The 118,047-nt window shown below is 52.1% G+C and overlaps 1 protein-coding gene across 1 annotated transcript; it reads right to left on the reverse strand.

Moving 5' to 3' along the window:
* Positions 1-6,536: 6,536 nt before the first annotated feature.
* On the reverse strand, positions 6,537-84,263 carry LOC144728824 (uncharacterized). Its single transcript, XM_078608506.1, has 17 exons — positions 83,978-84,263; positions 80,108-80,493; positions 55,453-55,553; positions 53,331-53,400; positions 52,109-52,155; positions 45,337-45,487; positions 43,659-43,790; positions 42,815-43,003; positions 42,474-42,563; positions 41,753-41,839; positions 39,084-39,117; positions 22,384-22,409; positions 19,718-20,020; positions 14,306-14,437; positions 11,369-13,628; positions 7,763-7,898; positions 6,537-7,292 (listed from the first exon to the last, which is right to left on the reverse strand). Exons 2-17 carry the CDS (start codon positions 80,459-80,461, stop codon positions 6,629-6,631), a joined length of 4,776 nt encoding a protein of 1,591 aa, XP_078464632.1. The 5' UTR covers positions 80,462-80,493; positions 83,978-84,263; the 3' UTR covers positions 6,537-6,628.
* Between the last annotated feature and the right edge of the window lie 33,784 nt (positions 84,264-118,047).

A 118,047-nucleotide genomic window follows, 5' to 3' on the forward strand; every position in this document is an offset into this window, starting at 1 on the left:
TTCGACGTCACGGTGTCAGATGTCATACTTCTGGTTTAGGTTGACGGAGTCGGTGGGGTGGGGGGTGGGGGGCACACGTGATTTTCCCAGGGGCTCGCAGCTCCCCCCGGATGGCACTGAATACAACTGCCACTAACTACTATTACTACCCAGGTCAGTTTAACACACATACTTTCGAGACCGATATTGTCCATAATAGAGGTTTTTGGGTGTGTTGGAGAGTAAACCCACAACATCTACATCTTCAAAGTGTATATGTTGTGTAGATGTTGTGGGCTTACTCTCCAACACACCGGTGTGCTGAACTAGTAGCGAATTGGCACGTTCTGTGTACGTGACAAACCTCACTAATTGGCTGTGTCGGGTGGTGGCGGGTTTAACGACACGTTTACATTTACGCGATCTAACCCCCCCAAAAAACCCTCCATTACTACCCAGGTCATACCGCATGACGGGATGATTGATGGGCCGTGGGATGAGAACAGTGACGGAGTGTCATCCGAGGGATTAAACGCGTCCGAGGCGACGGCCACCGAGGAGATGGGGCACGTGATGATCTGTGCATCGTTGCGTCGCAGGATTTTGAGAGATGGAAACGTTTTTTTTTTTGGGGGGGGGGAGCCTTCATCCAGCGGTGGATAGACCATGACTGATTGCGATATCACGAATTACAGGCACGTCAGCACGCCTTGATTCTGTTTTTTTTTTAGTTTGCCGAATGAGAACATGGACAGACATCCCCTTGTTGTTAGTCGACGCCGCGTGGTGCGTGGGGGCAATTCGCCCATACTTCACCACCCGCTTGTCAGCGCTGGTTGATAAAGGTAGGTCGGGGGGAGGGGGGCTAGGAAGAGGAGGGGGGGGGGTGCAGAACAATTGGTTTGTCGCTGCACTGCCCTCTCCTGTCTCCGTCGTCTATTGCGCCTCTGGTGTCGACCCCTGGCCATGGTCACCCATCCCAAACTTTGGCCAGGCTCAAAATCCCGCGTTGAGGCTTCCGATGGTCTGAACAATGAAATTAATTTGTTCAGGCCGGTGGTTCTGAACCTTTACTTGCAGCCTGGGCACTCCTTTGGTTTCCAATCGTTAACACGTGTACAAAGTTAATGCACACATTGGGTTTGACGACACAAAGTTAGTTGGACTTACGTGCCCGTACTTAATGTGTCGTTTCGGCGATTTACCTTCTAAAGACATCTGGCCACGTCTCGCACTCCCAAAAAGGGCGTCTCGCACCCCCAAAGGGTTCGCGTGCACCACAGGTTAAGAAGAGCACGAATTGAACTTCGCGGGGGGGGGGGGTGGAAGCTGCGCGAGGGGAGGAGATGAAATGAATGCCACGTGGACTTAGAGACGGGGGTGTTGGTTGCTGTGATGGGCCGCGCACTCGTTTTTTTTTTCTGGCACACGTGGATTTCATTAGCGTCACAGTCGCACTCCGTCTGCGCCGCACAATTTGCGCGAACGACCGAATTGCATTAATGGCCACTATAAATACGGCCACACATTTACATAACGTAATGCACAAAACAGCGCCTCGTCGTTCGCGGGGTGGGTCGTGCTGGATTTGTTTGAACGTACTTCGCCGGCGGTTCAGTGCGGGTTTGGCGAAGTGTTGGCGAGGTGGAGGAGTCGTGGGGGCCTCAATACTGTGGGCCTGGAATCAAACTCGGGCGGGCGACGGTTCATGGCATGGTACCCAGTGAACGTCCACTGCTGCTGTAATATCAGTTGTAAGGGGTGCGACAATGAATCTCCTTGAAGGTTCATTGAATTACCGCAATTACAGGTCGCGATTCCATTGTTTACATTATGGTAAATCTAGCGGCCTCTAGTGGCCGGGTGGTGTGTGTGGGGGGGGGATCTTATTGACCCCATTAAAAACAGCGCCGCAGGATTGAGGGTCTCACCCTGGCGTCAAGGGGCCGTCGATTTTGGTCGGTGCCCAAATTCGAAACTGGTGCATTTCAGAGGTTTTGTTGTTGCTCTGGTTAAAAAGCATAGGCTTTACGATATCTGTGCCAAATGTCAGCTCTGCAGCGATTAAATAAGAACATCATTAGAATATACATCGTTCATTCAGTCGTGCTCATCTATATGCATTAGATTACACAGCGGTGACGCAACACCGATCCACACACACACACGTGTAGGAAAGATTATTTACGCAAATGGTGCGTTCGCAACATTCTACAATAAATGTAAAGTGGGCTTTCGCCGCGGTTTAAATTGTACCAACAGTCTGCGGATTATGAGACCCTCCTGAAAGTAAAAGTCGCAGCCCGTTCCTTGTGTCCTAATAAAAAAAAAAGCGATTCATACAAACGTGGTCACGCAGCTTATCAGAAGACACACTCCTGGCGGTATTAGATTTAAAGTAGTCGGAGAGAACGCGTGATGCACACCCGCGAATACGGTCGTGAGAATTACAGTAACGAGCCCCCCCCCCTTCAATCTCAAACAACTGTTAAAAATCTACTGAATCTGCTAAATCTACTCAATTTACCATTGCCGACTCTCGAGCCATCGGTGAGAATTTCACTCTCTCACGTGACAAGTGCCACTAGATCCCAAAGCTCGGCCGAATGTTGACTTAACGCGGTAGCCGGGTCACCTTTATGAGATCCGAAGGATGAATAGCTTGTCTGGGCACAGCCGCGGTATGAACCCCACGACCCGCCCGCCCGGCTTATGGAATAATAATAATAATGTTAAATATTTCGTTGCCCTCTTTGCGATAGAAACATCAAGCCGGAGCCGTGTAATTCCATACACCGTACATGTATAGAGTTACGCGCGCGCATAGTTCCGAGCCATGGAGTCAGGGCCACTGAACATCTCGGCAGAACAAACATTAAATTCTGTTCGCGAAATGGGAAAAAAAAATCGTGGGGCGCCTGGTGGGGGGGGGGGTTGGGGGCGGCTTGCGTCTAACCTCAAGCGGAACCTTTATGCATGTAGTTATATAACCTTACTTCGCGGTGACAACTCTGACATTTTCGCGGAAAAATAAATGAAATTAAAGTTCCGAGGCTGACCTGATGCCTCCGTGTTTCACGCGAGTCCCATAATGGGCACGCGCACCTGCACGTAGGCGGTCAGTGATACACCACAATCCAGGTTGGGTTTTTTTCTCCTTTCCCCGATTATAGTCTCTCTTGTTCTCTCTCCCTATGTCCAGGGCTATTTTCGCTGAGCGATGGGTGACGGTGAACCCAATCGAACCAACCGCTCCTCCCCTTCTCATCCCACCAGCATTTTGAAGAAACTCTCTGCTCCAAGGGCAGGCACAGCAAGGATCATAAGCGCGGCGCAAATTAATAATCAGAAATGCCAAACGACCCGCGGGTGAATGGTGAAATAACTTCAATCAGTGCCTCCGCATTTAACTCTGTGTTTTAGTCCACAGCATATATACTGGCTTAGCAAACTGTGGGCCAGTTTTGACTTTGTGACCAGATGTACTTGGCAAGAGCGCCCTCCATCTAGGCTATGGGACCCCTGGTTCAACACAAACAGAAATTTTGGATACCGATTGATTAAAAAGTTAAAACGTCGGTGTTCGTAGCCAATGCCAATGAACCGATTTGAGAAAAAAAATACCCCAAAAAACCTCACAAACGCACCAACACAATCACGAGCTTCAATTGTGCATTGTTTATTATTTACAGTCTCGAAAGCAGCAGCAGCAACAACATAAAAAGCACAGCCTCGGGCAAATGAATGTTGTTTAGAAAATAAAAAAAAATAAAGGAATGGTCGACTTGGAATTGATGCTCATCAGCGTGAAATACAACAACTTCATTTTGCCAAAAAAAAAACACGTGATTTTTATTTTTACAAATGCTAGCTACCCGGTTTGAAAAGTGCATTCAGAAAATAACACGAGCTTTCACATATACACTCACACACACACACGTGCGCACACACACACACGTGCGCACACACACGTACACGTACACACAGACAAAGAGATCCACCTGTAAGTCTGCACTTGGACTGTCGGGGCAAGTGCCGTTAGCGAGCATCACACGTACGCAGATATAAACTTATACAGACACCCAGATCAGCCACCTATAACAATCGTGGAATAATGCTGTTAGCAGGGTGGCGTGGGCCAGGAAGGCAGATCGACCAGGAGAAACACAGTGCCACCTCACCAGTGCCGACGTTAACAAACTCCCACCAGGCCTCCCGTTGTCGTGCAGATGACCCCTTTGGGAGGGGATTGGACGCAGCGGCTGAGCGCACTGCAACTCCGACCCCGACTGAACCCGAGTTCGATCATAAGCCACGACTGCCCACCACCACCACCACCCGCCGGCCCTGCCCCCTCCCCGGCCCCGACTTCTCTCCAACCCCACACAGACACCGTCGTGGTTGACCAGGTATGGTCAAACATGGGGGTGAGAAGAAGCGTTTCTTCGACTTGCCCACGAGCCGATGCGTGTAAACGGGCGCGATCTCACTTTTGTCCGGCTGCGTCGGCTCGGTGGAGAATTTTCACGACGCAAATTTGGTCGAAATCCAGTACGTGGCCCAACACATGCTACACACACTAAATATCTATTGATGAAGCAAGGACTGAATAAGGGCTGGAAGTGGTTGATTCTTTTATAAGCTAGGGGAGGCCCAGGCCAGGTTCTGATACCACTTGCCAGCAGTGTTGTTGAGCATCACGGGCCAATATTTGAACAACGGTGTCTACAACATTGCATCTGTGAGAAATAGCTTCATAGCTCTTCGTGTCAAGCTGTGTCGCAGTTGCGCCGTTCGTCCAACGGTTGCACAGGGATGCACAAAAGCAAAGTACCCCCATAGAGCCTTAACAGACTCGAGGGGCAAGTGCTGTTAGCGAGCACCTACGCAAGCCGGCACGGTACACGAGGGGGTGGGTGGCGACAGCACCACGCCCGAACGCCTGCCTCCCCAGTGGCGATGTTAACACGCCACGTGCTCATTTGAGGCTGTGTCAACCTATGGGAGGTCCGGGACCAGTTCAGAAACTGGGTCACTGGTGCTGGCCACGTGCAAGGAATCGAACTCGGCTTGCCGGGTTTGTAGAGCGGCACGCCAACTGCTGCGCTATCGCTGCTGCGCAGACAAACACACACACACACACCGACACACGCACCGACACACACGACTCTCACACAGGTGGGTGCAGGGGTGGGTGGTGAAGCAAAAGTCGTGGCTTCGTGCGACGCACACTTACGAGGGTAAGCGACGCGCCGCCCACGCGGAAAGCTCGTGCACAGAGAGCAACGGCAGGCAAGAGTGAGCGGATCACCACCCCCACCCCCCCAAAACCTTTCCCGTACCCCTCCCGCCCGCCGCGTGCGATCAGCCCGCGTACATCGAGGGTTTATGACTCCAGAAAACCGATTACCGGTTCGCATCGGCGCAGACGATGTTAATTCACGTGGCCCTGTGCAATCGGTAATCGGACATGAAAACAAGCAATTCCCTCCTCCTCCTCCTGCGCGTGTGTTATGTGTGGTGTGTGTACATGTTGATATTGTTTTCTTCGCGCGCGCGCACACACACGTACACTTAACGTGCGTACAAGTGCATTTGGCATTCAATTAAGGCACAGGCAAATTATGCTATAACACCAACGTAAAAATTGCTCTTCAAAAATGGGAACAACACAGTACATTCTCAATTGGTAATTGAACTCTCCTTTCCTTTGTGTACACTATTGCATAATTCAACAACATTACAAAGACCGTTAGAAATTAATTTCCCGTCTGCTAGCTGAGATGATGAATTTTAAATTGCCTCATTTTCGAGAACCCAGATTTCATGCTCGGCGGAGTCCTTCCCCGCTGCGATGGAAAACTTTACGAAGCCACTCCGTACGGAAAAAAAAACAAGAGCGCCGGACGGGTTCACGGGGACAGAGAACCGCACGTTGATGACGCTAGGTCCCGCCAACGTGTAACCCTCGTTCGTGTTCACATGGCACGCTTCGTTCGAGGCAACCGCACGACCTTGCCAGGCCGCTCAATTTTGTGCGACGGCTCCTTGCCACTTTCACCGAATGCCGCGCCCGTTAGCGTGCGGTCAAAAGTATCTGGAGTTTGTACGGGTGTTATAAAGTTCGTTAAGACATGTGCATTCATTTCCCCTACCCTTTAAGACTGCGCGCCCCTTGCATTTGTAAGTTAATTAAATTATAGCGACAACAACGCACGCTCGCACACCGTTTGTTCCTGCCGCCTCCGTTCAGCCCCCGACGCGTGCGCGACGATGCAAACGTCCCCCGAAACCGCTCAGCCGTATTCATGGGAATTCACATCGCAGGTGCTGCCCCATTCCGGGCTCTCGACCGCCCCCCCTCCCCCGGCCCCCCCCCCCCCGCAGTTACGCGTGGCTCTGATAGGTCAGCGGCTGAAACCTCTCCTTCAGCTTCCGCACCAGGCTCCGCTCCGAGGAGCCCTGGGCCTTGTGTCCCGGCACGGCCGGCGCCCGTTTCCCGCCGTCTCCCGCGCTCCGCCCCTCGCTCCGCGTCCGCTCGTCCCCCCCGCCGGTCTCGGCGGCCCGAGGGGTCTTTGCTGCCGTGCCGACGGTCTGGGGCCCCGATAGGTCGGGCGATCGGATCTCCACGTAGTCCTCGCTGTCGTCGTCATTGTCGACGAAGTTGCGATGGTAGTTCTCCTTGGCCCTGCGTGGCCCCAGCGGCGCCGCGGCACAGCGGTCGAACGCCGCCGCCGCCCCCCCAGGCCGCTGCGTGCCGCCGTCGCCGAGAGGCGCCCGCCAATCCGCGTCGGGGCCGTTCCACGACCAGATCCGCGGCTTCTGGAGGTGGCCGGCCGAAGGTCCGTGCCCCTCCGGCGCCGGAGAGCCCCCGGCGTCCCCGCGCCACCTCGCGCGCGCCGTCGCCAAGTTTCCCGTCGACTTGGCCGGCGACACCACCCGGGTTCCGTCGCCGTCGCCGCCGCCGCCGCCACCGCTGGCGCCGCCCTGGTAGCGCAGACGCAGGCCCCACACGACGGGCCAGCCCGGCGCGTCGGCCGGGAGCCCGGCGCGCGAGGGGGAACACGGCGGCGTTGCCGACGACGAGGAACGGGAGCCGGCGCGCGACGAGCCGTTGGGGTCGGGAGACGAGTCGGGGCGGCGGAGCGGGGAGCAGGCGGGAGATGTTGGGGGGGGCGTGCCGGGCAGGCGACGCCGCCCGCTCGCGGCGGCGGCGGGTGGCGGGGGGTCGAGGTCTGTCGGCACGGGCAGCGCGATGCCCTCGCGGATGATGATCTGGCCGTACGTGTGCATATGCTCGGCCATCCTGGCGCCTGCCGTTGGGGAAAAACGAGACACAAGGCAAAAACTGAAAATAAATGTGATCACAGTATCGTTACGCTGATGGTTATTTGTTATGACGACGATGACAACCATGATAATGATTATAATAAAACAAATTCTCGCAAAGATTGTGATAATAGTGTTATGCTTATTAACATTAATATAATTATGCTAATTATGATGACTGTGTGATAATGAAAGTGACATTTACTGTAATGATGATGATGACAGTAGATAGACACGTAACGAATATTACAATGTTGGTAGCTGCGATAACAGTATGATGACAACGGTGACGATTGCTCTGTGATGACGACGATGATTACCATCGCCGTTGATTACTACAATTGCTACCGTTTTGATTACGATTGCTTTGCCACGACGGACGGACGAACGGATGACGACGACGATGACGGACGGCCACATTGCAACGACAAACGACGTCACCGCCTCGGCTTGCCTATGGTGCCGCTGTTGTGCGCGCTCATCTCGAGCACGGCGGGCAGCGGGGCCACCTCGGCGCTGCCCTCCCTGGCGCCCGTCACCGGCCGAGTCCGCTTGATCCTCATGCTGTACTCGCGCGCCAGCGTGTACACCTGTGCGGGGGGTGGTGAAGGTGGTGGCAAGTCATCAAATTCATGACTCGAGTCTGACTCGAGTCCAAGTCACATGACTCGAGTCCACATCTCATAGGTGGGACAAAGTCATTGTTATGCAAGTCCAAGTCGAGTCGCAAGTCATCAAATTCATGACTCGAGTCTGACTCGAGTCCAAGTCACATGACTCGAGTCCACACCTCTGCAAATAATAATAATACATTGTCATATTCATGGGCAACCCCCCCCCCCACTACCATGAGCTTGGAGCACCGGTACATTTGTACCCACTTCACGGACCTTCCCCCCCCTCCACGTCCTCTACCCCCCCCCCCCTCATCCACCCTCCCCCATGTGGCCAGCGCACAGCCACGCCACTCTCGCACACAGAGGCAGGTGCGGTGTCGCAATCCGGCACCTCGGAGGCTCGGGCTTCGGTGGGCTACGGGGTGTGCCCCCGGAGACGGGAGGCACAGGAAATGGGTCCGTGCACCCATCTGTGTGGACCTGCGTGGGCGTTACCTCCTCGCAGTATGCGTCGGTGCGCTTTCTCCCCAACCCCCCCCCCCCACGCCACCGCGCTCTCGTTTCTCGCACGACTTAAAAAAAGAAAACTGGAATTGGTCAACAGCGCGGCTGAAAATATTATTTTGACGTTCAAACGTTTCCTGGAAGGATTTAAATATCATCAACGCAAAATGACGGCACAGCGGACGTGGACACAGATTCGGAGTGTAACGATGCTTCTAAAAGAAACAAAAAACGCTGCTCCCGCTGACGGCACACACATCGAGTCGTTTCAGCAAGTAGGATCCACGTGGTTTGTAATGGGCTAAGGGCTCACCTCCGATTCGCACGGTTGGCTACGTGCGGTGCGAGAGAAGTTCAACGTACACACATGACCCACGTAGCCCCGCGAGTGGCTGCTACCATTGACGGCAATGGGAAATAACCCATCGATTCTTGAACCGAACCCGTGACCTTGAATCGTGACAATGCATCGGGTCGCTGGGGTTGGGGATGGGAATAGGGGGGGATGATAAATTGTTGGCACCTCCACCACACACGCATGCCCGGGCACGCACGGGCACGGACGCAGCACACGTGGGCACGCACGGGGAGGCATACCGGGCGCGAACAGCATTGCACGTGAACATAACAATGATCATAATAACGTACAGCCCATTCTCAATCCAACTGCTGGATGATTAAGGTGTCGACCACGCTGTGTCCGTCATCGGGGCTGTCTGATCATACCTCGCACCACTCTGGCCAAGCGTGGGTTGGTGATGGGGAGGGGAGCGGGAGCCCAGGATCGGTTAGGATGTCACTCGCCACTGATGTCAGCCCTGGCCGGCAATCCGAGGATCATTGGGTTCATAGTGCAGTGCTCTAACCACTGCACCGCCACTCCTCTGCAGTATTATAAATACGTATAGACACATACTGTCCAATTAAAATGCGATGTTAACCGTGGTCGAGATTTTAATTCCGGCAGCCAGGGGTCATAGTGCACTGCACACGGTGCACTATGACCCCCGTGTGTATAGATGTACACAAACAACAAAGATCCCCCGTATAGCCTAAACAGACTTTTGGGGCAAGTGCTGTTAGCGAGCACCTATGAAGGCCGGCAGAGCACACGAGGAGGTGGGTGGCCAGCAGCACGCCCGGCTGCCTTTGTCTCCCCAGTACCGATGTTTCACACTGCACCAGGTGCTCATTTACGGCTGAGTTAACCTACGGGAGGGCCCAGGACCGGTTCAGATATACTCGTCACCAATGTTGGCTGCGAGCGGGAGTCAAACTCAGGTGAGCGGGTTCGTAGCGCAGCGGCACGCGAACCACCTCACTTACCGTTCACCGCACGTGCGCGCACACAAAGACAAAGATCCCCCGTATAGCCTTTAACAGACTGTCGGGGCGAGTGCTGTTAAGCGAGCGCACGCACGCACACGCGTACTCACTCGCTTGTGTCGAACACACGGGGGGAGCCAAGAGAATCGCGCACGCGCGGTCCGCGTAGAGAACACGTGTGGACACGGACCGGGGAGAGAGAAAGGCGCTCGCACCAGGGGAGAAGCGAGAAGCGGCGACACGTGCCGCCAAACAGCGGCGGAGAGAGACGGCCACACAGGGGAGCGCGGTCGGACACGCGCGGCCGAGCCACGGACACGCGCGGACAGCCCACCCTCCCGGAGGGGGTGTTGGTCGAGCGAGATTCAATTTTAAATCCACGGAAGCCGGGGCTAAATTAGTTCCCGCTGTGTTTCGCTTGGTCGGACCCGTGGTGGGTCCCCCGTGGTGCCTACCCGTGGTACATCCCCCGCGGTGCATCCCCGTGGTGCATCGAACGAGACGGCTTACTCTTCGCCGTTTGCATTCGAGTCGTCGGTTGCGCCGCGCGAGGCGAATGGGGTCGCGGCTCTCCGCACCCCATGAGCGGAGTAAGTTATAATAATATTTTTTTTTATATCATAAGCACGGAGCTTTCTCCGCAGTCCGCTTTTCAATCCGATCGCACGGCAGCCGCCGGCCACCCGCGACTCATTACGGCGTCAAACTGTCTCCACGGACGGACGCTCAGGTGGCTGCGTTGTGGCCAACAGTCGTGGTTTTGTTTTTATTGCAAGCCGGGTGGAGGGCCGGGAGTCGGGGGGGGGGGGGCGGGGGGGGGCTCTGACAGAGGCAGCTGCGGCGACTGCCGAGAGACGAAAATGAGCGAAGCATCGCGGTGGAAGCGGCACGACCGCAATCGCCCCCCCCCACCACCACCACCCCCCCCCCACCCCACAACTTCACACAATCAACGCTAAAACGCCCCTCTTCTCCGAAAGGCGAACAACCGCGCACGTGATTAATTTATTCACTATTTTGGCACATCACGGCAAATTCGGCGCGAGACGATGTAACGGCTCGGAGCCCTGGACTTGCAACAAAACCGGTGAGAGGTTGCCGGACCGGTTCCATCTCCCGGAGCGGAAATTGAAACAAAGAGCAAAATCACACTCCCCCCCTCACCCCCCCCCCATTGCCCCATGCCTCTCTGTCCACCCAGCGCTTATAAATGGCCGCGGCACGGTTAAACAATCTGCAGATCGCACGTGGTGGGGCTAAAGTGTGGGTAATCGCACCCCTTCAGAGATGTCCGACTGCCGTGGAAAGGGAGGGAAAAATATCCTCTCGGGGGGGGGGGGTCTCGATAACCTTCCCGAGCGGAGGCTCTTCCGCCAGCAGTGGCGTGGAAAAAGCAATTGCAGGGGCTGCCCCCCGGGTTTGTCCTTTTACAAAGGACACACCTGCGGGGCCTGGGGGGCCTGGGGGCAGGAGAACAGCGAAGATGTCGACTCTGCCCCTGAGTGTGGGTGAGCTGCGGGTTACACTGTGGGGGGGCAGGGGGCAGAGTGGGGGGGAGGGGTGCGGAGGGGAGGGGGGCGGGGGGGGGGTACGCATCGCGCCAAACCACGTACCCTGCTCTTGCTTTTGTCTGCGGAGAGCCTCGCCGCCGCCGTCGGCGTCGTCGGCGGACTGTCCACGTCGTACATGGACCGCGCGCGCCGCGCCGGCGAGCCGGCCCCGCCGCTGCGCCGCCGCTCCCCCTCCTCGGAGATCACCTCCGCGCTGGAGCAGAGCGAGCGGCCCAGCGGCCCCCGCGAGGCCTCCCCCGCCGCCGCCGCCGCCGCTCCCTTCCCGGATCCGCCGCCCCCCCCCGCCCGAGCCGCTCAACCGGCCCAGCTTCTTGCGCCACAGCCTGGCGAACGACGCGCCGCCCCCGCCGTCCGCCTCGTGGGCGGCGGCCGGCGACTCCGCGAGCGACGGGCCGATGTCGCCCGCGCTGAGGCTCCGCGGGGGGCTCTCCAGGTCCTGCTCGGCCACGGGGAAGGCGGCCAGGCTCGAGGCGACCTTGCCGTGGTCCCTGTAGTAGCTCTCCAGGTCGTCGCACAGGTCGTCCAGGTTCTTGCTGCAGTCGGTCGGGTGGGCCCCGTGCCCGTCGTACGGAGGAAGCACGCCGCCGCCTTGATTTATCGCCGACGGCCGCCGCCGGGGGCTCGCCGCGTCGCCATTGTGCCGCGCGGCTTCCGAAGGAAACGCGGCGTCCAGGTCCACCTCCCCGTAAACATTCTCTTCCTCCCCCTCGGAGGGCTTCTCCTGCAGGGTGGGCAGCGGCGGCAGGGCGCCGGAGGAGCCCAGGCAGAGCAGGTTGTCGTAGACGCTGCCCGACGGCCAGACCCAGTTGTCGTACACCGCCTGGACGTCGGCCACGTCGAACGCCTCCGCCCCGGCGCGGCTCGGCGACGGCGTCTTCCCCGCTGCGCGAGCGCCTCCCCGCGCCGCGCCCGAGGCCTCGTCCGGAACGTCGGCGGGGAAGCCGAACGATCCCGCCGGTGCCGGCCCGGCGCCGTTCTCCTCCCCCTGTTTGATTTTCTGCAGCTGCTGGGCCCGCACGAAGATGGAGTTCCGGACCTTCCCCTGGGGGATGTGCGCGAGGCTCTCTCGCCGCTTGACCGGGGCGGCCCCCCCCCGCGCGTCCTCGCAGCCCTCACGGTCGTAGTAGTTCTTGATCTTCTCGATCAGCTGCCTGTCCTTCTTGGACAGCGAAGAGGCTCGGCTCAGTTGCAGCGTCCGCCCGTGGGAAGTCGCTCTCGCGAGCGTGCCGCCGACGCCGTCGCCGTCGCCAACGTCGCCGTTGAAATCGTGCCACCATTCCGATTCGGTCGAAGTCACCCCATTGCCGCCACCGTTTTGGTTCAGGAGGTGCGGCGGAAGCGGCCGAGGTTCGCCGCAAGCCTGTTTCACGTCAAACTCCTCGCCAAAACTGTCGTCGCCGCCGCAACCCTCCAAAAACTCTTCGACTTCCTCCTCGATGATGCCATAGCCGTTGGCGTGAGGACCGAAGGGTTCACTCGGGCGATCCATGGGCGCGGGGAGAGGGCAGGGAAACCCGTTGAGTTCCGTCGCATCGCGCAGGTTCCAAGAGACGCGATCGGCGGCAGCGTCGGCGTCGGCGCGGGCCCCGCGTTTCGGCCGTCCGGCGGCGTTGGCCAGGACTTTGGCGGGTGAGCGCGGCGAGAGTGGCGAGTAGCACTGCTCCGCCACCGTCTCCTCCCCCTCCTCGGTGCTGCTCCGTCGGCTGCTGGCGCTGCTCGGGTTGGTCGAGGTCGGCGTCGCGAGCGCCTCCTTCCCTTCCGCTGTCGCCGCGGTGGTGGCGGTGCTGGCTCGCTCGTCGGGCGGCGTATTAGGGGGCGTCGCGGAATCCCGGCCGCGTTTGCCAGCGTCGCCTCCGCCGTCCTTCGCTCTCGTACCGTCACCCTCTCGGCGAGAGTTCGGCGAGCCAAGCGTCGAGACATCACGCGTCTCGCTCAGTTCACGCGCGGAAACGTCCGCGGTAGGATACCGATCCGGCCAATCAACAGCAGCCGTTTCCACTCCGAATTCTTCATTGTCGCCATCGTCGATGTCGTCATCATCATCATCATCATCGTCGTCGTCCTCGAGATCATCCCCCGACGACTCTGTGATGGCGACATGATCCGAGTCAGTGCCTTTGTTGTTGTATGCCAGACTCAGAGAGCGGCGGCACCTGGGACTTAAGAGAGGCCTCAGCGTGGGCCCCGGGCTGGCTGCCGCATCGCCGTGGTTCAAACCCAGAATCTTTTGCAGGCCCTCGGTGTCGTCTTTCAGAAGCGGCATCTCTCTTGCCGGGGAGGGAACAGTGGGCTCGGCCGGACACTACAAAACAACAGACACACCGCAACAACAATTTCAATGCGTATTAGGCATTGCATTTTGTCATTAAACCAGTTTGTTTCGTAGTCCACGTGTCCTATTAGAAATCCCAGTTTCCTGAAGATCTCACAACGGGAACCTTTTGTCGCCAACTAAGAGGCAATCCATCGCTCTGCAGGTCGGCGAAAAGAGGCCCAAGGACTGGTTCCAGACGTTACTCGCCATCGATGTCACCCGTGGAAGGGAATCGAAAATTAAGGTGGCCGGTTGCAGAGCACAGTGCCCTAACCACGCCACCAGGGCACTCCCCCATGCCAAAATGTCCACCCCTTCTATTTACGTTTTCCGTTCGGAGGCGGTGTCAATGATGAATGGGGCGAGCGGTGTTTTAATTCGTACTTGTGCACGACTGCCAACACGGTCCTTTAACTTTTAATTCTGTTTGACGGAAGACCCATTATTCACACATTTAATAAACAGAACATAAATCATCCCTCTAACCATCTCACTCCGCCCGCCCTCACCCTCGCATTCCACCCTCGCAGCAGGCGTCGTTCGTGATCCGAGACCGTGAACCCATTTACTTGTCACGACGACGCTCGAACGACGCAAATGTCCCCGGACGATGCGGAGATGGGGGACAGTGGTGGGGGGGGGAGGGGGTAGTGGTGGAGGGATACCTGCGCTGTCGTGAAACCCTGACTGCGTCCGACATCGATGGAGCCCAGTGGGGCCCGGGAGGCAACCTCATCAGCATGAGGGGTCATCGCCGAGGTCACCCCTGCCGCCGCCGCCGCCGCTGTTTCCTCGCTCTGAAACAAACGTAAACAAAAAATGTTTTACCGCGGTGATTCCAGCCGGGTTTGGCCTGGGAACCGCAGGGGACAGGCACCGTTAGCGCAAAAAGAAAATGTTTTTATTAAAGACAGTAACATTTCAGACACTTTACAGAAGTGGGTTTATTATTAGTGTGATCGTAGAGTGGCCCTTAGCTGGGTATAGTACATCAACCAATTAGGACTGTAACACGGACAGACGTAATAATAATTTGTCCACCTTTCTTCATAAGTGAGACGTGCTTCGTAACATACCGCTGTGTGGGGACGTGCTGGGACAAGTGACTTCTCCACGCTGGGATCTTGACACGCGTACACTTTCGTGTGTTTGCGCGCGTCCACGTACGCGTGTTGGGAGCGGTGACGCAGTGGTTAGCGCGCCGCGCTACGAACCCGGGAACACGAGTTCGTGCATGGCCAACACCGATGACAATTATCTGAATCGGTATTGGTCCTCGCCGAGGTCGACTCAGCCTAAAATGAGTTCCATTCTCACTCATGACTAACTAATATGAGTGACAAATATCTAAATCGGGTGCTGGACCTCCCCTTAGGTTGACTCAGCCTTCAATAAGTAATTGGTGCCTTGGCGACCTTGGTAGGTGCTCGCTGACAGCACTTGCCCCAGCAGTCTGTCAAAGCACGGTTGGCTATGTATGGTGCGAAAAAAGTTCAACATAAAAGGCTTATTGGGGGGCTGGGAGGGGGGGATGTTTGTCGGTGTGTGTCAAACCACAGATTTACTCCATAATCAAAAATAAATGTAAAAAAGCCATATTTACCTTCAAAATTGCACCACGTGTGTTGTGTAAGGATGATATTACAATGTTGACTGTGAGGTTGTCTAATTTGTGGAACGGTCTGTAAGCACACATCACTCCCCCCCCCCCTCTTTTTTATGGTGGGTGTTAACACACAAGCCTCGGAGTGCGCCGATGCATCTACAATGCCCTTTTATCTAACCAAGGAAGAGCTTGTTATCTCACTTGCACAAAGGAGGCATGTTTAACTGCAGCTGTGTAGGTACCGGTAATTAATTTCTTTTCCAATTTGGTTACTGGGTAATTTTCTCATCCGAGCTGTGACTTTGGCACAAGCAGTGGGCTGAGAGCCGTGCTAATGATACCTCGCGTTATCGCGGCGTGGATTTAAATAGCCTCCAAATGCGACCGCACTGCACGGACGGCGTACATAAACGGTGGGCCGATTTTATTTTCTCAAGATTATCGGGAGGGGCAAATTCGTCATGAGCGTGGATTTGAACGGAGGGGCAAGGAGGAGCCAACGGCACGGGTGGCAGAGAAGGGAGTTCCAGACCTTGGGGGACAAGAGGAGAATGAGCGACCTCCCACTGGGCACATGTTGACTTGGCTGGCAACGATGCCGCTGACCTTTTAACGTCCACTTTTCGCGCAGCGGTAACACGCTTGCTCCTCGCAGCCAGAAGGACCTGGGTTTGATCCCTAACCAGAGGTCACAACCGGGTACCCGATACTCGTACCCTACCCGATACCCGGCTACCCGTACCCGGCCGGGTACGGGTACGGGTAGCCGTTTGCGACGCTGGTGCGGCCGGGTACAGGTAGGCCGTGAGTCACCGGTGAGTAACCGTTTGTCACTCATTTCGGGTAGGGTACGGGTACGGGTAGCGTACGGGTACCCATACCCGGCCGGGTACGGGTACCCATTTGCGACCCTGGTGCGGCCGGGTACGGGTACGGGTAAGGAATCAAAACCCGTTTGCGACCTCTGTCCCTAACTCGGGTGCCTTTTTTGCCTGGCGTTTGTACGTTCTAAAAGCCTTCGGCCTTCGTGCGGCAGTCCGGGTAAATAAGTAATTATCATTATTCTAATTGTTGCAACAGAAGGCGAGCTCTGTCAACTCCCTGCACAATTACCGGGTGACATAAGAAACCGACTGATGCCAGCTTCAATTAATCCAAAGCTCGCATCAAACACGCAACACGAGATGGCAAGCTGCAGCCTACAGGCGAACTGCAGGCTGGCGGAGCACACACATTGTTCTGCACAGGGACAGCTGCCACTGGGATCCCCTGGGTTCAGGGCGCAGCAGGGTAATTGAAACGGTTGAGATCAGGTGTGATCAAAGTTGCTTTGTGTTGTTGAGGCATTTAAGAAAGTGCCATGTAAATACTAACCTTTATCCTTAATTGCGCTCGCGGTTTGAAGATGCTATGGATGACGTCAACTCGGAATGCCGCTGCCGCGAGAGAACGACTCGGAGGCGCGAGGATGAACTACAGACGAGCGCCGTCATATTCTACCACCCCCAAGTTCTGTGGTCCTTTATATATGAAGCCATTAAGGTGTTCTTGCCCAATTAATTTAGTATTGACACGTTTAACCCTTTCCAGTTCCGATGACCTACATGTACGTCCGCGTACGTCATCGGTTTTTCTTCCGATTCCGTGCCGATGATCTACATGGCGTACACGTACGTCATCGGTACGTCTTCATTTCGGAAGATGCAGTGAGGCTCCCACAAGGCCATGCGTGAGGGCGTGTGGCACAGTTGGGCGCCAGCTATTATAGAGTGCGGTCGTGTCGCTACGGTTCTCTGCGGTGAGTACAATGTCTTTCAAAACAATGACGCTACTAACGCTGCGTTCCGAGATTCAGTGGTGAATGGAACCCCCACCCTGCAACTGGCAGATGTCTCCAAACAGGAAAGGCTTAAGCGTCAAATGTTTACGGGGACAGGTCCAGGAAGGAGATAAAACAAGAAAGAAAACTCGTGCACGTGCACAGATTCTGCAACGCTCTCCAACATGGGTTTGTCCTCCAAGGTACATATAATTGGCGATGCGAACATAACGATTCAGGCAAAGATGACATCCCGCCGCGCGGTAAATGTTGCGAAATGATGCCGCGCGCAATGACGTCACCGAGAAGGGGAGGGAAGTCACGTGTGTGCGTGCGCCTTGACCCGAGAGGTACACGCCATGAGCGCCGGTTTTTTGTTCCTCACTTTTCACAATCCTTTGATCGATCTCACTCGTCTTCGATGGGGCGAGTCGCTACAAGCAACCCATATTTATATCGTGCCCTGCCCACACCATTCTGACACTTGCGCTACGCCCATTTTAAACCTTCATAAACAGTTTGCCTTTAGAGGCTAACCCCTCTGTTTTTCTCCACCTGATGACGATCGCTTGTGTCGCGATCGGAACGTCGTAGTTTCTTCGTAATTTCTTTTTAACCTATCTACGTGACTTTACCGGAAGACCCAAAGAATAAGCATATTTATATTCCTGTGCCCCCCCCCCACCCGCCAATAGTTACAGACCAACGACAGATAGACGGGAGTCAATGCACTAATGGGTCAAACCTCAGTAGAATCCCAAGTTGGAAAGCGTTAAAATTCCACGCGCGGCACGCGCTGTGCCAGTGGCACAGGTGCCCCCCCCCCACTCCCTCCTTCGCAAATGATATTAATTTTCTGTGACCAAATTCCATATTTCCAAACAGACTTACAGATATGTAAGCAATTTGCCGGAACACGATTGTATTTCTCCGCGTCCCCTCCTTCACGTCACGCGGCTGACGCACCATTTCCAGTACACGGCGGCATTTTATTTATGCCCTTGAGAAAGCCATAAACCACTCGATCTTTAAATAGATTTTTTTCCCACTCCCCTTCCTCAAATTGTTCGTGTTTATGAACCCCTATTCGACGCGCTCCTGCGTTCTCCTTTGGTCTCTCACTCGCCATGGAACGGTGAGGGGGGGGGGGGTAGAGCGTCGTGGCTCCCGAAGGTGATCAAATCAGCCCCATCATCATCGTCGTCGTCAATGCCATTGTTTCCATCATCGCCACATCCACCACATCCTGACTTCTATCATTACCACTGGCATTGTTTCCATCATCAACACCACATCATCACCATCGCCACATCCACCACATCCTGACTTCTATCATTACCACTGGCATTGTTTCCATCGTGATCACTAACTCCATCAACTCCATGATCATCATCAACACCATTAGCACGCTCACCCTCTCACGCTCACTCTCTCACGCTCACCCTCTCACGCTCACCCTCTCACGCTCACCCTCTCACGCTCACTCTCTCACGCTCACTCTCTCACGCTCACCCTCTCACGCTGACCCTCCCACGCTCACCCTCTCACGCTCACCCTCTCACGCTCACTCTCTCACGCTCACCCTCTCACGCTCACCCTCTCACGCTCACCCTCTCACGCTCACCCTCTCACGCTCACCCTCTCACGCTCACTCTCTCACGCTCACTCTCTCACACTCACCCTCTCACGCTCACTCTCTCAAGCTCACTCTATCACGCTCACCCTCTCACGCTCACCCTCTCACGCTCACCCTCTCACGCTCACCCTCTCACGCTCACCCTCTCACGCTCACCCTCTCACGCTCACTCTCTCACGCTCACTCTCTCACGCTCACTCTCTCACGCTCACCCTCTCACGCATGAAATCCCGAATCAAGTCCGGATATGAACTGCGCCACACGCTCGTGTTTTGATTCTCGTCTCGGTGTGCTCCACTTTGTATTCCTTACACCTCACAGGTCTCCCCGGACAATAAGCAATGTTCTCTCAACGGGATCTCACCTGGTTGTGCATAAAGGTTACTCGTGAATGTAAATCAACCCACGCGGACCCCACACCCCCCTCCCTAATAAGGACTACTGGGGCAAGTGTTGTTAATGAGCGCATGGCAAATGAGAGGCTCGGTGTGGCCAGTGCCGCACCTCCTTCACCTCCGCCACCGCTGATGCCTGCACACCATTGCCAGTAACTCGTTGAAGGATGAGTTGCATGTATGTATGTATGTTGAACTTCTTTGACCTAGATGAGGATCAAAGGAGGTTCCATATTCCACTCACGCCTGGTTTTGTCCATGACTGACAATCAAATGTGGGTGGGCAGCAGTGCAAAGCCCTCATGCACCAACACAGACAAAACAAAGACAACGATCCCCCATATAGCCAGAATATGCTTTTGGCGTAAGTGCTGTTAGCGAGCACCTTGTCTCCATTGTGGCGACGTTTGCACATCGCACCAGGTACTCATTCAAGGCTGAGTTGACCCAGGGGAAACCCAGAGACCGGTTCAGATAATCGTCACTGGCCAGCAGGAACCGAACTTGGGTCGCCGGGTTCGTCTTGCAGCGCACCAACCGCCCCACCGCCGCTTCCCCACCAGTTCACGCACCACAACGACGCAGGCGACGCCAACGCGGCCGCACGGCCCTTACACTCACCGAGCCCTCTCCGCTGCTCCGGCCGCGATCGCGAAGCGACGCAGCGGCCGACCCCCGGCGCCCGGCGTCGCGCCGCAGCGAGGGGGGCGTGGTGCCGGCCGGTGCGCCCTGTCCCCCGTGGCCGCCCGGAGACCACGGACTCCCCGGATCGGCCGAGTCGCGGGACGGCCGGCGGGCGATGTCCAACCGGGGAGATTCGCGGGGCGGCCGGTGAGCCGGTCGCAACGGATCGTGCGGTGGCAGAGGCAGCGGTGGCGAATCGGAGGTCGCGTTCCCGCCGGGCCTACGCGCGGCCGCCTCGGGCTGCGCACGGATTCACGGGACGAGAGGGAACGTCGGCGCCCGCTGCCGTCAGAGCGATTGACCCGCGATCAGAAATCGCAGGAATCAGGAGATCCTATTCAGCCCCATCGTCAATTTAGAGCGGACAAAAAACTGAGTGGTACAGCTTTTGTCGTGCAGAATGAAAATGAAGTTCCCACCGTCGCACGGGTCACTTTGAATCGTTCGATTGGCTTTGATTTGTGTAAGTATTGCACGTTATATTATACAAGGGTCACATTAATACATGGGGTTGGAACGGTGGTGCAGTGGCTAGCGCACTGCGCGATGGATCTAAGTTTAATTCCCGGCCATGGCTATCCACCATTAATGATCGACATCTGTACCGGACCTGCGCGCCCCCCCTGCCCCCCCCCCCTTCACAAAGCTGCACTGACCAACGTGGTGAAGTATGGTCAAACAACCCCCACGATCGAAAGCCGTGGGCAGGCCTCCATCCAGCAGTGGACTGATGAAGGGCCGTAGATTATTATCCCTTGGTAGTTTAACTTGTTATTACTCAATACATGCAATGGGATCTTGCATGCGAGAATAGAACGCTTACAATATATTCAAATTAAATGATGCGCCGATGGGGCATTTAGGCTGTAGGAGCGAACAAAACTATACAAATGAGATGGAAGAAACGAGAAACATACAAAATGAGACAGTGAAAGAGGAAGAGAGTTCTTGAATTACAACGGGATCATCAGGTAGCTGGGGAGTGGGGGGGGGGGGGCGAGTCGCTACATACCGGGCTAAATTACAGCGGGAGCTGTCCTGGGCTGAGCTCAAGAAAATATTTACCCTCCCTCCTACTGCTGTCGGGGGAAAAGGGATGGCGGTGGTTGTGGGGTGTAGGGGGGAGGGGCATTGGGGGGGGTGGGGTCTGGAATGGTTGTAGAGCCCCTGGAAAACATTCCATGCGAAATCAAGCCCTCGTTACGCGCCTAATTAACATCACTCGGTCGATGCGTTTCACGTTTCAGACGAATGCCGCCGTGCTCTGGACCGTGAACGCGTTCACGGCCCGGATCAAGCGGTCGAAATGTCACCGTTTAACTTGGCTTGGACATTACGTGGGGGGGAATATAGTAGAGATGGTGTAAATATTTTGACGTGTTTATTTTAGTATAAACTTTCATATTTAATTCATATCTAAATCGGAACCAGAGACATTCATAATTTACTTGTGTTGTTCGTCCCCCTCAGGACAATGTTTTGACGCTTCATTTGTGGGATATTTAATAATATTTTTGCTTAAAATGTTTTTCTGGCAGCAACGGCGAGCGAATCAGGCAGCCCAGGTCGACAACTGCATCGGTACACTGGGCACAAGCTTGGTATGTGTCTAACATTCCCGACCATCTTATAATTAATCCGGAGAATAAGGTGCGTGTGGGTATTCTTATCAGACGCAAAAGTTTCTTGATGTTTGGCAACTGCCTGATGATTCTGTTGGAACCAATTGTCAAACATGCGTGGATTGCTCTCCGACAATGCCGGTGGTGCTGCTAAAGCGGTAATAAATTGGCACGTTTGTTGACAACTTTCCTCATTGGCCGTGTCGGGTGGAGGAGGGTTTTTACCACAAGCCAACACGTGCTAAAATAAAAAAATGTTCGACAAGAGCCAGAATAACGTCTCAATCTAATTCTAGCAAAACCCAAAGTAGTTGCGGAATTTTTATTTATTTTGGAATTCGTGGCAGCCTGCAACGACTGCCACGGGTGTGTTTAACGCACTCTTGACAGCGGACGGATCGCCATGGGAATGATTCCACATGGGGCCTGGCCACAGCACTGTGTGAATTTAACTTTTTTTCATGCTTTGCCTCCACGCAAGATCGGTTTCGAAGTGAGCAGACCACTTCGCTGCTAGCCTGGCGAGAACCGGCGGATCGTAAATAATGTACCAAACGAGAAATAAATAAGAAACACAAAAAATAATGTCATACCCCAGCCGAACATCTGCGCGTTTAATTAAGAGCTTCGTCTAAATGCAGATTTTTTTTTTCCCCGCGTATTCCAGATGCCGCAAAAATAAATGAGGAAAAAAAGAAACGAATCACGATCTTATTTTTAATAGCGCAAAGCAAACTGCCGCGTGATTAAAAACGAGCGAGAACGCCCCTATTCATTTTTCGCGTCGCAATCCTATCCCTGCTCCCCTCTTCACCCCCCTGCTCTTGCTTGGCTTTTGCGCGCCCATTTCGTTCCCACATATCATCACGCCCCTCTGTCACTCAGCAGAACGTTACCGTATTCTGCTGGCCATTCGCTCGTTTAATTACCGAAAGGCCTAAGTGAAATAAAAAAAGCACAAACAAGAGACGCAGACCGTACCTTGCCTTCGGGTGTATTCTGATCAGCTGCGGACGAACAAACACAGGGAGGGGAAGGAGGGAGAGAAGGAGAGAGCATGTTAGGTCTAAATCACAGCGGCAATTGCGACGAAATGAGAAACGCTCTCCGTCTCACGCCATCGATTATTCACGCGGAGTCATCGGGGGGTGGCTGTAGTACACGAGTGTCAATCTTCGTGCAAACTGATAAAAAATATATCATACCGCCACTATTCCCTATTCATTCCCTGTGCCCTATCGATTGCAATGAGCAGATGCCACGTCGCGATTGATCGGGGGAAATCAAAATGCCGTACCTGTGGATAATTTTTTGGAAACAATGAAACATTGCTTGGATACATTACACGCGTGCACATTTATACGCGCACACACGAGGAACGCTGTCGTTGCGTGGACGCTCGGTGCACTGGCCCTGCGATGATCCAGAGGTCGCTCGGTCAAACGACGATGCAAGTTTTTTCAATCGCCCCCCCCCACACCTGTCCACCCGGCAGTATAAACACGTGCACACTGATGTTAGTCGATCAGCAGATCGCCTGTGGTGGGGTGAAGTGTGGCTACTGCCAATTTTTAAGACGTCTGAATAAGGGTGTACTTTAAAAAAATGGCATTTTTTGCCAGTATCAAAGAAGAGGTTTTACCCGTTTTGCCAATAAAACAGGTGTTAAGATGTTAAAACACCTAATAGAAACCTTTTGCAAAGAATCTTGCCTGTACGTATGAATATATAACTTTTTTCGCGCCGTATGTAGCCAACCGTACTAATCGGAGGTGCGGGGGAAGGACAACAAACTAAACATAAAAAGCAGTTCTAAAGAAATGAATTTTCAATCTACATGATGATTTAAAAGTGCCATAGCTCCAGTGGCTTCCTAATATCGGAAGGAAGAGCGTTCCAGACGGCCGCAGAAGCGCATCTGAAAGTGCGCGATGCAGTGACCGTCTTTGTTCGACGGTTAGCCAAAAGCCTCAGCTAGCGAGGATGACCGGAGTTCGCGTGATGATGGTTTATGCTCTTTGACGAGATCAGGGTCTTCTGCAGCATCATCGAGAGGTGTTACCCCGTGAGCTCCCGTGAGCGGAGGCTCTTCCGCCAGCAGTGGCACTAGCAAGCTATTGCAGGACAGCGCCTTTACTTTTACCTTTCTCACGTGCGTGTTTTTCTTCATTCATTACGTCTGTTGCACCAAGTCAAAAGATTACTCCGGCAGAACCCGAGAAACTGAGATTCTAAAACTTAGCCAAACTATATTTTTCGATTTAAAGCTTTTATGACTGCAGGGATTCACAGTCTTGGTTCTTTCGGTAAAGTCACGTAGAAGGGAAATAACCAAGAATATGAAACTATATTTTATTTTACCAGCTAAGGCCCACTGAGCTCTATAGCTCTTTTTTCAGAAGCGAGCTGCCCACAAATGATAGCCCAAATGAAGTGGCTTATAGCGTGGAAATGTATCGCGGCCAAATACTCCGCACGCACGTTTCTAAATGTGGAGGGAAAAACCGGAGGACCCGGAGAAAAATCCACGCGACCACGGGGAAAGAGACACCCCAAATATGCAGGCGTCATGGTCGGGGTCGAACCCACGCCCCCTCCTGCATACCAGGAGAGGCAGTCGACATCTTGCCACCGTCGTGCACCTTTCACCGCTCCTCCCCCCCCCCCCCCCGACACTCATCTATCTCTGTGGATGGAGAGTTTTTTTTCGTCATTGCCTGAGACTCGGCCATGCAGCGGTTCTCACGCTCAAACAAATTGGCATCTCCTGTTCCCGCCACTCAAGAACCACAACAAACGCAGTAACAAAGGTGACACTCAACACACAGCCTCAACAGAATGTTGGGGCAAGTGCTGTTAGCGAGCACCTATGAAGGCCAGAAAGGCATGCGAGGGGATGGGTGGCCAGCACCACACCCGGCCGCCTTTGTCTCCCAAGCGGCGATATTTACACATCTCACCAGGTACTAATTTGAGGCTGAGTCGACCTAGGGGAGGCCCAGGACCAGTTCAGAAAATCGTTACTTGCGTTGGCCGTGAGTTGGTAATCGAAAAACTTGGGTCGCCGGGTTCGTCGAGCAAAACGCGCTAACAGCTGCGCCACCTCTCCACCCACACTCAACACACACACACAGGCACACACACAGGCACACACACACACAGGCACACACACACACACAGGCACACACACACACAGGCACACACACACACAGGCACACACACACACACAGGCACACACAGGCACACACACACACAGGCACACACACACACACAGGCACACACACACAGGCACACACACACACAGGCACACACACACAGGCACACACAGGCACACACACACACAGGCACACACATAGGCACTCCCATTTAGCATTGCAGACTGCCGGGGAGAGTTGCTGCCAGCGAGCGTCTATCAAGACTGGCACGACACACGGGGGGAGGGGGGTAGGGGGGTGGGGGGCGTGGGGGAGGGGGTTAGGGGGGGAATGACAGGGGACACGATTGTGCGTGGCTGCGGGCTGCCCGTGTTTTCACATGCGTGGCGTCGTTCACAAAATTGCATCTCGCAATCGCTGAGGAAGCAACGGACACGCTGAGAGGCAGCCAGGCGGCGACCAGTCCCTAACCAGTGCCCAAGCTCTACAGTCCTCCACATATGTGTCAAGATGTTTTCAGCCAATTGATGAGTGTTTACACGTTGGGAGGAAACCGGAGCGCCCGGAGGGAAACCGATAAAATCTTTGCGTGTGAAGGGGGGAGGGGGGGCAGGGAGCAAATCTCTACACCTTACAGAAGGGAGAGAGATGATATTCGTCTGCGATTTGCTGCACTGCCTTCTCCTGGCGAGCCAGGGTACGGCACCTCCTGGGCGCCCTACAGGAAGGGAGTTTCGCCCGCAGTCTTGCGATCCACCAACCCTCGCCTTCACAGCGCGGCGTTCTGGGCGGGTGCATAGCCACCACCACTCGTTATAATCGTTAAATAGAGGGCGCTTTGGCCCTTGAGTGGAATCTTTCTTTTTTAAAGGGAAGTATAATGTTTACGATTATTCATTTTTATAAGGCGTGCTGATTTCTTAAACACCCTCTGCTCAAATAAATAAGCCCCAAATATCCAATCCAAGTACAAGAAAAACAAACAAACAAAGAACTCATGGGAAACCCAGAATACGGCTCAGAAAAACAAGGCGCCGCCGGCCCGTCACGGCGTCGCGGCCGAGGATTGAAACGCGATGAGCCAGCGGTCCGGTGCTGTGGTCCGGTGCTGCGGTCCGGTGCTGCGGTGCGACGCCACCAGACACCACCACCGCTGCCCTGCGACCTCATACCAACGCGCGCGTGCGCGCACGCACCTACCCACCCATGCACAAACACGCTCGTGTATGAATTTGTGGGAGCTTGAATTAACCACGCTTTGCGCTCGCGACGCCGAGCGGACATCGTGTAACGGGGCGGGCGGGGGGAGCACGTTGATTAGCCGTCCCCTTTTGCAGGCTTCCCCCCCCCCCCCCAATCGGATTTGCACGCTTGCCGAAAGGTCAGCCTTGACACAATAGCCGGTCAATGAAAGCCCAGGGGGGGGGGGGGTGAGGTAGAGTGGAGGTTGCGGCAGGGGTTGGAGAGGGCAGGTGGCTGTTGAATTGATGGGGGGGGGGGGGGGGGTGCTGATTGTAGGGAAGGTTGTGTGGGGGACCGGTTGGGATGCGGAGCATGAGGATGGATCGGGGGGGGGGGGGCACGGTGGGAGCGGGGTCCCCGCTGGCTGCCTTATCGGCTGAGAGTGGCACACATGCACGCTCCGTTGCTGGCGAGTGGGTGGGGGGATTGCGTAGCCGGTCAATGCGGAGTTTAGCGATGGATCCCCGCTCGCCGCTCGCATGACTCCTCCGGCCGACATCACAAAAAGCATTACAAAAAAATTTCGGAAAAAGTCTGCGACCATTCCAATCGGGTCGTGTGGAGTGAGCTTATGCAGAGGGCAGAGCGTGGACTGGCAATGCAGAGGCCACCGTTTTAGATCTCCCGGCGCGGCAGGTGAGACGCCGGTGCAGGTTTATTAAAACCCGGTTGGCCCCTGTGCACCCAGCAGTGACATCGCAGTGAGTCGACCGGGATAGTCGCGTGCCGTGGTGGCGTAAAGTGTGGGTACTCCCACCTTTTCCAAGACGAGCTGGTCAGTGTGGAAGAGTAGGTCAAATACACCATCCGGACAGAGGGGGTTTGTGGGGGGGGGGGGCTGCCCCTAGCGGACGCCCTTCCGTCAGCGGTGGCGCGCGGCCAGCAATTGCAGGGATGCAGCTTTGCCTGTTGCAAGAATGGCCGCTTGCACGCTCTGCACGTAGCGTGCGCGCGCGGGTTCATCACAGCTCCGTTGGCAAAACGCTCTTTAATTCGTAGCTCTTTGTCTATCCTTCTCCAATTTTCCCCGTGTCCCGGGGTTTGTTTTTCCACCTCCGATTTGCGTTGCAGAGTGCTCGAGATGCCGTTGCGGCAATTAAGCGCTTAATAGCATGCAAATCCTGATCCTCCTTGTCGATGCGTTGAAGTGGCGGCTCACTCTTTGGCATACCGCGCTACGAACCGGGCGACCCGAATTCCAATCCCAGCTAACGTCAGTCGTGAATGACACGTGAACCAGTCCTGGTCAGCACCAATCTCCCACTTCGTAATAAAGTTTATTTTTTTTCATGGGTCAGATCTCGTAAATATAAACGCGTCGTTAAACCCGTCACCAACCGACGCGGCCGTTTGGTGAGGTTTATCACGTAAACAAAACGTGCCAAACACGTGCCAATTAGTTGGTACTTCAGCACAGCGGTGCGTTGGAGAGGACAACCCACGACATTCACAATTCCAGTGCAGTGTTTTTCTGGTGATCACAACTGACTTCGTCAGCCGATTTAGCCAGAATTGTTTATCAGTCTTCAACAGAGTCCAGGTGATGTCATCACTGTGAGCCTCTCAGATGCACAAGGCATCCAGTGATGGATTAAGAGGGCGCAATTTTTGTTGTTTTATCATCGCAAAGAGCAAAAGATCAGGGTGGATCGTGTCTTATTACTCAATTAAGCAAAGGGGGGTGGGGGGGGTGTTGTTGGTCATCTCCATTGGTAGGCCAGAGCCAGTGGTGTAAATTCCACATTCCCACGGCAAGGGATAGTTGCTTCATCACGTCACACAAATAGCACCGCTGCGATGTATTAATCACCAATTTAATTCCACAACATTCCAGTAGGTTTTGCGTAGAAAAAAAATCCACTGCATCTACCTTTTGCCAAAAACCTCATGCTCATCAATAACACTGCACTCAAGAGGAAACACGCATATATACACATTGTTACGCTTCAAGCGATGAACCTTCGATATAACAGAGATCTCACTTCTGTGAATGAGAGGGGGCTACTTGCCCTTTGTGCACCGCCGCCAAAATTGTTTGTTCACCCTTTTGAATGTTGCGCCACTTCGATGGCCCTTCAATTTACCCTCCAGTTGTGCCATTCAAATAAAAAGACAAAGACCCACCACGTAGCCTCAACGGGCCGTTTGGGCAAGTGCTGCTACGAAGGCCGGGCACGGCACACGAGGGGCTGGGTGGCCAGCACCACGTCCGACCGCCTTTGTCTCCCTCGTGGGCGATGTTTACACACCGCACCAGGTACTCATTGCAGACTAGGGGAGGCCCAGAACCGATTGAGATGTACGTGTGTACGTTGAACTTGTTTCGCACCGTACGTAGCCAACGTGCTAATGAAAGGTGCGGGGGAAGGGCACCAACAAAAAATCGTCACTGGCAATTGGATGTGAGCGGGAATCGAACTTGGGTCGCCGGGTTCGGAGCGCAGCGCGCATTCACCACGACGCTACCGCTCCCCACACGTGTGTGCGCACACACGTGTGTTTACACACGTGAAACACAGTTCCTTATCGCATTGGGCGAGGTAATTTAGCAGGAAGATTGAATGACCTGCCCTGGATAAGAAGAGGGTTGTTGGACACGCCCCCGCCGCCAAAAAAAAAAAATATCGATCTGCCGCGTCCCCCAATCAAATAAGTCATCTTCTGTCCATCAGCGGCACGGCGCATGAACCCTGCTGTGTTGTCTAATTGCCGTCCAATCCGGTTACTGCAGCACCGACGCACGACCTTACACCACGGAGCCGCGTAGCACGACTGGGAAGATTGTGTACGTGTGTGCGTGTGTACATGCGTGTACGTGTGTGTGCGTGTGTGTGCGTGCGTACGTGTGCATGTGTGTGCGTGTGGGAAGCGGTAGTGTCGCGGTTAGCTTGCTGCGCTACGAACCTCGTGATCCGGGTTCATTTCCCGCTCACGGCCAACCCCAGTGATGGTTATCTGAAACAGTCCTGGGCCTCCCCTAGTTCGACTCAGTCTCAAATGAGTACCTGGTGCGGTGTGTAAAAATAACGCCACTGGGGATACAAAGGCGGTCGGGCATGGTGCTGGCCACCCATCATCCTCGTGCGCAATTCTGGCCTTCATAGGTGCTCGTTAACAGCACTTGCCCCAACAGTCTGTTAAGGCTATCTACGGGGGATCTTCATGAAGGCACTGCTCACACAAAGACAAAGGTTCCCGCCACGCCGTCACGTATGGCCGTGCAGACCAATGGGGCAAGTGCACGTGGCGAGCAACCCCCGAAGGTCATCGTGGCACACAATGAACGGAGTGTGGTCAATGCCACACAGCGCCTGCTGGGAATAAATGAACGCTGAGTTCACCTTGCGGAGGTCCGAGGCGGATTTGGATACCCACTTGCCGTTGATGATTAACGTGACCGGGAATTAATTCCCAGGATTGCAGTGTCCTTTCCTAACCAATATGCTCGCGGTCTTCACAAGCTCAACATGATCTGTTCATTCATTATGCAAGGAGCTCAATGACGCCACAACTCATCTCATTTGCGCACGCAAATTAAATCATTAGCGTTGAAGCTAATGATTTAATGTGCTACATATAATAGAATTTTGCATCGAACTAGGCCCCTTTCTCAAAGAGAGGGGTCCTCGCCTATAACACCTGGCAGTTCACCAGCATTGATTCAAGTAAGCCCATGTGAATCTTTACGTCAAAACCTGTCCACAGTTTGCTCGTACCAAATCAACGCCACAGAAATGATACATTCCCAGAAGGCCGTTGGGGCCGACGGGGGTATGCAAAAAAATGCATTAATTTATTAACGTTGAGAGACAGGTTATACGCGAAGGAGACATTACCCGCTTGACTATTTTGTGATTTGCAAGTAGACGGATGCTGCCGCCCACGGCCCGTCAAACTTGGCGACAATTAACGGTAATTTTCCAGTCACGTTTGGGCGCCGTGCCGCGGGGGAACACGACGGCCCGGGGCTCCCGCGGGATTCGCGTTCGAGCGCCCACGCAGCGGTGGCCGGCACGTGACGCACGTGACGCACGCGGCGAGCGCCGTTTCCACCGCGCGCTGCGCAACGTCGTCGTCGCCGCCACCGTTAGAGGCGGCGACTGTACGACGGCACGAACCCGGCGGTGTCGTAACCTGTGACTCAGTAAATGCGGAGCCGCCGGGGCCAACGTCAGACCGACGTTGGCCCAATGTTGGGCCAACGGCGGGCCGACATTGGACACATTTACTGGGGACGTGACCTTCGTGGTGTGACGATCGTTCGCCTCGCTCAGACTTTGCGGCACACGTACGATTGCGCGTAAACACAGATGCACGTCAACGCACGAACATGTGCACAGATGCACGTAAAACTACGCGTATATAAATGCGCGCGCACGAGCGAACATAAAAACATAAACAAAGGCACGTTCACGAGTGCACGCAGACAGGCGAGCACGCGAGCGCGCGGACGCACAGAGGCGCATGCGCGTGAATAAGAACCGGGCACCTGGCAACGAGCCGCACACCTCCCGCACCCGGAGGGCTCGCCGCGCCGTGGAGTGACGGCATCGGAGCTGCGATGGCGACCGTCGTAATTGGCCGGGTAAATCGCGCCGCACGATATGGAATTTCGTGAGGGCGGGGGGGAGGGGGTGGGTGTTTTTCGCCCAGGAAAGTCTCACCGAGTCTCTAGATTTGCTTCTCAAGGGGTTCCCCAGCTGTGCGCTAACATCGCCACTGTTGAACATCTGTGACAAAAGAGCTTCACAGGTTCCTCCAGTCTGAGTAAAGTATCCGATTCTGATCGAATTGAGAGAGTCATTTGCGGGTTACTTTTCCGGCATTGGGATGTGGGGTTTTGCCATGTGCGTCCGTCGAAATGCGGGAATAAAGCGGAGAACCCGCAGGAAACCCACGCAGAACTGGGTGAGAACGGACAAACTCCACACAGATAGGCGCCCGGGTCGGGAATCGAATTGAGGCTCTTCCTGCTGCGCGGCACGAAGCGTTACCGCTGCGCCACCCTGCCGGCAAAGTTAATTACATTTTTAATATATGTACGTGGAGAGGGGGGCGGCGATCGTTTCAATCGGCTCTTTTGTTTAAAAGGCCGCATGAGTTACGGGCAGTTTATCTGGAGCCCCCGGGCCGCGCGGGGATGCGCGCTGTGCCAGGTGAGCCGTAATGATCCTCCGTGCGTGGGCGTAATTGAACTGGACGCGTAATCCAATGCGGCCAAAGCAGCCAATTAAGACGAGCGGGGCTACCCCGTGGGGCGCGAAAGGGTGGGGGGGGTTAGGCGGGGGTGAGGGGGGGAGGAGGTTCTCAAATGTCCGGTCGCGGTCGCGCCGAGCGCGGACGTTGCACCCAGCCACTGGGAAGCCGGCGTTTCGTCAGAGGGCGCTGACGCACGTGTGGCTACGTACGGCGCGAAAGAAGGTCAGCGTACGTACATACATTCTCTTAACTGCCATCGAAACATCTTAAATTATTCAAACCTCGGCCGGTGAGCCTCAACTTTTTGTCACGACTGTCAAATAAGTTCTGCGCAGTTTGCGTCAAAAGGGGTTCATGAAAAACAGAACTGATGTATCAAAATATATTTATTATTACTCTACTTCCTTTGAGAGGAAAAAAAAGGCACGGTTCTCGGCACCATTGGCAAATATTTACACGTCCTCTTTTTTCTCTCTCTCTCCGAACAAACACATTTAGGCCGCGGTGAATGAGAAAGGGTAAATAAACACGGCACTCATTTGTGTTTGTAAGACAAAAAATGCAGAGCAAATTGATCCTGTTTGTTTCACGAATAAACCTTTCATTATTGCACACATGAATCGCATTAAAATAATTTGTAGAGATGTCCTTACCCCCTCAATTACAGCCATTTAACTTGTTGATAATGGCAAACAATTATACGATGATAGAAATAGGAGCTCATGGATATGGGAACAAACACCAATTACAGACGCCACATTGGCTGCTCAGGAACGTAAGGGGGGCTTGTGCGGAGCAGCGCCGCAAGGGATGATGGTCGTCGACGGATGAGATTGGTGACAGAATGGCAGCTCAAGGAAGCAACGCACCCAAGAGTTCAATCACCCTGCAGATCAGTTCACGTGGGTGAATGTGTGTGCAGTGGACCGTCCTATGGCACCTGGGTCTCTCCTGTGACCTCCTTCGCATGGCCTCAGAGTGCAGCTAACCGCACCTCGGGAATCGATTGGCACAGATGGCAATGTGCGGTGTGAAAGAAGTTCAACATATACAACCTGGATTTGAAGCTTTCGTGACTGCAAGGATTCATATTCTTAGGTTTTTTCGGCAAAGTCACGTAGGTAAAAAATTATTTTACTTTTATTAATTGTATCAATTTTCATTTTTTACCTACGTGACTTTACCGAAAAAACCTAAGAACACATATATATAACCTGGCACAAGCAACGTGGTGACGTCACCCGCCGCTCTGTGGCAATTTCGCGGCTGCTGTCGCTGGAGCGGCGGTAGTGGCGAGTGTGCTGCGCCACGAACCCGGCGTCCCCCCGAGTTCGATTCCTGCTCCCCGAGGTCAAATCGGCCTCAAATCATTACCTGGTGTGGTGTGTGAACAACGCCACGGTGGAGACAAAGGCGGCTGGGCGTGGTGCTGGCCCCTCACCCCCTCGTGTGCCGTGCCGGTCTTCACAGGCGTTCGCGAACAGCACTTGCCCCAAAAGTCTTTGCGTTTGGAGTGGTGGCATAGAGGTTAGTGCCCTGAGTTATGATCTTGAAGCCCTCCCGTTAGATTCATGGCCATGGCTTGGCCGAGTCAACTCAGCCGCTTTTCAGGACCTTCCCGAAGAGAGACTTGAGACTCGGTGAGGCTTTCCTGGGTAAACAAGCGTAATAGTACTACTACTACTGTGTGCAAGAGAGGTCACTTGAAGGCATCGCAGAAGTAGTTCTGCGATTTCTGCTTCTGCGGGCCGTTTTCTAGCACGAAGGGTGGCACTGCGCAGTGAGAGATCCAGACCCGATACTTTGTCTCACGACAACGTGACCATTGATGGAACTATCTGGGATAAAATTTGGGGGAAAGTCCAAAAATAAGTCAGGTGTTATTAACGGCAAGAGACGTTTGAGCATTGAGCGTCGGGCCGCAAGGACGAGGCCTCGCAACAGCAACGAACACCCCAACTCTCGGCAGGCGTCACTGCTCATTGACCCGGGGTCACACAACCGCCGACCTTGCCCGTCAGCGCGGCACTATCGCGCCGTGACGGATGGCCGAAGATGACGACGATGGCGGCGACGACGTCACTCCGCCGATTGATCACGGCCGGTGGGTGATGCCGGATGATTACAATGATTAAGGCTTTCCTCGAGGCGTCGACAAGAGGGGGGGGGGGGGGGAGACAGCCGTTTAACGCACGCAAGGGCGCGCGACGGGAGGTGAGGACAGGAGGGCACAGATCGGCGCTAACTCACCGCCATCGATCCCGCCGCCGCCGCCACCGCCGCCTTGGACGGAGCCATCCCTCTCCCCTTTGCGAGTGCTGCACCAGAGGTCGCAAACGGGTTTTGATTCATTACCCGTACCCGGCCGCACTAGGGTCGCAAACGGGTACCCGTACCCGTACCCGGCCAGGTACAGGTAGCCGGGTATCAGGGAGGGTACGGGTATCGGGTACCCGGTTGCGACCTCTGGCTGCACTGAGGCATCGGTGGGACTGGGACACGAGAGGGGCAGCCCGGGCGCCGCAGAGACAGCCCCATAATTATTCTCATTATCGGTGACTATGAAGATTGATATGACCGTATTCTCTGGATGATAAGTTGCTCCGGTGATTAACACGCATCCACCAAAGCGTGTGTCCGATGTCAATCTAGTTATACAAATCAGGTCACGCACAAGGGTTGTGGGAAGCAGCCCCCAATTTTTTTCTTGGAAATGCAGGGGGAGAAAAAGTGCATCTTGTAATCCGGAGAGTACCTGCAGTGGCGATCGGCCATCAAAGGATGCCGACTGAACCGGCTGGGCCACGCGTACGAAAGGGCATCGGAGGGAAGGGGCCACAGCAGGGCTTGAGATTGCATGTACAGCTCTTGTGTCAATACGCTGCTGGATGAAGGGCTTCACGTGGGTCCCATGAAATGGGTAAACGAAGACAAGGGTGATCACTGAAGGGCTCTAACCAGAGCTTAATTTCAGCCGGGTTGTGTCCGGGTCTGTCTAGGTCAATGACCAGAAAATATTACTCTTTGGTTCTTTCGGTAAAGTCACGTAGAAAACAATTAAATGAAATAATAGAATACGATGTTTCGATTGCAACACAATCAATCATCATCATCAGGTACACATGAATGAGAAAAACAAACATAGGAAATTTCGATTTAAAGATTTCGTGACTGCACGGATTCATCTTCTTGGTTCTTTCGGTAAAGTCACGTAGAAGGGAAATAATAAAATAAAATAAATAAACGTTATTTTATTCTTCTAATTTTTATTATTTTATTAAAAATAAAACATTATTTTATTATGTTTTATTTGTATTATTTTATTATTTCCCTTCTACGTGACTTTACCGAAAGAACCAAGAAGATGAAGCATAGTAAACTTGGAAATTTCGTGCAGAAAACATTTCCACAACCAGCGCACCACATCCAGTACAGCTCCTGCTTTGGCTGTGGCCAAAGGTAGTGCGGGGGGGGGCGGGGGCGGGCGGGGGGGGGGGCGGGGGGGGCATTCCACCGCACGAGGTCCAGTCACTCCGGGTCTCCCGGGATGGCACTAAGTCGGGCGCCGAATTAGCATACGGCGAACCTGAACCCCAGCCCAATGATTACGCAAATGAGGACCGACATATTGATTCTTAATATATAAAAAACACAAAACAATAACCTCCGACTGGGGGGGGGGGGGGTCGACGCAGAAACGAGGACACGCCGAGATTACGCGGGGAGGGAGAGGTCAAGAGGTCGTACTTAATGTTCTCAGCTTTGATGTGTCGGTGTTGTACAATTTTACGTTTCATCAGGAAAAAGATCTTGATGGGCCAAAGTGTAAGCCAAGGGATAATGTTTTTTAAGCCCCAATTCCGTTCCATTTGCCGTGATGAAAAGCAACATTCATAAATTGTGTGCATAATGAAGTAGTTATTGCTCAAGGGGGAAATTACGGTTCGTAATCTCACCCCCCCCCCCCCCCCCCGTGATTGGATGAATTGTGACGATTCTTGGTCACGATTCTATTTAAGAATCGATTGTGTTTTTTGTTGTTGTCGTCCTACTCCGAGCGTCTCGTTTGCAATGCACCCAATTTTATATCTTCCATCTCACGTTCTTCCTCCTTAACGTTGCCTCGTTTGTATCGTCCGTCTTGTACGGTCCCCATCTTGTTTGTACTGCCACTCGTCACGTGTGTCCTGCCCCATTTGCATTCTGATATGTGTGTGTTCTGCCTCATTCGTTCCATTAGCTCAGGAATAACATTAGCACGTGATGAGCATAAATCATATCCGATCCTTGCACGCATGATTTGACGCAAGTATCGTCATCCGAAGATAATCTTGTTTCTTTACGAATTGTGAAACGCCTATTTGCTTCGGTGCCTGACAAAGTCCTGATGCAGCATTGCCCTTCAGGTTGTTCGCCGTGGCGTTCGGCCCGATGTCCGACGATTCGTTCCACGTTCCGGAAGCTTCTTCACAAACTGATTTGAGTTCCTGAAGCAGCTCCTCGGCACGTGGGGCGAAACGTCGGACATCGTTGCCGAACAACCTGAAAACACGTCGGAGGGCCGCATGGCAGAGCAACTGCGCAAAGCCCAAGCAGGGGTATTACAAACTAGAAAATTACAACAAAAACCACCCAAAGAGAACGCCCGTCCATTGAAATACGTCGCGGAGTTCATGGCTCCACGTGTGGACGGATATGTTAATACTGCCCCCCCCCCCCCATCGAGCATTTTCTTAGAAAAAGAAAATGTGCGATAAAATAAAAAATCTGAAATTAAATCATTTCATAAGGGTAGCAGCTGCAGCGGCGGCGGCGCATATTTTCACCACCGCACTCGCGAGCGTGCGTGCCGGCCTACGCGTGAATCCGCGTGTCCATGCGCAGCGCTGGGGCGGCTAAAGCGCAGCGGATCGGCACAGTGGGGAGCGCACAGGTGGTGCATCTGCCTGTCATCTTAGTCAGTCAACTCAGGGCACCTGGGTCTGTCCCGTGGCCTGGCACAAGCGACGTGGTCACGTCGTCGCCACTTGGTGGCGAACGGCAGTTGCTGCTGCTGCTGTTGTTGATGTGTGCACGCGTGTTTCTACATTCATTCGTTCATCACGCATAGTCAGCGAAGGACCGTTGCGCTAGCAATCGCACCAACTGCTCTCGCTGAACATACGCAGGCGTGTCGAGTGATTTGGTGGGGGGGTCGCAGTCCACTTCAAACGTCGACCGCCAACCGAAGTGTGCAATTTGCTGGAGTTTTTCCGCATCAAGACGGGGCGACACGCGTCCACAAAGTGACAGCCGTCTCCCTCGAAATCACCTCTTGGTAGCTAGAAGACCGGTCAGTCGATTACTGCGGTGACATTTTTGCCGATGTCGAACCACGTGTTTCTCTACATTCGTGCCCGAACCACTCGACGTGCAATGCCACTTCTTCACCTCTGACACACGTTTGCGGCCCCCGCAGCTCAAGCAGACCTTGGGCCGCCTGGCCACACACGTGGATCGGAGGCGGACATTCGTCATGTTAATTGCACTTCTTTTTCCCTCCGTCTCTCGCTTTCTCTTTAAACAAATGTTAGCTTCCGTGACATCAATGTTCCCAATTATCTAATAGCAGGGGGGGGGTAATTCAATCATGCTTGAGTACATGGTGCAAAATAACCATGTCAATAAATATATTAGAATAATAACGGAGGTGTTTTTTTTTCCTTTCGGTTTTAAAAGCCAACGTGGCAGATCGAGGGCTCTACTTCTGCCTGGCATCGCCGAATGTTGCGATACCGCGCATGGCGTCGCTCCCAAATAGCCTCGGGCCAAAAACGGACACAACGAATGAATCAATAACTTTTTTTTTTTTACCAGGCGACATCCCAATGAGACCGAGTGTCTTCCTGCTGCAAGGGAGTCCTGCGATGATATTAAAGTTAAAGTGTTATAGATGCCGCCGCCAACACCACCACCCTTCTTCATTTTTTTGATCGGCTAAACCACAGCTGATCCTATTAATCTTTGGCCCCACTTTGCTGCCTTCCTTTTGATAACTTCTTCAATCGCTTCCTATAGCGGTGGCACAGCAGTTGGCGCACTACGCTTACAACGTCGACCATCTGAGTTCGACTTCTGGCCACGGCTAACATCAGTGGGAAGTAACAATCCCCCCCCCCCCCACCCTCTTCAACAATCCATACTGATAATTATCAGCATGGCTTGTGAAGCATGGTCAAACAGCTCTCCCCAGCGGGAGACCTTCATCCAGCAGTGGATTAACAAAGGGCCCTAGACTCGGGCATTACGTGCTCGGAGAGTGCCTATGCCCGTGAACCGCCAAGCCTGCACGGCATAGAAAATGAAACCGCGAGCAAATCGCGCAGCGTTGTGAAACGCAAACAGACGCACAAATGAATTCAGGTTTATCTCGACAGAGCCCGGGGACTACGATGATTCATATAGCCGCTCGCAATCACGCTCCTTCCCACCCGCGATGGAAATGTTATTTTTTACGTATGCGTGTAAAATAAATACGTATTCCTTAAAAGATATACTTTAGCCATTTGTTCTTCTACCGTTCGGTCGGCTCTCTTGTCAATCTAAAGGGTACAACATGGCAATGAGATCGATGGTACGGAACGCTCGTGAATTCTTCACACCTTGCATCCTTCGGAGTTGTGCACCGCAAAGGAGTAAAGGCGCAGCCCTGCAACTGCTCGCTCATGCCGCGGCTGATGAAAGCGCTTCCATCCACTGGATGGAGCTCTGGAGAGCCCCCTGATCGAGGATAGTTGGTCTAGAGTAGCAATTACTGGTAGGAACCTCCTGGTTACACCTAGCCCACAGGGGATTATTGTGTCCGTCCGTCCGTCGTGCAGGGCGGGGCTGGGTGGGGAGGGTGGGGCTGGGTGGGAGGGGAGGGTGGGGAAGGGGCTGGGTGGGGAGGGTGGGGCTGGGTGGGGAGGGGCTGGGTGGGGAGGGGCTGGGTGGGGAGGGTGGGGAGGGGCTGGGTGGGGAGGGTGGGGCTGGGTGGGAGGGGAGGGTGGGGAAGGGGCTGGGTGGGGAGGGTGGGGCTGGGTGGGGAGGGTGGGGAGGGGCTGGGTGGGGAGGGGCTGGGTGGGGAGGGTAGGGAGGCGCTGGGTGGGGAGGGTGGGGCTGGGTGTGGGTTGGGGCTGGGAGGGGAGGGGCTGGTCACCCCGTGGTGCCCTTATAAAACTCAACGTTTAACCTACTCACGCCGGCTTGTGCCCGCCCTCACAGTCGGGCATATTTGCGGAATACACCACGCCGCCATTGACCCTGGCCATTGACCGAGCAACCCAACGTTCCTACCAGCTCCCTCCGCAGGAATGTGTTTCTCGTTGAACGCGGTGGTAGCAGATGCCTTCCTCTAAAAGTGCCGTGTTAAACAATTTCCCCGTAAGGAGTAATGTGAAAAGGTGGGGGTTGAGAGGTCTGATGTACGCACACACATGAAGAACTGACAAGTACGCACGTATCTTGAACTTCTTTCGCACTGCACGTAGCCAACCGTGCTTATCGCAGGTGTGACAGGGTAACGCGATGTGCCGTATCATTCCGTGCGTATACCCATAATTCCCACACCACTCAGCCCGCGCAGCTCAAGAACGTAGTTCGCCGTCGACCGCTCCCAAGCCGCGCTATAACGGAGCGCGTTGCGTGAAAAAGTGTTCCCCAACAGAAGAACTGCGTTGTAGCGAAAACGCGACGTGTGAAAACACGTGAAGCGAGGACTTACCGTACTCCTGCATGCCGGGATAGACGTCTCGGAAGAGGAGGGAGTACCCACACTTTACCCCACCACACACGGACCTGCCGAATAACTAACTGCGGCGCGCACCCATTTATACTGATGGGGCGGACAGATGGTGAGGAATTTAATAAAGTAGCCCTGTTGGTTTGATTGCCACACCGGGAGAATGAATTGAAACCAGCTACCTCTGGATTGCAAGTCCAGTCAGTCGGTGCTAACCATTAACACGACCCTGGCAGCATCGCGTGGATAGCACAAGGTGAATACATCCTTTACCCGGAAGCTATAACATCTGAACAGTTGCAGGAATATCGAGAGAGGGCACTTACCCAATGGGTTCACATCCAAAATAACTTGCATTGCCTGCAAGAATAACAACAAAAAACACACCAGTTACCATCACCATAAGCATTATCATTAATACGATCATCATCATTGTTATATAAGTGATACAAAACTATCTTATGGTTTTCCAGTTACAAAATTAAGCACAGTCAGTACAGATAACAGCAGGGCACTGTGCAGCATAAAACAGTCCAAAGATCCAAACAAAGAACACACAACACCTGTTGCAACCACATGCCTACTATGCTTGCATGAAGACTCGCATGTGTGCAAGTCATTATACTATGCATGTGTGCGAGTCTTCATTTCAAGCAAGCAACATTTGGGTAGAGTTTCAAGTTAGTTTTTTTAACCAGGTGGTGAGAACGAGAGTGCAGGATGAGTCTCATTTGCAAGAGTGACTGACCTAGGAGGCAAAAAATATCAAGAACCGATCTCTCAAAGAATGTCAAACAAAATCCAGCATCGTTCACGACATGATTCTGCGACGTAAACCACACTTCACCACCGTCGTCATCATCATCAGCCAAGAACAATCCAATGCTGGATGAAGGCCACCAAAAAGGCCATCTCTATCTCCCACGAACCTGCAACGCAACAATCCGCCCAGCGCCCGGCGCACGAACGGCATTTAATCGATCCATCTCTTCGACGGACGTAATCTCGGAGGCGTCATATTTCTAGACCATCGGCCACCGTCATCCCTTCTGGAGACGTCACACTGCCCAAAGCCCGCAGTTCAGTCCTTAGCAGTCGGAATGATGCCGTCCAGCTGCAGACGCTCCCCAACCCCCCAAACTTTATTCCGTGCAAGTTGAACGATTAAAGCCGTAATGTGCTGCAACGATATTAACTACGAGGGAATATTTCTATACGAAAAAATGCGTTTCAAAACGTTGCGGCCATATAATCCACGGTGGGAGGGGAAGAAGAAAAAAGAGATGGTTGGTTGATACTGTGATTAATTGCTAGGCCCACCGGTGTGACACGCTGCAGATGATGAACGGTGTCTGTGTTTTAAAAGGAAGATTTTGCTCCCAATTTGTCACAAGCAGGTGGCAGAGGTGGCTACAGGTGTTTCTCTTCTCCGCCTTCGCCGTATTCATTGTGTCGGGCGTATTTTTGTTGTTATCAACGTCTTTTTTTTTTAACTCCGTCCTCACGTCCGCAAGGGGAAATGCATTTGGAAGCGAAGGAGCGCTTTGAGGATTTATCTTATCGCGTCCATTGCATCGCGCGCGCGGCCGCGGTGGGAAAGGGTCCAAAAATACAAATGAACAAAGAAGCCACGGTCTTTATTTTAAATGGCTGGTGAATGCAGTCCCTGAAAATATATTTAGTACATTTAATAAAAACAAACTAAATGACTCATGGGAAGTCATGGACGGATGACCTTTATTTAAAATAATGCGGAAGACCAAAAGTATTTTTTTGTTAAAGGAGATTAGTGGATTTCAATCTAATTTATTGTACAAAGTGAAAATCCAATGAGATTAGTGGGTTTTTTTGCATTGGTGAATAACGCACGCAATCAATTCCTCCAGGGACTTGCATTCATTTTCCTTTCTAATTTAGCCGTGGATAATACTCAACCGCATGCGCATCATGCTATCTTTTTCTTTTGTAAAGTAACAATTCACTGCCCCTCCCCTCGCGACGATGTGATTTGTCGAGATTGAGGGTAAATTCTTTCCTAAAGTTGCGGCGAACCGATTGGCCTCCGGTGGCTGGAGGAGGCACAAATAAGAAGCCATTCCCGTGCAAGACTGTCAGCGCAATCATCATCAGCCATGGTCTATCTACTGCTGGACGAAAGCCTCTCACGGCCGTCGCTTTCCCTCGCGGCTTCGCGATGATCCGTCTCTCTCCTGGCGTAGGAGCCGATCTCGTCGCTCCATCTCTGTGGCGGTTGTCTCTCTCGGGCGTGCATTTCCTCTTATTGGCTGCTACTTTGCTGCAAGTCTCAGCCACCGGCCATCAAGCCCATCCCAACGACGCCTCCCACTCTAGACCGTTGCTTTTACCAACGGCCAAGACGATGTCTCTAACGTGTGTTGGCTCTAGATTTGAAGCTTTCGAGACTGCAAGGATTCATACTCTTAGGTTCTTTCCGTAAAGTCACGTAGGTAAAATAATAATAAAATAAAAGAATAATAAATGATTGTGATTTAATCTAGTAATTTTCATTTATTATTATTTTATTTTATTATTATTATTATTATTTTACCTACGTGACTTTACCGAAAGAACCTAAGAGTGTGTGTTGGCTCTTCGAAAACACTCAATTTCGATTTAAAGCTTTCGTGACTGCAGAGATTCATCTTCTTGGTTCTTTCGGTAAAGTCACGCTTGCGTTGTGGCCGAAACGTCGTGAGAATTATTTTATCATTTTATTATGTTTTATTTTTATTATTTTATTATTTCCCTTCTACGTGACTTTACCGAAAGAACCAAGAAGATAAACCACTCAAACTAATGTTTAGTCTATGAGCTAAAACCCGCTGAGCTACGAGATCTTTTTCTGAGGTCGACCTGGCCGCAGGTGATAACTTGGTGTCGGTGGGGGTAGGCCCCGGGGTTTGTTGGGTAGGCAGGCCCGGTGTGTGTGGGATAGGTAGGCCCGGTGAGGCGCAACACCGAGGGACACACGCACCCGCTCTGGCACGACCGTCGGGTGACTCTTCAGGATGAGCTTCTTCAGATGGAAAGTCCACAGCCTCTGCTCATTCAGCAACTTGGTCTGAGGGGGCAGGGGCAGGGCAGGGCAAGGTCAAGGAAGATGGGGGGCAGGCTCATGGGAGGGCAGGAATGGGGCCACATTGATTGAAAAACATTATGACAGTAATTAAAACAAAAATAATCAGTGCAATGACGGCAATGATGATAACAGTAATGAGAACAATGCTAGTAAGTATGAAAAAAAAATAATGATTACAATGGGTTCTTAAGCGTAGTGTGTTGATGGTATCAGCGTGGTCATCATTGCCTCAGCCTGGTCGCAAATCATCACAATGAATTTAGTTCTTCAGTTAATTTGGCTAAATTCCAGCCCTGATATCTAAAATTATTAGTTTAGCTGCCATGCAACGAATGCAACATTCACACACACATGGCAGGATGGGTGGGAAAGTGAGGCCCCCTACTGCGTGGACCGCAGGTGACTTGAAGGTTGACCTCAGCGGTAGCTCTGTGATATTCATTTCCGAGGGCCATTCTCTAAACACGGAGGGTTGCCACTTCCGTGTGAGCGTTGCGAACGGGGCAAATTGTCTCGTGACGTCGATGGCGATGCGCACAATGAGGGGAAAAAAACAAATCCGGGGAAAAACTTCAAACGTTTAAAATAATAAACTGAAGTAATGATGATGCTAAACCTGGAAGGTGATACGAGTCTTTGGGTCCCGCTGGTTCCACACGCTGAACGTCTGCTCCTTGGTATTCTCCGACATCATCAGGTTATCGCACTGGGCAGCGCAAACACAAAACAGCGGCGCCCGCAAGCAAGCAATCAAAACACAAACACACACGAATCATCGTGATCCGTATATATATCTGAATCAGCTCGAGCCTTCCATAATCACGTGACAATCAATCGCTGGCTCTATCCAAACCCCATTCGCCCGCGCCGCCCACACCCATCCGCCAGCTCCGCACGCTCATTTGGCGAGCATCGCCCCGGCCCGCCCGTTCTCCCGCTCGCGCCTCGCACGCTCACGTTGATGCAGGACTTGTGCGTGAAGGTGCCGTCGTCACGCCGCTTGGTGACGAGCAGCGCCTTGGCGAAGAGGAACAGCGTGCGCTCCTTGCGCCCGTGCTTCACCTGGAAGGTCCCCTCTTGCACCAGCTCGCCCAGCTCGTCCAGGTTCAGCCGAACCTTGCCGCACACCAGCAGGCCCTGGATCTCCTGCGGCGTGCGCACGACAACGGGGTTTGGTGCGAGCCCTGCAGCCGCTAGTGACCAAAAATTCTGTTGGCGAGCTGCATTGGCTCCCGGTTGCCGAAGGAATGCATTACAAGGTCGCGTTCATTACACACAAAGTGCTTGCCACAAATGAACCGAAATACCTTTCTGCTCTCGTCAAGGAGTATCACAGGATCACCAGTCACCCTAGTGGCAGCTTTTGGCTGGCCATCAAACAGACGGTCACCGCATCGCGCACTTTCAGATGCGCTTCTGCGGCCGTCGGACATGCACTTCCTTCTGATATTAGAAAGCCACTTTCAAATCTAGATTGAAAACTGTCTTCCCCCGCACCTTCGATTCGCAAGGTTGGCTACATACGGTTTAAAAGAAGTTCAACATACGTTATGTTGATCATGCGAGACATCCAAATTTTTGTATCTCAGAGGTGGCAACCCTCGGCAGGGAGCCGATATCGAAACCAAATTAGCCGGCGGCGGTACAGAATGGGTTTGGCGCAGCGAGTGACTGTTGCGCCTCCGGCGGGCGAGATCGGTGAACCGGCAGGCAAGATCGGCCGCTGCTCCTCTCTAAAGCAGAAAAAGGCCAGGGGGGGGGGGTGGGGGGAGGGGTTGGGGGGTGTTCCTGGCGCGCCCACCTGCGCGCGTATGGCGTGCTCGTGCTTGCGCTTCATCTCGTTAATGGACTGCGCCACGCCGTGCATCGCCGCCAGGGCCCTGTTGACCACGTCGCAGCCCTCCGCACCGTTGTCCAGCCGGCTCGCGATGTCCTGCGACGGACGGATGGCAGGCGGCACCGCGGGGTTACGGCCGTTGACTCGCGGACAAGCTCATCGTCGTCACGTTTGTGCGCCCCGGTGTGACGGTCGGCGCACTGGACTCGCGACGGAGAGGGGTCAGCCGGTTCGTTTGGATCTCCCGGCGCGGCGGTTGAAACGACGGTGCGAGCGCTTTCCTAAATCGTCCACCCCCTACCTTGGCCACCGAGCGGCACGAGTGGATTCACCGCGTTAAGCCGATCGGCAGGACGCGTGTGGTGGGGTACAGCGTGGATACTTCCACCTGGTCAGTATGGAAGAGTAGGCCAAAATAACCTCGAATTGGGGCTGTCTAGAGCTCCCTCTAAGCGCGAGAGAGCAATTGCAGGGCTTGCACATTTGCCATTATCTTACGTGTACAGGATCCCTGACGGAAATCCATTGCTGGATGACTGAGGACAAACAAAGACGTCATCTCTAGCACTGCCTTGTAGCAGATAAATAGAGGGTAGGCAACAATTTATGACAATGACCCCGGTTTAACGGCGGCACAAACATTGACTAGCTTTATAGTTGAGATGACACTTTATAACGCGGTGCCTTGGAAACATTGCGAGTGCTGAAGACGATGGGTAGATGGAGGAACGCATAAACAAATAAAAAATTGGAAAATAACTGTTATCCTTTCATGAATCAAATGAAAATCAACGAGAGCTTGTTCAGAGATGAGCAATGAATGTTCAATATTTAAGACGTCATTTTCTGGACCTCTGTTGTGATAGATTTTGCTTGAAATGCCTTTTTTTTCATACCATTTCTTGATGAGTGAATTCATTATAACATTTCTGAAGAAGTTATTTACCTAATAATTGCTATATAAATATAATGTATCCCTTCATGTGATTATGCATGTAATTATTGTACAGTGTCGTGAGATGCAATTAGCATGAATTATGATTTTTAAAAATATATATATATTATTATGAGACACATTATCCATTCAGTGGTCAGGTGGTACAGGGGTCAGAGGCATTGAGCAATTAACTGCTGAGACCCCGGATTAAAATCTGGGATTCAGCCACCTGCAATTAAACCGGGTCCTCAAGGGTAGTGAGTCGATGGTCTGCGCCCATTCACCAATTACTGCACGCACAAAAAACCCCCACGTCGTATTGAATTAGTTTTTTAACTTGGAAACATTTCTGAGAATTAAAAAACATAGGTTTTATAGACTTGCGTAGAACATTCTTTCCAGGACACATCAAAGGTGTGGTCACCATTGTAGACAAAAAGCTCGATTGAAGCAGCATCAGAAGTAGTTCTGTGATGTCAGCTTCCATCCAGGGCCAATCTTTGACACAGGGTGATGCACTGCTCGCTGTGAGCGTTCATTCATCCCACTTTACCACCACGTCGCTGGCACTTATCGGGGATGCAATCGGCAAAAACGCAATCGGCCGAAAACAAAGCACCTTTCGCAACATGAGACAATTAAACAAACGAACGAATGTGACATCGTTCGTCCAGCGCGTGCGGGAGAGGAGCGCGCGTGGGCCACCTTCAGGAAGAGGTGGTACTTGAGGATTCGCTGCACGGGCTTCAGCAGGTACGAGCCGAGCGGCAGCGAATGCCGGAGAGCCGTCTGCCTCTCGCGGAAGAACGCCACCAGGGTCTTGTTCTTCATGCAGTCGCTCAGGATGGCCATTGAGCTACACGGACACCACACATGTGCACGATTACATAAAGATCCCCCTCCCACCATCACCACCGTCGGCTGGGGCAAGCGTTGTTATCGCGAGCACCTGGGGCAAGTGTTTTATCACGAGCACCGATAAATGCCGACGTGCCACCACAAGGAGGGTGGCGTGGCCAGCGCCGCGCACGGCCGCTTTTTGATCTTCCTGGTACTGACATTTACACGCCGCGTCGGGTGCCACAGTGGAGGTTGTGGTCGATGGGGAGCGAGGCCCAGCACCCGCTTTAGATGTTGCTCGCTTCACTGTTGACGTCAGCCGTGGCTGGGAATCCAAACTCGGATTTGTAGGGCGGTGCACAAACCACCGTGCCACCGCACACACACACGTGCATACACCGATGTGCACACGCAAGGAGGTTTTATTATTATTATTCAAGCTGTAGTAAAATGTCGGTGTGAGTGAGTGCCTATTTATTGGCTTGACACAACAATACCAGCAGGCAATGCGGTAAGTGCAATGGGCGGCCGCCTTCATCTGTCCCTCGCATTTGCGTGTGTTGTCGACATATATTCAGAGCGGAGAAAGTACGAATTTCTGGTCAAGTTAACCGGCAAGAATCCCATGGTTTTATTCATCAATAGCACACAACGAATATTCAGCAGCATTCACAGGGAAGACACAAATTTCACCCTCCCCCGCCCACCGTCTCTCATGCCCTCCCCCCCCACCATTCCTCTTTTCACCGAGGTGGACTGATCAGGCTGGCAGTTGACAAGAGCCCTGGGAAATTCAAAAGCTCCTCTCACACTGATGATGAATTCTCCCTTGGGGAGGATGAGCGGTCTGTGAATGTTGCTTGTCAACATTATTGTGAAAGTCACGGTGATCTGCCGAGCTACATTTTTTTCAATAAATGTATATATAATGACTCGACCGTTGGAAAGCAAATTGCCTGGCACTGATGTACTTCATCAGACGCTCGAAACGATAAGCGTTAGCAATGTGGAAGTTTGGAAGGGATGTGGCAATAAAATGTTGCAGATGCAATTGAAAAGGGATGTTTAAGGCTCGAGTGCATGATGGAGGAGGGCAAGTTGAAATCACAAACTCGTCAATTAAAAATGAAATCTTTGCTTCCTATATAGATAAAGACAAAGATCTCCCGTATAGCCTGAACAGACTGTTGGGGCAAGTGCTGTTAGCGACCACCTATGAAGGCCGGAACGGTATACGAGGGGGTGGGTAGCCAGCACCACGCCCGACCACCTTTGTCTCCCCAGTGGCGATGTTTACACACCGCACCAGGTACTCATTTGAGGCTGAGTCGACCTAGGGGAGGCCCAGGACCGGTTCAGATAATCGTCACTGGTGTTGGCCTTGAGCGGAAATCGAACTTGGGTCGCCAGGTTCGTAGCGCAGCGTAGCGCTAACCGCTACACTACCGCTCCCCACATTTTGCTCCCTATATACACATACACACACGAAAGCCCGTCAGAATTTACGTTTCTTTTTTATTGTAAAGACTGTATGTAATGGGCTTGCGTCACCCCTTCGGTCCCCGGAGGCCACCACATTCAAGTGAAACGGCATAACCGCTGCCCAGAAATGCGGCAATCCGTCGAATTGCTGCGAGGGGTGGAGTGCCATCAACCTTGGCCAAGATGCCCTCTTGACGTTGGTTATAGCTACGTGAAGCCATGAGGCACGATTTCCCTATCGTCACAAAAAGCCATCAGACATCTCTGGAATGTATGGGGCGGCAGGGTGGCGACAACCTCGCCCCTGATTAAAGTTCGCAGGTTCCAACTCCCCCCGCCCCACCTCAGATGCGTCCTCATTGTATCCCCATTCTCTGCTGGATAAGTTAATCTTGTTCCACGAGGTTACGAACTGGGCTATCTGATCACTCAAGTAATCGTCCATTCTAACCGATAAGCGCTTTGAATGCTCGACCAATCGCACAACGTGGAAACGGTCGAAGGTAAATGTCTTGCTCATTTCACCTTTACGTGCCGCTGGACGGGAGGTAACGGGTGACGCATGCCAACATCGACGACATCATCGGCGCCGTCGGCCATGACACGCCGGGCGTGACTTGTAGGGGGGTTTCCTGCCTTCGGGAAGCAGAATCCGCCATTTTTAAAAGGGATCCGAGTAATCGCATCCCTGTAAACCCGTACGGTTTAGCCGTATTCTTGTACAGGGAAATTAAGTTTCTACACTATGGGAACCTCATTTGCCAGTAAAAATATGATAATTGGTTCTTTACCCTTCTATCTGGCAACGAAACTGACACCTTTTTACAAGGAGTCATGTTTGCATAGACCGCAATACCTGCAGTCATAATGCAAACAAAGTTATGTTCTTTTGTTTGCATTATGACTGCAGGTATTGCGGTCTATGCAAACATGACTCCTTGTAAAAAGGTGTCAGTTTCGTTGCCAGATAGAAGGGTAAAGAACCAATTATCGGAAATTAAGTTTTCAGGTCCATACAGCGTACAGCCGTTTCAATACGGGCAAAAAAAGCAAAAACACGCGTATTTGTTTGTGTTTCTCCATTGTGATGGGACTTTGTAAGGTGAACGTTGAGATTTATAAGGGCACTGGGTTACCAATAAGGTTTGATTGGTCTGTAATAAGGTAGGGCACTGATAAGGCATTGACAGGTATGAAATCGACCACAAAAAAGCAGCCGATTAGAAATGCCCATCCATCGATCGGCGTAATCGATCAATCGTCCCCAACTCTGTCGAAGTAATTCACACCCAGTTGCCCCACCAGGCCTCTTTGAAGACGCGGGAACGGACCTCACAGCTAACCACGGCCGCGGAAAAGTGAGCTGTGGTATAACTTTCCGGCCGTGTTCACACTCTGCACGGCCTCGAGTGGGGGGGCCCGCCCGGCATCGCGAACCGGCTGCGTCTGGATTAGCGGAGCCGTCCGTGTCAATGTGGAGGCATGCGTTGGGTACATAAATTGCATGAGCACGCTCCAATAAATCACACCATTCCAGGACATCCGTTCCCATGGCTTAATCATTTTACCAGCGAGCCGCGATGTTTTGGGTACTAAGGGAGAGTGCCCAGTTGTGGGTCCTTAGCAGAGAGGTAAAACTAAAATAAAAGCAACATACATTTCAGAATTCCACCACTGGGATTAAGGACTCCCCAACCCCATTTTGGGAGTGGTGGCACAGCGGATAGCAGGCTCATGCTGTGCTGTGAACCCGGTGATCCGAGTTTTGTTCCCGGCCGCGGCTAACATCAGTTACGAGTGACATCCAATCCGGTAAAATGTACCGCCCGTTCACCAACCCGTACTGATTAGCACGTGAAGTATGGCCAAACAAACCACCGTGACCAAAATGTAGTAGCGGATCCACAAAGGGCCATAAATGATCGTTATTATTTTTAAATGAAAAATGTAAACAGTCCGGACATCCAACTCCGTGGCTTTCCCTCGATCTGCTCAAGGGCACGGTTGAACTTTACAGAGAGACAGATTGCGGATAGACTACCTAATTTCTTGGCAGAAAAATAGATGCGTTTAAAAAAAACACACCTTGGATCCTTGCAAACAGAGACCTTAACCCCCAGGGGTGAGTGTGCATATCAGGTGGTGTAAGGGTTATAAAAGCTCCCCCTCAGCTCCGGCTGATGATACACATCTCACGCGCATCTCTTTCTCCCGGGCGTGCCCACTCACTCACGCATGCACCCACCCAGCCAACCGCTCCGATGATTACGAGCGACAGACTGCAGCACAGCAAAATTAAATGGAATGCCAGGGGCTATGCAAACACTAGAGATGGTGAAAATCTGGCCGTGACCAAAATAGGATGGAGCTTGGAGAAATCATTACGTTACTCTGGCCGGAGAAAAATGTAATATTTTTTATTTCGATTTTTTAAGCGGGAACATAATGTCCGCAATGCACTTCCTGCTTCTCTTCTCTGTTTTCATGATCGGTGTGACCGCTTGAGGACGGACAGATATATGGATGGACGGACAGACAATAAATGTGGAAATGTAGGTGGGGCTACTTGAGAAAACTAATCAGGGCTTGGGCAGAACAGTAGAACGGACTCACGACGAAGCGGCAGCTAAAGGCACGCATCCGATGGGACATCATTCTGGAGACGGAGTGACGAAATTAGCTCATGTAGGTGCTAGACGGATTGCAACCTCATAGAACCACTAACAGAGGGTGGCGGTGGCTTTCATCCGGCAGTGGCTAACTCACGCCTCATGACGACGATGATGATGATGGTCATGATGAGAATGCCCTCAAGGGGGCCCTCCAAGTTTAAATACATACACAATTTGAATAAGCGTAAATACACTCCCACGCGCTTCTCCACCCACTGAGCAGCGGCCTCCATCGCAGAGCAAACAGCGCGCTTGGTGGTCGCCCGGCTTGTTTTGGCCGTGTGCGGCCTCCTTGTACGGTTGGGCTGACGCGACGGCCGATCCCACCCCCCCCCCACTAAAGGATTAACGGTTGCATTTGTGCACCGGTGCCACTCGATGCTAAAAAAAAACAACGCTGAACTGAAATAGAGAAGTAAAAACAAGGCGAGGGGAGACGGCCCAGGGGGATATTTCCGTGTCAACCTGTCTCGCTGACGGGGGGGGGAGGGAGGGGACAATAATCCACGTGTGAATGACCGCCGGTTAAGGCCGTTTTCGTATTCACCCGCTTGCCAAAGTTCAGAGGCAACGGCAAGACGCACACACCCGAGAGAATGATTTATTGACGTCAGTAAAAGTGTTTTTTTTTTCCATTGCGCTCATCGCGGAGGCTTGCTCGGGTGTTTCGTGGCTTTAGCAAGGTGCCGCGTCGCCGCAGAACACTGCGCGTGCTCAAGCAATGCCACCTGATGATTTGATTTTAAAAAAATCGTTCTCGTTACTCACAAACATCGCTTTGTCAAGTCCCTGCTGAATGAAGGCCTCCCCAATCACGCGGCTTTTAACAATCGGTGTGGATCATGGGAGTTGTTTGGCTATACTTCATCAAACTGACCAATGCGGGTTGTGGCGAAGGTGGGGTTGGGGATAAGGTACGGCTCGCCACTGCCATTAGCTGTGGGCTGCCAATCGAATGCGAGGGTGGAATTTCAAATCTAACAAATCTGAGCCAACACTGGTGACATTTAAAGCAAAAAGACTCAACTGTATTTTTTGTTATTTTACCAGGTAAGGCTCACTGAGCTATACATTTTTTTTTTCACAAAGGACCTTGCCACAAATGATAGCTCAACAAAGTGGGTTATCATGTGGATATGTATAGCAGCCAAATACTAGAAGCGCATGTTTATCAATGTGGAGGGAAAAAACCGGAGGACCCAGAGAAAAAGCCACGCTACCACGGGGAGAGCATGGAAAAAACATACAGGTATCAGGGTTGGGATCGAACCCACAACCTCTTGCATACCAGGCGAGGGAGTTAACATCTCGCCACCGTGGCGCCCGAACAACGCACACAGCCAACGGCACTCCATTCCGCGGTGCAGCCGAATCCTGGGCCAGATGTTTCTTCTCTCCGCACAAGCGATTTTAAACAGCGCCGTCGCGGAAATGATTATACCCGCCAGCCACCGCTATCTTCCCGGAGTGTTTCACCGAACCAAAATAAAAAGTAATCTAGATTCTTGTCTCATTAAAGGGGAAATCTACGTTCACATATGCCCTCTGCTGCTCACTCAGAGACCCCCAGCATCATTTTAATTAAAGCTAAGCAAAGCAATCTTTAATTGGGGGTTTCGGTTGGTGAAAGCAAAACACGACGAAAGCTTCACAAGTCTTAGATGTAGAACGAGATAGTGTATGCGTAACCACTCTCCCTTTCCTGGCTGGGTCCCCCGAGGATGCCCTGAGAATTAGTGCTGCCCAGGCCACCCCGGCTTCCATGACTGCCCTGTCTGTACCGGCCATCCCGACTGCCCCGGCTACCCTGGCTGGCCTTGCTGTCCCGACTGCCCTGGATGTCCTGATTGCCCCAGTTGCCCCGGCTGTTCCTCGAGTTCGTTGTTGGTGCTGGGCACCGGTTCGTTCGGTTGCTTCATGCCGGGCTGTACAGCGGTGTTGCTCTGTCTCTCTCTCTCTCCTCTCGCGTGTGCCCCTAACCCTGACCGCCCCCCACCCCCGCCCGCTGCCACCCCCTCTGATACCATACTTCCCCCCTAATGCAGTTTTCGTGTTCGTAAGGCATCTTGAGACGCGGTTGCCTGTGGACGCTGTACATGAATCGATAACGCTGTTGTTGCCTGCCGTACTCCTTTGCTCGTGAGTTCTACCCCGGGCGGGCGGGGGGGGTGAGGGGCCGTGACTATGAAACGTGGCTTTGGTGAGGGAGATCGGCTAAGGCTGGTGCCAGCCATCAGCTATCAAAATCGGAATATTTACAGGTGTCCAGTCGGGGCGGCGGGTCAGAACGTGACAACAATTGGTGCCGTCGGCACCGACACGATTTGGCAAATGTGGTAAATCGTAAAAATAAAACGAAACGTCATTTTCAATCGTTGTTATAATGCGCTTGTTATTATTTTTACGAAAACAAAACAGACGTTAAAGCCAGGAACTCTTCCTGGGAATCGTCTAATTGTTCCCCTTAACGTAACAATACGTACCTGGGATAATTAGTGCAGTATTGAGTGTAGATCTTGAAGTCTTCGCTCTATAAACGAAACGATCATAATTGCAGTAATTAAGATAAGTGGCACTTAGTGGCGCGGGCTTCATTACATTACTCGGATCGCCGGACACGTCAAGCACGTGCAACCGAGATATAATCACGGTCCATTGTTGAAAGCAGAGATGAAAAAACCCAACATTTTGTCCCTTTAATTTTCCAAATCACCAGCGTCGCATTAATTCACTTATGCATAATGGCCTACTTGTACAGGGCTATTGTTCGGTAATTAGACACCGATGCTAAACGTGTGCACTAATGTCCCACACGTTGGAGCACGACAATTTTGACGCCTGCACGACTCCAAAGCTGTGCCAATTGCTGGTTTTGCAAAGATAGAGGTGCAGTCCTGCAATTTCTTGCCCACGCCGTTGCTGCACCTCCGGTTAGCACCGTTGGCCACGTACAGTGCGAACGAAGTTCAACATACATACCAAGGGCCTCCACTCGGAGGGAGATCTAGAGAGCCCCCCCCCGCCCTCTAGAGGGTTTTTGGCCTACTCTTCCACGCCAGCCAGACCGTCTTGGAGGCGGTGAAATGACCCACACTTTACCCCACCCGCACATGCGTCCTGCCAATCAACTGACTGCATTTAAATTGCCGGGTGGACAAGGGGCGGCAGGGATTTAAGAATCTTGTCCCGTCGTTTCAACTTGTAGCTCCTGGAGGTCAAACCGGATCGAACCGACCAACTCTCTGGTATTGCTACACTGCGGTTAACGTCATCATTATTATGGTATCGATTTAAAGCTTTCGTGACTGCAGGGATTCATCTTCTTGGTTCTTTCGATAAAGTCACGTAGAAGGGAAATAATAAAATAATAAAAATAAAACATAATAAAATAATTCTCACGACGTTTCGGCCACAACGCAAGCAGCCGTCCTCAGGCGAAGCTGCTTGCGTTGTGGCCGAAACATCGTGAGAATTATTTTATTATGTTTTATTTTTATTATTTTATCATTTCCCTTCTACGTGACTTTACCGAAAGAACCAAGAAGATTATTATGGTAGTTATTGTTATTGTAATTGTTGCAGGTTACTATTCTTAAAATTGTTGTTGTTGCTGTTGTTGTTGTTGCTGTTGTTGTTGTTGCTGTTGTTGTTGTTGCTGTTGTTGTTGCTGTTGTTGTTGTTGTTGCTGTTGTTGTTGTTGCGTACCTTGAGCACAAAGCAATTGGCGATGGCCACAACATCTCCAGCGCAGTCCTCCAGGCTCTGCAGCAGATCACTGACGCACGGAGATCACAGAACGCATCGCTCGCAATATGTTTTACGTCAAACACAATTCGCGCACGTACCTATACAACCATGCGTCACTCTGCTGCTGGTCGTGCAAGGTTGTTCGCGACGATACTTCACCACCCTTGGTTTGGTGAAAGCAGCGGGAACGTAAATGTGGGATCATAGAAGGGCAGTACAACAACGGATTTCGCCGCACTGCCCTCTGCTGCTCGTTAGAAAGCCCCGTAACCTATAGAACACCTGTTATGTGCGGTGGTCGCCCATTCAAGCTCCGCTATCCAGGCTCAACGCATGCTTAGCCTGCAAGATCTGATGAGATCGAGTTAATTCTGTGAGTGACTGTCGTTTACAGAGTTACCACATCTCTCAATACGATCGCATCTCAACGCGTTGCAGTTGACCCTCACCAAGTTGAGGATGCAAGATGGAGAGAACGAGCGACGTCCCAACGACAGTGGGATGACGTGACGGGGTTTTTTTGTTTTTCCCGGCAGAGGGCTGCGTGCCCGCGTGGTCTCTTTCCGCAAAACCGAGAGTGCCTGCCCCGGGCGAAGATCAAACCTGGCGGAAGATAATCCGTCGCCGCGCCCGAGTGCCCAAGGACCACTGCCGCTACCCCCAATTTGCATCAGGCGTTGGAAGATTCTCACGATGGGGATTTATTCAAGGGGAAAAAACGGGGGGGTGGGTGGGGGTGGGGCACGGGGTAGGGAATGATCTCAAGCCACGACGCCACGGAAAGACCGTTCCTGAATGGGCTTTAGAAGGTGTGCGTGCGTGTGTATGCGCGTGTGTGTGTGCTTGTGTGTGTGTGCTTGTGTGTGTGCGTGTGTGTGTGTGCGTGTGTGCGTGTGTGCGTGCGCGTGTGTGTGTGCATGTGTGCGCGTGTGTGTGTGCTTGTGTGTGCGCGTGTGTGTGCGTGTGCGCGTGTGTGTGTGTGTGTGCGCGTGCGGGAAAAATGTTGCCGCGACAAACCCTCACGGCTCGTCGCGCAAGGTCCAAGGTGCGAGCCGCGTTCCGGGCCGCGGCGCCCCCGAGCATCACGAGACACGCACGACGGATTCCGTGCGCCGGCAGTGGCATTCATTTGTAAAAGCACGCAATGCGCGCAAGGCGTTAACGTAGACAGCCGTAGTCTTAATGATAATTTAAAGCCTTCCGTCGATCCGCCGCTGGGTGAAGGCCTCCCTTCGCTGCGTGAGCTGCGGGAGTTGTTTGACCGTACTTCCCCACATCGGTCAGTGCAGGTTGGTGAAGGAATGCCCAGGATCGGTACATCGCTGAGGTTACCCATGGCCGGGAACCGGCCTCGGGGTGTAACGAGGCTCATAGTGCAGTCCGCTAACCACTCCGCCACGTATATTCTATACTGCGGTAAGTGAGGTGGAGCGGTGGCACAATGGCGAGCACGCTGCGCTCAGAACCCGTCGAGTTCAATTCCCAGGCACGGCTGAACAATCGGTGGCGAGTGACATCCGAATCGGTGCTGGGCTCGCCACCTTCGCCAACCGGCGCTGACCGGCGTAGCGGAGTGTGAACAAGCAAATCCTCGCACGACCGAAAGGATTAAAAGTGCGGATCGACTTGGGACTGCGAGCTATCGTGAATGTTGCTATTCTTCTTGTTTTTATAGGGGCAGCGGAGAAATGATGTGAGAATGGGTCACCTTGCGTACCGTACCACGTCGTCGTCCACTCATTGACATGCTAATTTTTTCTCTGCCCCCTCCCTCTCTCCGCCCCCGCCCCCTCTCTATATTTAAGGCCTCGTCACAGAGACGATCTCTCTTTGTGCCGATACGTGTTCTCTCTCTGTGTATCTTTGTGATATCTGTCTGCTTATATGTCTGTCTATAGTTTTCTGGTTAGATTTTTGTTGCTATTTCTTTTATACCTGATGATGATTGCTTGTGTTGCAATCGAAACGTCGTAGTATGCTATTATTTAATTTATTATTTTCTCTTTATACGTGACTTTACCGAAAGAACCAAAGAATAATTCCAGCAGTCACGAAAGCTCCAAAATTAAGAATGGGTCACCTGTTGAAGGGGTAGATGCATTCGATGTTGCCGAAGAGTGTGTAGACTTGGCTGCACGTGAGTGGGAGTGCCTTCCTGTCGATGATCACCGACAGGTAGTCCTATGAGATGGGGCAGGCGGGAGGGCAGCAACAGGCGGGCAGCGCAGCGCAGGGCAGGGAGGGAAGGGGGAGGGAGGAGGCGGGAGCGGTGAGAGGTCCACACGGTTCAGAGAGTTGTAGAAAAATCATTGTCAAAATGAACAAAATCAATGCCGTTTTTATCACCTTTCCAAAAATCGATACTTTTGCTGTATTGCCATCAACCAATCATGTCGTTTCTCCTCAGGGACGAACATTCCCCCGACCATTCGCGTGTCGAGCACTTGTGGAGAAAAGTCAGCGACGTAGCTATCGAGTGCGAAGGAGACGCATTAGCACCGTGGGCCTCACGAACCGCAATGGGCCCTGGCCGCCGGCCTATGAAGAAGAGGCGAGGAAATTGGACCGCACCCATTCCATTCCCCGCACCAGGGCCCCTCCCCAACCACGCCACTGGGGAAAGTGCGCGCGCGTGTGTGTGTGTGGGGAGCGGTAGTGTAGCGGTTAGCGCGCTGCGCTATGAACCTAGCGACCCGGGTTCGATTCCCGCTCACGGCCAACACCAGTGACGATTATCTGAACCGGTCCTGGGCCTCCCCTAGGTCGACTCAGCCTGAAATGAGTACCTGGTGTGGTGTGTAAACATCGCCACTGGGGAGACAAAGGCGGTCGGGCGTGGTGCTGGCCACCCACCCCCCCGTGTACCGTTGCGGCCTTCATAGGTGCTCGCTAACAGCACTTGCCCCTACAGTCTGTTAAGGCTATATGAGGGATCTTTGTCTTTATCTTTGTGTATATGATAAATTGATTTCGCATGGTACGTAGCCAACCGTGTTATTCGGAGGTGAAAGACAATAAACTAAGTCCCAGTGTTGATTGGAAGCTTTCGTGACTGCAGGAATCCATACTCTGTGGTTCTTTCGGTAAAGTCACGTAGGCTTTACCGAAAGAACCAACGAGTAGGTCCCAGTGGCTGATATCGGAAGGAAGAGCATTCCAGACGGCCGCGGAAGCGCATCTGAATGCGCGCGATGCGGTGCCCGTCTTTGTTCGATGGCTAGAACAAAGACCGCTGCTGCCAGGATGAGCGGAGTTCGCGTGATGATGGTTTATGCTCCTTGACGAGACCAGCGAGGTATTGGCGGCTCATTTGTGGCGAGCACTTTGTGTGTAATGAGCGCGACCTTGCAACGTATTCGTTCGGCAACCGTAAACCGTAGCGCCGCTCTAACGAGCACTTGCATTAATACTACCGCGCTAGTTGCTTTAATGAGTAACTTTGTTAAAAATAGAAAATCTGTCATTTACGTATTAAAAAAATAAAAGTGGTTACGCGAGGAGGAAAGAAAACATGCTGTCAAGATCAAAGAAGTAACAAAAAACAATAAGAATTAACGGCAACGTCGTCATCTTGCAAGCACACCCGCTGGTATAGAGTGCACGTTGGTCCATATGTTCAATTTGACACGAGGGGCCGGTGGGCGTCGTGGAGGTTGCCGTACCTCTGGGCTCGCCAGGAGCAGGCGGCGCAGAAAGCTGAGTCGTCGCGACCTGTTTCGAACTGCACGGTTTTCCCCGCGTGTATTATAATAATCGTAATCGTAATAAAGACCCACTGATTGTCTGAAAACATCTTACAATAGAAGGGAAAATAATGCAGAGCCCGTCGACTCAAGCGTGGCTTCTCCTGGATAAATAAATAAAAGTGACTAAATAAAAGCATGAATTGTTGTTCCTGCGGTACAGAGCCATGGGTATGTCAGTGAGTAAAGCAGTAGGCTCAACCAGCGAGGCCCTGGGTTAAAATCCGGCGAAGATCTGACTAAGCCCATGATCCCCTTCAGGGTGGATAAAATAAGCACTGCCTTGCGAGGCTGAACCACCGAGTGTGGCGTCCATGCAATCAGAGGCCTTGTTGTGTGGACTTGTCTTAGGAATATGGAATTTTAATAGGCTCAGGAACAACAACGATAGTGAAGAGAGCCTGCTGGCAGTGAATCATTTCGTGAACGCCTTACCGTGGGGTGAAAGCCTGAAGCAAATACATCGCCAAAACGATTAAGTAAATGATAAACAAACAATTGATTGCATTTATACATTTGTATTCCAGGATGGATCGCGGGGAAGTAGTGCCCGCTGTCTATTTACGGTTAAACCCACGAACGTGCAACATCAGTTACAGCAAAAACAAGCAGACGGATCATAGTTTATTGAAATTAAAAACATGAATCTTGTTGCAGACGAAATTACAGTGAACATTAAAACCATTCATTCTCTGGGATGACAAACAACCGTGGAAAAGCATTCGCGCAGTTACTGAAGCACGCATGGAGAGAGCGCCGTACCATTATTTTTTATTCAATTCTCTCTTCAACGACGCTCGGACCGGAGCTCGTGTGGGAAAGGCCGGGGGGGGGGGCTCGCAGGGAGAAGGTATTCGTCGACGAGGGGGTCACGTGAAGTCAAGTGCATTCGTTCAATCAGGTGAGGAATCGGGTGACCGGAGCAGTCTCACTCGCAAGAGTGACGCGAGGAGTAGCATTCAAGTGCTGTAGCAGCAACGAAGCAATGGGAAAATCAGAGACTACCGCCGGAGAACGCATTCGTTGAGTTCTGTTCTCGTGTGGGTTGGACACGGCACACGAGGGGGTGATGCGGCCGGCGAGACGCATGGGTCCTCGGGGTAGTAGCCCGGCGCGCAAACCGTTGCACCGCCGCTCCTCGCAGAAAAACACTCCTGCGCCCACTCGCGCATTCATTCACTCATTCGTGCGCGCGCGCACGAGTACGACGCGCAGCTGATTACCTGCGCAGATAATAGGCACGCGCGTGATCCCTCCGCACGTACGCCACAGGTACAACGCGTGCAGGGCTAGCACTGCTCATACAGCCGTGTCGGAACGCTCCCCCCCCCCCGCACGCAACGCAACGCGGGCACACGGACGCGCGGACGCACGTGCGGATCTGCACATCCTGCCGGATCCCGCTGCTTTAACGGAGGTTGGGTCACTTCCCGGAAGAGGCAAACGACATCACACACGACCATCCACCATCTAGTGCCGCCCCCCGACATCCAAACCACCACCACCACCACTCCATCCACCACACATTGCTCTGCACCCTCCGACCCCCTTCACCCCAACCACCACCACCCCCACTACCACCACCCCCACCACCACCACCACCCCCACCAACACCACGCTCCTCTCCCACCTTCCTGATTTCGTGCAGCCTAATTTAGCGCAAGGATTTTATAAAAAAAAAAAGAAATATTTGTTGCTGTTAAACCCTTGCCTGGTCATATATGTATTTATTGAAGCAGACGAAAAAATGCAGATTGTGCCGGAACTCGTCACATCTCGGACTCTGGATGGCGCCTGCGTGTGTTAGCGCCGTGCACTACCAGGGTGGCTGCGAGGACGCTGCTTTGTTGTGGGCGACAGTGTCGCCCTGCGATGCTACGCTCCCACGTGAGCGCTCCTTTGCTGTCGGGAACGACGACACCTCAGGTCTGCTGCTGCTCACGGTGAATTCGTCGTCGTCGTCGTCACACGAAGCCGGCCTAAAGACGCACATAAACCGCGCGTGATGACACGGCAATGTGCACGAGAGATGCTATCCGCATGATTGTGCGTTTCTTAAACGACTATTTACGTTACAATGCATTGCATTCACCAACCCCGCACTGACCACCAGCGTTGTCAACTGAACCCCCCCCCCCCCCACAACTCACATGGCACGGGGAGAGCATTCGACCCATCAGTGGATCAATTACCGGCCACCACGACCAACGTGAGTGAACCAGCCGTGGGCAACCACCACCGCCACCACCGCCACCACCACCGCCCCCTCCCTCCTCCCACCCACCGTTCACGCATTGACCGGCGGCCGTTGAAGTCTGGTCAACTGACCCTGCACGGTCTGGGGGAGAAGTCGCCATCCAGCAGTAGATTGACAAAAGAACAGCTCCGCGCGCATTTATTTATTTATTTACCTACAACGCTTCCTGACATCCCGGCCGAGGTTGGTTTATCCTAGCGGGAAGTGAAGCGGCGATGCAGGAAGCAGAGGCTGGTCGGGGGGGAGGGGGGGGGGTGATGCGGGTTCCGTGCTGCTTGTTTGGGGCTTCAGGGATCCGCAGAGGGACGCTGGCCAAGGGTAAATGGCACAAAGGGGATCTCTCCTTAACGAGGCCACGCTCATCAATCAGCCCCACACCCACTCAGCGCCGGCCTCTCCCCCCTTCTCACCTCTTCCACACCCCCGCCACTGAATCCCAACGGTCACGAGCTGCGCGGCCCCGGGCCAGGCTGACGTAAGTCTCCAAAAGCAGCGATCGCAGCCCCCCCCCGCCCCCCCAAACATCAACGCGAAGGAACGCAGCCTCGGCGACCCTCGCTTTGTCCGGTGGTGCGTTCCCAATTTCCCAGGTCCGCAACGTCTCCGGCACGTTTCTCTCTCTTATTTTTTACGATCAGTGGAAACAAGAAGATGCTCGGCGTATTCGGCACTTTGCTTCGTTCATCATTTCGAAAAATTTTTTTTACATTTTTAAACTTTGCTTTATGTAAACCCTCACCTCTCGCTCACTCTCTCGGTCACTCTCTCGCTCTCTCTCGTTCTGCACGCAGCCCTTCTCACAGCGCGCGAGAGAGAGAGACGAGCTTGTTGGTAGCTCGCTCGACGACGCTGGATGTAATTCATCTCCCAGAGAAACGTTGGAGAATTTTCGTGACTAAATTTCGGTTGCTTTTCAACATCATTCCGACTCCGGTTTGCTCAAAAGTAAAACCACATCAATTGGCGCAGTTGCCCATGTGACAACTTGATTTGATTGGCTGTGTCGGCCGGTGGAGGGTTTATTGTTAAACGTTGGCATGGTACACAAACACGATCTAAGCCAACAGAAAAAAAAAACTAATTACGGATAGAATTGAATACTAATTTGGGAGAAATCAAAAGTGATTGTCATGTTGAATAGACTCGACTCCGCCATAGAAATGTGGAATTACCCCACTGGCTCAGGGCTGTAAAGGGGAAATGAGCACCATCTGGATGCTCAATTGCACAGGAAATCCTATTGAAACCTTTCTGTATGTATGCTGTACTTATTTTGCACCGTACATAGCCAACCGTGCTGATCAGAGGTAAGGGGGAAGGACAACAAACTAAACACAAAAAGTAGTTCTAAATAAATGAGCGTCAAGATGGTTGACACAAAGCACGCACTTTACACCCAGACGTTATAAGATATATATAGAGTTAACATAATAACAAAAACAATCATTTACAGCCCTTGGCCAATACATTTCTGGATGAATGTGTCCCCATGTCGAGTTGGCCGTTGGGGCTGTTTGCCCATACTTCACCTCGCTGATCAATCCACAGCGGGCCGGTGAATAGCGTTGAAGCGGTGCGGCGCAGTGGCCTGGGACCGATTCCAACATCGCTCGCCACCCACGTTAGCCACGGGCCGGGCGGGGAGGTAGGCGGAAAGAAATCAAACGAAGTCGACGTCTGCCAGGTTCAGCAACGCGCCACCAACCACCCCGTCACCCCCCCCCCCCCCACGTGACGCAGGTGGTGTCAACGAAAAACGCGCTGCGGTGAATAATAATAATATAATAATACAATTGTCAAGAAAGCCAGAAGGGGAATTCTCGCACAGTCGTCGCAGCAGCAGCAGCTGAGTGGCCACTTCCTCTGCGACAACACAATCGGGAATAGCACAAGGCCGGCTGGCCGGCCCCTCATTGTGGGCGACTCAAGTGCGCCGTGCACCTTGGCTCCCATTCCGAGCACCTGCGCCGGGGGTCAACGCCGGGTCAGCGTCGCTTCCTGTTGCCACGACTCGCAGCAGAGGTTATTATTATTTTTTAAAAATATTAACTCCAGAGGGGGGCGGAGGGGTGGATGGGTGGTGGGTTGCGGCGCACCGTACTTACAATCCAGACGTTGCTGGTTCTCTATTCTTAGCGATCCACCTCCCATCGACCCAGCGGAATAAATAGGAACAACCGCGGTAAGGAGATCGGGCACGTCGGGTGTGGTGCGGTAAAGTGTGGGCACTCCAGCCTCTTGCATTATGTCTGACCAGTGTGGAGGAGTAGGCCAAATACCCACAAGAGGGGGGTCTGTAGAGCTATGTCTAGTGGAGTCCTGTCCACGAGCAGTGATGCGAGCAAGAAATTGCAGGACTGCAACTTTACCTCTTACTAATCCGAGGAGGGAGAAGGAACATTCCAGAAAAATATAACAACAAAAACAAGATTTCCCCGTACAGCTTCAACAGACTGTAGCAGCAAGTGCTGTTAGCGAGCACCTATGAAGGCCATCACGGCAAATGAGAGGGTGGGTGGCCAGCACCACGCTCGGCCGCCTTTGTCTCCCTCGTGGTGATGTTTACGCACCGCACATATAACGAAAACACACGCACGCGCACGCTCACGATGCAACTGTGCGTAGCACACTCGTCGAGTTGCCCGGAGCTAGAACTTCAACATTTTGGGAGGAAGGAAAAAATTTGGGCGAAAAATCTCCCGGCGTCTGGCGTGCCGCATCGACGCGGAACAAGAATGGGCTCTCGGGAGAGGCGCCACGAAGAACCGGCATGGAGCGCAGGGGCCTGCGGGGGAAGGGACGAGAGCTGACGATGGGCTCCGATGTCGCGCCACGGCAGGAGGAGGACTACTCAGCTCCGAACGTAAAACCCAGCCGGCCGCTGGTTAACGCCCGTGGCCGTGCCATTTAATTGAACACGTGGGGCTTTGGCGTGCAATATTATTCATAGTAAAGGTTATTTTGGCTTGTATGGCGTGAATGTAGAGAACGAGTGCGTGGTTTGGCACGTGCAAAGAGCGATGACGACGATGATGTCCGAATAGACGAATAAGTAACATTTTTACCACGGTGGTAATACTCGTGCCTCGCGGCAAAGAAGCACCTGGGTTCGATTCCCGACTCGGGCGCTTTTCTGCGTGGAGTGTGTTACATGCTCACCCTTCCTTTGTACGTGCTACCCCCCCCCCCCCCACCGTATGTGCGTGCCCCCCTCCCCTCTGTTTGTAGCGCCCTGCCTGTGTATTTACGTGCCCCCCCTCTGTTTGTACGCGCTCCCTCCGGGTTCTCCGGTTTCCTCCCATTGGTTAAAAACACACAATGTTATTGGTCCATATTTGTTTGTGGGTTCGGTGACAAAACAGGACACCTCTGCTGTTTGCAGATTCATGGAACCCAACACGAAAAAAAAAATAGATGTTGTGTTGCCTATGAAAACCTACGTTTAAAGTTAATGTAACCGGAGTTGGCCAGCCTTTCCAATGCAAAATCCTCCAGAACAAGTCTTTTGTACTGAGTGTGGCCTTACTGGGTATACTCATCATCATCATTATGTTTTCGATGTTAAGTCTCGACATTCAGCCAAGGGCTTGGGGAGATGGAGAATGAATGGCGGAGAAGTTTCCATGGAATGCCTGGAGTCATCATCATCATCATCATCACCGTGAGATGCAGCCTATCTACTGCTGGATGAAGGTCTCTCAAAGCTGGGACCCATCACCCATGGCACCGAGATGTTTACAATGCATGGCGCTCTCCTTCACGTGAACTAACCTCGTCGCTCCATGTCCGCCGGGTGGTCGCGGGAGTGATTCTGCGATTAAAAAACAATCCTCTACGGGCACGATGCGCGCATCGGAATCGTGCGGCCGCGGGAATCAATTATTCACGGCTCACGTACGCGTATGCAAATCGTTCGTCCGTACAACCCCTGAGGTTAATGGGTTGGAAAATATGCAACCAGAATTGGTTTTCATTCATTCTTAAATCCAAACACCGACCTTGAATAATTAGAAATAACAAGCGACGTTGGATTAATGAGCCAAAATACGGGAGCGCATCCCGCGACGCACTGGGGGGTGACGCTGCGGCCCCGGTGGTAGCGTGCTCGCCGCTCGCCACCGAGAACCACGGTTCGAATCCAGCGGCCGCCCTGGTTAATCGTGCGTTGTGGAGTAAACGTAATGACAATAATAATGACACAACACGGTACCGTCTGTTTCACGGCGGACGTTAAAGATCCCTTGAAGTCAGATTCTGAATATTTATTTATACTGGAGGAGTCCGATGAGCGATAAAGGCCCTTTTCCACAGATGTCCGGCCATTCGCAAGGGTCCAAATTAACCTGCGAATGACTCGACTGGGATGAGCCACAGCAGGAATCTTCACCTCCAACTGGCACACTCAAGCCCCAGGTCACTTGAAAGTTTCCATACAAAGCAAGTCCATAAATATCAACAAATATAATAAATATAAACAACATACCTACAGAGTGGAGGGGGGGGGGGGATTGGTGGCACAGTGGTTAGCACACCAAGTTATGAACCTGGCTAGCCGAGTCCGATTCACGGTCAAAGCGAATGTCAGTGGCGAGTGATATCTGAAACAGTTCTGGACTAAACCACCACACCCTTCACCAACGCACGCTCACCAGCACGGTGATGTACGGTCAAATAACTGCGATGATTAACACATCACGGTGAAGTTTTCATTCAGCAGCGAATTGACAAAGGGCTACTAATTGCAATAAAGCGTCTTCAGTCACCGGTCACAGAATCAATACATCGGCACGTATAAATAATATATTTGTAAACGTGGCCGGCTAATGAACGTATGAATGTTGAACATTTTTCGCAGCGTACATAGCCAACCGTGCTAATTGGAGGTAATGCTAAATAATTTGGGCATAAAAATACCACCACGTAGCCTAACCCAACAACAAATATGGATCGTACGATCGCGATGAATATGAACATGAGACGCAAGCAAATAGAAGTAACGAATAAACTCAACGTGCCTGACAAGTCGAGCGACAGCGTGACACGCTGTGCCCACGTGGTCTCAGAGACCTCCACCCACCTCTCACCCCCGTGCCCCCAACCCTAATGCTGAGCGTAATCCGACGTGAAAGAAGAGCCTGAAGCAACAGCCAGGGTTAACTGGGGAGCAAGTTTGGTTCACGATTGGGATGGAGGCTGGCAAAGTGGGAAACGTGCGAGAGGGAGGGTGGCCCGAGGGATACGGCTGGCGAGAGGCTCATTGAATCGCCCGGGAGGCGAATGGTAACTCCCTCGGATAGCGCGCACGGGACACCGTTTATAATGCCGATCTAACAAAGTTATCCGATGGTTGGTGCACCGGACTTGCCATCCAGATTCAATCTCTCGGCGTGGAACTTTAAATAATGCTGGAGGTTCCTTCGACCTCCCCCAGCCGGCAGCCTCTGTCCACCCAGGATCATAAATGGGTTCACCCACATTTAGTCGATCGGCAGGTCGCGTGCGTCCGGGTGGGGTAAATTAGCGGGGGGTGGTTACTCCCAACTCTTCTAAGATGTGTGGCCAGCGTGGGAGAAGAGCAGGCCCCAAATAGCCGCCTTAGAGGGGCTCTCGACAGTGCGTGCTAGCGGGGGACATTCTGGCAGCAGCGGCGACGTGCACCAGATATTGCGGGGCTGCACCTCTACCTTACTGGGCACGCGGCTGTTGGCGAGCCATTGAACACAGACGGTCGTTGCATCGCGCACTTTCAGATGCTCTCCTGCGGCCGTCAGGAACGCTCTTTTTTCCGATTTTAGGAAGCCACTGGGGCTGTATGCATGCACACTTTTAAATCTCGATGGAAAACTCATATCTTCAGAGCTGTTTTTTGTTGTCCTTCCCCCGCCCGCACCTCCGATTAGCGCGATTGGCTACGCACGGTGGCGGAAGAAGCTCAGCGTACTTACGAGGCACGGAAGGTTTGGCGTTCGTTCAAACGTGTTCCACGCTGCCGGACGGTTTATCGTCGCGTTTGGAAGGGAGGCCAAAGCGATCCCGTGAAAAACGACGCAGAGGAGGAGGAGAAAGCCGTCGGGTTTCCCCAAACAGGTGCACACATCACCGCTCCTCGACCGTAGGCCCGCAGGCGGTTCATCGCTCGGGCTCCACCGTTGTTTGTTTATTTATTTATATAAAATCCCTTCGTGGCAGCTTTTAGTGAAGAAATCTAAATTGGCTGCGTGACGAATCTCTCTCCGCTGCGTAATCCCTTTCTTTTCTTGTTTTCTCAGAACGGACGTGAAAGATGGCTCTGTGGGAGTGGAATGAAACGAGCATCAAGGAGACGCCCAAGCGTAATTATTAATTCTCTCTCGTCCTCGACAGTTTGATGTTCAAAAACATATTTTAAAAATATATTTAAATACATTTTATTTTTTCAAATTTAGGCGAGCGGCGTTTCGCTCTCCCAACCATAAACCCATTCACTTCCCTGCCAAATTGTTTCAGTCATCGGTTCGACCGGGGGTCGGGCAATCCGTTGCTCTTTAAGGACCGCTTTGTGACACGTTGTTTATTAAGGACCGCCATCTCGTATTCACCACACAGTGCATTGCGGTTCTTGAAATGTCGAGTTCTTCACCGAATTCGAAACAAATGTCTCTTCTTGTTATTTTGTTTGCCGACCCCTGGGTTAGACCACAAGCACGTCACACGGAGGTAAGCGCCTTAACGGATTTGCGTACAAGACGTTAATCTCCCGATTTTTTTTATACAAATGCGCGTTAGATAAATAAATAAATGCGGCTATATTCTGATGTAAAGAAACGATGCCACCCCCCTCCTCCTCTCTCCCTCGAACCACGGTGGGATTGATTAAAACACCACGCAGCAAAGCTCTGTCGTGAATGCGAGCCTTGAGGGAAGGCCAGCGTTCGTTTGAGTCACCAGATCCTTGCGATCAACGAGATGGACTCAGATTACATGGATTCCGTCAGGGTGAAGCGCATTACCGTGACATTTACATAGGCGCGTCGGCTGCCTTTACATCCTGCCGGTCAAATACACGCGCACACGATCACCAGCCAGCCACACACACACGCACACACGACCACCAGCCAGTCACACACACGCACGACCACCAGCCAGCCACAGACACACACACACGACCACCACCAACACCCACGACCAGCCAGCCACACACACGACCATCAGTCTCTGCCAGTGGGGGGCGATGCCGCAGTGTGATTTTATGCAAATACAAAAAAGAATCCGAGTACATTTTTCAAACTTGGCAAATTTGGACCGCGACGCCGGCAATACACGTGACCTACCTACCCACCCTCCTCCGAATAACGCCACGGGGTCTTTAAACGTCCCACCGTGAAAACAGGGGCGCATATTTAGCATTAACCAGGGCTGCCGCTGGGCTCGAACCATGAACCTCTTCAACAAGTGGAAAATAATGCTGTGCTGACCGCTCGGCCGCGTCACCGCCCCAGACGACACCGGGGTGAAATGAACCCCCGGGGGCAGTGAGAGGGGCACCTGTGACCTCGTCCGGGTCGCGGTGGACCAGTGGGAGGTCCGACAGCGGCCCCATCGCGTCGAATTATTTTTTCTACTTTTGGTAAAAGCTCTGGGCCAGATTCCAGGAATGAATGAAAATAAATAAATAAATAACGATAGCAGGGATCGCCGTGGGAGGTTTGGCGGGCGTCGGGGGCTGCACCTTGGCTAAAGCTCAGGCCCCGCTTGCTCCCCGAGCCGTGAGTCGCCGTGTTGCGGCACGCTCGCGCTCTCGCGCCGTAGCTCGTGTGTAGGAGCGTTCCTGCAGTCGCTCTCGATGACGCCGAGGCTCGAGCGCGCGCGCGCGTCCGCCGATTATTTTCGAGGGCTTTCGAGCCGTGAGAATACTGTGCCTGCAGACAAACTGTAGAAGTTTGGCTGACCGCCAAACACACGGCCATGTAAATAGGCGCGAGAGTGATGATGATGATGATGGCGATGATGATGGCGGTGGCGCCTGTTGGGATTTCAAACTGCACACGGACACGTGTGCATGTGGTGCTGCGGCGTGCAACAATTCAGCAAGCACCCGCGCACGAGCCAATTTCATCGCTCCATCTCCCACATCGACGTACGCTCAGGCGCGGTCCGTTCATTGGCTTACCACTGCATTGCCCTTCTGGACCAGCTGTCATCATCCCGCGGTGCCCTACCCAAGCCCCTAAGATTGGGATGGTGGCGGTGGAAGGAAGCAGCCATCGTAGGCCATGCTGAGTAGCCGGGAAGAGGCAGGGGGCATGATTGCTGGGCATGATTAATGTGGCTTCATGTTATAAAGAGGACCATTTGTGCAGAGGTGGCCGGGTAGCACGGGATCAGAGTTGCTGAGTCAGCACGACCAAGGTCATGGGTTGGCACCCGGATTTCCGCCACCCATGTTTAAAACACATTCCTGCGGAGGGAGCTGGTAGGAACGTTGGGTTGCTCGGTCAATGGCCAGGGTCAACGGCGGCGTGGTGTATTCCGCAAATATGCCCGACTGTGAGGGCGGGCACAAGCCGGCGTGAGTAGGTTAAACGTTGAGTTTTATAAGGGCACTACGGGGTGACCAGCCCCTCACCACCCAGCCCCACCCCTCCTATCCCCCACCCAGCCCCACCCTCCCCACCCAGCCCCTACACACCCTCCCCACCCAGCCCCTCCCCACCCTCCCCTCCCCACCCAGCGCCACCCTCCCAGCCCCACCCTCCCCACCCAGCCCCTCCCTCCCCACCCAGCCCCTCCCTGCACGACGGACGGACACAATAATCCCCTGTGGGCTGGTGGAACCAGTGGGTTCCTACCAGTACCAGGTTCTATAAAGTGCACCGAGTTGATGGTGATCAGCCCCGGCCGTGCCACGCACGGGGAAAACAAAAACCATCGCGTTAAATTCGGTTTGCTTTCGACTTTGGCCCAATTCCAGATCTGAGAATTTAAACAAAAATCCCTTTGACCGTCGTGAGGGGAAACAGTTGCACAGCGGAGAGCCGTGTGGGAAAGTGTGGACGCCGCTGTGCGAAGGATAAAAAGGCCGATTGGGAGGTTTCAGTTTTTTGGACGCTCATCGGAAAACGCGAGAACTGTTGCAGCCGCCCTGCGATGCTCACGAATGGATTCTACGTCTCGCGGCAAGAGGGATACGGTGGGCGATGGAGGAGGCCAAGTTAATAAAAAATGTATATCTAATAAATGATTAGAAAGGATGTGAAATATTTTATTACATGTACATTTATTATTATTATTAATCAGAGGTGAAGAATATTCTGCAAGTCAATTCAAAGTGTGATGGAGCACTCATTGATGGTTCAGAGCCAATGGTGGAAATTCGACGACACCATGACGGGGTCCAGTCTATCCATAAGATGCCCACTGTGGACTCCCTGCAAAGTTGCACTCGTCCTCGGAGATACGTTTTAACGAACTCGAAAAAAAAAACACGTTCGTAAAATGAGGTACCGATCCTACGTCAAACTCCCTCCCTCCACCCACCCCCACGCAATGCAACCTGCGTCACACGTCAGGCAAACGCACGCCGAGGGGCACTGAAATCCCTGCGTCCCTCATTTCAGCTCGGCACAGAGCGACACGCTGCGCCGCTGCCACCGCTGCCACCGCTGCTGCCGCCGCCGCGCGGACCACTATCACCAGCGAAACGTCACGGTGCTACTCAAATTGTAAATACAGTGGATTTACTCTCCAACACGCCGGTGGGCTGAAGTAGTAAACTAATTGTCACTTTTTGTTTACGTGACAAATCTCTTACTGGCTCTGTCGGGTGGTGGAGGGTTACGACACAAATATACGTGCGCGATCTAACACAAAAACCATTATTGTGAGTAATATTGGTCGCGAAAGCCTGCCACGTGTTCAACCGACAGAGCCTCCCCTGCGCGCAGCGCCACTCGTAGACACGTGGCGCCGAACTGGCAGCCGAAGCGGCGCGAAAAATCTGACGTCAGCGCCGTCGCGATCCGATGTGCAGGCTGCACGGGATGTTGGGTCCCGCGCAGCGTGCTACGAAGAGGAGGGGGGGGGGAAGGGAACCCGCATTTCATTCCTTTGCACCAGAGTCCATGCCAGCGACGCTGCACCACCGAGATGCATAGGCTGGCGCAGGACTCGTAGACTGGCAGACTGGCATAGGGCCCATAGGCTGACATAGAACCTATAGACTAGCACAGAACCCATAGACTAACATAGAACCTATAGACTAACATAGAACCTATAGACTAGCATAGAAGACCCATAGGCTGACATAAAACCTATAGACTAGCACAGAACCCATAGACTAACATAGCACCTATAGACTAACATAGGGGACCCATAGGCTGACAAATAACCTATAGACTAGCACAAAACCCGTAGACTAACATAGAACATATATACTAGCATAGGGGACTTATAGGCTGACATAGAACCTACAGGATAGCATAGAACCCATATGCTGACACAGTGTCATTCATCAGGACCTCAGCAACGTTCCTTGTGATCGTTTTGAAGTGACGGCAAGACCTCTTGGACCCATGCACTTAACCTTAAACAATGGGAGCACAACCCCGATGAAGCTCTGAGAGTTCAAAAGAACTCGCAAACCTTGTTGTGAAAGGCCCAACGCAAGAAGATCCTTCCACGAAGCTCACGGTCCACCCTAAAGCTTTATCCAGTGCACAAACCATGGCAGCAGATGGGGATAGCTGATGCACAAACGGAAAATAAAAAAAAACTCTCCAGCAGAGTGCGACTGCAGTGATCCGGAACAGACCGTACACAGCGCGTAACGACGCAACGCCCCGATCCACAAACACGAAGGAGACGTCGCAGCGACGATACGGTCCACGTGCTCCAGACGCGGTTGTCTGGGCTTGACCACCCGGATGTGACATCGTCGTCGTCGTTGTTGCTCTGCATCCACATCAGCCGTACGGAAGAAGACGAAAAAGATGAAAGCCAGAGATGGATGCAGCGCTTGTTATTCAAACATGGGAACAGATCACCATGTTCATCGTCAGCGCATCACTGTTTGCTGATGACGCCCGACAGAGCTTTTATTCCCATTGTGCTGCTCAATAACGCCTCGTTATTGTTTGTACATCAGCAGAGCACGCGGCGCGGAGCACAATGCACTGCTTCTGTTACAATGCAGTAAGCGCGTACTTGACCCTCTCTGTGTGGAAGACTAGCACTGTACATACTTCTGCAGCCACAAGAGAAATTAACCAAATTGCAGTTCTTTTACAATGTGTTTTTGAAGCTGCTGTACGGTCCGCAGCTGCCCACAATCGAACCCAGGTCCCCAGGACCTCAAGGGGGTGGGGGGTGAGGTGCAAGGATGCAATGGTGCATGGGGTCAACGAAACGTCGGCGTACGGCGCAACACGTGGGCAGGCGACCGCTCTTCAGCAGCGAAGCCGGTGCGTGCGCGCACGGTGCACGGAAGCGCGAGCGACGTTCCTGTCAGATTCGGCAAAAGATCATTCGGCAATAGGGGGCAACGCAGTCAGAGCTATTCATGGCATTGGAGGGGGGGGCACACGCTCGGAGCTCACGGCGATGCTTAACAAAACGGCCACAACTTCGCACACGCAGAGACAACCTACCCCCCCCTGCCGGACCTACCGCCCCCCGCGCACACGAAGGCTCCTCTCCACACGCTCCGTGGTCGTGATTAATGACGAGCGGCTTGGTGGATGAGCAGATGTGAACACGGAGTTTGTGCAGCAGTGTTTTACGCAAGCCTACGTAGGCGAACTGGCCAGTGTGCGGTGAAGGAAGAGGTGGCACAATGGTTAGTACGCTGCACTGTGAGCCCGGCGACCCAAGTTCGATTGTCCGCCACTGTTTACAACCACGTTTGTCAATTAGCATTTGTTGTTGTGTAAATGGGTTTACCCCTGCAGCCACTAGAGGTGCTTATATAAAAAATATATATATTTCAAAAAAATAATATGAGTTGTTTCACCCTGATTTTCTATGAATACAGACAAGTAAAAAATTAAATTTACAGTAAAATCCACCGTTGGATGAAGGCCTCCCCAAGCCGTACCAGTTATGAGAATTGTTTGACCATACATCACCATGCTGGTCCAAGCGTGGGTGTTGGTAGGGGGGTGAGGCCTAGGCCGGGTTCAGCTATCACCGACGCGAGCTGTGGCCCGGAATCGAACTCGGTTCGCCGGTTTCACAGCGCGCCGCGATGGTGTCGGAGGTTCACAGTGCGCGACGCCACTGCTCCCTCTCCCACCCACTGCCCGTCCTATGCCTACCCCTGTTGACCCTCAGCTCCCGCCACCACTCTTAACCGGAATATTTCCCGGACCTCAAACGGCATCGTGAATATTTTATGGACGCAAAAAAAGCGTATTCACTACAAATGTTTTAAGTTTCAACAACAAACCGCATTCCCTGGAATGACAACTCGCACGAGGCATTTGCTCACGTAAATACGGTTTATATTTGATTGGTTATTATTATTGCTGTCATATTCCACTTGAAATCAAAGACGCCCACACTTATTTATTTATTTCGTGTAAATCAGCGGTGGTGGTTTACATTGTCTCAGCACCGCACGATTTGTTGCGAGGATGTTTCTTTCATCCGTGCATAAAATCAAACGCGATGGTAAACATTACCCGGCTGTGAAGTGTGACCGTGCGCACCGTTATAATTCTCCTGCAGTTTTCTAAGCGTGAAGAGGACGCAGAGAAAGGTCCACGCGACCACGGGGAGAGAGAGACACGAGCAAACTCCAAGTGTATACGCGTCAGGGTTGGGATCGGGATCGAACCCACGACCTCCCGCATACCAGGCGAGGTAGTTAACGCCTCGCCGCCGTGGCGCCGCTGCAGCGCCTGCATAAACGCGCACGATGCTGCTACCCGACGATGGTGATGGACCAGATTAATCGCAATCGTGCGCCGCCCCCTTCACGGCGGACTTGAACATTCCATTGAGTTATTCGCAAAACACTTTTCCACGTATGCCAGCGTCACACGGTTTTACCAGACTGCTTGTATTTTGTAAAAGCCACGTGGTAAAATCGACGGACTGCACTCATCCCGTGGTTCACGGTGCCTCCGTGATAACCCTGCGGTAAGAACGGCATAGGCATCAAAAGGACCAAACTACTATTGTCACGACGGTGGGTGCCTGCGGTGCCATCGGTGAGCTGGGTGGTTTTGCAGGCAGCCCGTTCTGTCCTTTGTTGGCCGGCGCTGTTCGCGAGGCTCCGCTATCGCGGCCAGCAAACGGTTTTGTCATTGTTTTGACAAGAAGACAAAAGCGCAGATAGAAAAGGAGTTGGGAAGTGTCTCTCCTTCCCCTCCCCCCTCGTCCGTACCCACCCGCCCGCCCCACCGCCCCCATGTCCCCGCCAGAACGCCACAATGTGGAGAAAGACAGGCCAGATATGCTGTAACAACTTCAAGCTCCCATTTTCAATTCAGACGGCGGCTGATGTTGTGATTGTCGAGAGCATTTGTTAATGGCAAATGAGGTACACGGCAAATATTGAGGTCTTGCCAAACGCATGCGCGTATGCGTACAAAATGGCCTTTAAATTTAATATAGTACCGACCGCTTGACCTACACGTGCGTTGTTGCTGCTGCTGGTTTTTGTCGTTGTTGCTCCCGTTGTTTGCGATCGTAGCTGCTCGGCGCCTAGAGCACTCGAGCAAATTGGCGAACGTTTGCTTACGCACGGACGCGCGCTTGCTTGTCATTTTCTTTATTCTGCACTTTGGCCTCCGAAGGTCCCGTCCGGGAAATGCGCAGTTGCCGATAAAGACGTCACACTGCGGCGCTCTCGGCGCGGTTCCCGCGCGGCACCGCGTGCCGTTCGGCACGATGCCCGACGTTTCGCCACCACGTGCCGGGAGCTTCTCCGGGAATCGATTCGAGCGGATCATTCGATGGTTACTTTAGAATTTCGAGCTGCAGCGTCGAGAATTGGCAACACGAGCAACGCTGCACAATCGAGGGAGAGAGAAAAACGTCGTGCAAATAGGATATAATTAAATTCACAGCGCCGGGCGTGCGTACACGTACACGCAGTCGCGTGCGTACACGTACGTGCGTGCCCCTGGGGGCCGCTCCGCGTCCCGGCTGCTCCGCCGCAGATTTATTCCGCGTGAACTTCGGATGCATTATTTATGACTGTAACGCATTCTGAATGGCACCTTCAACGTCGCATGTAAATGAGGGTAAAGTGAGTTTGTTTTATTTCCATCCCCTGAAGGCAGTGTGGGTGTTTTTATTTTAATGTGGCACTTTCCAATCAAGGGTGAAAGCGTTAATGCATAAAAGCTCCGTCGGTCCCCCGTCCATCTGTCAGTCCGTGTGTCTATAACGTGGGGGTCACGATAACGCTTGTAAAGACGGTCCAAAATAAATTACATTTTTGTACAAAGCTGCAATGTTCTTTGTGACTTGCGCTGTGGAAAACTGGATCTCTTGACAAAAGGGTTGCCCGAGGGTGGAGGGGTTTTAACCCTTGTGCCAGGTCAGTGGCAACTGGACTGGTTTATACTGCAGAAAAGGACCGCACGTGCATCATTGGGACCGCGTCACCAATTCACCCTGGCACCACGTGGAATGACAGGGATGAAAACGTCTCGTGATTGGCCTGTCAAAACGTCCGGGGACGGAGCTAATGAGATTACTACGGTCGTAGTGGCGACGTCTCAGCGAGGTCTCTCCTTACCCATCGTTGTTTAGATATCGAAAACCCAGGAGGTAAGTGAAACATTGGCTCGCGATGACGTCCCGAAGTGACTTCACCTCGCTGCATGGCGGGGGAGCGTTCCAGCACCCACGCGTGTGCACGAGCTTTACTTCCTCGTTTAAATTAAAGCATGAGGGCATTCCATGGTTAGTCTTAGAAAATGTTCAGGTGGAGTTAAGCGAACGAGACGGAACCTTGCCCCCCCCCCCCCCCACCTTTGTGCCACCCAAAAAAGACTTCAGTTTTCAGAGGCGCGCATCACCCGAACTGTACAGCGCCATCACTCTGTCGGCTTCGGATTCTTTGACAATTTTCTTTCACGAGAAAATCCTCCGCACAAACAGGGACACCCCCCCCCCCCACACACAGCCCCCTGGCCACCGCCAGCACAACGAGCCAGCGCCCCCCACGACAAGATCCCAGCAGTGACCCGTCTTTCACTTTACGATTTACAGCTGAACTTGTGAACCTTAATGGCCACACAGGTGGAGGAGGAGGTAAAGGTGCAGCCCTGCAAGTGCTTGCTCACCCCACTGCTGCCAGAAGAGGCCTCCACTAGAGGCAGCCATAATGTCGTTAAAGAGGCGGGAGTTCCCCACACCTTACCCCACCGCACACGCGACCTTACGATCGGCTGACTGAGGTGACGCCGTTTATGCCGCTGAGTGGACAGAGGCGGGAGGATTTCACACACTTGCCCATCTTTCAATTCCCGTGGTGGTGGGGAGGTGAATCCGGCGACCACTGGATAGGTCACATAATCGGGTGCGATCTCCGCGTATTTTTTATCCACCGCCATAAAATTCTTGGCGGCTGGCCAGGCATCTAGAGCCAAACGTCTTCTGAAAATAAAGATGAAAAAAGCTTTCGGGGAGACCGCCAAAGAGAAATGAGCACGGCCTAAAAAACGAATTTGACCTCGCAGGTTATCCGACTTCGCTTTTCTCGCAGTGGATAAGGTTGCCGTGAAAATCTTCAGTCAGCCAGCTGGCTGACGGAGGAAGAGGAGGAAAGGTATTTTTTGAGAGGGTGGTAACGGATGCTGCCAGTGCAACAAATCCCGCGCAAGCTCTCGCCACAAACAGCGGTCACGTTAGGGAATATAAGCAGCAGGGGCTTAATTTCTCACTCGATATTTTCCAGAACGCTCGCCATAAAAGGCAGTAAGACACAACCACCAGAGCACAAGGCACATGCCTACCCGTAATGTTTCATAGATGATTTTACCCCACGTTATTATATTACCCGATGTTGCGTTACCTGATATTATGCCGATAATCTTATACAGTAAATACATTCGTTAAAAACAGGCCACATGGAAGTAGAATTTCAGATTAATTTCTGCAAAAGTGTTCCGGGCGGCGGCTCCGGCTGAAATGAACCGCCGAATAAAACCGGAGCGAGAGCCGTCGACATAAACTGGGGTGAACAATATTGGCAGTGAATTCACAGCCCTTCGTCAATCCGCTTGTGGATAAAAGCCTCCCCCACGCCGCATCGCTCTTTGCCTCTAACGCAGACTTCAAAACAAAACAACTACGACGACAACAACAACAACAACGGCGAGGGGCAAATAAGATGCGCCCTGCCGCGGTTGCGACCAATAGCCGGTGTAAGAAGACACCATCTGGCAGGTGAGTTATGGCCACGGAACAGCGTCACCACCGCCCTCCTCCGCCTCCTCCTCCTCCACCGCCCCCCACCGCGCCGAAATCGGGCAGCTGCTCACCCGTGCCTGCGAGAGGCTGGCACGGGCCGCCGCTTCCAGACGCCGGTTTCAAAGCTCACGCGCTCAAGAGCTGGCGACGAGCCACATTGCGCGGCGAGAGCCGGGGTCACGGATCGGTGTCCCCAGCGCCCGCGAGACACGGCGTGTGTAGCGAGGCTGCTGCTGCTGCCGCTGCCGCTGCACTCGTCCTGGGGGTCGTGCTCCTTGAGAGTACCCCCCCCCCCACACACACCGCGCCCCCCCAGAGAAATGAGACTCAATTGGATCTCAATTGGCGCGCCGGGGCAGGTGTCTGCGGGAATGATTTTTGAAGTTGCGCGGCAAGAGCAAGGCGCGTAACGATTCGCCGATTGGTCCATTTAAATAAGCTTCTTGCGCTCGCGACGTGTGCGTCGTGCCGTGTACGTAAGCATCTGTCGTAGTCTGGGATTCCCTTCCCCCAGCCGTCCGTGCTCTTGACCCCCTGACCTCTGCTCAGCGCCAGGTTCACTCGCAAACTTCCTCTGCCGATGACGCAAGTCTCCGATTAGCACGGTTGGCTACGTACGGTGCGAAAGAAGTTCAACCATACATACATATATACAAGGCTGCCTCTCTCTCTCCATTAAATACAGCGGGGCCGTAGTCACGTTCAGACAGGGGCACGCCGCAGCAGAGAATGAGTGATCTTCCATAGAGAGGAGACTGACCGATGATTTGAGAGAGAGGGGGGGGGGGGCTCGGGATGACCGCAGATTTTCCGCAATCAAAATCGCCGCCGAGAAGCAGGGAAATGTGCCGGCCGTCTCAAATAATTGAAATCATCGTTAAAACACAATGGGGGTGTGCACCACGTGGGTGTGTGTGTATTTGACTTCGTGGGGAGCGGTGGTGTAGCGGTTAGCGCACTGCGCTACGAACCAGGCAACCCGAGTTTGATTCCAATCTCATGGCCAACACCAGTGACGATTATCTGAAGCGGTCCTGGGCCTCCCCTAGGTCGACTCAGCCTCAAATGAGTACCTAGTGCGGTGAGTAAACATCACCACTAAGGAGACAAAGGCGGCCAGGCGTGGTGTTGGCCACCCACCCACTCGTGTGCCTTGCCGGCCTTCATAGGTGCTTGCCAACAGCACTTGCCCCAACTATCTGTTTAGGCTATACGGGGGATCTTTGTCTTTGTATTCGACTGCTGTGGGAACTTCACGTTCCCGTTGTTGAGGTTCCATAGTTGTATTTGTTATTATTTGTTCCAAGAACATACTGCACACGCTGTAGATTGTTAAAGATGTTTGTGTGCGCATGTGTATGTATATATATGTCATGCCGTGCGTGTGTCACTTGACACCCAGGGCAAGCGTGATGTTCCACCTCGAGGGATGATCCGGGTTCAAAAAAATGTTTGAAATAAAATGAAATAACAAAACAACCGCCAAACGTAACCCCCTCGCACCGCACCTGAATGACGAAGCGGCAGCTGCCGATGTTCCACATCGCGTCAGGTGGCAGCTCCTCCTCTGCCACCTTTCACGAAACAGTTTCTGGCGTCTCTTCTCGCTCGCTCTCTATTTTGCATGGCTACGGGTTGAGCAGCGGCAATAAATCGACATCTGCGTCGCGAGCGCAGCAGCTGCTGCTGCTGGCTTCGGAGCGTGGCGAGCGAAGATCGCTCGCCCGGTGGAAATCCTCCGGGAAAAATGGAGGAAGGAAAAAAAACCGAAAACGAGATCGGGCCAACACAGAACACGGAGCCAATCCCCCCGGCCTGTACCAAAGCACGCAGCTGCCCGAGGTTTATGCGTCGAGTTGCGAGTACGTGTGTGCGAGCGTGCGTGCGTCCGTAGGTGCGGCGGTGAGCGCTACCCTGCGCTACGAACCCCGGCGGCCCGAGTTCGATTCCCGCTCGTGGCCAACACAAGCGACTGTTATCTTAATCGGTCCTGGGCCTCCTCTAGGTCGACTCAGCCTCAAATGAGTACCTGGTGCGGTGTGAACAAACATTGCCACTGGGGAGACAAAGTTGGTCGGGCGTGGTGCTGGCCACCAACCCCCTCATGCACCGTGCCGGCCTTTGTACGCAGGTGCTCGCTAACAGCACTTGCCCTAGGAGTCTGTTAAAGGCTATATGGGGGATCTTTGTCTTTGTCCGTGCACCTAGCATGGCACAAGTGCCGGTTATTACTGTTATTCTGTGTACTTTTGTTGCAAATGACAGCCACAACATTCTTACATCTATCATCACTGACAACTGCAACATATAGCTGTCATTCTGTTGTGAATGACGTTTCACAAAATATGGCGACGGTCGCAAGACACATCTGTCTTCGTACTGTAACCGAAAACCACACCGCACGACACACCTTTTCTCACGTAATTGGCAATCATCACAAAATACATCCCGTGGCCCGTCTCGCGTAATTTACAACCAGGGGTTATACCTGTCCCGCTGGAATTGAGAATGGCACAATGCATCTGTCGTTCAGCACCGCTCGGCTGTTTTGTGTCGCCGCCGCCACCGCCGCCGCTGCCCGCCGCGGTGAGCATCACTGGCGATATGTAACCAAGCGTCTATTCGGCGAGTGACACCGATCCTATGCTCGAGACGCACACAGGCAGAATTGTGATTTGCAAGAATCCATTATTTTTACGATTATTGCAAATGATGTTGCGAGCTATTCCATCGATCTGGCTGTCGCCTGATGAAGCTGGTTGTAATTACTGGCGAAACGTCGTACTCGGATGGTAAGTGTTGTGGCTTGGCTCTCCAACACACCGGTGTGCTGTACTAGTGACGAATTGGCCACGTTCTGTTTACGTGACAAATCTTACGAGTTGGCTGTGTCGGGTGGTGGTGGGTTTAACGACACATTGATATAGTTACGCGATCTAACCCAATAAACCTGTATTATGGATGATATTCGTCGCGAAAGCCGACGTGTTAAACTATTCCATCGTTGTACTGTACTTCTACGCTCCAAAATACACGGCCCCCCATCATCGACAACCCACGCCGAGGTATGGTCAAATAATGCCCACGACCCACACAGGAGTGTGAAGGAGGCCCTCATTCAGCAGTGGGTGGACAAACGGGCTGTACATGCACTCATAAGTACATGCACTACTGGACATCTGTGAAAAATGGATTCCTCCAGCCTAAATAATGATTCTGATTCCGATTAATATACCCACGACACGGCGCTTCCTGGGCGGCACATTAGTGCCAAAAAGGCGCCACGTGTCAACCAGAAATAAATTCCGACCTGACCACAAAAGTACAGCTTGACCACAACAACAACGACAACGACGAGAAGAAAAGTGCAACTAAAGAGAGTGGAAAAGGAAAACAATCCATTTGTGGGTCGCAATGAAGAACCCGAATTCACCACAATTCATCGACTCACTCACTTGGGGTGGGGGGGGGGGGAGCAGGAGGAGGGGGGGGGGCTCTATTTGTATCGTGCTTTGTAAACACAGAACGATCACTCTGCTCTAATCGCTGTGCTATGGGGTGGACGGTGGGGGGGGGCTGCAATAGAGGAAGTTGGCTCACCAAACTTGGATTCCAATAAAGTGTGGTTACTGAACAATGCCGCCGCACCTTGACCACACGCAAACTACCCTCCAGAGGCCTTGTTTGCAATCTGACTACACAGCCCGGGAGCGTTCGCAGTCGGCAAGCACCTATTAAGGCGGGCATGGCTGGAGTGCGAGCGGGTCACGCACTGTCACCTGCTACTGGGGTTGCCACCGGTTCGTGTTTAACTCCTGTCCGGGTTTGACCCGGGACAGTCCGGGAATCGGCACCTGTGTGCGGGCGACAGAAATTGATTTGTACCATCCGCTGTTGTTGTTGGAGAGCGACTGCCTCCAACTGCCCAGTCTGGTCCTTCACGAGCCTCCTCCATCGAGGCCAAAGTCCGTTCAGCTCCAGGTCATCTTGCACCGCGTCAGCCCATCCCTTCTGTATTCCGTGACGTGCCCGTTTAGCCCCATCGATTCGGCCAAACAGAAGATGCTTGGGCAAACCGTGGCTGGCCATGAGGCCGACAAAACCCAGCCAACACAGTCTTGCCTGCCAGAGAAGCTCCCCAACAGGACTGTGTCCAGGTAATCGGTTTAACACAGGATGTGTCATAGGCTGGCCAGCCTTCACTTTTCAAACCGGCGCACGTGTTCCTGTAGGAGGGCATAACTGTGACCGAGAAGACCTGGAGCTTGGTATGGAGCGGTAGGTCAGGCAGCTTCCACACGCTCCACGGCGCGCACAACACACACACGCACCTCGATGATGGAGCGCAGGTTGGCCACGTAGGTCTTCTCCGTCTCCACCAACTCGTCCACCACGCGCTTCACGGCCAGCTCCTTGTCAGACATTGGTGCCGCCCTCCCAGCGGACGCGGCGGTCCCTCCGCCCCCGTGACTCGACCTCCTGCCGCCGCCCCGATCTCTCACCGGCTGGATCTCGATGGTCTCGGGACCGCCGGACCTTTTAGAGCTCTTCGCCTGCAGTCGGTTCATGATCACCTTTCTCCGGCTGCGCTTCTTGGCGGAGGGCAGGTCGCCGTTCCTCAGCGACGGGGAAACGGGCAAAGCCACGGCGGGCCCCCTCTCCTCCGTCTGGTGGATCATGGTCATGGGAGGCGATGTCAACGTGCCGGCGGAAGATCCTACGGCGGGAAACATCGCAACGGCCAAACCAGCGGTGGGGTATCAGCACAGTCGTCGCCACAGCGGTGAAGCCAGCACCATCGTCACACCACCACCAAGTCACGATAATCGTCGCCATCGCCGCCACCGCCGCCAGTAGCATCGCGTGACCACCACCGTCACGTGACCACTATCGTCCGCTTGCCATCATTGCCTCATCGCCACCGTGAGCACCACCGCCGCAATCGCCACAATCAACACCAACGGCGGCATCAGGACGATTGCCGTCGCTGCCGTCACACAACCGCCATTGTCACGTGTTCACAACTGGGACAGCCATATTTACTGCAATTACCATTCACTAACCAGGTCTGAGCCTGGATAGTGCTTGGATGGCCAATCTCCATGCATAATAGGCATTACAGGCTGCAGAGTTGTTGGCAGCAGAGGCAGTACAGCAACATCCATTGTTTATACCGCACTTCGTCCAGTTCTATGCTTCCCGTAGTTGCTAACCCACTCGGACCAGACCAGCGAGAAGTAGCATCAAGTAACGCTTGGGACCCACATGAGGATGCCCTCATCCAGCAGTGGATTGACAAAAGGGCTGCACGTGCACCTTCCTCTACTATAGTCACCGTGATCACCACCATTGGAGTCAATCAACGTGGCCACCGTCACCACCACCACCACCACTATGATGAACATCGCCACCACCATCACCATATTCACTGCCACCATAACCTGCAATGTCACGACCATAATGATTCTGACATGACCACCACCCAAATGCAACGACCTTCATCATCAGCAGCACCGGCTGCCGTTCACCGCTGGGTCGATGGCGGTGCATGTGCCAGACTATGTTGCACGTTGTCGCCATGCAGAGTGGTGAAATTCCGGCTAGCTGGAGGTGAAAGGGCAGACGCAGGTGTCAAGGGTCACCTTTCGGTCTGCAACATCCTCAAGGACATCCTCATCATCGCCACCTCCACCATCGCAACAACTGCCACCGGCTTAGTCAGTGCCACAGTGGTGGGAAAAGTGGCAGAAGTCATAGTAATAATTAGTACTTTTGGAGGTTAACTGCTGCGATTGTGAAATTCAGTTGGTCTTCCGAATGTTAAACATCAACCCAGTGTCAGTCACGGGCATCACGTGGTCATTCACCCACTGTTTACAGTATGGTGGTGTTAAGTGCCCATAGCACCCAGTGTTTGCCCCTTACACTCGTGGGCTTTGAAGAAGTCCAATTTACCGAAGCTTTTTTTATAGATTTCTTTTTACACACACAGCCCTTTTGTGAATCCAATGCTGGATGAACGTCTCCCTCCCCCACGCCGTGTCCACTCGTCGGGGATCGTTTGACCATACTTCGCCACGCCGGTCAGTGCGGGTTGGTGATTGGGGGAAGCAATACATGTGGGTGGTATATGAGTAGAGTAAATCAATTGATGTCGCTGTGCTGCACCCAATGTAGCACCTGTTAAGCACGGTTGTTACCCATACACACTAAACTACTAAACCATTTTTATTTGACCAGGTAAGGTCCAGAGCGATATAGCTCTTTTTCATTACCTGGCCACAAATGATAGCCCAACGAAGCGGCTTATCGCATGGAACTTTATAGCAGCCAAATAGCCGAAACGCATATTGATTCTAAATCTGGAGGGAAAACCCGCAGGACCCGGAGAAAAATACACTCGACCATTGGAAAAAAGACAGGAAAACTCCAAATATACAGCAGATGTCAGGGTTCAGGATCGAACCCACGTCCTCCTACGTACCAGGCGAGGGAGTTAACATCTCGCCACCGCCGTTCTAGCACCTAGGCATGCTCAGACCTTCCTTATCTTCCGAGATACGACGAGATCAAGTGCATTTCAAGCCACTTGGTAACATGTTTGTGCTTTTATTAGGTTTTTTTTTTATCACACACTTTCACAGGGTCGCGTGCTGTTTTCAATGACCGTTTACTTGGCCATACATCAAGCTGTTTGAGGGTAAATTAAAAGCACAACAATAGTTATGAATAAAAAAAATAAGTTTGGTTGCAGTCGCTGTTTGGTGGACAACTCATGATGTTTTATCGTGTAGCATTTTTGCTAAATACAAGTATATAAGCAGTACTCCACGTGTATATATATAGATACATGTTTTAGGCCCATCAGCCTATTTGCTTTCCAGACCTAAACTTATCGAGCCCCATTGGTTTAAGCAAACAACCTGTGGCCTTGTTTAGACCTTATGTGGGGTCACTGGTCGTTATTGATACGAGCACTCCCATCTCAACGACAGTTGTATACAAAACACATGACGCAATGTTGTGGAGCATTATGGGTAAAATCATAGATATAACGTATTCTTGGTTCTTTCGGTAAAGTCACGTAGATAGAAAATAAAAATAATACAATTAAAAATAAAACAAAATTAAAAGCAAAAAAGCTGATTGGCTCTCGAGACAAAATATTAACCCGCAGCATTCGTGAGCGGGGAAAAAAATGTTGCAGGGCAACGAAACCACTGGGAGCCCAACACGGAAGCCAAGCCCCTGTCCAGTCCTTTTAGTAACCCCGCATGCAAATCGTCTGCCGCGGTCCCCCACCAACACAGATGTCGCGCGTCTCTACAGTTTTATTTCGTAAAAAACCCACCGCACTCGTAAAACACGACAATTTGTGCTTCACAAGGACATCTCAAGGCACTCGAAACAAATACTGTAGCGGAAACAGATCGATGTAGAGCCAGTTGAAGAGGAATTGTATTAAATGACAAACAAGCAGATGATAACAAAACTACACTCGAACAGGCATCAACTTCCTTTCAACGTGTCATTGAAAATCAGCGGCGTGACATTTCACGCTCCGACTTATTGCATCCGACCCCCCTCACCCCCAAACTCAGCAACCCCCCAACCCCCACACTTTTCCCAGCTGCTCACGTCCACAGAATCCGAACATTAAAAAAACTACAATCGGGTGAATGAAAAATCTCACGCTGTGGCCATGCAATAACTGTGAAGCGATTCATTCCCAGGCGAGCCGAGCGCCGTGGCGACGAGAATCGCCGTCACGGCGTTCTCCAGACGACCGAGTCCGTCGGGAGAAATCAAAGTAAAGAAATAAACAAGACGCGGAAACGAACCCCCCAACCTGCTCTCTCGTAGGCCACCGTCAGCGGCCGAACATTAATTGCACCGACCCTGTTTAAACTACAACGTCCGTCCGTTTGTTTTCTAAGCGGAGGACAAACTCAAGAGGGCAAGACGGATCGATCGCTCCGTGGCGCCCCGAAACAAACCGCTCACTTTTCTTCGTGCCACACGCGCGCACACGGCGATAACAGCAAGCAGCAGCAGAAGAAGAAGACGACAAAAACCCTCGCAAACTTCAACGCACGACCACAGACGGCGAGGGCAAGCGACAAAATAAAAAAGGCATCTTACACAGCGTCGGCGGCAAAACATTGGAAATACGACGGAGAAGAGAGGAGCGCGCGCGTTACCTGCTGTCCAGCGCTCGCCCGAGTAAATCCGCTAGACATCGGCACCGCGCGCGATCGACGCCGGATTCATCACGAACGCGGCAGTCTCTCACGCGCGCGCGCGCGCACAACGCTGATCTCCGCTCTGAAACGGCGGAGGGTCTCGTGACGGTCATGGGGGGGGGGTCTCTCAACTTCGGCGCGTCACGGCGCCGCTGGCACGGCGAAACCAGCGGTGACAAAACACAGGAAAACCCCCCTCCCCACCCCACGATCCATGCATCCGGCAAGTGACTAAAGTGCACTGGAAGGGGCGGAGGGTTGCGGAGCGAGCGGCTGGGCGATGTGGGGCAGGGGTGGCGGGGCGAGCGTGCGTCATGCCCCAGGTGCAGCACCGCCTCTCTGCGGCCGGCTGGTTAAAGTCAATGGTTGGCCACGCTGGTGAGATGTTAGCTACCTCGCCTGGTATGCTGGAGGTCGTGGGTTTGATCCACGACTGTTGTATATTTGGAGTTTGCGTGGCTCTCTCTCTTCTCTTTCCTGTGGTCGCGTGGCTTTTTTTTCTCCGACTCCTCCGGGTTTTCACTGCACATTTAGAATCAACGTGTGCTTTTGAGCGCTTTGGAGCCTGCTATCAATTTCCACGCGGTAAGCCACTTCGCTGAATTATCATTTGCAACCAGGTCGCTTCTGAAAAACAGCTATACTGTATAGCTCAGTTGGCCTCACCTGGTGAAATAAAAAAAAAATAGATTAGTTTTTAGTTTAGATGTGAAGTCTGCACGCATGCTGGACGGATGTCGGCTCTTTGTGTGCTCGGATTCCCCGGAGATCATATCAAGCTGAACACTGCTGACTCAGGGGTCAATGAGTGGGTCAATGCAATTTGGCAGCATGTTGGTGTTTTTGGACCTTATCTGCTTCTTGTATTGTCCACATGCAACTACGATGCAGTATATTATATACAATTAGCTCCACGGCTTTGATCGCTTTGAAGACGAGAACATTTGTCCGCTTTCAATCGCGAAGTGGATGTTTACTTGGGCGCAGTCTGGCAACCGATTAGAACCGGAACACATCTCGTAAAGCACCACCGTCATGCCGGATGCATTCGGACGAACCCGACTCTTTCTTCCAAGCTGGGCTGGCGATGGTGCACATTCGGCACCGCGCGTGTCGAAACCACCAACTTCGCCCATGAATACGCAACGTTCGCTAAAACTATAATTCCTATGTATTTAAGGCGATTTCAAAACTGCATCCGTAACGTTGCCCAACTTGTGGAACTCTCCGCGCGGAGCTCACCGATTGACGAGGGCCAATTTTAACCGAGGCCACCAAACGCCATAGACCTCCACCCCCGTCTCCGAGCAAGCTGGTCACACGCATGTGAATGCCTGGGCCAAAAGGGTCCGTGCGTCATATCTGCAGAGCTACGCTGTCCATTTATTTAGGTAATCCGTGGCCCTGTCGATTATCGGTTAGATTGCTAAAATAATTGGACAAACAATTCCGGTTAAGGAGGAGAGGAATATGCTAGAGTTGGAAGAAAAAAAAGTCCCACCTCTGTTCCCACGTGTCGCTGGACGGGAGGTGATGAATGGGGCTTTGGCATCATCGACATTATCAGGCGTGTGACGCTGGCCGTGGTTTGTGGGGCGTGGGGGGGGGGGGGGCGTGGGGGGGGGGGTCCCACCTTCAGGAGGAGGAAAAATGTGGGGTCGGCCATCAATTTTCAAGGGGCCGAGTAAAGTCAACTAAAATGTCTTAACCGATCTATCAACTTAATCAAGCAAATCATTCCAGCTCTAAATATGCCGCACCTATGATTAGCAAGGTTGACTACGCAGGGTGCAAAAGTTCAACATACACCCAGAGAGGAGTGTGTAACGGTAAAGGTGCAGCCCTGCAATTGCTTGCCCGAGCCACTGCTGGCGGAAGGATCTCTCCCACTTGTCGAGGCGCTTCGCAGAGCCCTCCTCCCCGATGGGTATTTGGCCGAGCCTCCCACGCCGGCCAGACGTCTGGCACGAGTCAGTTTTAGCCTTCGCGAGCAAGCGACGACGTGCCCGTTCGTGGCAGCTGGCGATGGCAGATGCTGGCCAGACGTGCACTCCTCCCCGGCTACGAAGGTCAGGCACGGCTGGGCTCAACGGGGGTGGGGGGGGGTTGGACAACTGCGGATGCGAGACTTGAAAGAAACGCTTGGGAGGTTGCGTTGTCGGGCGGTGTGTGTACGTAGGAGGGACGTTTGCGTATATAATAATAATAAAAAAGGGTGATCCATTTATGGATACCTCACTGCTGGTGTTTCACGACCCTCTTGCTTTCTTCCCGAAGCGAGATTGTATTCGCATCTTAGCGAAGGAAAATGTGAAAGCATATTTTAACCGGCGCGATTGGGACTGGCGGGAAAGGCACGCGGACGCCTTGATTTAGCTTGCCGTCGGCATGGCCCATTATTTTTCGCTATTATTCGAGTGGCGTATCTATAAATAGACGTGTCATTAAGAAGGGTCATTGCCCAAAAAGTCAGCGATTATACCTTTTTTTTTCATTTTAAAACTTTCCCGTTCCGTGATGTCTGCAAGCTTCAGGGTCCCGTTCATCGCTGCATCTCGGAACGTGCAAGCGGTTTGCGTTTTTATTGTATTTAGAGAGGCGTAGAGCCGTCGTTTGTAAACACATCGTATTCACCGCAGAGAACTGTAACGGCACGACCGCACTCTACGATAGCTGGCGCCAAACTGTAATGCCCTGTGCGTTCCAGCCGGAGCCACCTCCCGCATGGCCTTGGGGGAGCCTCGCTACAAATAAAGTAATTTTATTTCATGACGTACATCATCGGAATGGGAAAAGGGGGGTTATGGCTACAGTGTGGTTGACGGATGTGTTGAGTCTTTTTTGCGCTGCGTAGGTTCGGAGAGGCTGAAACGTCCTGCGTGTGCCGTGAATACATCCCCCCCGCTCCCGACTCTCTAGCACCCTGCCTGTGACCGCAGGTCACGCCCTCCTGCGAGAGAGAAAGAGGGGGGTACCTTGTGCTAAACACCCGGGTCGCTCTTATCCTTGAAAAGCTTGAATAGTTCTAAGTTGTAAAACAAGCTTTGAATCTAAACTGTTGGCAGGGGGGGGGGGAAAGACGCCTCTCCAAAACCTTAAACAAAACACCCAAAATCAATAGTCCTTTCGTGGACAGATGATCTCGTTAGTTTAGACAAATAGAGATCCATCTAACAAATGATTCATTATGGTGGGTAATAAAAGTCTAATTAACAAAGGTGCAAATAAGCAAACAGGGAGCGCAGTGTGCAGTGGGCTTCACGATTGTGCCGCTGCACGGCTCTCCGTTGAACTGCGCATCGTTTGGCACGACGTCCGACGGTTCGCGCCATGTGCCGGGTGCCTCAGTTCCTGCAGAAGCTCGGTTCGATGTGTGCCAAGTGTAATCGGGATGACACATAGCGACCTCGCCCTCCAACTTCGGTTGCTGAAGAAGAAGCGCACCCCGCGAAACGTCGGACACGGCGCTGAACAACACACGGCACAACCTTAAAGCCGCGTCGGAGAGCGGGCAAAGCTCCGTGCAAGAGAACACGGATGGACTGCGCCTGCAGCAGGCATGTGGCTGAGCAGCATGAGCATTGTGGTCATCGCGCACGAAAGTGCTTGCCACAAATGAACCACAATGCCTTGCTGATCTCGTCAATGAGCCTAAACCATCATCACGCGAGCTCCGGCCATCCTCACAGCAGCGGCTTTCGGCCAACCGTCGAACAAAGACGGTCACTGCATCGCGGGCTTCCAGATGCGCTTCTGCGGCCGTCTGGAACGCTCTTCCGAACCGATATTGGGAAGCCACTGGAGGTGTGCACTTTTAAATGTCGATCGAAAACGAATTTCTTCCGAACTGCTTTTTGTGTTTAATTTGTTGTCCCCCTCCCCCGCCGCACCTCTTATAAGCACGGTTGCCTACGTACTGTGTGAAAGAAGTTCATCTCGAATTACATCTCCAGACGAAATTTTGCCTGCTCCGAAAAGGAGCCAGCGCCGCGCAGTCGGCTAAATATACGCACTGCCTCGACGCGGGGCCGGCGGAGACGGCGCTGACATCGTCTGCGTGTGACGAGCGGTCTAAACGTGCTTTGAGCTGACGCAGGAGCGCGCGCACGTCGAGTTCGCTGGTTTGTCAACTTTACGCAAACCCAGCGCCCGGGTCTAAAGCGTACGCTGTGTTTGTTAACGCTTTGTTTTGCCAGTTACAGTAAGCCAACAAAAACTGCCGACCGTCGTGTGCGGCCGGAGGGGGGTGGGAGCGGTGAAACAGCAGTAGGCGTACCGCGCTCCGAGCCTGAACGGGCCAGGTTCGATTCCAGACCAGAGCTAAGATCGGTGCCGAGTTGATATCTCAATCGGTTCTGGTCCTCCCCCCACCCCCCCCCCCTCTTTACCAACCTGCAAACGAGCAGCTCGTTTGGTCAAGCAACCCACGTGAACAGACGCTGCGTGGGGAAGCCTTCAACCCGGCAGCGGATTGGCAAAGGGCTGTAACAATTATAAATTCAAGGGGTGGGGGTTCTTGTCCCAAGTAAAACACCACGTTTCATCCGCATCGATCACCTGGGATCCCACCACCCCCCACCAGCCATCCATCCTCAAGTGAGCTGAGCGCCTCTTTATAATTCTGGGCGGACACCCGATCGAGCCCAATGACCATTCGTTCCGGCAGATTGTTTGTCGCACGGGCTACGGGGCCTCACGGTGCACGAAGCTCACGGCGCGGCCACTTAAGCAATTGGCAATAATGACAGCGCGAATCTTAACGGCTCTTTAAGGGCCTGGGGGCCCTTTGACGAGGTGGCTGCGGCTGGAACGCACAGGGCATTAACCAAAGTGTGCTTAAGTGTATGACAATTATTTCAAACCTGGCCATTAATTTAGACCAAAGAGCCCGCAGCGTTAATTCATGGGGAGGGTGGGAGGGGAAACAAACGCGCTGAATTATTGAACAAAGCGGGAAATGTGGGCACATCTAATTTGGGCAAATGCGTGCACAGATTGATCTTTCATTAGCGAGGGTTAAAAAAGTAGATAATGTGATATAAGAAAATAATAGGACTACATTTTAATTAGCGTCTCGCTTGACCTTCAAAACGCCGAGACGAGCCGTTTTGTAAATGATCGGATTTTTTCCTTTAATTCGTCTCCACACGAAGCACTTTAGGGGCCAATGGAGCCCGCGACAAGCAGGACCGCGTGCACGATGAACAGAGCGGGAAATGTTGCAGCGACTAATTTGGGGTCCGTGTCAGCAGACGACTCATTCATTCGAGCAGCTATAAACAATATACGTGATCGTGAACAAAGAGAAAGATACTTTAAAATTGCTCGACCCCTGAAATAGCCTGACGCAAGCGATTTCAAAAGGCGAGGAATATTTTTTTTTATTTGTTCAGCTATTCATTTTTTAGACAAAGGACTTTTTTTGGTCACTCAAAGCTGCACGCAGAAACATTAATCAATGAGGTCCACAAAAGAACAAAGCGGTAAACCCCGGCATATATATCATTCGAGTAAATGTTTGTGCACAGTTCTTCCATTTGCACGGCTATATAAAGAAATGTGTATACATTGCGAACACAAAATAGCAAATTAGTGAAGAGCTTTCTATAGTGTGCTGGCGTCACAGTCGACAAATTTGAAATATTACCGCCGTACGTATCACGTTGGTAATATTTGGGGCCACGTGGTGCGATTGGACTGCGGTGGCCCGAGGAGCGGAAAGAGAGACGGCGCAGGACAGGGCAGCGTGGAGGAGGTCGGCAGTGGACCCACCACACGAGTGGGACAAACGCGTGGAAGAAGACGACCACCGCTGTACATTTTATATTACGTGCATATTACATATTAGTCGATTGGGATTACATTCACGTCAACAATGCCCCCCCCCCCCTACTCTGGTACTACTGCAGACTGCGTTCGCGAGAGGTGGCAGCACCTTCGTGACAGCATTGCGCTGCAAGAGCAAGCATGGAACAAATTCCACACGTACTTCATTAATTATTTTCATTAAGTATTGACGATGAATTCCGGCGGTTGCAAACGCTTGGTATTGCTTGGAGTTCGTTTTCGCACAAACGCATTTTTGGTGCCCGTCAAAAATCTGCCGCCGTAAAACCGGGCACCCGCGAAGGCGTCTCCTCCTCACCCACCCAGACAACGGGGCCCACTCTGCGGCCCTCTCGCACAACCGCGGGCAGTGCTGGACGCCGCCACGTGGCACGGGACACGCAGCGGCCCCAACGCCCTCCGAGCTGCAGCCACACGCGGCGCCTCTTCGACAGCGGCGGAACTGCTTTGCCGCAGCTTTGCCAAATCTACGGCGGAGGGAGAGCGGCAGAGGTGAAGCTGCTCGCCACAAGCAAAGGAGCGTTCAACTCTACCCTCGCAATGCATTTCGTTTGGGGCGCCACGGTGGCGAGATGTTAACTGCCTCGCCTGGTATACAGGAGGTTGTGGGTTCCACCCCGACCCTGACGCCTGCTGTATATTTGGAGTTTGCGTGTCTCTCTCTATCTCCCCGCGGTCGCGTGGATTTCCCCCCGTGTCCTCTGGTTTTTCCCTCCGCATTTACAAACATGCGATTAGTGTATTTGGCTCTAATATATTTCCACACGATAAGCCACTTTCGTTGAGCTATCATTTTTTGGCCAAATCGCTTCTGAAAAAAAGCTACATAGCTCAGTGGGCCTTACCTGATAAAATAACATAAAAATAGATAGTTCAGTTTTTATAGTTCATCTTTGCATTCGGGTGCAGGGCAAGGTGATCGCGGTGTGTGCGCGTGCGTGCGTCAATTTGCACGTTGCGTGTGCCCAAGGGGGTGGCGCCGTGCCCGGTTCGTTCTGCGTGCGTAAGCGTTACGCAACGACCTCCATCCACCACCGGACGAGATTCCCACTAAGCCAGGCGGGGACGCATATTATTTTCCAATTACAGCACAGGCTGATAATAACACTCAGAGGACCCGTCATACCAACATTCCAGACGCGTGCAATAATCTAGATCGTCATCTGCAGCAGCGCAGCAGCCAGACCGACTGCATCACCGCCACCAACCAGCGGCACTTCTGAGCAATTCTAACTTTGTGTGGTGGTGGGGGCTCGCCATGGAGAGGGCAGCGATCCGAATGTGAGTTGATAGTTGGTTGCGGTGGGGGTGGGGGGCATTACCTATTTTTTTTGTTCCCCGTCCAAATGAAGCGAGAGGCTTTGGCCGGATTGCGCAGTGGAATTTTGTCCGGTGCGTGGGTAACGGTGTGTGGATAACGGTGCGTGGGTAACGGTGTGTGGGTAACGGTGCGTGGGTAACGGCTCCCTACTGCTGCCCAACCGCGGCCTAAGGAGCCCTCGCCACAAAGGCCATTGACGTCAGGGATGATCACCCTAACCCAGCGGCATCGGCCACGTGAAGTCGTTACTTTGATATCCATTGACAGCCCTCTGTCGAACAACTGCTGGATGAAGGTCTCCTGATGTCATGCCGGTTAGGGGAGGTTTTTGACCATACTTCACCATTCTGGTAAGTCCCGGATAAGGCGAGGAGTGGTGGTGGTGGTGGTGGGTGGTGCTACCCAAAACTGGTTTAGTAGCTTCTTCTAGATTTGAAGCTTTCGTGACTGCAAGGATTCATACTCTTAGTTTTTTCGGTAAAGTCACGTAGGTAAAAAATGAAATTAAAATGAATAAAAATAAAATAATAATAATAATAATAAAAATCACGACGTTTTGGAGGCAACACAAGTCTCCGTCATTACCTACGTGACTTTACCGAAAAAACTAAGAGTATGGTTTAGTAGCCTTCGCTCGCCAATGACTACGTTAGCAGTGGTCGGGAATCAAACTCAGGTCACCAGGTTTAGAGCGGAGCCCGTCAACCTCAGTGGCACTGCTCCACTCCGACGTGAAGTTGAAACGAAGCCATGGCTCGCCTTAAACGCCTTTCCCAAGACGAAATGCGGTTTCCTTAAACTCATCTGTAACGTCCTCTCCCCCAAGCAGCCCGGGCTGCTTCGCGGTGCCGTTTCATTTCCATCCCTGGGTTTGCAGAGCGATGTTTCTTTAGGGAGCGACTGCTCACGCCTTATGAATGCCTTTGTTGAGGTCGCCCTCAAGCAGAATCATTACTCCAGGTCGCGGCGGTGGTGGTGGCGGTGGTGGCGGTGGTGATGGTGGTGGCGGTGGTGGCGGCGGTAGTGGTGGTGGTGGTGGCGGCTGTCATGGTGGCGGCGGTGGCGGCGGTGGTGGTGGTGGCGGCGGTGGTGGCGACGGTGATGGCGGCGGTGGTTGCGGCGGTGGTGGCGGCGGTGGTTGCGGCGGTGGTTGCAGTGGTGGTGGTGGCGGTAGTGGCGGCGGTGGTGGTTGCGGTGGTGGTGGTGGTGGTGGCGGTGGTGGTTGCAGTGTTGGTGGTGGTGGCGGTGGCGGTGGTGGCGGCGGCGGCGGCGGTGGCGGTGGTGGTGGCGGTGGTGGCGGTGTTGAGCCGCGCTACGAACCCCAGCGGGCTCAGGTTCGATTCCCGCTCACGGAAAACGACAGTGACGATTATCAGAAGTAGTGCTGGGCTTCCCCGAGGTCGACTCGGCCTCAAATGAGTACCTGGTGCGGTGTGTAAAAAAACATCGCCACTGGGGAGATGAAGGCGGTCGGGCATGGTGCTGGACACCCACCCCCTCGTATACCGTGCCGGCCTTCGTAGGGGCTCGCTAAAACCACTTGCCCTAAGAGTCTGTTGAAGGCTACATGGCGGATCGCTGGTGTTGCACAGTCACATTAACAGAGCCTATTGTCTGATGCGCCCCCTTCACCATTTCACTGATAATTCCTTACAATGTCATTTGAATAAGGATTTGTTTTGTAATATAAAAAAAAAATAATACTGGACATCTGTGTAAATTAGCTTCAAAGCTTGTCGGAATCCTCAAGTCCAAATAAAGATTCTTATTCTGAAAGCAACTATAGATAGTATATCTATTTATATTTTTTTCTCGTCGTGTAGAATTTTCTACGTCTATGTTTTTGAGTACGAATGCGATGGCGCTTTGAGTGGCCGTGCCAGAGAGACGTCACGCATTTAAGCGAAAAAATAAAATTAACTTGACGAATGAAAGTATGAATACGCGGGTGCCTCGGGGGAGCACGCTACTCCAACAAAGGGAGACAGACGAAAGTCAGCCCAGACCGTGTAATGCGATCTCCCCGTTCACAGTAATTCATTCTCGATGGTGCTGCTGGTGGGTTGGCGTTGATGCACCCGCACAGACAACACCTTCCGCATCCCCAGCACTGTTGTAGCCTCGAATGGAAAACAAATGTCATAGCTTTCGATTTAAAGCTTTCGTGGCTGCAGGGATTCATCTTCTTGGTTATTTCGGTAAAGTCATGTAGAAAAATTATAATAAAATAAAAAATAAAATTCTCAAGACGGACGCTGTCTTTCCGACAGACCTGTTCTTCACCTGAGGACGGCTGCTTGCGTTGTGGCCGAAACGTCGTGAGAATTTTATTTTATTATGTTTTATTTTTATTATTTTATTATTTCCCTTCTACGTGACTTTACCGAAAGAACCAAGAAGAGAAATGTCATAGCATGAAACCCACTACACGCACAGCATCGCGAGGGTAGCCATGTAGGACCATCCATAGGGGGCACATTAATAGGGGGGGGGGATAAGCAATATACTGTCGCCCCTGAAACTGAAAATTGAAATCACTCATTGGCCACCTAAGCTACTCTGTATAAGCCCCCCACGGCTACCCGTTAGCATGCAATGCTTTTTTAACGGCATATTACTTCTGTGATTTGATCACTCCGTAATTGTCGCGGTGTGAGAATCGCAAGATGTTTCGGAGAAGAGAAAAACACGCGAGATTTGTTTTGCGCTTCCGTTTTCACCTCCTCGTTTCTATGTCCACTCCCCCAACGGTCACTCGGCGTTGGCTTCCTTCTCGTCTCATCTACTCGTCGATGGTGACCGAGAGGAAAACTAATATCTCGGTGCTCATCCACACAACAATTCAACTCGTCGTAATCACGGTCAACGTCGCCGCCATCATCGCGAGCATCGTCGTCACCATCGTTCATCATCCTTCACCTGGCCCGCGGCACTGCTCACAGATGTCATCGCCCCAGATGTGTTCTCTGTTCTTGTGAAAGCGAGAAGGAGGGGGAGAAACTACCTCACCCCTGCTGAAACAACACCCCCACCCACCGCCCCCTCCCCCACTCTCTCTCTCTCTCTAACCACTCTGCCACCACCGATGCTGGGACGAGCGTTTATTGTTCGAGATGCTGCGAGGTTGTGCCCCCACTAAAATTAGGGCTGGCCCCACACGTGACCCCCCCCCCCTCCCCTCCCCGAGCTGGGGGCTCCCACAGCATTCCCAGCCACCACTCGGGTGCCCTTACGTCCACCATTATCCCATAATTCACGCTCAACCCCCGTGACCCCGACACCTATTAAAACAGGGGGCGTGGAACCTTTTCCCCTACGAATAGACCATGAGCTCAGACCAGATATTTTCACCTATCGGTACCCCCTGAGGTGACATCACTTCAGTGGTTCCAATTTCCTTTGGTGATGGTCGTTTAAAAATTTAGTGAGTTATTGAATAATTAACTCGTTTTTACTCACATAAAAGAGCAATATTCTGATAACCTTGGGTGGTACACTACCAATTTATGCTCGGGCCCCCATCGCCTCTCAGGGATGAATTTGACTTTCAAAGTCCCCTTTGGTGGCGGGCGACACGTCAACAGACGCACGGCCACTTCATTCACAGCGAGGGAGACTCTTGAGATGACCGACAGCGCTCGCATTAGACACGCAATGCTTGCCAAGGTCGGGTACGCTGCCCTCTGGTACCCGATTCGTGCGGCCAAGTACGTTTATTAAACCCATCATTATTCTCCACGATCTCGCGGGGAGGGAGACAACCGCCTGCCGAGTAGCACACGCGGTAGACACAAACAAACTTGTCCAACGGCCGACCGCATGACCGCATGTAGAATGAATTCCAAGAATAAATAAAAGAAGAGTCTTGGGTAGAAATACGTTAGCCGCATACGCACAGCGCGAAATCGCACAAAGCGGAACCCACAGGGAGGGGATGAACCCTTATTCTTAGTTTTTTTCGGTAAAGTCACGTAGGTAAAACATTAAAATTAATAAAAGTAAAATAAAATAAAAATAAAAATCACGACGTTTCGGAGGCAACACAAGCTTCCGTCTTCAGGTGGAACCGGTGACTTTACCGAAAAAACCTAAGAATATGAATCCTTGCAGTCACGAAAGCTTCAAATCTAGGGGGGAACCCAGCGAGGACAGAGAGAGAGGGCCAGACACCTCGGGGCCCAGACCCGCACACGCCGCCACTGCCACCGGCGTTGCGGAATGCGCAACACGCGCCGAGGGATGGGCGAGCGCGCACGTCCACGCCGCCGGCGCTATGCATCTAATCTCGCAGGGAACCTGAATCTACCCGCGAGTGCCGACGCTCCACCAACATCCCTTCCTTATCTATCGGTCATTCCGTCTCCTACCCTCAGCCGCCCGCCTCCCCGCTCAGTCTGTCTGTCTACCTGTCCGTTGCGTCGTGCCCCGATCTCCATCTCGTCTTTTCCGCGAATCTTTACTCTCTGCGGCTTTCGCTCTCCCACCCCTCTGTTCGCCTACCTCCTTCCCGACTTTTCTCTCCCTTCGTGCCCTGCAACAAGTCCAGAGCTTTGTAGTGGCTGCTGGCCATGTTCCCGTGGCTCGGCTATCAGAGTGCGCAGGCGGTGCAACTGCAACGGGGCACACGGCCCGAATGGGCTCAAACGCAAGGCAACGTAATAGGGAGAATTGACGGGGCAGCGGGAGGGAGGGATGCGGGGGGGGCATCATTTCATTGCCTGCGCCAGGGCGCATGCCAAGCACGCTACGCCACTGGGCATGTCCGCTACCAGCAGGTGTTGTGTGCACGCACGGAGCCTTCGGATTGCCGGCTGGATCTTTCCGGACGACCTCGTGAACGAAATCAGCCTCCGCGCATCACGAGATAACTGCTCGCGCGCGCGGCGACTGCAAAAAGCTAAAACAATTCCAAGCGCGTTCGTAAAAGAGTTCAAGTCCCCGCTAATAAATACAAAAAAAAAAACCTGGCGGCTTCAAAGTCACCTTGTTCACAGCGGTGCGCGTGTACGCGCGTGTGTGCGTGCGCACGCGTGTATATTTGTAAGTCTTTTTCAGGCTACAGGGGGATCTTTGTATATTTGTAGTGGGGGAGCCAGAGGCAGAACAGTGGCATCTTGCTCGATATTTTCCAGTCTCCCGGGGTTTTTATTTCAAAGTCTGAAGCTTGAACTTGCCAGCGGTGAATTGGTCTCTCCGTGTGTCTCTCTCTCTCCTCCTCCCCCCAGGAATGCTGAAACTGACACAAGTGGCCGGCTCGATGATTATGAGTGTCTTGCGAAAGAAGAGAAAGGCAGCCAGGGAGGGGCAAAGTTCAGCCCGAGCCTGACAGAGGTGAGGGAACGCTGCTGCTCACAGACCATCCAGGCACCCCCTATGGAATTAAACAAATCAATTGCAGCGTCCTTTATTTGATCAGGAGAGAGAACCCATTGAGATTCATTAGCTCGGACGCAATGGAGACCGAGGTAACGGCGCAGCCCTGCAACTGCTTATTCACACCACTGCTGGCAATACGCCCCCCCCCTACTACTCTAGGTATTTGGCCTACTCTTCCATCCAGGAATAGGTGGGAGTACCCACACTTTACCACAATGCATGACGACCTGTCGATCGATTGCACTTGTGCCCATTTAAACTACCGGGTGGATTGAGGCGAAGAGGCTTTTAAGAAACTTGGACGATTGTTTCAGCTGCCACGCCAGGAAATAGGATCGAACCGACGACCTCTGAATTGCAAGTACAGTGACATAGCCGTTACACCTCTGTGGAAAAAAAATAATCCATGGATAAGTTTTCGCGACGGGTTTATAATTTTTCGTAATGTGGTTTCTGGTATAAATTTCGCCGATCCCCCCCCCCGTCCCACGTTGATGATTCATGCTTTGGCAGTAGAGCACGCAAGAGTCCAGATACTGGGGAAGCAACGTCCCACGGGAGGCGAATGAGGAGGGGGGGGAGGTTGGTTGGCGAGTTCGTTGCATCACCCCGAGAGTTATTTAAACAAAGTTGCTTCAATGTTTTTTTGACAATACCGCATCGTGTCACTCCTTCCTTCCACCCTCCCCCCCTCCCCAAGAGCGAGCGAGCGAGCCCCGTTTAAATTCCCAAATCCTCGCCCTCGTCTCCCTTGGGCGGGAGAGGAGGTGGGGTGCGGGATGACTGTAAGGAAATCCAGTTTCTGTTCCTTTCTGGGTCATTCCGAGGAGCGAGTGCGCAGGCTTGCCAAGACATTCGCCGCTCCGAACACCTCCCCCGCCCCCTCCTGTGCCCACCACCGCTCGTGGCGGAGCGGAGACGCCAACGGGGCGAGACGTGCACGCGCTTCCCGCGGTCGCGCGCGCGCGCGTGCGTGCGTACGGCGGTGTCGCCGTGACGCGCTTGCGTGCTCCGTCTGTCCCGAAGGCAGCAGTCGGCGGGCAGCGCCGAGGGTTTGAACGCGTGGTGCGGCGTGCGTTGGTGGGGAGCGGTGACACGGCGGTTAGCGCGCTGCCCTACGAACCCGGGCCCTTCCCGAGTTCAATTCCAGGCCGGGCGCACATCAGCGGCGATTACCCGAACAGCCCCTGGGCCTCGCTGAGTTCGACCTGGCCTTAAACGAGTACCCGTTGAGGGCATGCCGATCTTCGGCGCCGGGGAGACAAAGGCGGTCGGGCATGGTGCTGGCCCACACCCCCCTCGTGCGTAAGCGTCGACCTTTGTAGGTGCTCTCCAACGGCGCTCCTCCCCCCCCTCCTCCAACAGCCTGTGAAGGCTATACAGGGGATCGTTGTCTTTGTGTGTAGCGCGCGAGTGGCTTTATCTCACTGTACATCCTGTGCTGCCGGTATGAGCACCCTTACGAGTCAGTGCATAAACACATCAACAAACGGCGGGCCGCGCAAATGAAACTAAACCCGTGCGGTTATTTGCGAGGCCGGTGACCTCGGCTAGAAGGTGACCCTCCCCTACACTCCCCTCGGGGTCGCAGGTTCCAGACAGAATCTCGCACACGGGGGTGGGGGGGGTCATGATTTAACCGGAGCGGCGATCAAAAAGCGTGGCCCCACTTTCTGAGCAGTTGTTATAGTCGTCGTGCCGAAACACTGCGCCAAGTTGCAAAAAAAAAATGTGTATTTTATTTTACTCACTGGGTGCGATATTCATCGTATAAATGTTATGACTGCGGTCGACGCCGACCGAATAAAAAAAAGATCTTGATGGAACGTGAACGTGTACTGCATCAATGATTAAATTGTGCGTGTGTGCATACGTGTCATTACGTGTTAGCTGTGTGTCAACTGACACCCCGGACGACGTTGCAAATGAGATGCGTTCATCTCAAAGGGGGTGGTGGGGGGAGTCAAATATTTCACAGACACGTTAAATACATATTTGTCCAAATAGTGCTATCAACGCCGTGTCATTAGGCAAAATAATTCATTGGGAAATCTTGCAGCAGAGTGTGCTCCCCATGTGTGTCGGAGAATGGGCCGGCAGACGACATCCTCTCAGCACTTCAGATAAATCTCTCAAATGCCAATTTGTATCCTTTGTACAGCAGGGCCAACACTTTCCCACACTCTCCTATGAGATTGCGTATCAAATGACCTTCAAAAGGAGATGTATAATTATCTGAGCTGAAATATGCTGAATTAAACGCAAACCCATTTTTGGTGGAAGGGGGGTATTTCGTGACTGTGTTATTGGCCGTCAATTTGCCGCAATTGAGAATCCGGTTTAATCACAGGGGGGATGAAACCCGGACTCATAACCCTTGGTCTCAACTTTGCTGTCTTGGCACTATGTACTCTGAGCTACCATGCCACTATAATTACCCTAAAACAATTTCCTCCGAGCTCCTCCACTTTACAATAGCCTGGCTTCTCCATGCCAATGTTTCGGGCATCATTTCAGCTGGGTCTGTCTGGGTCATCGAAGCAGAAAACGTGTTTGTGCCCGTCACACCACATCCAGAATACTTCTCGTTATGGCTGTGACTGCTAGTCACGCACCACGTGCTCCAGTCCATCAGCAGCAACCGGAGCAATATTCAGTGAGACGAAGCCCTGCCAATGTCACGCAAGAAGCCCCGAAGGGCCTGGCTTATTTTCTCTGAAAAGTGAAAAACTCTCCGGCCCATTCCTCCACATTAAAGCGCGGCGTTAAAAAAAAAACCCCTTCCAACAATGGGCGCGTGTGTCTAAAACCAGTATTTTGTGTCGAGCGGCAAGCCAATGAATCGGCTGACTTTATTTATTTAACTCGGTCTTTAATGTAAGCACAGCTTGAACTCGACCGGTTCGCAAATCTAGGGCCCCGCGACTAATCAAATGCAGCAGAATCAATTTCAGAGGAAGACCATTTTTGCCGGTACAGTGCTTGAAACGCAATCTTCATTTCCACCCCTCCACCCCCCCAAACTAAAAACTAAAAAAGAAAAGCCACACTTTGCACAACAGCCGTACAGTGCTTCTAGCAGCGAGAAAAACCTGGTTCAAACAAAGCGTGTTTGCTTTCAACATTCGCCCGAGTGTGCTGCGTGCATCTTTGCGCGTATTTACTAGCAACGCAAGAGAGCCGCTCTCCTCCCCTTCCCTCTTTCCGTGCTGTGTTTTTCAAATCCATCAGCCGAACGACAGGCCTCGAAATTACTTTTCACTCCTTGGAACCCACGACGACGACGCTGCTGCTGCTGCCATGGCTGCAATCCGGAGGTCGGCGGTTCGATTCTATCTCCGGGCGTGGCAGTTGAAACGAGGGGGGGTGGGGCAAAATTATAAAAATCTCCCCCGCCCCCATTCGCTGTCCACCCAAGCAGTATAAACGGATACACCACAGTTCGTCCATCGGCAGGGCAGTTTACGTGAGGTCGGGCAAATTGTGGGGCACTCCAACCTCTTACAAGAGACGTCTGGCCCGCGTGGAAGAGGAGGCCAATTACCCTCTAGAGCAGTGGTTCCCAACCTGTGGTCGAAGATTTATTTCAGAATGTTTTTTTTCTTCTGGGCGGTGGTGGCGCACGCCTCTCGTGCAGGGTTAGTGGATCACACGGATGTGCAACCCCCTTCCCGTGGACCTCAAGGAGGCGCCATACCCTGGCTCCCTAGGTGGTACGGCAAAGCGTGGACTGATATCATCTGTCTCCTCTGTATGGGATAGTGTCGTCCCCTCGCATGTGTGGGTTTTGTCTGGGTTACTTCAGTTTCCTCTCGCATGTATAAACACTGACGAATACGCTTAAAGCATCTTAATCTATAGAGAACCACAGAACTTGGGCAATTGTTGTCACCGGCTCACCACCTAGCCATCCGCCAGCTTGTCTGCGGTGAGACGCAACTTGCACGAACGACGCAATCTAAAACACCTTTTTTTCCCTGCATGGCGGTCAGCATTTAGTTTGTGCGTTGACAACGGTCACAAGGTTGGGAAAAGTTGGCAACTGCTGGTCTAGCGGGGCTCTCCAGAGCTCCCTCTAGCGGAGGCCATTCCCCCAGCAGCGGCATGAGAAACCGCGGGGTTGCCACCTTTGCTTTAAACAGAGGTCTGCAAAAACCCGTTCGCCACCACCATCAACCGATCGCTCGGTAAACAGGAGCAGATCTGGGCAGAATAAGTGGAGCCGCCGCCGCCGCTACGATGAGCCCAAAACCACAGTGCATGCGACTTTCACAGGAAACTACATCCTACGTCTTGAACTGGAAATGGCCCTGCGGGCAGGAGACAGAAGCAGGGAGGGGGAGGGTGGGGGAAATCGTGGGTGGTGGGGGAGATGAGAGGAGGAGGACAAGGAGGAGGCGGAGGGGGAGAAGGAGCTTTTGGACAGTCTGGAAGAATTGCGAAGAGGAGGCAGCAGTCAGGAAACAAATGTATCCACCTTTGGTCTTTTTTCAAAGTCCCCCGTGTGTCCACGTGCGGAATGCGGCAGAGTCAACATCGCCTGTTGCCGCTGTTCAATTGTTCCGGCGGGTCGTCGTTTCAAATTAGCACGTGCTGGGTGGGTCTCAGGTGGCGTGGAAACTTAACGACAAAGCCACGAGAAATGATTCTCCACTCGCTCCAGAGGGGGCGCCGTGCGACACCGCCGAGCGCGACGCGTCTGAGCGAAACCAAAGTCACACGGTCACACGAGCAGAGAGGCTATAGCAGTGGCGGCTCCTGCAAAATCTCTCAGGGGGGGCAAATGTCTGGATGATTGATAAGGATAAGGTCCACCCATGCAATGGATAAATTAACAGCTTAAGCATGTAAAGGCAACTTCACTTCTTTAATATTAATGAAAAATAAAGTGACTCTTACAATACATCTTGTTTGTTTCTATACTCACTATTAATACAATCCACTCAAGTTTCTTTTATTAAAGATTCCACTAGGTGGCGACAAATTATATTGTTGGATGAAACGTGCTTACGTATGATGACGTAAGCACGTTAGTGCGAGCCATAGAGAATGCATTGCAGCGCCCCCCGTTCGAAAAAAAACATCTTTGAATGTAAGTCTATGGGACCACTCGGGGCGATTCTCAGCTGGAGGGAAATCGCCCAAAAAGAGGCGGTACTCCACAGAACGTAGCATGACGCTGATTGGACTATATCCAGAGGCACAGTGACGGCTAGCGTGACTCGGTGGTTGAATGACATTGGTGGTGCGTCTCCAAATCGCCCTAATGAAGAATCCGCCCCTGGGATAGAGCCACAAATGTCCACCTGTAAAATCAGGACTCTCGCTGATGAGAAGAGTCCAGGTTTTGTTGCATTAAAATACAGGACGGCCCAAATGTCAGGACGACCGCTTGTGTTGCGATCGAAACGTCGTAGTTTTTTGTTATTTTCTTTGAACCTATCTACGTGACTTTACCGAAAGACCCAAAGAATATGAATTCCTGCAGTAACGAACGCTTTAAGTCAAGATTTAATATATTTATTTGAACAAATCACATAGGGTTATTTGATTCATTTTGGAAAATGTTCAAACCGACTTCCATTCACATGAATGCATGAATTATCTTTTGAATTTAAAGGACTTTGAACATTCTTTGAACATTCATAAATTGCATTTGACCTCAATTAATTCACGGTTTCTTGGTCGAGTTTTGTAAACGACGGATTTGAGGTGACCCCCACGGGAAGACGAGAAAAATAGATATGAACAATGATAATAGATCAAATATAAACCTGAACAATAAACAATGCCAGCGTTCAAACAAATTAAACAACCCTACGTGTCCTGACTTTTGGACCACCCTGTGTATGGAGCGCGACAGCAGATTTGAACGCATAGCAAACGCAGCAAAGCTACAGACAGAACTTAAATACGCTCGGAGAAATAGAGTCGGTTACGCAGATCTTATATTCTTATTCTTAGGTTTTTTCGGTAAAGTCACGTGGGTAAAACATTAAAATTAATAAAAGTAAAATAAAATAAAAATCACGATGTTTCGGAGGCAACACAAGCCTCCGTCGTCAGGTGGAACCGTCACAGCCACGACAGCTGTATCAAGTAAATGAGAGATTGCAGGAGCTACCACTTCGTTTATATAATGGTTGGAGAGGGGGGAAGGGCCAAGTACAGCACACTTTTTATTAATATGGTAAGGTGAGGCTTAAGAGGGTGAGCCTTTGTTATGGAGAGGTACGGTTTGTGACTCAATATATTCTTGGTTCTTTCGGTAAAGTCACGTAGAAGGGAAATAATAAAATAATAGCAAAATATTTATATGTTATTTCGTTCTTTATTTTTATTATTTCCCTTCTACGTGACTTTACCGAAAGAACCAATAATATGAATCCCTGCAGTCACGAAAGCTTCAAATCAACATTTTACGCAGATCTTATTTAAACATTTATAAAAATTAATTCGTATTACGCCACGTGGGGGGGGGGGGGGGAGCTGCCACGGGGCTGGCAGAAAGATTCGCAATCCAGAGGCCGCCGGCAGTAGAAAACAAACGTGGCTCGTCTGCCAGCAGTGGTGTGAGCGAGCAATTGCATGGCTGTGCCTATGCCACCTTTGGGACACAAACAGATTTGTGTTGGTGCTCTGAAAGCATGTGCGGGGTGTGGGTGGGAGGCGTCGCGGTCTTTCACACGTCGGAATATGAACCGATGACCCGAATTACATTTGCAGCCGTCGCTACCGTGAGTGACGGAGAGATATCTTGCAACAGTCCTGCGCGGACGCCACGACCCCCACGCCTCTCTTTCAATTTGTTTTGGTGCCACGCGACCATGCTACGGCAAAAACAATACACATCGATGAGATGGGGCTCACGCAAAGGTGGAGAACATGCGGAGGTCAATGAAATAAATCGAACTGTTAGGCAAATCAAATGGGCTCGGGCAGGACATGTCGCTGTAAGTGATAATGGCCCGTGATCAAGAATAGTGATTGATCAAGAATAGCGGCAGCCAAGGAAGGTAACGCATCTGGGAGCACGATCGGCGAGGAGACGGAGTGATGAAATCAGCTCGTGTGGAGGAGCTAAGTGGATTATTACATCGTAGGAGCACGAGAGATGGCGACGGCTTGGGGAGGTCTTCATCAGGCAATGGGTTGACGATTGCTACTGCTGGTGATACATGTATTTGAGTGTCTCACCAATTATACGCAAACATCACGTGCATCAAACATTTTCCAGCCCATAATTCAAATGACTCTTTTCGACCACCGGTCTTCACTCATGAGTACTGTATCTGTGGGACGCTCGGAGGCAGTCAAGATTTAATTCCCTCATTCTTATCGCGAGTCGAGTCACACAACAAACAACTAGGAGGCTGATTAAACAGCAGTAAACAACCCACTGATCAAACACGGGGGGGGGGCCCCAGTACGGACGACTTGGGAGCCACACAAAACATTGGCCATAAAACCCAAAACACGCATGAAGTCATGTTGCGGCCCGTGCTGTTGGCAAGGAAGCAAAGCCCGCTCGGCCCTACGCCAGCCTTGGCAGAGAGATCATCGCTCCACTCCCCCCCACTGGATGTGCGGTTAAGGTGGGGCCCGGGCTGAACGTGGAAACGGATCACGTGCCTCATCGTAACGCGATTTTGGACGATGTTTGACCCCCCCCCCTCGTCACACGGCGTCATAAAAAGTCAGACCCCCCCCCCTCAAATATGACGACACAAAGCTCTGCCCTCCCCCCCAAATTTTGTTTTAACTTGCTTCAAATCGCTAAACTATTGTCATTGTAGTGCGTATTTAATGTGGCGCTGCACTCTGATGTTGTTGGAGAAAACATTTATTACAAAGTCTATTTAATTAAGTAGAACGTGTTGTCTATATTTATTTAAAGTTGTATATTTTGATATGACGTCACATTTCTCAAACCCCGCCCTCTCGTCACACATCGTCACAAATGTATGACCCCCCCTAGGTGCGTGACGTCATTTATGGACGGCCCCTTATGCCCAATCGTGTGCCAGTCTATGTCATAAGCCCGATCACGTAATGCATAATTATATACCCACCGTGTCAATTTGCTTAACCATGATGCTTAATCGCATGCCCGGCTTATCATTGCCCAACTAGCCTATAGCTCGTCATAGGACGGGTGGATATTGCAGTTAATCTGAAATATTCAATCGAAAATAATGAGCCGCTCATGATTATTAATGAGGGGGTGGGGTCCACATGAGTGACGTCATCATGATTATTGATGAGGGGGGGAGCCCCATGTGCAGTGACGTCATCCGCTCATGATTATGAACGAGGGGGGTGCCCCATGTAGAGTGACGTCACCCGCTAATGATTATTAATGGAGGTGCGGCATGTGGAGTGACGTCACGCGCGGGACACACACATTATTGGCTTATTATATTAGTAATGACGATGCCTAATTATATACAGGAGGTGTTAAGATATTCAAACACCAAATAGACACCTATTACAAGGAATCGCGTCCGTATTAACCACACATTTGTGATAAAACGTGCAAGCATGCTTTGAAAAATGTATGCCCCGTCCGTGAAACTGATAGGCCTACACCAAACAGGCTTTTTATTTAATTAACTCAGCAGTCTGGTACTTTTCAATGGCAAACGAAGTTGGTGATGTTCCACACAAGCTGGCAGTGTTTGCTAAACAGTCCAGTACAAATGCACTGATCTATGAAGCAAAGTAAAACAAAAACCCCACGTCCAAAATGTGCTAAACGCACACTGACACCTTGGCATGGGTCATCTCCAAAGCTCATGTTGACAAATTCCAAAATTCTTATGGAAGGGGTCAAACATTAATTGGGGCGCTACGGTGACGAGATGTTAACTACCTCGCTTGCTAGACAGGAGGGTCGTGGGTTCAATCGCAACCCCGACGCCTCTTTATTTGGAGTTTGCATGTTTTCTCTCCGCGTGGCCACTTGGATTTGTCCACTGGTCGTCCGGTTTTTTCCTCCACATTTAGAAACACGTGTTTTTAATGGACGTGACTGCAACGAGAAACCACTTCGTTGAGCTATCATCTGTGGCCAGGTCGCTTCTGAAAATATATATATATAGCTCCTTGGGCCTTACCTGGTACGATAAAAAATAGTTTTTAGTTGAGTTTATAGATCTAGAAACTTCGTAAGGGAGGGGGGTCACACATTTTCAAGCTTTTTTTAAAATACAGCAAGGCCGTCCAATTACAACAAAAAATATTCAACGTATTCTCTACCCCCATTATCCCATCACCACTGCAACCAGCTACTGTTAACTTTCCACAAAGCGGCCGTCATTTTATTTACCCCGCAAGAACGATGGGAGCACAGTAAAACTGTCAAACAGGAATTGAACTTTCAGACTCACATTTCAGACGTAAATCCATGATTTCGGGAAAACTTCACGCGAAAAAAATGCGAGCTGGGCAGATTGAGAAGCGGCGAAACACGTTGCCTCAACCACTGAAAACCCACTGACTACGAACGGTGCAGTACGTACGTATGTTGAACTTCTTTCACATCGTACATAACCAAGCGTGCTATTCGAAGGTGCTGGCGAGGGACAATAAACTAAACACAAAAAGACGTTCTAAAGAAATGCGTTTTCAACTAAACTAGATTTAAAAGTGCAAAGCTCCAGTGGCTTCCCAATATCAGAAGAGCATTCCAGACGGCCGCAGAAGCGCATCTGAAGTCGCGCGCGATGCGGTGACCGTCTTTGTTCGACGGACAGCCAAAAGTAATGACGATGGGAATGGACGGACGCGCAAGAGGGGTGTGGAAGATGAGAGATGTGGTTGCGGGCACGTGACCGGTCAATGGCAGGAATGCGGTGTGTTGTTACGGCTGAGTTCGCTCGTAATTTAAAGGTTGTACAGATGGCCACGCGCCCCCCCCCCCTCGTTTGTTGTTTCTTTCTGAGCTGGCTCGGCCAGAACTGGGCAAGGACATCGCTCACCTTTCACCCGGGCAACCTAAGAGCACAGACTGAAGACGTTTCTTGACTTAGCGCTATAACGACAATGAAAGATGTTGAAGAACGCACAATTTTAAGAAAACTAAATATCAAATATGCAATTAACAAGAATAGAATTTTGATTTAAAGCTTCCGTGACTGCAGGGATTCATTTTCTTGGTTCGTTCGGTAAAGTCACGTAGAAGGGAAAATAATAAAATAAAACAAATATGAAATAATACAAACATTATTTTATTATTTCCCTTCTACGTGACTTTACCGAAAGAACCAATAATAAGAAGAATTGAAATATGAAATTTAAACTTAAAATATTATCAACGGTTCCCATGCTGTCTGGGGCACTACCATCGCCATCACTCGACCAGATAATGAACGCGTGCGGTTGGCATGTTGGCATGTTGGTGGTGCGCTTAGTCTGCCGGCACTGACTCGGAACGGCCCCATTGAAATACAACTGTAACAGGATCAAGGGACATCATGTTACAACGTGTTTCGCGACTGCAAAGCCAGCTGTTCAGCCTTATCAGCGCCGGCTATCTCTGGCGTCAAATCACACGCCCACGGAATTTTCTAAAGACACCTCAGTGCTGCACAGAGGCCACCTATGCAGGTAGACTCCACATCAGGGCTGTCTATTGTCTCGTGTGACGTGTCTGTGTTACATATACGCGTGCAGAGACTCAGTTGTCTGTTCACCCTGACTTTGCTGGAGCTCAGAAGATAAAGCTGAGCCTGATTCCTGCTTGGAAAGGAGCTTGCCTGGGAATGCCAGGTGTTGTAGGTGTGGAGGCTGCCAACAGATGGCAGCACAGTGAATGAATCTTTTCGATTTAAAGCTTTCGTGACTGCAGGGATTCATCTTCTTGGTTCTTTCGGTAAAGTCACGTAGAAGGGAGATAAAAAAAATATAATAATATAATAAAATATATTTTATTACTATGTTTTATTTTTATTATTTTATTATCTCCCTTCTACGTGACTTTACCGAAAGAACCAAGAAGATGAGCCAATGAATCGTTGCTCTGTCTGAGCTTCGAGCGTCATCCCCTCGTATGTGTGGATTTTCTCCGGGCACTTTAGTTTCCTCCCACAGTTCAAAGTCGTGTTTTCCCTCTCTACATTTAGGAACACGCGTTTAGAGTATTTGGCTGCTATAAATATCCACATGATAAGCCACGTCGTTGAGCTATCATTGGTGGTCAGGTCGCTGCAGTGGGCCTTAACTGGTAAAATAAAAATAAATGTGTATTAGTAGTTTAAAGTCACGAAAGGAACGGGCCGAAACATCCCCATTCAGGGCCCTCCTGAACAAGCTTTGAGAATCAGTGATGGCTTTCCTGGGTAATTACTATACTGTGAAGGGCATCATAATAATTATCAGTGGTGGAAATCGGCTGGAATACAACGGTAAACCATACCCACACTTATTCTTAGGTTTTTTCGGTAAAGTCACGTAGGTAAAAAATTAAAATTCATAAAAGTGAAAAATAAATAAATAAATAATTCTCGACGTTTCGGAGGCAACACAAGCTTCCGTCTTCATACCCACACTTCTCAGAAGACCAAACACGTGCACTGTTCAGAACGGTTTCTATTCCTATGCTGCGATGTTTACGCAGAGGGGAAGCGACGGCAGTGAACGTGGGCAGCTGCTGCATGATCAGTGGGTGCCGCGGTGGCGAAATGTTAACTATCTCGCCGGGTATGCAGGAGGTCGTGGGTTTTATCCCGACCCTGACGCCTGCATATTTGAACTTTGCATGTCTCTTTTCCCACGATCACGTGGATTTTTCTCCGGGTCCCCCGGGATTTCCTTCCACATTTAGAAACATGCATTTAGAGTATTTGGCTGCTATATATTTCTACGTGATAAGTCCCTTGGTTGAGCTATAATCTGTGGCCAGGTCGCTTCTGAAAAAGAGCTATATAGTTCAGTAGTAACATAGAAAGTTTTGTTTAGGTTTCCCAGCTGGACTCCAACATTTTCATTTTGACCACTGATAATTGCCCCCATACGACTCTCGCTAAAGATACTTCATACATTTAGCAGTACTCCCCTCCAATTGATATTCTGTGTGAGCGGTGTAAATGCCACATTACCATGGCAGGGCCCAGCAATATTCTTAACTAATTAGTGCGCAGTCACATTTGCACATGGTGGCACGTCGAGCAGGCAACACTCAACTCGTCATTGTACAGCGGGCTTGTGTCCGTTGATTGTTTCTGACGATGACCTGTATTCAAACTCAAGCATTTCCGAGTCACAGAGGACGGAGGGGGAGCTTGAGCCATGGACCTCGCCCTTGGGCAGAGGAACTTTGTGAGAAGAGGCCATCAGGCGAAAAAAAACCCACGTAATTTGCCTCTTCTGTAAAGTGACACAAAAGCTGACGGATCGCTTCTCTGCCGGTTTAGTCGTGCATTGATCATGGCAACATCAGCTGGAGTGAGCTATCCATCAGCTTTAACGACCTGGGGAGGCCTTCTCCACCAATGGATCGATTGTGGCTGGTGATCAATCCACTGCTGGATGAAAACGTCGCCCGCCGCTCACGGTTTTTGCAACGCGCTAGCGGACTGCACAAATAAGGGAAATGAAATGGGACAAACGCAACAACACGGGGATCACGACTAAACAACAAATGACTACAATTGCGAAATAAATCATCACGTCGGCCTAATGAACTCCGCAAGTGTTGCCTCGCTCTTTGGGAATTCGCTCTGCGCCAGACGCTGGCGCATTTAGCGCAGAGCCGTGTTCCAAGGAAAACATTACAGCAGACGTAAATAGATCCTGAATGTGCTTGTTCGGAGGGTGTGTATCGGTATGCGTGTTTGGGTGGGGAGCGGTGGTGTAGCAGTTAGCGCGATGCGCTATGAACCCGACGATCCGGGTTCGATTCCCGCTCACGGCCAACACCAGGGACGATTATCTGAACCTGTCCTGGGCCTCCCCTAGGTCGACTCAGCCTCAAATGAGTACTGCTGCGGTGTGTAAACATCGCCACTGGGGATACAAAGGCGGTCGGGCGTGGTGCTGGTCATCCATCCCCTCGTGTGTCGTCCCGGCCTTCATAGGTGCTCGCTAACAGCACTTAGGGGCCGTCCATAAATGACGTCACGCGATTTTGGACGATTTTTTACCCCCCCACCTTCGTCACACGGCGTCACAAGGAGTCAGACCCCCCTCCCTGAAATATGACGTCACAAAGCTCTGCCCCCCCCCCCCCCAAAAAAAAGATCAAACATGCTTCAAATCGCTTTAAACTATTGTCATTGTAGTGCGTATTTAATGTGGCGCTGCACTCTGTTGTAGGAAATAAATGTATTAAAAAGTCTATTTAATTAAGTAGAACGTGTTGTCTATATTTATTTATAGTTGCGCATTTTGATGTGACGTCACATTTCTCACCCCCCCCCCCCTCGTCACACATCGTCACAAATGTCTGACACCCCCCCCCCCCCAGGTGCGTGACGTCATTTATGGACGGCCCCTTGCCCCTACAGACTGTTAAGGCTATACGGGGGATCTTTTTATGTCAGTGTGCGTGTGTGGTTGTGTGTCCGTGTCAATGTTGTTTATCGGCGAGTGTGGCAGCGTGGGTTAGTTGGCTGCGTGGCCATGTCGATGGTGTGCGGCGGACGAACGAGGCGACGGTCATCTTGAACCGCCGGGCCTCCCCGTAGGGCGACTCTGCCTTAAGTTGGTATCCATCTGGCAGTGGTGTTTCAACAGCAGCAGCCGGGAGACAAAGGCGGCCGGGCATCGTGTTGGCCCACAAACCACCCCCCTCCCCCCCCAATCTCGTTGCGCGTGTTGCTGAGAGTTCACAGCGGCAGATCTTGGAACGCGATGAGCGGGAGTCGAGATCACGTCCGTTCGTAACGTGCGCGTTGTCGGTCACGGGTTTAGCGAACACCCCCCTACCCCCCTGCCTCACCTGCCGGGAGCTTTGAGATATTATAAAAAAAAAAATCTCAAAGCTCCCGGCAGGTGAGATTATCCATAATACAGGTGGAGGTGGGGGAGTTTGGGGGGGGGGGGTTAGATCGCGTAAATATATTAAAGTGTCGTCAAACAAATTTGGCTGCAGCTAGTTGGAATTACAGGCGAAACGTCGTACTCGGATTGTAAATGTCGTGGTTTTGCTCTCCAACACACCGGTGTGCTGTACTAGTCACGAATTGCCATGTTCTGTTTACTTGACAACCCTTACTAATTGGCTGTGTCGCCATCTAACCCAAAAAAAATATCTGTATTATGGATGATATTGGTCGCGAAAGCCTCCGTGTTAAACCAAGGTGAGAAAATATATCATTTCCCTTCGACTCACCCCCCCCCTCTACCACCACCACGTGTTCGCGCGGCTAGCCTAACCCCCCCTGCACCCCCCCCCTGCACCCCCCCCCCTCCCCCGCATCACCCCCCTGTACAGACTTACCAGGCTGCTGGGGGAGGGGGGGGCAAGTGATTGCCGTTCGCGAGTAGCGCCCTTGAAGGCTGGTTACGGCGCACGAGGGGGTGCGTGGCCAGCACCACGCCCGGCCGCCTTTGTCTCCCCAGTGGCGACGTTTACGCAACGCGCCAGGTGCTCGCTAGAGGCTGCGTCGACCTAGGGGACGGGCCCAGGACCGGTTCAGAGAAGCCGTGAGCGGGAGTCGAACCTCGGTAGGCCGGGTTCGTAGCGCAGCGCGTTAACCGCTAGACTACCGCTCCCCACCACCACCAACCACCAACAACCCTCACCACCAAGCCCACCTCGAGTGAAACTTGCATCTTCACCACGGAGCAGAGGCGGTGGACGTCGCGAGACGATGTGGGGTTGGTCTTCTCATTTCACACGATGGCACGAGCCACGCGCGCTCAAAGACGCAGATAAGAAGCCCCTGTGAGAGAGGCAGCGTGTGTGTGTGTGTGAGAGTCAGTGTGTGAGAGTCAGTGTGTGTGTGTGAGAGTGTGTGTGAGAGTGTGTGTGAGAGTCAGTGTGTGTGTGAGAGTGTGTGAGAGTGTGTCTGTGTGTAAGTCAGTGTGTGTGAGAGTGTGTGTGTGAGTCAGTGTGTGTGTGTGAGAGTGTGTGTGTGAGAGTGTGTGTGTGTGTGAGAGTCAGTGTGTGTGTGAGAGTGTGTGAGAGTCAGTGTGTGTGTGTGAGAGTGTGTGAGAGTCAGTGTGTGTGTGTGAGAGTGTGTGAGAGTCAGTGTGTGTGTGTGAGAGTGTGTGAGAGTCAGTGTGTGTGTGAGAGTGTGTGAGAGTCAGTGTGTGTGAGAGTGTGTGTGAGTGTCAGTGTGTGTTGAGAGAGTGTGTGAGAGTGTGTGTGAGTGTCAGTGTATGTGTGTGAGAGCCAGTGTGTGTGAGTCAGCGTGTGAGTGTCAGTGTACGTGAGTGTCCGTGTGTGTGTGTGAGAGAGTCCGTGTGTGTGTGTGAGAGAGTCAGTGTGTGTGTGAGAGTCCGTGTGTGAGAGAGTCAGCGTGTGAGAGTCAGTGTGTGTGAGAGTCCGTGTGTGTGTATGTGAGGGTCAGTGTGTGTGAGAGCCAGCGTGTGTGTGTGTGAGTCAGTGTGTGTGAGAGTCAGTCTGTGTGAGGGTCAGTGTGTGTGAAAGAGTCAGTGTGCGTGTGTGCGTGTGTGTGAGTCAGTGTGTGTATGAGAGAGTCCGTGTGTGAGAGTGTAAGGTGCGTGTGTGAGAGCCAGCGTGTGTGTGTGTGAGTCAGTGTGTGTGAGAGTCAGTCTGTGTGAGGGTCAGTGTGTGTGAAAGAGTCAGTGTGCGTGTGTGCGTGTGTGTGAGTCAGTGTGTGTATGAGAGAGTCCGTGTGTGAGAGTGTAAGGTGCGTGTGTGAGAGCCAGCGTGTGTGAGGGTCAGTGTGTGTGAGAGTGTAAGTGTGTGTGTTTGTGAGTCAGTGTGTGTGAGAGAGTCAGTGTGTGTGAGAGAGTCAGTGTGTGAGTCAGTGTGTGTGTGTGAGGGCCAGCGTGTGTGTGTGTGCGTGAGAGTGTGTGTGCGTGAGAATGTGTGTGAGAGTCAGTGTGTGAGTGTGTGAGAGTCGGTGTGTGTGAGTGTGTGTGTGAGAGTCAGTATGTGTGTGTGAGAGCCAGCGTGTGTGTGTGTGCGTGAGAATGTGTGTGTGAGAGTGTGTGTGAGAGTGTGTGAGAGTCAGTGAGTGTGTTAGTCGGTATGTGTGTGTGTGTGAGTCGGCGTGTGTGTGCTGTTTGCGAGCGTCTACCTAAGTAAAGCAGCACGTCACTTGCCCCAACTGGCTGTGTTCGGCTATTCGGGGGATCTCTGCTGTTTGCACACGTGTTGCTGTTACTGCTGATACTGCGAACACGATAAGTTTGTGCCTGACTTCCTACTCCCGTTGCTGCTCGATAGTCCTGTTCAAATGATAACTTCGCTGCCGCTGCTAAAACTGTAGACACTGGAGGGGAGAGAAAAAAAAGAGAGTCACGACTGGGAGTGAGCCGGAGGAGGAGTGAGCCTGACGCAGCCAGACAGAAACGTCGCTGCGTGCAGTCGATCTTCATTCATCTTTGTTGGGGCGGCACCAATCGTCGTGCCCGCACACGCATCAGCAGCAGCAGCAGCCCCGGGGGGGGGAGGAGTGCGGGGAGCAGGAGTGGGTGTGGGAGGTTTATACCGTAATGGGGGGGGGGTTGTTGAACATATGCGTGCTAAGCAGTCTTTACCAAACGTTCATTTACCGTGCCGTTGTTGCTAACTCCTCTCCCAAGACGTCCTCACGCAGGCCAGCGTGCAAGAGTTACGGATCACTATCCTACAGCAATTGTGTTGCTGTTACTTTCACTATCCTACAGCATTGTGTTGTTGTAATTTTCTGACCCCCCGCCCCTACTGTGAAAAAAGAGCTGCATAGCTCATCGGATTCCTCCAGTACAGATCAATATTCTGATCTTGACATTAATAAATGCTTCTGTAAAAGGTGGGGGGGTGGGAGGGTGGTGGTAGCTAGAGCTCCCTTTAGCAGTTACGCGAGCAAGAAATTGCAGGGCTGCACCTTTAACCCTTTACTTTTTTCGCTCCTTTCAACTGCCTCTACCGGGGGCCACCGAGTCGATGGGCCTTTTCGACTTTCGGCAAGCGACATGCAGTGGCAGCAACATCCATTGCGTGTGCTGCACCACGCACCCGCATGCAATGCTCCCCGCCTTCGCCGAGCCGTGCTGGACCAGCGTGGTGAAGTATGGTCAAACAATACCTCCAGCCCACGACCTTGTCCAGCAGTGGATTGACAAACGACGTTACGTGTTGTCGGGCGTGGAGGCCCGTTTTGCACGCCTGTGTTTCAGAACTTTGAAGGCAAGGGTTGGTGGATCACGCAGAGATGCGTGCGGAACGTCAAAGCCCGTTGCCCTGTGCGGTGGGCAGACGTCGGGTATGCCAGGGGGGCATCGTCGAGCCGCGTGTGCGAAATTTGAGGTTCGTTTCCATCCCGTTACGTTTGCGTGGTGGGGTTTCTCCGGGTCGATTTCCCCCCCCCCGCGCAAGAAGCAAAATCACGAATTGAACTGCAACTGGTCAAACATCCCCGTGTAGCAGGACCCTCCTACAATCGCCTTGCGACTCCCGTGTGACTTTCCTAGACACGTTTTACACGAGAGTATTGTTATTGTTAAGACACGTGAATGTTTACTCTGCTGTGGAAGGAAACCAAATGGGTATTATGATGACTACGACGACGACGATGATGATGCTGGCTGCGGTACTCAAATAGATTCGAGCAGGGAAACACTGCTGCATCCACAGACTCGGAACGAGTTCCCGAGTCGAGTTAGCTGGGACCAGTTGACTGTGTCCACGCGCCATGCAGAGGTGAAGGTGCAGCCCCGCAACTGCCTGTTCACGCCACCGCTGGCAGAAGAAGGGCCTCCTACCGCACGGGCTCCTTCTAGCGGAGGGCCCGTGGGTCATTTTCGCCCATCCACCGTAAGCGTTGTTGGTTAACGATCCGATTGAGGAGCTATTAACTATCAACGAATAGAAAGCCTCGATTCTTACACACGCGCTCGCTGATTCATGCCATGCATCGTGAGTTAAATAGTCGACATTAATCGTTCACAGCTTCAAGCCAATTAATCGGATTGTATTAGACAAGATATGCACGTTCTAGATTTGAAGTTTTCGTGACTGCAAGGATCCATACTTTTTGGTTCTTTCGGTAAAGTCACGTAGGTAAAAAATAATACAAAAATAAATTATTTTTTAATCACGACGTTTCGGGCGCAACACAAGCACTCGTCATCAGGTGGGACCACCACAGCCAGAAGCAACTGCTCCCACCTGATCATGAGCGCTTGTGTTGCGCCTGAAACGTCGTGATTTAATTGATTTATCTTCTTGGATCCTTCTACGTGACTTTACCGAAAGAAGCAAGAAGATGAATCCCTGCAGTCATGAAAGCTTTAAATCGAAATTTAATTGATTTAATTTAATTTGTATTTTTTTTATTTTTTAACTCTTATTATTTTTTTACTTACGTGAACTTTACCGAAAGAACCAAAGAGTAAGAGATGCACGCTTTCATTGAGAGACCAGGATTGTTCCTGAGTCTCTACTGACACCTGCTGGCACGAGTTCTTCACTGAGATCCGCTGATCCGCTGAGATTCTGTTCGATTCTTGTCCAGTCCAGGATATCCATGGCCTGGAAACCTTTTTCCTGACCCAAGCCAAAGTGATCTCCAGCTCAAACGGACATTGCGATGGTGCTCACCTGAGCCAGTGATGGGAATTCCACATTCCTATGGCGGGGGGAGAGTCTAGATGACGACCTTTCACAATGAAGGGGTTTTGGGGTAGGTCGCGTAAATATAAATGTGTCGTTAACCCACCACCACCCGACACAGCCAATCAGTAAGGTTTGTCACGTAAACAAAACGTGCCAATTCGTTACTTCAGTACACCGCTTGTGTGTTGGAGAGTAACCCCCCAACATTTACAACTCGAGTACGACGTTCCGGATTAATGACACGTTTATATTTACACGATCTAGCTTCGAAAAAAACCCTTCATAGTGAATAATATTGGTCGCGAAAGCCTAATACGTGATAAAAGGACAACCATCGTTGGCATCCCTGCAAAGTGGTACAGTTATTCATTCTACATCATTAGACCTCCTTTGCCAGTACCAAAATATAATAATAGGGTTTTTCCCCTTTTTTCTGGCAACAAAACTGGAACCTTTTTACGAGGATTCATGTCTGCATTAACCACAATACTTGCAGTCAAATGCAAACAAAAAACACACTATGGTAATATATGCATTGTCCTTGAAACTGATTGGTCCACACCAAGGGACGGCTTTCTTTTGAGGATGGTGGGGATGGGGCGGGGTGGGGCTGGGTGGGGAGGGGAGGGTGGGGATGGGCTGGGTGGGGAGGGGCTGGGTGGTGAAGGTGGGGAGGGGCTGGGTGGGGAGGGTGGGGCTGGGTGGGGCTGGGTGGGGAGGGGGGGGATGGGCTGGTTGGTGAGGGGCTGGGTGGTGAGGGTGGGGAGGGGCTGGGTGGGGCTGGGTGGGGAGGTGCTGGTCACCCCGTGGTGTCCTTATAAAACTCAACGTTTAACCTACTCACGCCGGCTTGTGCCCGCCCTCACAGTCGGGCATATTTGCAGAATACACCACGCCGCCGTTGACCCTGGCAATTGACCGAGCAACCCAACGTTCCTACCAGCTCCCTCCGCAGGACAATGTGTTATCTAAATGTGGAGGGCAAACCCGGAGGAACCGGAGTCCAATTCCACGCGGCCACCGGAGAAAGAGATAGAGAGAAAAACGCGTGAACTCCGAATATACAACAACAGGCATCGTCAGGGTCCAGGGATCGAACCCACGAACTTCGCTCCGTACCAGGCGAAGGGAGACATCTCGCCACCGCGAACGTCCCTGAGCAGCAACAGTCGCACATGCTGTGCGTCGTGCGTGTGTTTTTTAAACTAAAGATTGGAATAGTGGCACGTGCTATTGCGTTTCGTCTGGGAGATGGTTCCACGTCGAAATGTACGTGGTAGTGAACACACGCCATCATGTTCACGGTGTTGTCGCGAGGAACAATCAACCCAATTGTCTTGTTATCTGTGTTGGCGCTCGGTGGCTAACAGACTTCGCTGTGGGTCGTGTGTTTTGCTGTAGGAGATATATGTATTTATTTATTTATTTTTTATACCAAACGCGTTTCAGATAATGGTTAGAAGAGACGGGCAATTTCAAGGCAACACCCAATTTTCCGATTCATTGTCTCGCGTGTTTTCCAGCTGAACGTGTTTGTCACGCGCGATTAAGCCAGCATTGCTTACTCTAAGCAATGCAGTATATCGATGATGGTGATCATTATGTCATCATTTGTCAAGGAATATCTCAATAAGTCTCGATAATTTATTTTTTTTACAAAAAATCCTGAACATTTTATTTTGGCAATAAACAACAACAACAAACACGGAATAAACACACCGAGGTTTTGCCGGTGGCTATGCACGCAGCTTGTGACAACACAACAACACAACAATCCCCTGCTATGATTTGCCCAGAATGGCAGTCCATTATCGATATTTTTCTCCTGTTACAAGGCATTGTTAATTGTGAATGTGGTGAGTTGTTTTTACATCTTCAAATCGGAGTTTCCGCCCGAGTGTTCATGAAACGACTCCATCTGCGTCGTGTTAACATTGCTGTGCCCATTTACACCAGCAGATGGTAACAGTGGAACACTGATGGTCGAGGAAATCCCTCTCACTGTCGTCCAAAGCAGCACAGGACAGCTTACCTGTGAACCCATACGGTTTACCCCGTATTCTTGTACAGGGAAATTGAGTTTCCAGGTCCATACGGAGTACAGCCGTTTCAATACGGGCAAAGAACTGTGTCCATTTGTTTGTGTTTTTCCCTTGCGATGAGACTTTGTAGGATGAACGTTTAAATTGATACTGGCACGGGGTGACCAATAATGTCTCAATTTGTCTGTAATAAGGTAGGCACTGAAAAGGGATTGACAGGTATGTGACTGCGCACCCTTCAGATGGCAACACAACATCGCAATGGTACAGCGCGATCCGTTTGTAGATACCCCACTAGAATCGTGAGAAATTACCACAGTCCTGTACATATGGGGAGAATACAATTGTATTTAAAAGCATCGGCACATCACCCACTGATAAGGGGTTGACAGGTATGGAACAGACTCACTGCAACGTGTGCGTTCATCCGAGCCTCAACCCCACACGTCTGTAAGCAGAGCCTCATAGAGACAGACATCGAACCCATGTCCCTTAACATCTGAACCAATGTCACAAAGAGGCCGTGTTGGTTTGTGTTGAATTTGACTGCTCAGTTGCCGATCCCCACAGCTCAAGTGAATAATACGAATCATTAACTTCACGTGTCAAGGCCTCTCCCAACGCCGTGTCTGCCCATGGGAAAGTTGGCCCATGCTGAATGAGGGCAACCTGTGTTCAGGACTGATTCATCAGCTCGTCAGGCTAGAGC

The sequence above is a fragment of the Lampetra planeri genome, chromosome 30 (genome assembly GCF_965212315.1).
Source record: "Lampetra planeri chromosome 30, kcLamPlan1.2.h2, whole genome shotgun sequence".
Lineage (NCBI taxonomy): Eukaryota > Metazoa > Chordata > Hyperoartia > Petromyzontiformes > Petromyzontidae > Lampetra > Lampetra planeri.

Bases quoted from the DNA above. Each gene is read 5' to 3' on its own strand.
- LOC144728824 (XM_078608506.1), bottom strand. From the start codon at position 80,461: ATGACCATGATCCACCAGACGGAGGAGAGGGGGCCCGCCGTGGCTTTG. The intron at 43,791-45,336 runs GTGGCCCACGCG...CGTCCGTCGCAG, and splicing joins AGTACCACCTCTTCCTGAAG to GACATCGCGAGCCGGCTGGA. The intron at 7,899-11,368 runs GTACGTGGTTTG...CCCCCCGCACAG, and splicing joins CAGACAAAAGCAAGAGCAGG to GTGTACACGCTGGCGCGCGA.